Genomic DNA, 144,179 nt, shown 5'->3' with positions numbered 1-144,179 from the left:
GTGTCCTTATAAAAAGAGGAAGAGACACTAGAGAGCTCTCCCTCTCTCTTTCTATCTTTCCTCCCTTCTTTCCTCCCTCCCTCCCTCCCTCCCTTCCTTCCTTCCCCCCCAGCGCCTTGAGTGTGCACACAGGAAAGGCCATGTGAGAACATAGTGATAGGGGTGGCTGCCTGCAAGCCAGGAAGAGAGGCCTCACCATAAACCAGCCCTGCTGGCACCTTGATTATGGACTTCCAGCCTCCAGAACTGTGAGAAAAAAATGTCTGTTGTTTAAGCCACGCAGTCTGTGGTACTTTGTTATGGCAGCCAGAGTTGACCAATACAGTAGGTTTTCAGGGGCAATTATTCTGGAGATGCTTTTACTTTCTTTCAGTGCTTTTGTTTTCTTTAAGCTCTCGTCATGGTTTTTGTGGAGTGCTATGAGAAGAATCACCACCATTGAGAAACCACCTGCACTGACCTGGGGACCACTTCTCGCTTAAGTGTCAGAGTTACTCACTGCACGGCTGACGTCGCAGGGGGAGGGGGGCAGAGTTCTGGCTCGGTAATTAGTCGGCTTAGGTTTTGAGTCTCTGCTCTGCCACCTTCTAACTGGTGATATCGGTCAGGGTACACTTCTGAGCCTTAGCTGTTCGTGCTTCTGTTCATCTGCTCTCTGGAGCACTTACCACTCTGTACTGGAATCATCTGTTAATGAACTCACTGGCCTGTGTCGTCCTCATTCATCTCTGGCCCCCTGGTGTTCAGCCCAGGGTTGGCACACAGTAAGAACTCAGAGATTTTGAATAGATGTATGCAGCGGGGTGGTGACAGAGTTATGTGCCTTGTAGAGTACCCTCTGTCAATAAGAATTGCTTTCTGAAAAACTTTTGTGAACTTGAATCAAAGAAATGTGGGTTCAAATCCTTGGTCACTTATTAGCAATGGGACCTTTAGTCAAGTACTGTGCCCAGTTTTTCTTTTGTAAAAGTGAGGCCAGTAATGAGGCAGACGCTGTTAAATGGCTGCCCAAAGGCCATTCCTAACTCCTTCCTCTCTTCTCACCACCGCAGAGGCTAAAAATGCTAACCACTCAGTTTCCTTGTGGTAGGAGTGGCCATATAACTCTTTAGGGCAGTGAGTTGAGAGGGGCAAGTTTTCAGGTGAGCTCCTGGGAAAGCCATTGTCTCGCAAAACAAAAGCACAAGAAAGTAAAGGCTCTCACAACCATGGCCTCTGCCCTGCTTCCTGCCTTTGAACATGGAAGTGAGACCCAATAGCCATCATGAGATCATGAAGGAATAAGCCCAAGGAAGGATGGCAGAGCAGGCTGGAGTCCTGATGCCGCCTTCTGAACTAAGATGACATCCTCCTACAGACACCCTGTTAAGGAGAGGATAAGTGTCCTCATGGTTCATGCCACTGTTGGTTGAATTTCTTTTTACTTACAGCCTAAGGCATCATAACCAATAAACTTGCTTCACAGGATTAGGTGAGGGCTAATTAGAGGCATCTGTGTGCCTGGTATGCAGTGAGCACTCAATAAATGGGAATTTACTGTCATGACTATGGACCATGGTCCCATCCCCAAGGAGCTCAGTGTGGTTGAGAAGACAGACGGGAAGGAAAAGGAGGAGGAAGGGATGAGGGAGGGAAGAGGAGGGCAGAAGGGGTGAGGTGGGGAGGTGGAGGAAGGCAGAGCCAGGGGCAAAGAGAGGAAGAAGAGAGAACGGTTGAGAGAGGGAAGGAGGAAAGAGGGCAGCGAAGGAAGACCCCAGTGATAACTGAAGCAGAAAGGTAAAATAATCATGGTAAAAGAACTCCAAGAGTCCAAAGTTGATTTAAAGGAAATAAAGAATAATAATATTTCTTGTACACCTGGGTTTCTGAGCTGAGACTCGTAACCACTATACTGCTCTGCAGAGTTCTATGAACATTTAACAGTGTAATACGTGTGAAAGGGCCAGTGCATGGTAGACACTTAATAAATGTTTGCCAAATTGAATGGTATCAGTTTGACACTGGCAACTGCAGAAGGGGTCAAAGAACCTACTTTGCTGCAGCCCATTCATCCTCCCTGAGTGGATATTCCATGGTCCAGGAGATACAAGCCTAAGGTCTTCCTAGGTACAGTTGGAAAGAAGAATTGGAAAGGGGCCAGCTCTCCTCATAAGCCTCAGTAATTGACGTTACTTAATAAGAGCGTGCAGGGCAAGCCCTGCAAAGTCTGGTGACTTCCTTTCACAGAGGACCCTGCAGTGCAAGCAAATGCTGTGTGATGAACAGAAATGCCAATTACTACACTAATCAGATGTTGCTTTTACTCCAGGTAATTCCAAAAAACCACCACCACCACCACAGAGTAAATTAAAACAAAACAGCTATAAAATCCATTTTAGAGACATTTGAATGTAGACTTGATGTTAGATGATATTAGAGGATTATTATTAATTTTCTTAGTAATAATGGTATATGGTGATATAGGAGTATGTTGTTCTTAGGAGAGTTGTGCTACAATACATAGGGATGAAGAGTTATGATGCCTGGAATTACTTTCTAATAGTTTTGAAAAAAAAATTTAAGAAGTAGATAAAGCAAATATGGGAAAACATTAAAGTAGATAATAAGCTCATTGAAATTGATGACCTCTATTTATTCATTTTTGTGTTTCTCTTCATCCATTCACCACTCCGTGCCCAAATCCATTCTCTAGTCCGCCTGGCACCTGGTGGACACTCAGTATATTTGGTGAATTCATATTAAAGATAAAATTCTCTTTACCTGCAAACATCTGCTTAAGTGAGTAAAGACACGGTTTCAAGCCATTTGCAAAGAAATGTCCACAGCTAATTACTTTCTTAAGTAAACACAATCTGTTTAAAATCACAATTGAACAGATTTTTCCTCCCAGTCTAGCATCAAGCAAAAACCTACCTGCCCTCTGTCCCAAGAGGGCCCCGCCTTCCCCCACCATTCCCCAGAAGGCAGCTCCCCACCCCCAGCACACCCCCACCAAGTGCTGCGCGCCTGCTGCCCTCACTCGGAGCTGGGTTCAGATTTGCTCCACATGATTCCGTAGTCTCCTTGGAACAGTAGCTGCCAAAGACACATTCTTCATGTGGAAAGTCAAAGAAGCACTAGAGAATATAAAAAAGACATTGCCTCTTAAGGCCTCGGCTCTTCCATTCACATGTCACTGGTCTAAACGAGTCCCTTGGCCAAGTCCAAAACCAGTGAGGCAGGGAAATATATTCTATCATTCTGTGTACCAGGAGGTCACCAGACAGAGGGAGAGGGCAGTGTTCAGGGTTTACTAGAAAGTTGGAGGAGGAGAAACTATCTTTGAGAAGGCTTCAGGGACAAGATAACCTTCATGGTGTTTTTAAAAATCAGCAGTTGTTTACCAAATGGCTCAAAAGGATAGACATCTGGGCAGACATTGCAGGTTGAGGGACCAAGAAGTAGAGAGCATGCACTGAGTTCACAAAGCCTGGTGTGATGGGAAATGAGCCTAGAGAGAGGGGCAGCGTCAAATCACAGAGGTTTTATAAGCCAGACTAAGGATTCTGAGGGTTGGACTTTGTTCTAGAAGACATGGAGAGTCTGTGATAGGTTTTTTTTAAATCAATTTTTTAAAATTGAAGTATAGTTGATTTACAATGTTGTGTTAATTTCTGCTATACAGCAAAGTGATTCAGTTATACATATATACATTCTTTTTTATATTCTTTTCCATTATTATTTATCATAAGATACTGAATATGGTTCTCTGTGCTATACAGTAGGACCTTGTTGTTTATCCATTCTATATATAATGGCTTACGTCTGCTGACCCCAACCTCTCACTCCATCCCTCCCCCAACCCCCTCCCCCTTGGCAACCACCAGTCTGTTCTCTATGTCCATAAGTCTGTTTCTGTTTCATAAATACGTTCATTTGTGTCATATTTTAGATTCCACATATAAGTGATATCATATGGTATTTGTCTTTCTCTTTCTGACTTAATTCACTAAGTATGATCATCTCTAGTTGCATCCATGTTGCTGCAAATGGCATTATTTCATTCTTTTTTATGGCTGAGTAGTATTCCATTGTGTCAGTATATATATATATATGTACCACATTTTCTTTATCCATTCATCTGTCAATGGACATTTAGGTTGTTTCCATGTCATGGCTATTGTGAATAGTGCTGCTATGAACATAGGGGTGCAAGGGGTTTTTTGAATTACAGTTTTATCTGGATATATGCCCAGGACTGGGATTGCTGGACTATATGGTAATTCTATTTTTAGTTTTCTGAGGCGCCTCCATACTGTTTTCCACAGTGGCTGCACCAACTTACATTCCCACCAACAGTGTAGGAGAGTTCCCTTTTCTCCACACCTTCTCCAGCATTTGTTACTTGTAGACCTCTTAGTGATGGCCATTCTGACCAGTGTGAGGTGGTACTTCATTTTGGTTTTGATTTGCGTTTCTCTAATAATTAGTGATGTTGAGCATCTTTTCATGTGCCTATTGGCCATCTGTATTTCTTCTTTGGAGAAATCTCTGTTTAGGTCTTCTACCCATTTTTTGATTGGTTTGTTTGTTTTTTTGTTGTTGAGTTGTATGAGCTGTTTGTATATTTTGGAAATTAAGCCCTTGTCAGTCACATCATTTGCAAATATTTTCTCCCAGCCCATAGGTTGTCTTTTCATTTTGTTTATGGTTTCCTTTGCTGTGCAAAAGCTTGTAAGTTTGATTAGGTCCCATTTGCTTATTTTTCTTATTTCTACTGCCTGCAGAGACTGACCTAAGAAAATATTGATACGATTTATGTTAGAGAATGTTTTGCCTATGATCTCTTCTAGGAGTTTTATGGTGTTATGTCTTATATTTTAGTCTTTAGGCCATTTTGAGTTTATTTTTGTGCATGGTGTGAGGGTGTGTTCTAACTTCACTGATTTACATGAGGCTGTCCAACTTTCCCAATACCACTTGCTGAAGAGGACTCTCTTGCTTCCTTTGTCAAAGATTAATTGACCATGGGTGTGTGTTTATTTCTGGGCTCTCTATGCTGTTCCATTGATCCATATGTCTGTTTTTGTGCCAATACCATTGCTGTTTTGATTACTGTAGCTTTGTAGTATTGTCTGAAGCCTGGGAGGTTTATGCCTCCTGCTTTGTTATTTTTCTTCAGGATTACTTTGGCAATTCTGGGTCTTTTATGGTTCCATATGAATTTTAGGATTGTTTATTCTAATTCTGTGAAAAATGTCATGAGTAATTTGATAGGGATTGCATTAATTCTGTAGATTGCTTTGGGTAGTATGGCCATTTTAACAATATTAATTCTTCCAATCCAAGAGCATGGATATCTTTCCATTTCTTTGAATCATCTTCAATTTCCTTTATTAATGTTTTATAGTTCTCAGTGTATAAGTCTTTTACTTCCTTGGTCAGGCTTATTCCTAAGTATTTTATTTTGGGGGGTTTGATTTTAAAAGGTATTTTTTTTAACATTCCCTTTCTGATATTTCGTTGTTGGTGTAAAGAAATGCAACCAATTTCTGTATGTTAATCTTGTATCCTGCTGCCTTGATGAATTCGTTTATCAGTTCTAGTAGTTTTTGTGTGGAGTCTTTAGGGTTTTCTATGTATAGTATCATATGTGATGGGTTTTAAACAAGGAAGAGACCTGACCAAGGCTAACAAGTGGGAAGCAAACATGGGTCTTCTCACTCCCAAGCAGTGCCCCCCAAGAGGACCCCCCACCCACCTTCCAGTCACGCAGACCCCCAAATGCCAATATGTCTTCCTCTGCCCCTCTCGTGTCAGGTATCACCGAGAGCTCCTCACCTGAACAGTGAAAGAAGGGTGAGGGGGCCTTTTTTGACGATCCTAGAAAAAAGAACTGCATCATTTCATATGACCTACTTACAAACCTGGGTGGCTGTAGACCATCGATATAAATTCCTAGTTTCTATCGTATTTAGTTTAGTTGGTGACTATGAATGTTTGAACAGAATACAAATTTATGGTCAGAAAATATTAGCTCCTAAACACTGCAACCCTGCCCCCCAGTCACCTCTTTAAATTCAGATTGTTTCCCCATTCCATCATTTGCGATCAGAGTTTTCATCGCGGGCAGATTTGTACAGGTCGGCCCTAGACCTGGGATTTATTTGTGCCCATAAACAAAACCCCAATATTAGTCACAAACTATTTCTGATTCTCAGTTACTGTTCTTAAACATCTTGTATCCCAGGGGACTCTTTGCCCTGTCATATGAAGATGATGTTTCAAGATTTATATTTCCCCAAAGAAGCAAGTAGATCATAAAACCTAATGTATTCCGTGGTTTGGAATGATAATTTCGCAAATAGGTGAAGGAATATTTCACTGCGGATCATTACAACATCAATGTAAGTTGTTAATATACTACTTACTACTTCCCTTTAAATATTCATCCAGCTCCTGTTTATGGAACGGCTTCTATGTCCCCCAGTATGGGCTGTGGGTGGGTCATGTAATGGGGATGGGGGCAAAGCTGGGGACAGCTCCCTGCCTGGGGTGGGAGGGCTGTGGATGGAGACAGAAGAGAAGCTGGCAGAGGCAAAATGACCAGCCGTGGGCAGCATGCTGGAGACCACGAGGGGGGAGAGCTTTGGCAAGGAGAAGGGGCAACAGCAGAGTCCAGGCGTGATGCTGTACATGGCCACAAGGATGTCTGTCCCTGGAGACTTGGCCGTGATGGGCAGAGGTATACACAGAGTCCAAATGCAGAGAGGATGAGGAAGAGGGTAAGAAAAAGAGGTATGCGATACCGGGCAACTATTGGAACAGAGGAGGATTCAATTTAACCAATGTTTTCTGAGTATCTTTGCCTTGATCTCATGCTTGAGTTGTTTCCAATCTAGTAACGGAGCAGAGAGGCACACAGCAAAGTGTCTTTCAAGGAGGACCATAATAAGAAAACCTGGAGGCAAAGATGAAGGAACTTTGAATTCTGTCCCTTAGGAGTAATCTCAGAAAGCTTCTCAAAATGATGAGGTGGATTGTACTGTGATAAGGGGTAGCCTTTGCAAACAGGATTCAAATCTCAGCACCATCGCTTCCTAACTAAGTGACCTTGGGCCTGGGTCACTTCTCAGTGCCTCAATTCTCCCATCTGCAAAATGTGGATAATAATATGACCCACCTCTTAAGATGGTTATGAGGATGAAATAGAATAGCATACATACAGCACTTAGTGAAGAGCCTTATGCAGAGTGAAAGTGCAATGAATGTTAGTCTTTGCTATTATTCTAAGTGGCAACAGCCTAAGGATAGTGATGCTGGCTGAACGCAAATAGGAGCCACCCTTTAGGCAAGAGAGTGATGGGATCCAGTCTTCATTTTAGAAAGGACCCTAGAGGAGGTTAATGCTGGTGTCACAGCTAGGGAAGAGGGAAGCCAGACTATCCTGATATAAGCACAGCCGCAAAGGAAGGCTTGTTTGAAACTGGGAGGAACTGTACCTGTATGGAGCAAAGAGGAGGGAGAGGGTAGAAATGCAGATCTTGGGAGGAGAGGGGGGAAGTAATCCCAGTTCCAAGTGGGGACTTTTTAGATGGATTCTCCTTTCCTACACTCTATAAACTTCAGTTTGCTTTAAATTTGCACTGGAATTTAAAAATCAATGGAGGGACTTCCCCAGTGGTTAAGAATCCGCCTGCCAGTGCAGGGGACACAGGTTCGAGCCCTGGTCCAAGAAGATCCCACATGCCGCGGAGCAACTAAGCCCACGTGCAACAACTACTGAACCTGCGCTCTAGAGCCCACGAGCCACAACTACTGAAGCCCATGCGCCTAGAGCCCGTGCTCTGCAACAAGAGAAGCCACCGCAATGAGAGGCCCGTCCACCGCAACGAAGAGTAGTTCCTGCTCGCCACAACTAGAGAAAGCCCGCGCAGCAACAAAGGCCCTATGCAGCCACAGATAAATAAATTAAATAAACTGAAAAAAAATAAACTGCGTGCATTTGAACTACAAGATGCACGATTAAAATAAAAAGTATGAAAGAGAAAAAGATGAAGTAACAAATTTTTTAAAAATCAATGGAAAGCATTAGAAGATAAAACTGAAGAAATATGGGCCACACAAGGTAACAATGTTCCACAGGCCACTGGAGCCACAAAAGGACCAGGTGCCAACATGGAGCTGCAGAGCCTCAGTCTGCTGGAGACGAGGACACCAGAGACTGGACAAAGGGCAGCTACGGCCACAGCTTGAAGGTGGAGCTTAGCATCCAGGCCCTGGAGCATCAGGAAGGCAACCAGACCGTGGTTCTCACTGCCATCCTGTTAGCCCATTGTCTAGTTGGACTAAGTGTTCTATCATTTTACCTCTGATGATAGTGGGGGGGAGGGCCACGTGCACATGGTAATGTGCTTCAGCCGTCGTGTAGCTGGGGCACGTTAGGGGTGCTGTAGAGGTCAGGAGCTGTCCAAGGGCAAAGTGTTTGTTTGCTTGTTGTTTGTTTTTCTAACGGAATCAGAATCAGGGAATTTTAGTATCCACGTGGATTCTATGTGTATGTATTGAGACAGGTTAGGGGGAGACAATGGTTAGAGATCAACTAGTCCAATCTGCCGATTCCATAGATGAGAAGATCTACGCCCAAAAAAAAGAGTCCCAAGGTTCCCTGTGCATCGGGACTACTCTTCAGCCCCTCCCCTCCAGCTCCCCGGATCAGCGATCTCTCTCTCCCTGCCACTGCCTCCCATGTCATAACAGCTCAGGGGACACTGAAGGGTGGGAGCTACTGGAAAGGCAGAGCTGGTAGGGCACAGAGAGATCCCATCTGCCCACTGTACAGATCGAGAGACTTGCCTTAGGTAACGCAGCGAGTCAGGGTCAGGCAGAACCCGTGAACCATGACCAAGCCTCTCCCAGCTGCCCCGCCTCCCTCGCCCTTGAGGTCTCCTGCGCTATGGGCTCCTTGGGCTCCGCCTCCCTCCCCGTGACAGGAAGGATACTGGCAACGAACAAAGCAGCTTTGATCAAAATCTCTTGCCTTCACAAATCCATCCTTCAGAGCTCATTAACTTCCTTTGTCTCATTTAAACCTCATGACCGCTTGGTAAGATAGGCACGACAAGCAGTGTTATCCCCATTTTACAGATGAGGCAACTAAGGCTGAGGGTAAACACCGTCTGTGAGCATCAGAGCTGGGGTCTGAACCCAGTTCTCTTGTGTTCTGCCAGGTCAAGTGTTTTTGTACCTCAGGAGCCATTCTTAAACTAGACTGCTCTCTAAGATTGGAATACCCCCCACCCTTAAAGGTTTTTAAAAGCTCTGAGGGTGCGGGAGTCCCTATCATCTTCCCCAGATCGCCCAGGCAGTTGCGGCACCCTGCCCCCCAACCCCCTTCGCCACAGGAATATCCGGATGCGTGAACTACCGTCGCCCTCTGGTGGCCGATGGACAAAGCGCTCCATAGTCGTAACTCCGAGAACAAAGACCCGCCCGTGTCCCAGCCTCCTCTCACTGGCCAAGCGAGAAGTGGTGGTGGCAGTTTTTTTATTCTGGGCGCCCTGGCCTTGGCTGCCTCAGCTTGACTGACTAATGAGATGCATATCAGCTCAAGAAAGAGCTGTTGAGTGCCAGGCTGAAGGGCCGAGGAACTGAGGTGAAAATGTGACTTCTGTCGGTTGCTTTGGCAGGCATTTGGCTGAGAAGTCACCAGCCACCAGAGTCGCTCCAGTGCTCATGAGGGCAACGCATGCCTGTCGGTTCCCTCTTAGGAGCCCCCTCAGCCCACCCCTCGGCTGTCACTGAGATCCAGCTTCAAGGCCCAGATCCTCCAGGAAGCCTCGCTCGCTCGCTCCCTCCTGCTCCCCCAGAGCAGGGACAGCTTGCACGCTGGCTACCAGCCCACACCTCCACATGTCAGGGCCAGCAGGACTGTGGCTGATATCTGCTCAACTCTTACATTTCTGAAGGCGGGGGCTGGTCTTGTTCAGCTCCTGGAATAAGGCCAGGCCCGGCCTGGAGCCACTGAGTGAGTTTGTTGAAAGAGAGAAAATTCAGCCCAGCCATCATCTCCCAGGCCTACTCGGGGAATGAGGCCACTCCGGAGAAAGGCAGGCTTTGCAGCTGTCATACCTGTCAGTGCTTTGCTACAGGTTTGAAGATGAAGCCACAGAAAGAATTTCTAGGGAGAATGGGGTGGACCGAACATCTGACCTGCAATGTTTATTTCTTCACCCGTTTTTGCAGCCTCTGCTTCTCCAAGGCACATCTCTTGGGCAAGCCCCCAGGGAGGAGCGAGTCCGCGGGGCCTGGGGTTGATTCTGGGGGAGTTATCCTGGTGCTTCTTTTTCTCATTTAGACAATAAGAGCAAATAATATTGATTGACAGAGGTTTCAGACATTAAATGAGAACTGATGAAGAGCTGTTATCACGGTCAGTCTTCTGGAAATTTCTGGGCTCTGAGCGCTGGGTAGGCATTTCCTCCCAAATGATTCATTCAGTCTCTGCTGCAACAGTACAGGATAGTGACCCAGAGTCTGGGCACTTGAGCCAGACTGCCTGAGTTTGAGATCTTGCTCTGACGCTTCCCAGCTCGGTCACCGTATGTGTGTTACGTGCCTCACGCGGCCCATCTAGAAAAGGGTGATGACAACAGCACTCACACCATAGGGGTGTTGTGAGCATTAAATACATGAACACATGTAAAGAGGTGAGAACAGTGCCTGGCACTTAGGAAATGTTCAGAAAAGTGAGCTCTTACTGCATTATTATGTAGAAGCCGCTTGTCATGAGGTTGGCTCAGCCTGGAATGGTGTACCTCAGAGTTGGAGCTGAGCTCCCTTTTACATAAAAATTGGTCTTTCTAATGCACATATTTGATATAAGCTTCTTCACCCTGTGGTCAACATGCCACTGATGTGAGAGGAAAAGTAAAGGAGGCCTTAAAGGCATTTGCTGGTCTAATATTTATTGAATTAATTAATGGGGTTTTTTTCTACATAGATTTGCACTACATGTGTGGATTTGTAAATGAGAAAATGGTAACGTACAACTGAAATATTGGGTGTGATCTCGAACCTGTAACTGCACCAAGCAGAGGCCAGTGGCAGATATGGAAGCCATACATCTACTGAGAACCCTGAAGACCTTCGTACCAACCCAGGACCATTTAATATTTTCATTAATGACTTGAAGGATGGAATCGAGACCCAGCTAATCAGATCTCTGCATGATACGAAGCTGGAAGGGATCTTAGCTACTTTGGAGGACAAGATTAAAATACAATCCAAGCTTGACGAATTGCAGAGAAGGACCTAAATCAATAAAGAGACTGGCAATAAAGATAAATGCAAGCCGCTCTGAACAGAGCTGAGAAAATTAGCCAGATACCAAATGGTGATGAGAGAAATGAGTTTTGAGGGGGCCAGGAGGAGCTACCTGGATGTAAATTCATCAAGTTGTACTCTTCGTAAAGTGAAGGCTCAGCTCTGTCATCTAGTGGATCTCAAACTTCAGTGAGTATGAGAATTACCCAGAAACCTTGGGAAAATGCAGATTTCCAGGCCACAGCCCTGAGATTGTGATTCAGTGGGTCTGAAATGAGGCTAAGCTGGTTCTGACGCAGGTGTTCCATGGGCAGCGCTTTGAGAAAGCTAGAGCCCAGCAGATGAGGAGGCAGCCTCTGCCCACACCACTATTTCCCAAATATTTACTCTGGACACATCCCGTGGGACCCTCTGCAAGAAGTGACTTCCACCTCTACAAGCTTGGGGATGCTGTCTTTTAGAAAGAAAAGTAAAAAAATCACGAGACAAGTGAGCATATTAATGACTCCAACATTTTCTGCAGCGAAATAAACAGCTTCACTTGGCTTAATCAAGAGTTTCCCAAACTTTGTGACCTGGGAGCCATTTCTTCATGTAACATCCAACAGCATCTTGTGGAGCACACTTCAGAAAATGTGATGCCCTTCAAGCCCCTCCCCCATCAGATTCTCCAGGATTTCTCAGTCCTTTCACTGCCCTGTGTTAAAACTTATCCAGGGGGCTGGAATTTGAAATCCTTTTAAATTCTGCTCTATCTCCTCAACTTCCCTGGGTCTGAACTTCCTCTTACATTTTAGGAGAAGGCGTGTTACCGAGTCCAAGCTCGCCGCATGACAGGCCAATAAATGAGAGACGAGGTGTTGAGGGAAGGAATACGACTTTATTCAGAAAGCCGGCAGACCGGGAAGATGGCAGACTAAAGTCTCAAAATAACCATCTTATCGGGGTTTGGATGCCAGTTTCTTTTATAGCACAGAGAGGGGGTGGAGATGAGGAAGTAAAGTAAAAAGGCTATAAGTTTTGCAAATATCACCTGGAATGGCCAGCCTTGGGGAGGGGATGTGTTAATTTCTTCTTTCTTGTAGCCATCCACAGGTGGACAGGGTCCGGATGTTTGCCTGAACAAAGGCACTTTGGTTAACATTCAGGCAGAGGGGCAGGGTTCTCCGAGGCAGGCCATTATGTATAGACAGTATCCTTTTAATGAACAAAAGCAGCGGAAAGCAAAGGTTAAAGTAAAAGAAACAGATCCAACATGTAGTCAGATTTGGCTCTTCCCTGTTACAGATGGAAGCAAATTGGTTAGAGCTTCCAGTCTTGGGCTTTCTCTTGCCTAGTAACAGTGCACCACGCATTGCAGGTTGAGGAGGAGAGGGGGAGGGCTTTGCCTTCTTTGTTCATTGTCTTCCTTGAGCTTGTGTCACAAACTGCTACTTGCCTGGTCATCGTCTATTCTCTCCTCTCCCTTGGTAACAGAATTCGCCTCATGGCTGAATGCGGCCACATGCCACGCTACAAAACCCCATGTCTCAGCCTCCTTTGCAGATGAGGTGGCCCATCAAAAATACACAGAAGTCACTGGGGGGGGTTTCTGGGGAATTACTTTAAAGGGGGCTGACACATTTGGAAGGCACCCTTTGTGCTCTTCCCCACATCCTTCTTCCCAGCAGGAGCACTGGCAGCTACCTTGGGCCATGAGGTGAACTTGCAGAGGGAATCCACTTACGAAGGATGGCAGAGCAGAAAGACAGAAGGTTGTGATAACACGGTGAGGCCGCTGGAGCAACCCTGCACTGCCCGAGAGGAAAAAGCACACTCCTGTTTCGTTTAAGCTGCTGTATCTCAGGTCACTGCTATCAGCAGTTAAATGCAATTTTGAACTCACATGGAGCAGAACCAGCAAAATTTTGGTCCTTTTCCACAAATCTCAGCCACAGTGGGCTACCATCCTGACCATGTCCCTGCGTGCCCTTGCTGCACCTCCTGCATGTCTGTGTGCATGTGTGTTCTTACCGCATCTTTGGCTTAGAGCGGTTATGTTTCTCGAGACTGGCACCATTTCCTGCACAGCCATGCCGGGGCCTTTAGCTGCCTCTTTCTTTTCTCCTTTATTGGAATTAACTACGGAATGGAATTAACTCAGAATGACAGTTTTGAGAGCTTCACATCCCTCTATAATGAACTTCTCTTTTGAAATACGTCTTTAGAACAGTCTTTTTCCTAAAATTTTATAACCTACGTTCCTGTCTGAAACCAGTAAGCAACTCCTGAGAAGAAGTGGGTTGAGTGGAAACTTCCCCTCAAGAATTCCCTTTATATCACCCATGAGACTTGCTAAAAAGGAAAGAAAAATCATGCAATTATAAAGAAAAACAAGAAATGAATGTGATCAAGAGTCAGAAGGATACACATGATTCACTGCAGTGATGCGTCAGAGGGCAGGAGGGTCCTCTCTGCAGCCACTGCCCTCACTCCCACCTGGCTGCCTCCCAGCTCCAGGGCTCCTTGGAGCTCTGGTCTGGGATGCTCCCCTCTGTTAGAGGTCCCACCCAACCTGGGGCCTGAATTTGGCCATTTAGGTACCTGCCGCAGGACAAGAGGAGATATTGCAATTCCCTTCTGCTTCTGACCACAAGGCCTCAAAGCAACGCAAAGGTCTGAACTTCTCTTCTGTTCTTTGAGTGGGAAACCCGCTTGCAAGGAGCTTTTTTCCAAGTTCAGAGCTAGTGAGGCTGTTGCATTTCTGAGGGCTTCAAATGGGAGACTCTCCTGGGAGAAGGAGCTAGCGTCCACGGAATGCTTGTGGACTGACAGGCAGGTACCCATCACTGTTCGCCTTCAGGGCAGCCCGCTGTCATCCTCTTCCTGATCCCTGAACCGGCTTCACTGACTTTGCCACCTGGTCTCTGCAGGTATTCACATTGTAAATCCGGATGTACGTAACACAAACCCTTGCAAAGCGCCTATGTTCGCCCAGTAATACAGGCGGCAGGTACACTAAAACGGCATGCTGCTTAAAACGGGCAGGAGCCTCATACCATGCATTGTACATCCCCATCGCCTCCTGGTGATTGAATGGATGAATGAACAAACAAATGAATGCTGAATAAATATTGACCAAATTAAATACTTATAAACATTACAAACCGTGTTACTCCCATAGGGAAGAAGTTTAAGGTGAAACTCAAAAGGTTTCACTGGAGGATAATCAGACTCTCACTCCCTGATACTCAAAACAAAAACTACCCTGTTCTTTCCTGAGTAGCTCCCAGATGATATCCTCTCCTTGTAAATTAATCTGTTCCCTCTAAAAACTTCATGAAATAGAAGAGCTGGATGTCTCTGAAATGTCAAGTCATTTTTTCAATATACTCACTGGGTTGCTTATCAGATGCCTTGTGCTTCATCTTCAGCATCCTTTGGCCAAATAAACCAGTCAGTGCTCAATTCTCCAATTGACTGGATAGCCCAGGGAACAAACCCTCAAATCTGATTACAGGAAAATTCATTACTTTAAGTCCTCCCTCAGGGTTTGGAGCTCATAAAAGAAACCTCCAGAGGACCTGGCTTAGGGGAAGAGAGGCCCCTGGGCTGCAAATCTACAGATTGGCAATAATTAACCTGAACTAATTATGGTCAAGCCCCAGGTCAGTCTTCCCAGATCAAGGCTTCCTCCTGACAAGTGGGCTTTCAGAGCAAGAACTTTTCACTCAAACACAAAAGGATCATTCAGCAGATTTTAATATAAAAGAGCATGACCCAAAGGCATCCTCTACCAGGCAAAGGCCGGGTAGGAGGCTCAGGGGCAGGGAGGGACACAGAGCCCCCAAAGGCAAATGTGCAAGAATGCTTTCCCTGGCGCTGGTTATGAGATTCCTAAGGATTTTAAAACAAATACTACCACAAATATCAACACAGAAAGACAAACAGCAGGCTACGAAAGGGATGTACTTTTAATTTAATATATTAAAGGATCACATGGAAAAATAAAAAAAAATTTTCCTAAAGAAAAAATGGTAAATTATTCAGAGAGATAGTTCGCTACAGAAACAATAGCCAATCAACACAATCAACGTGGTGTGTTTTTTTTGTTTGTTTGTTTTTTTGTGGTACACGGGCCTCTCACTGTTGTGACCTCTCCCATTGCGGAGCACAGGCTCCGGACGCGCAGGCTCAGCGGCCGTGGCTCACGGGCCCAGCCGCTCCGCGGCATGTGGGATCTTCGTGGAACGGGTCACGAACCTGTGTCCCCTGCATCGGCAGGCGGACTCTCAACCACTGCGCCACCAGGGAAGCCCCAATGTGGTATTTTTAATGTTCAACTCTAGTAATAAAATCAAACAATGAAAGAACTTTTTGTCTTAATAAATTATTAAATTATGGATATAATGCTCATATCCATAGAGTGGTAAATTGGGCACGCTCATACAGTGTTAGTGGGAGTATAAAGTGATAAATCCTGCAACTTTTAGAAGGTGATTTGGCAATAGATAACAAAAGTCTCAAGATACCCATATCCTTTAAACTTTTGATTTAGGAAATTTATCCTTAGGGCAGTGGTTCTCAAGCAAGGGCAATTTTGCCACCCAGGGGACATTTGGCGATCTGGAGATATTGATTGTCAGGACACTGGGGGCAGGGATGCGCTACTGATACTGACATCTAGTGGGTAGAGGCCAGGTAAGCTGCTCAACATTCTATAATGCATTCTGCAATGAACAGCCCCCCAGGGATAAGAATTATTGGTACAAAACATCAACGGTGTCATTGTTGACAAACCCTGACTTAGGGGGAAAAACTCAAGTAAGTACACAGGATATATATACAAGGATATTTAATGCAGCATTGTACAAAAAGTTAAAAATTAGAAACAGTGAACATCAATAGAGGACTAATTAAATAAATCATACTCCCTGCATACACTAGAATACCATAGAGCCACTAAAAGTTAAATAAGTCTGTGTTGATTGATATAGAAATACATTCATATAGTGCTAAGTAAAAATATCTGGTTTCAGAATCACATGCCTAATATGATAATATTTTTGTGTGCATGTATATGTATAGAAAAAGTCTGAGTGCTTTCAACCACCATATCACACATTTGACAGTGGCTTTCTCTAGGTGGAAACATGACGGGTGATTTTAACTGTTTATTTTAGCTTATCAGTATTTTCTATTTTTCTTCCAATAGCATGGCTAATGGAGACCTTATAATGTTTAGGAGCAAGGACTTTATGATCAGACACCAAGAATTCTGGCTCAATCCTTTCCCCGCAGTACGAATACCCGAAAGATCTGGTACCAGGGAGCCCACAGCCCACATGCCAACAAGCAGCTGGGGCTGCTCCCCAGAGAGCTTCATCCCAATCCCCATAAAGTCACCTCATGACACGATGTCAACTTACCCCTTTTCTCTTCCTGGAAATCATCCAATGGAAACAATTTTTATTGGAACTGGAGACAAATGAAACTTAAAATTATGGAAGGGCTGCCCAAAGCAGTGGAAATAGAGCAGGAGAATGAACAGGGGAAACGGAGGAGGAGGTGGAGGGGCGGCAGACCTCCAGGAAAGCCAGAGAACATAATTCTGAAAAATGAGGCACACCGCATGACATGCGAAACTGGAGTAGCTTGTTTATTGCAGTGGGAAGGTAGGGGTTATCAGCTAGCATGAGGACGCTTTCTGGACATGGTTTGGTTTTAAGAAGCGGGGGTGGGGTGTGGGGGGGCATCTAAGCGAGATATCACCCAAACTTGCTGTATTTGCTGGAAGCAGTCTTCCTCAAGCAGCCAAGGAGAAGAGGGAATTTGCATAGCAAAAACAAAACAAAACAAAAAACCCACCACTCCCCCACAAAAACAAATGAAAACCGGCTTCTTATCTCCATTGGCTTGGGAGCAATAAAGGCTAAAGAAACTTATGTGCAATACCTCGTATCGTTTAAAAAAAAAATCATTGTGCTGGGGACATGGTGGCGAGGCAATCAAGCATGCTCCCCATCTCTGCAGAGCTCGCAGTCTGGTGGCGGAGCCAGAAGGTAGTCAAATAATTCCACAAATTGCAAATGTGACATGGTGGGCAAGAGCTTGGACTTTGGAGGTGGACACAGTCGCCCCCATAGCCTCTCACAGAGTTGTTGCTCATGTGCCAAATGGACACGTGTAACAGCCCTGCCTCGCAGGGCTGCTGTAAGGCATGCAAGACGCTTAGTGCCGTGCCCGGCATACAGTGGGCGCTCACTAGATGTTTGCTGTTGTTATTAGTAGTACGACTGACAGTAGCAGCAGCAGCGGTAGTAAGAGCACAATGAAGGGAAGAAGAAATTTGTGGGGTGGGGCTGAGGGAGGTCTCATTTAGATGGTGGGTCGTGAATGCTGCTTTGGGGAAGAGCTAGAGGGGACTAAAAGAAGACTAGTCTCTAGGAATTTACAAAAACCTCGGGAATGATTCAGATTCCACCCGTGCGTGGCACCGGTGACCTAGCCGAGCTTAGCTGGATCTCAGGGGCCGGGAGACCCCCTGCCAACATGACATCTGAGCCATATGATAAAGCAGAGACCCCTCACCCCCCCCCCCCCCCCCCCCCGTTCTGCCTCTCCGTCAGCAGGTGCGAGCAGCCTGGCAGGAGCTAATGAAATGTGTACTGAAAAGATTAGCTTGTCAGTGGAGCTGGACAGATGGCTATTGATCCTCTGCTCGTCCATCATCCCTACCCCATCTGAGACTAGGTGTGGGAGCAGTTCTCTCTGACCCAGAACTCAGGGTAGGGGCTCAGGCCCCAGGTACAGTGCACACAGGAAATGATGTCTGCAACGTGAGAAGGTCTCTCAGATCTGTGACACGGTCAGAGTGGTCTCTGAGTTACTGGAAGACCCCTTCTCTGCTCCCTTGGATTGTTGAGCTCTGGGATCGTGGGAAGAGTGCGAGAAGTCTCAGGCAGGAGTTCACATCCTGCCTTAATTATTTTGTGACCTCAGACTCTGTGAGTTTCAATTATTCTCATCTGTTAAATGGGGGCAATAGTGCCTACCTCATGGAAGTGTTTCATGCCTTAAATCAAGAAATGGATATCAAAGTTCTAAGAACCAACATTGCTGAAGGGATGTTCGTTTGGTTTTTAAAAATGAGAAAATTGAGGCCGAGTTGCAAGCTCTTGTCCTAATCCATGGGTTTTTCCAATATGTAGTCCCATTTGGTGGTCTGGAAGAGTCTGGCTCATAGGGTGTTCTAAAGAGCTTGACCTTTGACCCAGGGGCAGTGCTGAGCTACTGAAGTGTGCCATTTGATAAAATATGGGTTTAGCAAGATCACTCTAGCGGTAGGGAGGTAAGACTGGAATTTGTCACAGCTCAAGTCATGGCAGTGGGAATAGAGAGGCCCCTTGGAGACTGAAATGTATAGGGCTTGATGATTAATTGATTGACTGATTGGAAAGGAGAGATGGGGGGAGGGATGACTCCCATGTGCATGGGAAGCCCTAGGGGAGAAGCGGACAAAGGGAAGATAATGAGCTCATTTTGAACATGGTGAGTGTGAGATGCTTATAAAACTCCCAAGTGAGACGTCTGCCAGGCGGCTGGAGATGAGCCTGAGCTCAGGAGCAGATCTGGACTCAGTATAATTCAAGAGTCATCGTCATTACCACCCATCACCAGCAGCAGCAGCAGCATCTAGTTGGGAACGGACGCCATCGTCTAGAGTGGATGGGGCTGCCCATGGAGAACGCTTGATGAGGAGACAGACAGAAAGGGATGGCTGGAAAATGAAGAGTGGGTCCACGGAAGCCAAGGGACAGTGAGTTTCGGGAAGGAGGGAGGGAGTCATCAACCATAGAAAATTCTAAAAAAAAGGGTCATATTTTGTTAAAAAACCCAAACCGAAAACATGTCTCCTGGATTTAGTAACAAGGAGCTTATTTTGAATTTAGGAAAGACTGTCTCTATGGGGCAATTGAGAGTGGGTGGGAGGTTGAGAATATACAAGGAGTGTAGATGGCTCAACACAAAAGAGGAAGAGGAAGGGAGGGAGGGAGGGGACTACAGCTGGAGGAGGGGGGCTGGAGAAGCAGTGCCCTTTTAAGATGGGAGTCATTTGAGAGTCTTCCAATGTGTGGGAAGAATGCAGGAGAGAGTGCGATGGTCAAGTCAGAGAGGAGCAAGGTCCTGGAGGAGGCACAGACTCAGAGCCCAGGTGGGGGACCCAGGACACCTCTGCAACTAAAGGGCAGCCCTGTAGGCAGGGCAGGCCCAGTCCCAGCAGGAAGGAAGGGAACTAAGCAGAACCCCCTCCCCCATGGTGTCTACTTTCTTGGGGAGGGAGGTGAGGTTATCTGATAAGGACATGGAGGGATGGGTGAAGGGCTTGAGGCATGTCAGGAAATTATGAAACAGTCGCTGGGGGGAATGGAAGAGAGAGAGAGGTGACCTCGGGCACTGCCAGGCCAGGAGGATGCCCAGCTGGGAGGGAGACCAGGAACGTGTGCAGGAAGAGAAGAGCTGGGTCTGAGTGATGCCCAGGATTCAAATGGGCAGGACGTGGGAACTGATGGCAGGTGGGGGTGGGGTGAGGGAGAAGTGTCCGCCATGACCCTCGGATCGCTGGGCTGCAGGGTGTAGGTGCCATTCAACCCACGGCGCACCTGGGGAGGCCCGGGAGCGAGCCTTGACGGGAGTTTTAGAGCCGGCTGCCCGGGGACACTGCGCCTGCTGCCCACCCTCCTGATCCCCTCCGAGAAGACTCTTGCTTCTCACCCTTCATCAGTCCGCATGAAAGCTAACAAACCTGATTGTCTGGCACCTGGGCACCAGAGAGGAGGCTGCCGCTACATTCAGACCACCGCCAGTGCACAGGGCAGTGAAGAGAAGCCCGGCCAGGGAGGCAGCCAGCTGCTGTCGGAACCTGCGACTCTGGGCAGTTCTCTCCTTTTTTCGCCACCTCAGTTTCCCCATCTAGACAATAAGAAGATTGTTCCCAGGAATCTGTAAGGACGCCGGTCAGTGCGGACATTCTTCAAAGTGCAGTTTCACTTACGAGTGTGTCTTTTATAACCTGAGGTGCTGGAGGGGAGGGAGGGGGGAGCGCAGAGCCAAGTTCAGAAACACAAACTCACAGTTAGCGGCAAACCATCCAAACAAGATCTAAATGTGCAACGTTTCCCATTAATTAATGGCTTCTTTTGAGATTATTAAGTTAGACTGGGTAGGTGTGTGGCCTTTCTTTCTACTGCCCTTCCAATTAACAGGCAGTTTTCTTGGTAAGTGTTAATGTAGAGTAATTGGGCCTGCAGATAAGGGACATGCGGGGGTGGGCAATGCTCCCTTTAGTGTAGGTTAATTGCTAGTCAGCGTTGTTCCTGAAGCCCTGGTCCCCAATGATGAATGGCCTGGGAGTCCAGGCTGAAACCCCCGAGGGTCTGCATAGGCTTAACCCCTCAATGACCGACATGAAGGCAGAGAAAACTCCCAGCGGATCTAACTGGGTTTACGAACAAGCCGGTGGTGTGCTCCTCACCTGGGAGACCAGCCAGTCAGCTCTCTTCCCACTGGTCTGTTCTGAGAGTCAGCTATCCATGAAGATGTGCTGGCCATCTGCAGCAACAGGGATGGACCTAGAGATTATCATACTAAGTGAAGTAAGTCAGAGGAAGACAGCTATATGATATCCCATGTGGAATCTGAAAAAAGGATACGAATGAATCTATTTACAAAACAGAAGTAGACTCACAGACGTAGAAAACAAACTTGGGGTCACCCAAGGTGAAAGGAGGGGGAGGGATAAATTAGGACTCTGGGTTAACAGATACACACCACTATAAATGAAATAAACAAGGAGCCCTCTATTAATAGATCACCTCTCTGCTCTGAGAGTGATCTCATTCACCCCTCCCCCTTCCCAACACACACACCTTTTCCCTTTCCCCACCAACCCAGGTGGATTCCTGGCTTCTCTCTTCTTTTTAAAAAGCGTAGAAAATTCAGAGGAGATGCTGTCCAGTCTCCAGTGCTTTCCCTCACAAAATCAATTCAGGGCACTGGAATCCAGCATGGGGACATGACTGTGGGGGGAGGGGAAAATGGGCAGAGAGTGGACAGACCATTCAAGGAGCATTCAACAGTCTGCTTCATTCTTCAGCTGTGACATCTGCATTCAGAGCTTCCACAGACAGCACCAGGTTTGGGCTAATGGATGAGACCACTGGGCAGCCACTGGAGCACCAAACCCTATCATACAAAGGCCCCAGAAAGACACAAGATGGGAGGAAAAGTGAATTTACTGGAACTCCACACAGATTATTCTGTGTGGTTGCAACATTTCAATAAATCTTTCTTTTTAGGGAGAAAGGAATGAGTCCTCTGAGGAACAGCTTGTAAGAAACCATCACAAAGCAGAGTGAGCTGCGCTTTGGTTTTGTGGGGGGGCGGTATGCACGTTTGGAGACAGAGCTCAAATTGTCAGCACCGAAGAGGAAAGGTTGAGCTGAGGGCTGTCACCAGCAATACTTCTCAAACAGAGCTTGGCCTCTTCTCTAAAGAACAGCTTTTTGCTACAGCACCATTTACGTAAAAATAGAGAGGGGCTACATGTGTGTATGTACGTTTATGTATGTATGCGTGCACTCATGCACGTATGTATTAGTCTATGCATGAAATATCCCTGGAAGGATCCAGCAATATGTTCACATGGGTTGCTTCCAGGGAGGAGAACTGAATAGCCCAGGGACTGTCTCAGTTAGGAGATAGGATAGGCTGCTGCAAAAAGTGACCTCAGAATACAAGGCTTAAACAAGACAGCATTTCATTTCTCTCTCAGAAACCAGGGCTGGTGATGAAGTGTCAGGGACTCCCCAGGCTCCTTGCATCTGATGCTCTAACCATCCCTACAGTGTCGCCCTCCCCTGCATAGATGAGGGTGGCTCCCCACTTTGTCTGCATTCCAGCCAAGAGCAAAGAGGAAATCAAAGAAGCAGAGGCACGTCCATGCCCTTTAGAGGAGCCAGAGTGAGACTGAGCAGCTGCTCTGCTCACCTGCCATTGGCCAGAACTCAGTCACATGGCCACACCCAGGAAGTGTCCTCCTTAGCTGAGCGGTCACGAGCCCAGCTAAGATTTGGAGCTTTGTTTCTTAAAGGAAGAAGGGGAGAAAAGATATAAGGGGACAATTAGTAGTCTTTATCTGGAACAGGATGAAAGGGATATTTCCACTTTATATATCTGTCTTATACCTTTTGAATCTCATAAATTAAGAAAAACTCTTAAGTTTGAAAAACTTATATCGGAAGTCACAAATTGAGTACATGCATTAACCACTCCACCATACCAGGGTCCCATATAAGGTATTTTTTAAAGAATTATATCAGTGCTAGAAAATAAGAGAGGGTGCCAGCAGGTCAGACAGTCTGAGAAAATGCAAGAAGCTGGAAAGCAGATGGGATCAGACTGACAGAGAAAGAGCAAAGGTAAACCATAGCCCCGAACACCAGGACCAAGAACTTCCCTTCTCAAGGGAGTTCCAGAGAAACTCCCAACTCAGAGCCAAGAACTAGAAAACAGAAACACAGGGCCTCGGCAGAATAACTGAGCAAAGAACTGCATACACAGTACCTGGGCCAGTTTGGGCTCCCACATTTCTCTTTCCCCCTACCCCCCAACATACTCTCAATCCATAAAAAGCAACTAGTAGTAGAAATTTTGTCTCTTGGGCCCCTAGGATCCAAGAATTATTATCCAAAAAAAATGTGGGTCATCTATCCAGAAAGGGATCTTAATATGTGTGTCAAAACTCAAGAGAGGAGCAGAAGAGAGCTTAAAATCGCTCTAGACATCTGCAATAGACATATATGTCAAGGGGAGCAGGGTGTTGCTCTGCCTAAGAAGAAACCATAGTGAAGTGCTCCAGTGCATTCTTTAAACCTCTCCGTACACTGGCAAGTGTGGGGAGCCCGAGGTAAAGCCTGCTGATGATGTGGCCCAACCACTGATGAGCCTGCAGCCAGCCCTTCCTTCAAGGGAGAGGCCTCCTGGGGAAACGGGCCTTACCAGCTATCTAGACAGATTAATCTAGACCTTCATTTATGAAAGTGGATGAACAGCTATGGGCTGCCAAACACTTCAGGGAAACCGAGAGCATGAAAGAGCTAAACAAAGATGAACAAACAGAAGTTATCTTGGAAAAAAGCAAAACATAGTAGGGGATGTTCAAGAAGAAAATTCTATCTTTGGGGAGATTTGACAGAATTTGAAACCTCTAAAACAAGAGCTAGCTGCCATTAAAAAGGGAGGCATCAGAGAAGGAGAAATCATTTCTGGAAATTTAAAATTGTCAAAATTTTAGAAAATCCAACAAACAAAGGAATAATAGAACGGTCAAGACTGAAAACCTGACCAGTTATCTAAAAGTCAATGGAATCTCCTAGAACACAGGAAAAACACAAAGCAGTGAAAAATGAAAGAAAAGTCCAGAGACAAAGGAAAGATCTAGGAGGTCAGCACCCATTCATTCAATACGAGTTTGCAGTTTGCGAAAGAACCAAAAAAAAGGTGGGGCTGGGAAGCAGAACCAAAGACATAATAGAAAATTTTTCTGAGCTAGGGGAAAAGACAAATCTTCAGATTGAAAGAGCCCACCAGGTACCAAGGAGGATAAGTAAAAACAAGACCCATACCTAGACACTCGTAGAAATTTCAGAACCCCAGGAACAATGATAAAGTCTTAAAAGCTTCCAGACAGGAAAAAAAAAAGGTCAGCTACAAAGGAATAAGAATCTGACTAACATCAGACTTTCCATCAGAAACACTTTTAAACCATGTCTTTAAAATTCCAAGGGAATATGAATTTAAGCCTAAAAACTCCAGGCCAAGCAAACAATCAGTGGGGGAAAGATATTTTCAGCTCTGCAGAGAAAGCTTATAACAGATGTACTAAAATTTACGGATTACTCAGGGAGGTACTTGAGCAAAGCAAAAGGGAGAAAAGAATGAGATTTCAAGAAACGTGAGATTCAACAAACTAATAAAAAACAGTGACATCTGAGTAAAAGTGAGGAAAATAAAAGTGAAATTAGGGCTTCCCTGGTGGTGCAGTGGTTGAGAGTCCGTCTGCTGATGCAGGGGACACGGGTTCATGACCCGGTCCGGGAAGATCCTACATGCCACGGTGAGGCTAGGCCCATGAGCCATGGCCGCTGAGCCTGCGTGTCTGGAGCCTGTGCTCCACAACGGGAGAGGCCACAACAGTGAGAGGCCCGCGTACTGCAAAAAAATTTTTTTTAAATAAAATGAAATTAAAAAACAGCTTTGAATCTTGACAATTGTATGGTATGGGTTAAGTACATGGATTTTTTTTTTCTTCTCTGTAGATCTGATCACATTTTGTTCTGCAGTGATTAATATTTATATAACCACAATATGGTAAATATTATTTTTATTGCGTTTAAGTATTCAGAAGTTCAAGCCTTGAAGACTTGACTATAGTTCCAGAACAGAATGTAAATGTCATAAACCATGAAAGTGGGAAGAATGAAGATCGTACGTATTGATGTGGAGGAACACACACTATGTAAAGAAGCAAATGTGAGTTGTAGAATAATATGAATAGTATGACCCCATAAATATATGTAATGTTATATATGTATTTTATATGCATAGTAAAACACCTGGAAAACTTTCATTCACTTTTACTTTCTACATTTCTGTGTCTTTTTAATTTTTACAACCATGTCTTAACTTTTGTAATTAAAAAATTTTAAATAGAATACTAGTTTGAAGATTTACTTAATTATTAGTCTGCCCAAGGGACTTAGGGTTTTTGGTAGGGCCCTGAACAAAAAAGACTGATTGAGTAAAAAGAACTACATTTTGTGGAACCCACAATCTAAGCTAGACAGAAACTTCAGCTGTTCTAAATCTTATAAAAACTAAGCAAAACAAAAACAACAAAAAAACACCCCTAAGACCAAATACCGGTGAAAGAGCAACACTGCCATCTACTGAGTATGTTTGGAGAATAGGTTGCATTGGAAGGCTTTTTGTTTTGTTTTATAAATATCATTACCTTTTGAGACCCACACAGACCTGAAATCTGGTTTATCTTCTCCAGGAGCATGGATTAGTAGCAATAGAGTAAGAAATCAGGATCATTCAGAGAGACGCTTGGGAAAGCATGAACAGCAGTTTCAGAAGTGCAGTTTGTTCACCCAAGCAAAGAGTTGACCCAAGGGACATGGTCTTGATTTCTGACCCGGCTGTCCTGGGGCAAAAGCTTGATGTGTGGGACCAATGAAAAGGAGTGATAGTGTACCAGAAAGACCTTTTAATAAGTATTACTTCCCCGAAATCACATATTGTCCCATGAAATAGGGGATGCACCCCTGGTCACTGAAAATGGGTACCCCAGAGAGGCAGGCGAAGCATCTATCCTGGAAAGTAGCAAAAGAGTGTCTGCATGTCTGAGAGAAGTTAGAGCACGTGGCCTTGGCAGGCAGGCATCCAACAAATACTTATCGAGTGTCTATTATATGTCACATACTGTGCAAGTCCCCTTGCTCCCTGAGTCACAGACCCACGGCCTGACTTATGGAATGACTCAGACATAGCCAAGGAACCAAAGAGTCCAAGAGGAATCAAACTATATCTGGTGAGCCATCCTGCCAAATCCAACCAGTATTTAGCAAGCACTGGATTTCCATATCACGCTTACCCACACCTAGGACACATTCCTTAAAAACCCAGGCTCTGCAGTCTAATGAACCGAACTCCTGTTCCTTTTTAAAGTAAAGATTGAAAATATTAACATCCCAATAAGATCAAAGCAGACTTCATTCACTTATTGGTTTAAGAAAGAAAAAAAGTAAAACCTATATTAGAATCATAAAATATTAGAGCTGGAAATGTCTATAAAAAGCTGGCAGGCCCTCCATTTGGGGATCACTGGAGTGAAGGACTTTGCTTTTGTAAAGTAAATAACCAGCTCCGTAGCTGGATTCTGTCAGATCAGTTATATTCTTTCAGGATTCCTTTAACTGGATGTTCATTCATTCACCAAAGTCTTCTTGGGACCTGCTCAGCTCTGGGCTAGGCAAGAGGTTCAAATGGATGAGACACGTCCTCATTCTTGAGGTATTCCTATCTAGCTGACAGAGCTATACCTCGGAACCACTTAAGGACACAAAATTTATACAAGAGCTTAAAGGGCAGAGTGTGTACATATGACATGGCTTCGTAAACAGAATGTGGTGGGGACACAGAGATGACACCCCCAGAAGCGGTACTGTGATTGACAGGGCACATCAAACTCAGGACAGGCTCCCTGCAAAGCCAAAGGTCCAGCAGAGTTCGAATCCAAATAATCCTGGAACCTATCTTGTGAGTCCTGATGTTAGGTGCTTGGAAAGGGAAAAGTGTGAAAACCCTCTGCTTCCTTCAAGGTGAAGAGGAAAAGAGTTCTAAAAATCCCCAAGGGGGTTAAATCAGGAATGAAGCACAATTAGAATTTGAGGCAAGTGACTTGGAAATACTACCGGGAATCAGTGATCTACCAACAGGCAGCATGAGTGCAGGTGGAGAAAATGACATTTGAGCTGGGCCTTGGGGAATGATTCAGTTAGCAAGGCAGAGGAAAGGGCACACGTGGTCCCAGCAGCCAGCAGAGCCTGAGCACAGAGGCAAGAAGCAGGGTATGCTGGGGGACAGAAGGATGAGTTCTTAGGACTGGCACATAAAGTATGCTGGGGCCAGGAAGAGTGGCAGAAGAGAGTTTTTTTTTTTTTTTAACACATTTACTGAGGTATAATTTACACAGTATATAATCACCCATTATATGTGTATAATTAATGATTTTTTATTGAATTTATAGAGTAGTGAATTGATTCCCAAAATTCAATTTCAGAACATTCCCCTCATTGCAAAGAAGTCCACTGGTTTCCACCCATAGTCTTTTGGTCACGCTTATTGCACTGGCTGTGATGGTGTTGAGGCCCATGCATGTTGCATCGTGTACGAGCAGTCAATCCCTTTTGATCACTGAATAGTAAGCCACCGAATAAATATAGCACTTTAAGAAAGAATCCGTTTATCAGCTGGTAGACATTTTGATTGCTTCCATTTTTGGCTATGACGGACAATGCTGCTGTGAACATTCACCGGCAATTCTTTGTGTGAATGTCTTCAGTTTTCTTGAATTAGGGTTGCCATGCTTAGCAAGTAAAGGCAGATACCTGAAACCACGGGTTAAATCCATTTCACCTGCCTTCTCTAATCAAGGTCATTTAAAGACTTGCACGTTCTCCAAGTGGCAGGTAGTCCAAACAATAGGATGCTTGCCTCACTTATTTTCTAGGAACTTGCGGTCAGCTGCGTCTAGTTCAAGCTAAGCCAGTTAAGACTGGATAGGACCACCAACCCTTCAACTGGGCATGCGCGAGTGTGACGTTTTGACTGCGCAGAGGCCTGTAGCCTGGTTACGCCTGCGCAGAATGATATAAGTGCTTCCTAGCCTCAGACCACCCTGCTGCTTTCTTAGTTATCCCACGAACACCCGAGGCCCTTGCCTTCAGGAAGGCAGATTTGAGATTTGTCCTCTGATCTCCTCGCTTGGCTGCCTTGTGAATAAGCCCTCTCTTTGCTGCAAGCCTGGGTATCTCAGCGTTTTGGCTTGCTGTGTCCGGCAAGACGAGCCAGATAGGAGGTAAGTCCAAATGGAGCTTTTGCCCGTGGTTCGTGGGCCCCTCGCCGGTACTGAGAGCCTGTGCATGAGTCCAAGCAGCTGCCTGGTCCATTAGTTCCAGGGACCGTCCCTTGGATTTCCCAGGTGAGGTGCCACAGACCTTTGGCGCTTAAGTTTTGCTGTGCAATGAAAAAACGGTTTGGGGGGGTTTGGGTTTGGAAGACGCCTTCTGGGTAACCTCGTTAAAGAAACGCACCTGTGCACAGGTTGTTTGTGCGATCCTGACCGAGTAGTGGGTTGGAGACTCGGCTGGTGGGATGTGGGCAGACAATATAAAAGGTTACAGCTGCTGAGGTACCTGGGTTAAAGGCCCAGGACTTTTTTTTTGGTCTTTTTTGTTCTGCTTTTGTTTGCCCTTGTCTGTCTAGGTCTGATTGTCTTAATTGTTAGGAATTGGCTATTGGGGACTGAGCTTCTTGGTGCCCAAGAAGCACCAAGCAGAGAGAACCTGTAGAGAGGTTTCGTTGATGCAACTGGAAGCAAAGCCCCTTCAAAATGGGCAATGTTGATTCGGTTCCCTCTTGCAGCCCTCTAGCCTGCATTCTCCAAAAGTAGATGACTTTCAGTTACGAATCCATAGAAGAGAAAGAAAAAGATGGTATTTTTTGTAACACTGTATAGCCACACTATCCTTTAGACTCCAGAGCAAAATGGCCTGAAAATAGATCCTTAAATTACAATAAAATCTTGCAACTAGATTTATTTTGTAAATGGGAAGGAAAATGCTATGAAATACCTTTTGTACAGTCTTTTATGTTATTGTGTCATAAAATGTAAGATTATGCCCCAACAGGAAGGGAAGGCAAAGAAACTTGTTTCACTTGATTGTAAAGCAAAGGAGGAGGACTTGCTGTGAATTCAAACACTTCGACTGTTCCTTTCCCATCCCCCACGCTGGTGCTGCTGCTGCTTCAGGCTCATCCCACCCCACTCCTGCCCCCGCTGGTCTCTGAGGATAGAGAAACAGGAAATAGGAGCGGTCTTCCCCTCTCATACCTGCCAGGGTACTCGATTTGGCCAGGGAGCTACCCAAACTCAGATGGGGCAAAATCCCTTAAGGCAAGTCCCCACTGGAGGTGTGATTGCTGAAATGGAGCAGCCGATGGGATTGACCTGGGTCCATTCTCCTTTTTCAATTTCAGATTTATTTAATTGCAAGAAAAATATGCCAACTTATAGAGATGACCCAAAAAGAATGGAAAACTTTCTTTCATCGATTTCTTGCAACCCACAACCCGACCTGGGCCGGTGTTCAAAATTTATTAACCACCCTCCTCATTTCAGGAGCATGTAGAATGGTGCTGGGTAGAGCTGGGGAGGAGGCAAGTGAGCTTCATTCAGAAACCCCTGGCGGCCCGATACAGGCTGCTGCCAGCACAGCTGAACCAGCAATGCATCCTAACTGGGGTGTGATGCTGGGATAGGCCCAAACTTGGACATTATTGAGACCGCATTCTTGCAGGATTGTGAAGAGGGGGCCGAAACAAAGAAGCCTTAATAAAACACAGAAGGGAATACAGAAACGGAATGAGGAGCCTTCAGAATTTCTAGAGAGGATCTTTAAAGCCTATGGGCATATAGAGATACAGTCCCTAAGGCCCCAGAGAATTTAAAATTAAAGATGGTTACTATGACTTTTATTGGTCAGAGCATCCCTAACAGAGGAAAGTGCAAAAGGTGGAAGGGGCTTTAGGAATGCTTGTCTCAACTTTTGAAATTGCCTCCAAAATTTTTAACAGCAGAGACCAGGATCTTTTCTACACATCCTCTCCAACATTTGTTATTTGTAGACTTTTTGATGATGGCCATTCTGACAAATGCGAGGTGATACCTCATTATGGTTTTAATTTGCATTTCTCTAATTAGTAATGTTGGGCATATTTTCATGTGCTTGTTAGCTATCTGCATGTCTTTGGAAAAATGTCTGTTCAAGTCTTCTGCCCATGTTTTGATTGGATTGTTTTTTGATATTGAGCCCTATGAGCTACTTGTATATTTTGGAAATTAACCCCTTGTCAGTTGCATCATTTGCAAGTATTTACTCCCATTCCATAGGTTGCCTTTTCACTTAGATGGTTTCCTTTGCTGTGCAAAAGCTTTAATCTAGTCCTGTTTGTTTGGTTTTGCTTTTATTTCTTTTGCCTCAGACTGATCCAAGAAAATATTGCTATGGTTTATGTCAAAGAGTGTTCTGCCTATGTTCTCTTCTAGGATTTTTATGCTTTCAATTCTTACATTTAGGCCTTTAAACCATTTTGAGTTTATTTTATTTTTTTTTTTGAGTTTATTTTTGTATGTTGTGTGAGGGAGTGTTCTAATTTCATTGTTTTACATGTAGCTGTCCAGTTTTCCCAGCACCACTGCTTGAAGAGTGTCTTTTCTCCATTGTATATACTTACTTCCTTTGTCTTAGATTGATTGACCATAGGTGTGCAGTATTTCTGGGCTCTCTTTTCTGTTCCATCAATCTATATGCCTGTTTTTATGCTAACACCATGCCATTTTGATTACTGTAGCTTTGTAGTATAGTCTGAAGTCTGGGAGATTATGCATCCAGCTTTATTCTTTGTTTCTGAGGATTGCTTTGGAAATTTGGGGTCTTTCGTGGTTCCATATGAATTTTAGGATTATTCTAGTTCTGTGAAAAATGTCCTGGGTATTTTGATAGGGATTACATTAAATCTGTATATTGCTTTGTGTAGTGTGGCCATTTTAATATTCTTCCAATCCAAGAGCACAGGATATCTTTCCATTTCTTTGAATCATCTTCAATTTCCTTTATCAGTGTTTTATAGTTTTCAGAGTATGGGTCTTTCACCTCCTTGGTTAAGTTTATTCCTGGGTTGTTTTTAAGCAATTTTTAAACGGGATTGTTTTACGTTCTCTTATTTTATTATTATTGTATAGAAATTCAACAGATTTCTGTATATTAACTCTGTATCCTGCAACCTTGCTGAATTCATTTATTCTAATAGTTTTTGGGTTGGAAACTTTAAGGTTCCCTATATAAAGTATTATGTCATCTGCAAATAGTGGCAGTTTTACCTCTTTCTTCCTGTTTGGGTGTGTTTTATTTTTTTCTCATCTGATTGCTGTGGCTAGGACTTCCAATACGATGTTAAATAGAAATCATGAGAGTGGGCATCCTTGTCTTGTTCCTGAATTTAGTGGGAAGGCTTTTAGCTTTTCACCATTGAGTATTATGTTGATGTGGGTTTGTTGTAAACGGCCTTTATTATGTTGATCCCTCTATACCAACTTTGAGAGTTTTTATCATGAATGGATATTGAATTTTGTCAAATGCTTTCTCTGCATCTATTGAGATGATCATATGACTTTTATCCTTTTGTTTATGTGGTGTGTCACATAGTTTTTGTTTGCTATTCTTGTGTGTGTCTGATTGTTGTTTTTTTTTTAAACATCTTTATTGGAGTATAATTGGTTTACAATGGTGTGTTAGTTTCTGCTTTACAACAAAGTGAATCAGTTATACATATGCATATATCCCCATATCTCTTCCCTCTTGTGTCTCCCTCCCTCCCACCCTCCCTATCCCACCCCTCTAGGTGGTCACAAAGCACCGAACTGATCTCCCTGTGCTATGCGGCTGCTTCCCACTAGCTATCTATTTTACATTTGGTAGTGTATATATGTCCATGCCGCTCTCTCACTTTGTCCCAGCTAACCCTTCCCCCTCCCCATATCCTCCAGTCCATTCTCTAGTAGGTCTGCGTCTTTATTCCCATCTTGCCATCTAGGTTCTTCATGACCTTTTTTTTTTTTTTTTAAGATTCCATGTATATGTGTTAGCATACAGTATTTGTTTTTCTTTTCTAACTTACTTCACTCTGTATGACAGACTCTAGGTCCATTCACCTCACTACAAATAACTCAATTTCGTTTCTTTTAATGGCTGAATAATATTCCATTGTATATATGTGCCACATCTTCTTTATCCATTCATCTGTTGATGGACACTTAGGTTGCTTCCATGTCCTGGCTACTGTAAATAGAGCTGCCATGAACATTGTGGTACATGACTCTTTCTGAACTATGGTTTTCTCAGGGTATATGGCCAGTAGTGGGATTGCTGAGTCATACTGTAGTTCTATATTTAGTTTTTTAGGGAACCTCCATACTGTTCTCCATAGTGGCTGTATCAATTTACATTCCCACCAACAGTGCAAGAGGGTTCCCTTTTCTCCACACCCTCTCCAGCATTTATTGTTTGTAGATTTTTTGATGATGGTCATTCTGACTTGTGTGAGATGATATCTCATTGTAGTTGTGATTTGCATTTCTCTAATGATTAGTGATGTTGAGCATCCTTTCACTTGTTTGTTGGCAATCTGTATATCTTCTTCAGAGAAATGTCTATTTAGGTCCTCTGCCCATTTTTGGATTGGGTGGTTTTTTTGTTTGTTTGTTTGTTTTTTTTGGTGGCATGCGGACCTCTCACTGCTGTGGCCTCTCACGCTGCGGAGCACAGGCTCCAGACACGCAGGCTCAGTGGCCATGGCTCACAGGCCTAGCCACTCCGCGGCATGTGGGATCCTCCCGGACAGGGGCACAAACCTGTGTCCCCTGCATCGGCAGGCGGACTGTCAACCACTGCGCCACCAGGGAAGCCTGGGTTGTTTGTATTTTTGATATTGAGATTCATGAGCTGCTTGTAAATTTTGGAGATTAATCCTTTGTCAGTTGCTTTATTTCCAAATATTTTCTCCCATTCTGAGGGTTGTCTTTTGGTCTTGTTTATGGTTTCTTTGCTGTACAAATGCTTTGAAGTTTCATTAGGTCCCTATTTGTTTATTTTTGTTTTTATTTCCATTTCGCTAGGAGGTGGGTCAAAAAGGATCTTGCTGTGATTTATGTCATAGAGTGTTCTGCCTGTGTTTTCCTCTAAGAGTTTGATAGTGTCTGGCCTTACATTTAGGTCTTTAATCCATTTGGAGCTTATTTTTGTGTATGGTGTTAGGAAGTGATCTAATCTCACACTTTACCATGTACCTGTCCAGTTTTCCCAGCACCACTTATTGAAGAGGCTGTCTTTTCTCCACTGTACATTCCTGCCTCCTTTATCAAAGATAGGGTGACCATATGTGCGTGGGTTTATCTCTGGGCTTTCTATCCTGTTCCATTGATCTATATTTCTGTTTTTGTGCCAGTACCATACTGTCTTGATTACTGTAGCTTTGTAGTGTAGTCTGAAGTCAGGGAGCCTGATTCCTCCAGCTCTGTTTTTCATTCTCAAGATTGCTTTGCCTATTCGGGGTCTTTTGTGTTTCCATACAAATTGTGAAATTTTTTGTTCTAGTTCTGTGAAAAATGCCAGTGGTAATTTGACAGGGATTACATTGAATCTGTAGATCGCTTTGGGTAGTAGAGTCATTGTCACAATGTTGATTCTTCCAATCCAAGAACATGGTATATCTCTCCATCTATTTGTATCATCTTTAATTTCTTTCATCAGTGTCTTATCATTTTCTGCATACAGGTTTTTTGTCTCCTTAGGTAGGTTTATTCCTAGATATTTTATTCTTTTTGTTGCAATGGTAAATGGGAGTGTTTTCTTGATTTCACTTTCAGAGTTTTCATCATTAGTGTATAGGAATGCATGAGATTTCTGTGCATTAATTTTGTATCCTCCTACTTTACCCAATTCATTGATTAGCTCTAGTAGTTTTCAGGTAGCATCTTTAGGATTCTCTATGTATAGTATCATGTCATCTGCAAACAGTGACAGCTTTACTTCTTCTTTTCCGATTTGAATTCCTTTTATTTCCTTTTCTTCTCTCATTGCTGTGGCTAAAACTTCCAAAGCTATGCTGAATAAGAGTGGTGAGAGTGGGCAACTTTGTCTTGTTCCTGATCTTAGTGGAAATGGTTTCAGTTTTTCACCATTGAGGACGATGTTGGCTGTGGGTTTGTCATATATGGCCTTTATTATGTTGAGGTAACTTCCCTCTATGCCTACTTTCTGGAGGGTTTTTATCATAAATGGGTGTTGTCAAAACTTTTTGTCAAAAGTTTTCTGTGTATCTATTGAGATGACCATATGGTTTTTCTCCTTCAATTTGTTAATATGGTGTATCACATTGACTGATTTGCGTATATTGAAGAATCCTTGCATTCCTGGAATAAACCCCACTTGTCATGGTGTATGATCCTTTTAATGTGCTGTTGGATTCCGTTTGCTAGTATTTTGTTGAGGATTTTTGCATCTATGTTCATCAGTGATATTGGCCTGTAGTTTTCTTTCTTTGTGACATCCTTGTCTGGATTTGGTATCAGGGTGATGGTGGCCTCCTAGGATGAGTTTGGGAGTATTCCTCCCTCTGCTATATTTTGGAAGAGTTTGAGAAGGATAGGTGTTAGCTCTTCTCTAAATGTTTGATAGAATTCGCCTTGGAGGCCATCTGGTCCTGGGCTTTTGTTTGTTGGAAGATTTTTAATCACAGTTTCAATTTCAGTGCTTGTGATTGGTCTGTTCATATTTTCTAGTTCTTCCTGATTCAGTCTTGACAGGTTGTGCATTTCTAAGACTTTGTCCATTTCTTCCAGGTTGTCCATTTTATTGGCATACAGTTGCTTGTAGTAATCTCTCATGATCTTTTGTATTTCTGCAGTGTCAGTTGTTACTTCTCCTTTTTCATTTCTAATTCTATTGATTTGAGTCTTCTCCCTTTTTTTTCTTGATGAGTCTGGCTAATGGTTTATCAATTTTGTTTATCTTCTCAAAGAATCAGCCTTTAGTTTTATTGATCTTCGCTATCGTTTCTTTCATTTCTTTTTCATTTATTTCTGATCTGATCTTTATGATTTCTTTCCTTCTGCTAACTTTGGGGTTTTTTTGTTCTTCTTTCTCTAATTGCTTTAGGTGCAAGGTTAGGTTGTTTATTCGAGATGTTTCCTGTTTCTTAAGGTAGGATTGTATTGCTATAAACTTCCCTCTTAGAAGTGCTTTTGCTGCCTCCCATAGGTTTTGGGTCGTCTTGTCTCCATTGTCATTTATTTCTAGGTATTTTTTAATTTTCTCTTTGATTTCTTCAGTGATCACTTCGTTATTAAGTAGTGTATTGTTTAGCCTCCATGTGTTTGTATTTTTTACAGATCTTTTCCTGTAATTGATATCTAGTCTCATAGCGTTGCGGTTGGAAAAGTTACTTGATACAATTTCAATTTTCTTAAACTTACCAAGACTTGATTTGTGACCCAAGATACGTTCTATCCTGGAGAACGTTCCATGAGAACTTGAGAAAAATGTGTATTCTGTTGTTTTTGGATGGAATGTCTATAAATATCAATTAAGTCCATCTTGTTTAATGTATCATTTAAAGCTTGTGTTTCCTTATTTATTTTCATTTTGGATGATCTGTCCATTGGTGAAAGTGGGGTGTTAAAGTCCCTTACTATGACTGTGTTACTGTCAATTTCCCCTTTTATGGCTGTTAGTATTTGCCTTATGTATTGAGGTGCTCCTATGTTGGGTGCATAAATATGTACAATTGTTATATATTCTTCTTGGATCCATCCCTTGATGATTATGTAGGGTCCTTCTTTGTCTCTTGTAATAGTCTTTATTTTAAAGTCTATTTTGTCTGATATGAGAATTGCTACTCCATCTTTCTTTTGGTTTCCATTTGCATGCAATATCTTTTTTCATCCCCTCACTTTCAGTCTGTATGTGTCTCTAGGTCTGATGTGGGTCTCTTGTAGACAGCATATATATGGGTCTTGTTTTTGTATCCATTCAGCCAATCTGTATCTTTTGGTGGGAGCATTTAATCCATTTACATTTAAGGTAATTATCGACATGTATGTTCCTATTCCCATTTTCTTAATTGTTTTGGGTTTGTTATTGTAGGTCTTTTCCTTCTCTTGTGTTTCTTGCCTAGAGAAGATCCTTTAGCATTTGTTGTAAAGCTGGTTTGGTGGTGCTGAACTCTCTCTGCTTTTGCTTGTTTGTAAAGGTTTTAATTTCTCCATCAAATCTGAATGAGATCGTTGCTGGGTAGAGTAATCTTGGTTGTAGGTTTTTCTCCTTCATCACTTTAAATATGTCCTGCCAGTCCTTTCTGGCTTGCAGAGTTTCTGCTGAAAGATCAGCTGTTAACCTTATGGGGATTCCCTTGTGTGTTATTTGTTGTTTGTCCCTAGCTGCTTTTAATATGTTTTCTTTGTATTTAATTGACAGTTTGATTAATATGTGTCTTGGCATATTTCTCCTTGGATTTATCCTGTATGGGACTCTCTGTGCTTCCTGGACTTGATTAATTATTTCCTTTCCCATATTAGGGACGTTTTCAACTATAATCTCTTCAAATATTTTCTCAGTCCCCTTCTTTTTCTCTTCTTCTTCTGGAACCCCTATAATTCGAATGTTGGTGCATTTAATGTTGTCCCAGAGGTCTCTGAGACTGTCCTCAATTCTTTTCATTCTTTTTTCTTTATTCTGCTCTGCAGTAATTTCCACTATTTTATCTTCCAGGTCACTTATCCGTTCTTCTGCCTCAGTCATTCTGCTATTGATCCCATCCAGAGTATTTTTCATTTCATTTATTGTGTTGTTCATCATTGCTTGTTTCATCTTTAGTTCTTCTAGGTCCTTGTTAAATGTTTCTTGCATTTTCTCTATTCTATTTCCAAGATTTTGGATCATCTTTACTAAAATTATTCTGAACACTTTTTCAGGTAGACTGCCTATTTCCTCTTCATTTGTTAGGTCTGGTGGGTTTTTATCTTGCTCCTTCATCTGCTGTGTGTTTTTCTGTCTTCTCATTTTGCTTATCTTACTTTGTTTGGGGTTTCCTTTTTGCAGGCTGCAGGTTCGTAGTTCCCGTTGTTTTTGGTGTCTGCCCCCAGTGGCTAAAATTTGTTCAGTGGGTTGTGTAGGCTTCCTGGTGGAGGGGACTAGTGCCTGTGTTCTGGTGGATGAGGCTGGATCTTGTCTTTCTGGTGGGCAGTTCCACCTCTGGTGGTGTGTTTTGGGGTGTCTGTAGACTTATTATGATTTTAGGCAGCCTCTCTGCTAATGGGTGTGGTTGTGTTCCTGTCCTGCTAGTTGTTTGGCATAGGGTGTCCAGCACTGTAGCTTGCTGGTCGTTGAGTGAAGCTGGGTGTTGGTGCTGAGATGGAGTTCTCTGGGAGACTTTTGCCATTTGATATTACGTGGAACTGGGAGGTCTCTTGTGGACCAGTGTCCTCAAGTTGGCTCTCCCACCTCAGAGGCACAGCACCGACTCCTGGCTGCAGTACCAAGAGCACTTCATCCACATGGCTCAGAATAAAAGGGAGAAAAAGTAGAAAGAAAGAAAGGATAAAAGAAAATAAAATAAAGTAAGGTAAAATAATAAAGTTAGTAAAATAAAAAAATAATTAAGAAAAAAAAATTTTTAAGTACAAAAAAAAGGACGAATAGAGCCCTAGGACAGATGGTGAAAGCAAAGCTATACAGACAAAATCTCACACAGAAGCATACACATACACACTCACAAGAAGAGGAAAAGGGGAAAAATAATAAATCTTGCTCTGAAAGTCCACCTCCTCAATTTGGGATGGTTCGTTGTCTATTCAGGTATTCCACAGATGCAGGGTACATCAAGTTGATTGTGGAGATTTAATCCGCTGCTCCTGAGGCTGCTGGGAGAGATTTCCCTTTCTCTTCTTTGTTCGCACAGTTCCCGGGGTTCAGCTTTGGATTTGGCCCCTCCTCTGCGTGTAGGTCGCCGGAGGGCGTCTGTTCTTCGCTCAGACAGGACAGGGTTAAAGGAGCCGCTGAATCGGGAGCTCTGGGTCACTCAGACCGGGGGGAGGGAGGGGCATGGCGTGCGGGGCGGGCCTGCAGCGGCAGAGGCCGGCGTGACGTTGCACCAGCCTGAGGCGCGCCGTGCGTTCCCCGGGAAAGTTGTCCCTGGATCCCGGGACCCTGGCAGTGGCGGGCTGCACAGGCTCCCCAGAAGGGAGGTGTGGAGAGTGACCTGTGCTCGCACACAGGCTTCTTGGTGGCGGCAGCAGCAGCCTTAGCGTCTCATGCCCGTCTCTGGGGTCCGCGCTGTTAGCCGCGGCTTGCACCCGTCTCTGGAGCTCCTTTAAGCAGTGCTCTTAATCCCCTCTCCTCTTGCACCAGGAATCAAAGAGGTAAGAAAAAGTCTCTTGCCTCTTCGGCAGGTCCAGACTTTTTCCCGGACTCCCTCCCGGCTAGCCGTGGTGCACTAACCCCTTCAGGCTGTGTTCACGCCGCCAGTCCTCTCCCTGCGCTCAGACCAAAGCCCAAGCCTCAGCTCCCAGCCCCGCCCGCCCTGGCGAGTGAGCAGAGAAGCCTCTCAGGCTGGTGAGTGCTGGTCGGCACCGATCCTCTGTGTGGGAATCTCTCCGCTTTGCCCTCTGCACCCCTGTTGCTGCGCTCTCCTCCGTGGCTCCGAAGCTCCCCTGCTCCGCCACCCACAGTCTCCGCCGGGGAAGGGGCTTCTAGTGTGTGGAAACGTTTCCTCCTTCACGGCTCCCTCCCACTGGTGCAGGTCCCTTCCCTATTCTTTTGTCTCTGTTTATTCTTTTTTCTTTTGCCCTACCCAGGTAGGTGGGGGGAGTTTCTTGCCTTTTGGGAGATCTGAGGTCTTCTGCCAGCGTTCAGTAGGTGTTCTATAGGAGTTGTTCCACGTGTAGATGTATTTCTGATGTATTTGTAGGGAGGAAGGTGATCTCTGCGTCTTACTCTTCCACCATCTTACCCCTCCCTCCAGTGTCTTATAATTTTCTGCATACAGGTCTTTTGTCTCCTTAGGTAGGTTTATTCCTAGATATTTTATTCTTTTTGTTGCAGTAGTAAATGGGAGTGTTTTCTTAATTTCACTTTCAGATTTTTCATCATTGGTGTATAGGAATGCAAGAGATTTCTGTGCATTAATTTTGTATCCTGCTACTTTACCAAATTCATTGATTAGCTCTAGTAGTTTTATGGTAGCGTCTTTAGGATTCTCTGTGTAGAGTATCATGTCATCTGCAAACAGTGATGGCTTTACTTCTTCTTTTCCAATTTGGATTCCTTTTATTTCTTCTTCTTCTCTGGTTGGTGTGGCTAAAACTTCCAAAACTGTGCTGAATAATAGTGGTGAGAGTGGGCAACCTCGTCTTGTTCCTGATCTTAGTGGAAATGTTTTCAGTTTTTCACCAGTAAGGATGATGTTGGTTGTGGGTTTGTAATGTATGGCCTTTATTATGTTGAGATAAGTTCGCTCTATGCTTACTTTCTGGAGGGTTGTTTCATAAATGGGTGTTGAATTTTGTCAGAAGCTTTCTCTGCATCTGTTGAGATGATTATATGGTTTTTCTCGTTCAGTTTGTTAATATGGTCTATCACATTAATTGATTAGCATATATTGAAGAGTCCTTGCAATCCTGGAATAAACCGCACTTGATCATGGTGTATGATCCTTTTAATGTGCTGTTGGATTCTGTTTGCTAGTATTTTGTTGAGGATTTTTGCATCTATGTTCATCAGTGATATTGGCCTGCAGTTTTCTTTCTTTGTGACATCCTTGTCTGGTTTTGTTATCAGGGTGATGGTGGCCTCATAGAATGAGTTTGGGAGTATTCCTCCCTCTGCTATATTTTGGAAGAGTTTGAGAAGGATAGGTGTTAGGTCTTCTCTAAATGTTTGAAAGAATGCACCTGTGAAGCCATCTGGTCCTGGGCCTTTGTTTGTTGGAAGATTTTTAATCACAGTTTTAATTTCAGTGCTTGTGATTGGTCTGTTCACATTTTCTATTTCTTCCTTGTTCAGTTTCGGCAGTTTGTGCACTTCTAAGACTTTGTCCATTTCTTCCAGGTTGTCCATTTTATTGGCATAGAGTTGCTTGTAGTAATCTCTCATGATCTTTTGTATTTCTGCAGTGTCAGTTGTTACTTCTCCTTTTTCATTTCTACTTCTATCGATTTGAGTTCTCCCTTTTTTTCTTGATGAATCTGGCTAATGGTTTATCAATTTTGTTTGTCTTGTCAAAGAATCTACTTTTAGTTTTATTGATCTTTGCTATCGTTTCCTTCATTTCTTTTTCATTTATTTCTGATCTGATCTTTATGATTTCTTTCCTTCTGCTAACTTTGGGGTTTTTTTTTTGTTTTTCTTCCTCTCATTGCTTTAGATGTAATGTTAGGTTGTCTATTTGAGATGTTTCTTGTTTCTTGAGGTAGAGTTGTATTGCTCTAAACTTCCCTCTTAGAACTGATTTTGCTGCATCCCATAGGTATTGGGTCGTCCTGTTTTCATTGTCATTTGTTTCTAGGTATTTTTTGATTTCCTCTTTGATTTCTTCAGTGATCTCTTGGTTATTTAGTAGTGTATTGTTTAGCCTCCATGTGTTTGTATTTTTTACAGATTTTTTCCTGTAATTGATATCTAGTCTCATAGTGTTGTGGTCGGAACAGATACTTGATACGGTTTCAATTTTCTTAAATTTACCAAGGCTTGATTTGTGACCCACGGTATGATCTATCCTGGGGAATGTTCCATGAGCACTTGAAAAGAAAGTGTATTCTGTTGTTTTTGGCTGGAATGTCATATAAATATCAATTAAGTCCATCTTGTTTAATGTATCATTTAAAGCTTGTGTTTCCTTATTTATTTTCATTTTGGGTGATCTGTCCATTGGTGAAAGTGGGGTGTTAAAGTCCCCTACTATGATTGTGTTGCTGTTTATTTCCCCTTTTATGTCTGTTAGTATTTGCGTTATGTATTGAGGTGTTCCTCTCTTGGGTGGATAAATATTTACAATTGTTATATCTTCTTCTTGTATTGATCCCTTGATCATTATGTAGTGTCCTTCTTTGTCTCTTGTAATAGTTTTTGTTTTAAAGTTTATTTTGTCTGATATGAGAATTGCTACTGCAGCATTCTTTTTTTTTTTCTTTTTGCGGTACATGGGCCTCTTACTGCTGTGGCCTCTCTCGTTGCGGAGCACAGGCTCCGGACACGCAAGCTCAGCGTCCATGGCTCACGGGCCCAACCGCTCCACGGCATGTGTGATCTTCCCAGACCAGGGCACGAACCCGTGTCCCCTGCATTGGCAGGCGGACTCTCAACCACTGCGCCACCAGGGAAGTCCCTGCATCTTCTTTTGATTTTCATTTGCATGGAATATCTTTTTGCATCCCCTCATTTTCAGTCTGTATGTGTCCCTAAATCTGAAGTGGGTCTCTTGTAGACAGCATATGTATGGGTCTTGTTTTTGTATCCATTCAGCCAGTCTTTGTCTTTTGGTTGGAAAATTTAATCCATTTACATTTAAGGTAATTATTGATATGTATTTTCCTATTCCCATTTTCTTAATTGCTTTGGGTTTGTTATTTTAGGTCTTTTCCTTCTCTTGCATTTCCTGCCTAGAGAAGTTTCTTTAGCATTTGCTGTCAAGCTGGTTTGGTGGTGCTGAATTCTCTTAGCTTTTGCTTGTCTGTAAAGGTTTTAGTTTTTCTGTCAAATCTGAATGAGATCCTTGCTGGGTAGGGTAATCTTGTTGTAGGTTTTTCCCCTTCATCACTTTAAATTTGTCCTGCCACTCCCTTCTGGCTTGCATAGTTTCTCCTGAAAGATCCACTGTTAACCTTATAGGGATTCACTTGTATGTTATTTGTTGTTTTTCCCTTGCTGCTTTTAATATTTTTTCTTTGTATTTAATTTTTGATAGTTTGATTAATATGTGTCTTGGCATGTTTCTCCTTTGAGTTATCCTGTATGGGACTCTCTGTGCTTCCTGGACTTGATTAACTATTTCCTTTCCCATATTAGGGACGTTTTCAACTATAATCTCTTCAAATATTTTCTCAGTCCCTTTCTTTTTCTCTTCTTCTTCTGGGACCCGTATAATTCGAATGTTGGTGCATTTAATGTTGTCCCAGAGGTCTCTGAGACTGTCCTCAATTCTTTTCATTTCTTTTACTTTATTCTGGTCTGCGGTAGTTATTTCCAGTATTTTATCTTCCAGGTCACTTATCCGTTCTTCTGCCTCAGTTATTCTGCTATTGATCTCTTCTAGAGAATTTTTAATTTCATTGATTGTGCTGTTCATCGCTGTTTGTTTGCTCTTTAGGTCTTCTAGGTCCTTGTTAAACGTTTCTTGTATTTTCTCCATTCTATTTCCAAGCTTTTGGATCATATTTACTCTCATTACTCTGAATTCTTGTACAAATAGACTTCCTATTTCCTCTTCATTTGGTAGGTCTGCTGGGTTTTTACCTTGCTCCTTCATCTGCTGTGTATTTCTCTGTCTTCTCATTTTGCTTAACTTACTGTGTTTGGGGTCTCCTTTTCGCAGGCTGTATGTTCGTAGTTCCCGTTGTTTTTGGTGTCTGCCCCCAGCAGGTAAGGTTGGTTCAGTGGGTGTGTAGGCTTCCTGGTGGAGGGGACTAGTGCCTGTGTTCTGGTGGATGAGGCTGGATCTTGTCTTTCTGGTGGGCAAGTCTATGTCTGGTGGTGTGTTTTAGGGTGTCTGTGGCCTTATCATGATTTTAGGCAGCCTCTCTGCTAATGGGTGGGGTTGTGTTCCTGTCTTGCTAGTTGTTTGGCATAGGGTGTTCAGCACTGGAGCTTGCTGGTCATTGAGTGGAGCTGGGTCTTAGCGCTGAGATGGAGATCTCTGGGAGGTTTTCACCATTTGATAGTACGTGGAGCTGGGAGGTCTCTTGTGGACCAATGACCTGAACTTGGCTCTCCCACCTCAGAGGCACAGCCCTGATGCCTGGCTGGAGCACCAAGAGCCTGTCATCCACATGGCTCAGAATAAAAGGGAGAAAACAAAAGAAAGAAAATGATAAAATAAAATGAAGTTATTAAAATAAAATATTATTAAAGTTTTTTTTAAATAATAAAAGAAAGAAGAGAGCAACCAAACAAAAAAAACAAATCCACCAATGATAACAAACTTTAAAAAGTAAACTAAAAAAAAAAAGAAACAAAATAAAACTGGACAGATAGCACCCTAGGACAAATGGTAAAAGCAAGACTATACAGACAATATCACACACAGAAGCATAAACATACACACTCACAAAAAAAGAAAAAGGGGAAAAAAATATATATATCGTTGCTCCCAAAGTCCATCTCCTCAATTTGGGATGATTCGTTGTCTATTCAGGTATTCCACAGATGCAGGGTACATTAAGTTGACTGTGGAGGTTTAATCCGCTGCCCCTGAGGCTGCTGGGAGAGATTTCCCTTTCTCTTCTTTGTTAGCTCAGCTCCTGGCTTTCAGCTTTGGATTTGGCCCTGCCTCTGCGTGTAGGTCACCTGAGGGCATCTGCTCTTCACTCAGACAGGACAGGGTTAAAGTAGCAGCTGACTGGGGGGCTCTGCCTCACTCAGGCCGGGGGGAGGGAGGGGTACGGAGTGCAGGGCGAGCCTGCGGCGGCAGAGGCCAGCGTGATGTTGCACCATCCTGAGGTGTGCCGTGTGTTCTCCTGGGGAAGTTGTCCTTGGATCATGGGACCCTTGCGGTGGCGGGCTGCACAGGCTCCTGGGAGGGGAGGTGTGGATAGTGACCTGTCCTTTTACACAGGCTTCTTGGTGGCTGCAGCAGCAGCCTTAGCGTCTCATGCCCGTCTCTGGGGTCCGTGCTTTTAGCCGTGGCTCGCGCCCGTCTCTGGAGCTCCTTTAAGCAGCGCTCTTAATCCCCTCTCCTCTTGCACCAGGAAACAAAGAGGTAGGAAAAGGTCTCTTGCCTCTTCGGCAGGTCCAGACATTTTCCCGGACTCCCTCCTGGCTAGCCGTGGTGCACTAACCCCTTCAGGCTGTGTTCACACCGCCAACCCCAGTCCTCTCCCTGCGCTCCGACCGAATCCCGAGCCTCAGCTCCCAGCCCCCACCCGCCCCGCGGGTGAGCAGAGAAGCCTCTCAGGCTGGTGAGTGCTGGTTGGCACCGATCCTCTGTGCAGGAGTCTCTCCGCTTTGCCCTCCGCACCCCTGTTGCTGTGCTCTCCCCCGCGGCTCTGAAGCTTCCCCCCTCCGCCACCCACAGTCTCCGCCCACGAAGGGGCTTCCTATTGTGTGGAAACGTTTCCTCCTTCACAGCTCCTTCCCACTGGTGCAGGTCCCGTCCTTGTTCTTTTGTCTCTGTTTATTCTTTTTCCTCTTTCCCTACCCAGGTACGTGGGGCGTTTCTTGCCTTTTGGGAGGTCTGAGGTCTTCTGCCAGCGTTCAGTAGGTGTTCTGTAGGAGCTGTTCCACATGTAGATGTATTTCTCATGTATTTGTGGGGAGGAAGGTGATCTCCACGTCTTACTCTTCCGCCATCTTGAAGCTCCCCCATGTGTGTGATTGTTGATTGATCCTCATGACCCTGAACTAAATCCAACTCAATCATGGTATATGAATCTGTTTATGTATTCTTGTCATCAGTGTGTTAATATTAATATTTTGAGAACTTTTGCTTCTATATTTATCAAGGATATTGGCCTGTAATTTTTTTTGTAGTGTCTTTGTCTGGTTTTGGTATCAGGGTAATGGTGACCTTATATAATGAATTTGGGAATATTCTCTCCTCCTCAATTTTTTTGAAATAGTTTGAGAAGGATAGGTCTAAATTCTCCATATGTTTGGTAGAATTCCCCAGTGAAGCAGTCCAGTCCTGGACTTTTGTTTGCAGAAAGCTTTGTTGTTGTTTTGGGGGTTTTTTTGTTTTGTTTTTATTACAGATTCTATTCCACTTCCAGTGATTAGTCTGTTCAAATTGTTTGTTTCTTCTTGACTCAGTCTTGGCAGGCTGTGTGTTTCTAGAAATTTGTCCATTTCTTCTCGGTTGTCCATTTTGTTGGCACATAACTGTTCATAATACTTACTTATGATTGTTTTGGAATTGCTGTCATATTCGTTATTTCTCCTCATTAATTTCTTACTTTATTTGGGTCTTCTCTCTTCTTGGTGAGCCTGGCTAAAGGTTTATCAATTTTGTTTATCTTTTAAAAAAAAACTTTAGCTCTTGAAACTAGTTCTTGGTTTCATCTTTTCTTGGTTTTCATCTTAGCTCTATTTTATTTCCTCTCTGATCTTTCCTTCTGTTGACTTTGGGCTTTGTTCCCTTTCTAGTTCTTTTAGGTTTAGATTGTTTGAGAATTTTCTTGTTTCTTGAGAGAGAACTGTACCACTATGAACTCTCTCTTAGAACTGCTTTTGCTGCATCCCATAGATTTTCGGAAAATTGTGTTTTCATTTTCATTTGTCTCGAGATATTTTCTGATTTCCTCTTTGATTTCATTGTTGACCCATTAGTTTTTTTTAGCAGTATGCTGTTTAGTCTGTATGTTTGTTCTTTTCCTGTCTTTCTTTCTGTAGTTGATTTCTAGTTTCATGCCATTGTGGTCGGAAAAGATGCTTGATATAATTACTATCTTCTTAAATTTACTGAGGCTGCTTTTGTGATCTAGTATGTGATTTATCCTGGATAATGTTTCATGCACTCTTGAAAAGAATGTGTATTCTTTTTTTGCATATAGTTTTCTGTAGATATCAATTAAGTCCAATTGGTCTGTTGTGTCACTTAGGATCTCTGTTGCCTTATTACTTTTTGTCTGGATGGTCTGTCCATTAATGTCAGTGTTGTGTTAAAGTCACCTGTTACTTTATTCATTTCTCCCTTTAGCCTGTTAGTGTTTGCTTTACATATTTAGGTGCTCCTGTATTGGGTGCATATATGTTAATGAGTATAATAGCCTCTTCTTGTATTGATCCCCTTATCATTATATAATGCCCTTCTTTGTCTTTTCTATAGCCTTTGTTTTAAAGTCTATTTGGTCTGATATGAGTATTGCTATCCCCAGCTTTCTTGTTGTTTCCATTTGCGTGAAATATCTTTTTCCATCCCCTCACTTTTAGTCTGTGTCTGTCTTCCACCCTGAATCAAGTCTCTTATAGGCAGCATATTGAACAGTCTTTTTTTATCCAGTCAGCCACCCTATGACTTTTGACTGAGCATTTAGTCCATTGACACTTAAATTATAGGTATGTACTTACTACCATTTTACTCCTTATTTTCCAGTTGTTTTTGTTCATTTCTTTATTGTTTTTCCTATTGTGGTTTGATTTTTTTCTGTAATATGCTTGAGTTCCTTTCTTTTTGGTTTTTCTGTATCTATTGTAGGGTTTTGATTTTGTGGTAACCATGGGGTTCATATATTTTGACCCATAATTATGTCTACTTGCTTCAAACTGTTAGTCATTTAAGTTCAAACACATTCTAAAAGATCTACATTTTCTATTCTCTTCCCCAACATTGTTTTCGATGCCATATCTTACATCTTCATGCCTATCCCTTTACTGTTTATTGCAGTTATAGTTGCTTTTACAGTTTTTGTTTGTTTTTTAATCAATGTACTAGCTTATTTAAGTGATCTTCAATCCTTACTATATACTGGCCTTTCTTATTGGGATTTTCCCTTTCCTATAGATTTTTGCTTTTCCATTTGGAGAAGACCCTTCAACATTTCTTTTAGGATATGTTTAGTATTGCTGAATTCTTTTTAGTTTTTGCTTATCTGAGAAATTCTTTATCTCCACCTCTATTCTAAATGATGATCTTTCAGATAGAACATCCTAGGTTGCAGGTTTTTCCCTTTCAGGGCTCTGGTCTGCAAATTTCTTCAGAGAAATCAGCTGATAGACTTATGGGGGTTCCCTTGTAATTAACTTTGTTTTTCTCTTGCTGTCTGTAGAATCCTCTCCTTATCTTTAACTTTTGACATTTTAATTATGATGTCTTGGTGTGGGCCTGTTTGGGTTCATCTTGTTTGAGACCTCCTGTGCTTCCAGTACCAGATATCTGTTTCCTTCTTGAGGTTTGGGGAATTTTCATCTGTAGTTTCTTCAAATACATTTTGTATCTCCTTTCTCTTGTCACCTTCTGGAACTCCTGTTATGCATATGTTGGCACATTTTATATTATCCCATAGATCTCATATGTTGCTTTCATGTTTTTTTTCATTTGTTTGTCTACTGTTATGATTGGGCGATTTTCCTTTATTCTGTCTTCCAGCTTACTTGTTCATTCTTCTGTGTCACTGATTCAGCTATTCATTGCTTCTAGAGTGCTTTTATCTCAAAAATTGAATAATCTATTTTTGATTAGATCTTTATAGTTTCTAGTTCCTTGTTAAAATGACCAGTGTTTATATCAATACTCTTACTTCAGTTAGCATTTTTATTACTAATTTTTAAACTCAGTGTCTGGTAGACTGATTACCTCTGTTTCATTGTTTTTCAGGGGTTTTCTCTTGCTTTTTCAATTGGGAGTACTTCCTCTGCCTTTTCATTTTCCTTTCTCTGTGAATTTAGATGAAACAGTTCTCTATTGTGATCTTGAAGGGGTGTTTTTATGTGGGAATATCCCTATATAGATGGTATGTGTCTAATGTCTTTGGTATGAGAGCTGTATTTAATGTGGACACAAGCCACATCTTTCTTCAGGGTCTGCTGGCCACTATCACTTTGATAGAGAGTATGGCTAGTGTTGGAGGAACTAAATCCTGTGCAGGGTGTGAGGTGGGATTTCTTCCCTGCTCAGTATCTGCCACAGCCCTGGCAGGGCTTGGGGTCAGCTCCCAAGTTGCTGGAGCAGAAGCCCTCAGGGTCAGACTCAAGCAGGCTCTGTTCCTTTTAAGTGTTTTTCCTTCTCCCCTCCTTTGGGCTTTTGGCCCAAAGGAGGGGAGCAATGAATTAAGTGACACTTGCGTGCTTACAGAGGTCTGATGTGCTGCCTGTGTAGGCATCTTAGGCTCTGCTCAGTCACAGCCCAAGGTTGTGTCTTTTCCTGTTGTGGTTGTCCCAGATCTAGTGCAACGTTGTGGCATGGAGTGATCAGGGCCAGAGCGTTTACTAGGTTGGGACTGAGGCTTGGGGCATGTGGTTGCAAGAATTAAAGTGGCTGCACTGCTGTTGGAGGTCAGCGCTGCTTTCCTGGTGCTGTTTGAGTAAGTACCAACAATGGCCCCACCTGGACCACAGCCCAGCCCACCTCTGTGTCACTAGATAAAGTCTTTTCCCAGGGCCTGGCTGCCCTAGATCCTGTGCCAAGCCATATATGGAGTGGGTAGAGCCAGGGTGTTTGCCCAGCATGGACTGGGAAATGAAGTGAAGGAGCACCCACTAGGGCAGGCCTCTCTCCGCCCTGTCTGTTGGCAAGCCAGCATCCATGAACTCCTAGCAAGTGGAGTCTAGGCTTCTCCAACCTTTCTCTCTGTCCCAGTGGTTCTCTCAGCAGCCAAGGGTGCTTGTCTTCTCCGTGTAGGACCCCAGGACTGGGACACCCAGTCTGTGGTTCAGCCCACTCACTCCCCAGGGCAAGAGTCTGCCTGCACAGACTCTTTCTTTTCCTCTTAGACCCCTTTTGGAAGCACAAGTCCCAACCCAGTGCTTTTTTTCCTGTCTTACCTGGCTACTTGGGAATCTTTCTTTAAACCTTGTTTGTATAGTTCTTCCGCCAGTTTCCCATGAAAATTTTTCCACACGTAGGTGTATTTTTGATGTGTTCATGGGGGAAGGTGAGCTCTACATCCTCTTACGCCATCTTGATCCCTGCCCCTTTGGTCTATATTTAACTTTTGAAGACACTGTCCTTCAGAAAAGAAACTGTTTTCCAAAGGGACTGTAGTAACATTTTACATTCCATCAATGTTTGAAGAGTTTAGTTTCTCATCCTCACCAACACTTAATATTTTTTTTTTAATTATTACTATAGTCATTCTAGTATGGAGTAGTTGCTTATTATGGTTTTAATTTTATCAATAGTCATAAGAAATTGTTTATTAGCCATTCGTATATCTTGGCAAAATGTCTATAAAGCTTTCTGACCATTTTTAATTATATCATTTGTCTTGAATTATAAGAATTCTCTATGTATTTTAAATACAAGTCTTTTATCAGCTACATTATTTGTAAACTTTTTCTGTCAATCTTTGGTTCATCTTTTCTCTTGAAAGTAATTTTAAAATTTTTTATTTCAGTTTAGTTGATTTACAATTTTGTGTTAGTTTCAGGTGTACAGGAAAGCAATTCAGTTATACATATACTCATTCTTTTTCAGATTCTTTTCCCATATAGGATATTACATAATATTGAGTAGAGTTCCCTGTGCTATACAGTAGGTCCTGTTGGTTATCTATTTTATATATAGTAATGTGTATGTGTTAATCCCAGCCTCCTAATTTATTCCTCCTCCCTCCACCCCCCCCCCCCCGCCAGTTTCCCCTTTGGTAACCATGTTTGTTTTCAAAATCTTTGAGCCTGTGTCTGTTTTGTAAATAAGTTCATTTGTATCATATTTTTAAATTAGATTACACATGAGTGATATCATATGATATTTGTTTTTGACTTCATTTAGTATGATAATCTCTAGGTCCATCCATGTTGCCGCAGATGGTATTATTTTGCTTTTTTATGCCTGAGTAATATTCCATTGTACATACGTACCACATCTTCTTTATCCATTTATCTGTCGATGGACGTTTGCATTGCTTCCATGTCTTGGCTATTGTAAATGTGCTGTAATGAACATTGGGGTGCATGTGTCTTTTCGAATTACGGTTTTCTCCAGATATATGCCCAGGAGTGGGATTGCTGGATCATATGGTAGTTCTACCTTTAGTTTTTTAAGGAACCTCCATACTGTTCTCCATAGTGGTTGTACCAATTTACATTCCCACCAAAAGTGTAGGAGGGTTCCCTTTTCTCCACACCCTCTCCAGCATTTATTGTTTGTAGACTTTTTGATGGCCATTCTGACTGGTGTGAGGTGATATCTCATTGTAGTTTAGATTTGCTTTTCTCTAATAATTAGTGATGTTGAGCACCTTTTCATGTGCATTTTGGCCATCTGTATGTCTTCTTTGGGGAAATGTCTATTTAGATCTGCCCATTTTCAAATGGGTTGTTTGGGTGTTTTTTGGTTTTTTTGCTTTTTGGTATAAAGCTGCATGAGCTGTTTGTATATTTTGGAAATTAAGACCTTTTTGGTCACTTCATTTGCAAATATTTTCTCCCATTCTGTGGGTTGTCTTTTCGTTTTATGGTTTCCTTTGCTGTGCAAAAGCTTTTAAGTTTAATTAGGTCCCATTTGTTTATTTTTGTTTTTATTTTTATTACTCTAGGATGTGGATCAAAAAAGATATTGCTGTGATTTATATCAAAGAGTGTTATGCCTATGTTTTCTTCTAAGAGTTGTATAGCATCCAGCTTTACATTTAGGCCTTTAATCCATTTTGAGTATATTTTTGTGTATGGTGTTAGAGAATGTTCTAATTTCATTCTCTTACATGTAGCTGTCCAGTTTTCGCATCACCACTTATTGAGGAGGCTTCTTTTCTCCATTGTATATTCCTGCCTCCTTTGTCATAGATTAATTGACCATAGGAGCATGGGTTTATTTCTGGGCATTCTTTCCTGTTCCATTGCTTTATATTTCTGTTTTTGTGCCAGTACCATACTGTTTTGATTACTGTAGCTTTGATTATTGAAGTCAGTAAGCCTGATTCCTCCAGCTCCGTTTCTCTTTCTCAGGACTGCTTTGGCTATTTAGGGTCTTTTGTGTCTCCATACAAATTTTAAAAGTTTTTGTTCTAGTTCTGTGAAAAATGCCATTGGTAATTTGATAGGGATTGCATTGAATCTGTAGATTGCCTTAGGTAGTATGGTCATTTTGATAATGTTGATTCTTCCAGTCCAAGAAAATGGTATATCTTTCCATCTGTTTGTGTCATCTTTGGTTTCTTTCATCAGCGTCTTATAGTTTTCAGAGTACAGGTCTTTGGTAGGTTTATTCCTAGGTATTTTATTCTTTTTGATGTGATGGTAAATAGGATTGTTTCCTTAATTTCTCTTCCTGATCTTTCATTGTTAGTGTGTAGGAATGCTAGAGATTTCTGTGTATTAATTTTGTATTCTCCAACTTTACCAAATTCATTGAGCTCTTGTAGTTTTCTGGTAGCATCTTTAGGATTTTCTATATATAGTATCATGTCATCTACAAACAGTGACAGTTTTACTTCTTCTTTTCCGATTTGGATTCCTTTTATTTCTTTTTCATGTCTGATTGCCATGGCTAGGACTTCCAAAACTATGTTGAATAAAAGTGGCGAGAGTGGACATGCTTGTCTTGTTCCTGATCTTAGAGGGATTGCTTTCAGCTTTTCACTTTTGAGAATGGTGTTAGCTGTGGGTTTGTCATATATGGCCTGTATTATGTTGAGGTAAGTTCCCTCTATGCCCACTTTCTGGAGAGTTCTTATGATAAATGGGTGCTGAATTTTGTCAAATGCTTTTTCTGCATCTATTGAGATGATCATATGGTTTTTATTCTTCAGTTTAATAATGTGGACTATCACACTGATTTATTTGTGTATATTGAAAAATCCTTGCATCCCTGGGATAAATCCCATTTGATCATGCTGTATGATCCTTTTAATGTATTGTTGGATTTGGTTTGCTAGTGTTTTGTTGAGGATTTTTGTGTCTATGTTCATCAGAGACATTGGCCTGTAATTTTCTTCTTTGTGGTGTCTTTGTCTGGTTTTGGTAGCCGGTGATGGTGGCCTCATAGAATGAGCTTGGGAGTATTCCTTCCTCTGCAATTTTTGGAGGAGTTTCAGAAGGATAGGTGTAACCCTTCTCTAAATGTTTGATAGAATTCATCTGTGAAGCCATCGGGTCCTGGAGTTTTGTTTGTTGGAAGTTTTTAAATCACTGTTTCAATTTCAGTACTTGTGATTGGTCTGTTCATGTTTTCTACTTCTTCCTGGTTCAGTCTTGGACGTTTGTACCTTTCTGAGAATTTGTCCATTTCTTCTAGGTTGTCCATTTTATTGGCCCATAGCTGTTTGCAGTAGTCACTTATGATCTTTTTTATTTCTGTGGTGTAAGTTGTAACTTCTTCTTTTTCATTTCTAATTTTATTGATTTGAGCCCTCTCCCTTTTCTACTTGATGAGTCTGGCTAAAGGTTTATGAACTTTATCTTTTCAAAGAACCAGCTTTTAGTTTCATTGATCTTTTCTGTTGTTTTCTTCATTTCTATTTCATTTATTTCTGCTCTGATCTTTATGATTTATTTCCTTCTACTAATTTTGGGTTTGGTTTGTTCTTCTTTCTCTCTAGTTGATATAGGTGTAAAGTTAGGTTATTTGAGATTTTTCTTGTTTCCTGAGGTAAGATTGTATTGCTACAAACTTCCCTCTTAGAACTCTTATGCTGCGTCCCATGGGTTTTGAATTGTCATGTTTTTGTTGTCATTTGTCTCTAGGTATTTTTTTTATTTCCTTTTTGATTTCTTCAGTGATCCATTGGTTGTTTAGCAACATATTGTTTAGACTCCACGTGTTTGCATGTTTTACATTTTTCTTTCTTGTGGTTGATTTCTAATCTCATAGCGCTGTGGTCAGAAAGATGCTTGATATGACTTCAATTTTCTTAAATTTACTGAGGCTTGATTTCTGGCCCAAGATGGAATCTATCCTGGAGAATGTTCCATGTGCACTTGAGAAGAAAGTGTATTCTGCTGCTTTCAGATGGAACGTTCTATAAATATAAATTAAGTCCATCTGGTCTAATGTGTCATTTAAGTCCTTGTTTCCTTATTGATTTTCTGTCTGGATGATCTGTCTATTGGTGAAATTGGGGTGTTAAAGTCCCCCACTATTATTATGTTACTGTCGATTTCTCCTTTTATGGATGTTAGAATTTGCCTTAAATGTTGAGGTGCTCCTATGTTGGGTGCATATATATTTACAATTGTTATATCTTTTTCTTGGATTGATCCCTTGATCATTATGTAGTGTCCTTCTTTTAAAGTCTATTTTGTCAGCTGAGTATTGGTACTCCAGCTTTCTTTTGATTTCCATTTGCATGGAATAACTTTTTCCATCCCCTCACTTTCAGTCTGTATGTGTCCTTAGATCTGAAGTGGGTCTCTTGTAGACAGCATATATATAGGTTTTGTTTTTGTATCCATTTAGCCAGTCTCTGTCTTTTTGTTAGAGCATTTAATCTATTTACATTTAAGGTAATTATTGATATGTATATTCTTATTACCATTTTGTTAATTGCTTTGAATTTGCTTTTGTAGGTCTTTTTTCTTCCCTTTTGTTCTTTTCTCTTGTGATTTCTTGACTATCTTTAGTGTTGTGTTTGGATTGCTTTTTCTTTTTTGTGTATCTATTGTAGATTTTCAGTTTGTGGTTCCTATGAGGTCTTGACATAGCAGCCTTTGTATATACACGACTGTTTTAAGTTGCTGGTCTCTTAATTTCCAATGCCGTTCCAATATCCTGCATTTGTACTCTCCTCACAGTTGCTGGTTTTGATATCATATTTGTGTGTGGATGATTTCCTACCTTTACTTTATGTTTGCCTTTACTGGTGAGCTTTCCCATTTGTAATTTTCTTGTTTCTACTTGTGGCCTTTTCTGCCTAGAGAAGTTGCTTTAGGATTTGTTGTAAAGCTGGTCTGGTGGTGCTGAATTCTTTAGCTTTTGTTTGTCTGTAAAGCTTTTGATTTTTCTGTTGAATCTGAATGAGAGCCTTGCTGGGTAGAGTACTCTTGGTTGTCGGTTTTTACCTTTCATCACTTCAGATATATTGTGCCACTTCCTTCTGGCCGGCAGAGTTTCTGCTGAAAAATCAGCTGACAACCTTATGGGGATTCCCTTGTATGTTATTTGTCGATTTTTCCCTTGTTGCTTTTAATATTTTTTCTCTGTCTTTAGTTTTTGTGAGTTTGATATGTGTCTGGGTGTGTTCCTCCTTGGGTTTATCTTGTACGGTACTCTCTGCACTTCCTGGACTTGAGTGTTTCCTCTCTCATGTTAGGGAAGTTTTTGGCTATAATCTCTTCAAATATTTTCTCAGGCTTTTCTCTCTCTCTTCTCCTTCTGGATCCCTATAATGTGAATGTTGGTGTGTTTTATGTTGTCCCAGAGGTCTCTGAGACTGTTCTCATTTCTTTTCATTCTTTTTTCTTTATTCTGTTCCACAGCAATGATTTCCACCAGTCTGTCTTCCAGTTCACTTATTCATTGTTCTGCCTCATTTATTCTGGTATTGATTCCTTGTAGTGTATTTTTCATTTCAGTATTGTATTGTCCATCTTTGTTTGTTTGTTCTTTAAATCTTCTGGCTCTTTGTTAAACATTTCTTGTATCTTCTCGGTCTGTGTCTCCATTCTTTTTCCAAGATCCTGGATCATCTTTACTATTATTACTCTAAATTCTTTTTCAGGTAGATTGCCTATCTCCACTTCACTTAGTTGTTCTTTTGGGTTTGTATCTTGTTCCTTCATCTGGAGCATATTTTTCTGGCATCTAATTTTGTCCAATTTTCTGTGTTTGTGGTCTCCTTTCCACAGGCTGCAGGATCGTAGCTCCTCTTGCTTTTGGTGTCTGGCCCCTGGTGGGTGAGGTTGGTCCTAGGTCTTGTGCAGGCTTCCTGTTGGGAGGGACTGGTGCCTGCCCACTGGTGGGTGGAGCTGGGTCTTGTCCCTCTGGTGGACAGAGCTGTGTAAAGGAGTGTGTCTAGAGGTGGCTTTGAGATCAGTACGGCTTTAGGCAGCCTGTCTGCTGCTGGGTGGGGCTGTGTTCCTATCCTGCTGGTTGTTTGGTCTGAGGTGTTCCAGCACTGGAGCCTGCAGGCTGTTGGGTAGGGCCAGGTCTTGGTGCCAAAATGGTGACCTCCTGGAGAGCACACACTGATCAGTATTTCCTGGGGCCTCTACCACCAGCATCCTGGCCCCCACCAGTGATCCACAGCCAACCCCTGCCTCCCCAGGAGACCCTCCAAGACTCGCAGGTAGGTCTAGCCCAGGCTCCTATGGAGTTACTGCTTTGTGCTGGTCCCAGTGCATGTGAAACCTTGTGTGTGCCCTCCAAGATTGGAGCCCCTGTTTCCCCCAGTCCTGTGGAGCTCCTGCACTCAAGCCCTGCTGGCCTTCCAAGCCAAATGCTCTGGGGGTTCCTCCTCCCAATGCCAGACCCTCAGGCTAGGATGCCTGACATGATGCTCAGAACTCTCTTGTGGGAGAACCTCTGTGATATAATTATTTTCCAATTTGTGGGTCACCCACCTGGTGGGTATGGAATTTGATTATGTCACAGAAGCGCCCCTCTTAGCATCTCATTGTGGCTTCTTCTTTGTCTTTGAATGTAAAATATCTTTTTTCGGTAGGTTCCAGTCTTGTTTGGTTGTTCAGCAGTGAGTTGTGATTTTGGTGTTTTTGTGAGAGAAGGTGAGCTGAAGTCCTGCCATCTTGTCCAGAATTGAGGGGCTGCTTTTAGTTTGGATGCTTGCTGCCTCTTTCCTCAGCATGTGTTGGCCATTATCCCCTCGATGTGGGGTGTGCAGGTGGAGTGGCACTTGTGTGCTCCTGGGATGGTGGGGGCAGGGCTTGGCACCTGCTTTCGAGTCTCATAATGGCAGCGGCGGCCCATGCCTGCCTCTGGAGCCCACGATAGTGGCGGCAACCTGCCCCCACCCCCAGAGCTCTCGTAGGTGGTGTCCTATTGCCTGAGAGCACTCACAGGGAAAGAAGCCCTTATGGTGGTCCCACCTCGCTCCTTGTATGCCCCCCAACAATGGCACCTTGCCTCACTGGTGGGCCCAGGCTCCTTCTCAGTTGCCACAGTCCAGCCTCTTCAGGCTGTCTCCTCTCAATCAACCCTGCTCCTCTCCCTGGGTCTGACCTCTGAAGCCTGAGCTTCAGCCCCCAGCCCCCACCCACACCGACAGATGAGCCTCTCATGCTGGGGAGTGCAGGGTGGTGGTGCTGACCTTCTGTGCATATTACTCCCCATTTTGCCGTTCTCAGACTGGTTGCTGCACTCTCCGTCTAGGCTCTGAAGCTCCCCCTCCATCCAGACTGGTCTCCCCACTGGTGAGGGGCTTCCCAGGAATGCGGGAACCTTTCCTCCTTCACAGCTCCTTCCCTGGGGTGCAGGCCCCGTCACAATTCCTTTCTTTTTCTTTTTCATTTTGTTCTACCCAGTTACTTGGAGGTTTTCTTGCCCTTCTGGAAGTCAGAGGTCTTCTGGTAGCATTCGGCAGATGTTCTGTGTGAATCATTCTACTTGGAGGTGTGTTTTTAATGTTTTTGTGGGAGGAGGTGAGCTTCACGTCCTACTCCTCCACCACCTTGATCACAGACAACAGTAATTATTTTTAAGCCCCAAAAGATTTTAATTTTGAAGTCCAGTTTATCAACATGGTTTTAATTTTCCTTTTTGTGTCACATTGAAGTCTTTACCTAACCCAAGGTCATGAAGATTTTCTCCCATTTTCTTCTAGTTGTACAGCCTTTGCTTTTATCTTTAGGTCTATAATAAGCTAAGGGTCTAAATAACTCTCTCTTCCTGTCTTTTTTTTTTTTTTTCCATATTGGTGTCCAGTAGTCCCAGCACCACTTATTGAAGACTGATCTTTCTCACTCTGAAATGTCTTGGCACATATGTCAAATCAATTTTTCGTATATGTAAGGGTTTATTTCTGGACTGTTAATCCTGTTCCATTGCTTTATCTGCCTATCCTGATGCCAACAAACACTGTCTTGATTATCACAGCTTTATAAGTTTGAAATTGGGTAGGGTAATTCCTCAGTTTTTTAAAAAAATAATTCTGGCCGTTTTAGATACTTTGTATTTCCATGCAAGTCTTAGGATCAGCTTATCAATTTCTAAACAAACCAAAAAGCCTGCTGGAATATAGATAGGGATTGAGTTGAAGCTAGAGAACAATTTGGGGAGAATTACCATTATAAGAGTACTGAATCTTTTAGTCCACAAATGTGGGACATTTTTCCATTTATTTAGATCTTTAATTTCTCTCAGCACCTTTTTTTAAAAAAATAAATTTATTTATTTTTGGCTCCATTGGGTCTTCATTGCTGTACATGGGCTTTCTTTAGTTGTGGCGAGTGGGGGCTACTCTTTATTGCCATGCACAGGCTTCTCATTGCAGTGGCTTCTCTTGTTGCAGAGCACAGGCTCTAGGCACGCAGGCTTCAGTAGTTGTGGCACGCGGGCTCAGTAGTTGTGGCCCGCAGGCTCAGTAGTTGTGGCGCATAGGCTTAGTTGCTCTGCAGCATGTGGGATCTTCCCAGACCAGGGTTCAAACTCATGTCCCCTGCATTGGCAAGCAGATTCTTAACCACTGTGCCACTAGGGAAGCCCCTCTCAGAAACTTTTATAATTTTTCAATGAAATTTATTCTTGTATTCCTAACGCTATTGTGTGTGGAAGTTTTTTAATTTTAAGAGGATTGCTCATTGCTAATAGAGAATTTCAATTGATTTTTATATATTGATCTTGTATCATACAACCCTGCAATTTATCCTAGTAGCTTTTTTGTGGATTCCTTAGGATCATACAAGATCATGTCTTAGGATCATACAAGATCATGTGAATAGTTTTACTTTTTCAAATTTGAATTCCTTTCATCTTTGGGAGGGGTTGGGGGGAGGAAGATCAGGAGCTGGATAGAACCTCCACTACAGTGTTGCGTAAAAATGAGTGGATATTTTTGCTTGCTCCTGATTTCAGAAGAAAAGCTCTCTTTTATCACTAAGTTTATTAGCTATGGAATTTTCATAGATTGAAAGAATTCTTCACTTAGGTTGAGGAAGGTGCCTTACATTCCTAGTTTGGGTTTTTATCATGAATGGGTGTCAAATTCTGTCAAATGCTTTTTCCTGTGTCTAGTTGACCGTATGGGTTTTATCATTTTATTAATATGGTATACAACTTTTTGGATGTGAAATCAAGCTTGCAGCTCCAGGATATATCCTATCTGGTCCTTGTGTATAAACCTTTTTATTTGTTGCTGGATTCAGTTTGCTAATAGTGTGAAGGACTTTTGCATCTATCTTTATGGAATTTAAATACCTTTTCAAATATAGGTATTTAAAACTAAACTTCCCTCTCAGTACTGTTTTAGCTGCATACCGTAAATTTCAATATGCTGTTTTTTCATTCCATTAAAATTTTCTAACTTCCCTTGATTTCTTCAATACACAGGCATTTAGAAATGTGTTAAATTTCCACATATTTGAGGGTCTGCAAAATGTCTGTTGGTGACTTCTAACTTAATTTCAACATGGTTGAATACACTTTCTATGATTTTAGTCCTTTCAAATTCATTGAGACTTGTTTTATGGCATAGTATGTGCTCTTTCCTGGAGAATGTTCCATGTGGACTTGAAAAGAATGTGTGTTCTGCTGTGGTGGTTGGTCTACACATGTCAGGACAAGTTGGGTGATGATATTCTCTTTTTTGCTTTTTGTCGAGTTCTATCAATTATTGAGAATGTGATATTAATCTCCAAATATCATTGCTGAATTGTCCATTTCTCCTTCAGTTCTGTCACTATTTTCTCCATGTATTTGTTTTTAAGTGCATATACATTAATAGCTGTTATATCTGAAACCAAGCAGGACCCTGCAGTCCCCTCCCAGGGGCAGATCCCCGTGTCCCCCACGCCTTCTTTGTAGAAAAGTTTTAGCCTCCAAGGCCTTCCCCAAATACCAAAGGGCAAATGTAATCAGAAGTGAGAAAATGCAGAAACAAAACAGTCAAGCAAGACAAAATAATATATATATAAAACAAAGTCAAGGACCTTTAGTTCCTCCTCAAGGGCTATAGATAATATCCTGAGGCATATCCATGAATTGTTTTGCAGATAAAACCCCTACCAGCTAGAAGAAGTTAACTGCATTCTGACCACAAGCATGTAGACCCCAGACCATTGGGAACCAGAAAGTTGATGATTGAGAGTCCCAAAACATCACCCTGTTGCCTCACCACCAACCAGTCAGAATTATGCATGAACTGATCACTGACCCTATGGCCCCCTCCCTCACTTTGTCTTTTTTTTTTTTTTTTTTTTTTTAAGGTGTGCGGGCCTCTCACTGTTGTGGCCTCTCCCGTTGCGGAGCACAGGCTCCGGACGCGCAGGCTCAGCGGCCATGGCTCACGGGCCCAGCCGCTCTGCGGCATGTGGGATCTTCCCGGACCGGGGCACGAACCCTTGTCCCCTGCATCGGCAGGCGGACTCTCAACCACTGCGCCACTAGGGAAGCCCCCTCACTTTGTCTTTAAAAACCCTTCCTTAAAATCCACGGGGGAGTTCAAGTCTTTCGAGCACGAGCTGCCCGTTCTTGCTTGGCCCCACGCTGGGTGCCTTGCAATAAACACTACTTTCCTTCACCACAACCTGGTGTCACTAGATTGGCTTTACCACATGCAGGAGAGCGAACCCAAGCTTGGTTGGGTAACATATCTCCCTCATATACTGACCCTTTATCATTTGAAATGTCCTCTATTTCTAGTAATTTGTTTCAAATCCCACTTTGTCTGACATTATCCATTCTGGCTCCCTTATGGTTTCTGTTTGCATGGTATATATTTTTTTCCATACTTTTATACTATTTGTCTTTGAATCCAAAGTGTCTCTTGTAGACATCATATAGTTAAGTCTTGCTTTTTTATCCACTATGACAGTTTCTACCTTATGATTGGACTAAATACTTGAATCAAATTTAATGAAATCATTGGTATGGTTAGATTTATGGTTACCATTTTACTATGTTTTCTAAATGTCTCAAATGTTTTTGCACCTCCATCTTTCTATTGCTGCCTTCTTTTGTGTTAAATATTTTTTAGTGTGCCATTTAAAAAAAAAAATATTTATTTGGCTGCGCCGAGTCTTTAGTTGCAGCACACGGGATCTTCGTTGTGGCATGTGGGATCTTTTGATTGCAGAATGTGGGATCTAGTTCTCTGACCAGGGATCGAACCTGGGCCCCCTGCATTGGGAGCATGGAGTCTTAACTGCTGGACCACCAGGGAAGTCCCTAGTGTGCCATTTAGATTTGTTTTCTTCAACTGTATTTTGAGTGTTTTAGTGGATGCTCTAGGGACTGCAGTATGTATTTTAATTAACCAATATCTTCAGATTAATACTAATGTAATTTCAATAAAATACAGAATCCCCCTTTGTTCCAGTATAGTTCCATTTCCTACCCACTCCTTTGTGCTACTATTGTAATGTACATTGCATCTATGTAATAAAACCAACAATACAGTATTATTATTTGTGTCATACAATAACATGCCATTTAAAGAGAAAATAGGTATTGTGGTAGGTAGATGTCTCCTCAAGATTCCCATCCTTTGTTTATTCAATCAAGGTTCTGCTGTGAAAGGATTTTACAAATGAAATTGAGGTTACTAAATAGGGAGATTGGGCCTTTCTGGATAATCTAGGCTAATGTAACCACATGATCCCTGAAAAGGCAAAGAAGAAAGTAGAAGATTCCATTGGAGAGTGATGTGGTGGAAAAGAGAAGCAGAGGAAAGATGGAGAGAAGGGGAGATTAGAGAGATGAAGTGTGAGAAGGACTGGAACTGCTTTTGCTGTCCTTGAAGATGGCAGTGGGGACCAAGGAATGTAAGCGCTTTCTAGAAGCGAGGAACAACCCCTGGCTGATAGTCCCCAAGGAAATGGGGATGTCAGTCCTACAACCACATGGAACTGAATTCTGCCAACAACCTGAATAAGCTTGGAAGTCAATTCATCCTGAGCCTCCAGAAAGGAATGTAGCACACCCAATGCATTGATTTTTTTTTTTTTTTGGACTTCCGAAATATGCAGCAGAGAATCAACTGAGCCACATTATACCTGGACTTCAGAAATGTGACATCATCATAAGTAGGTGTTATTTTAAGTCAGTACATTTGTAGTAATTTGTTACAGCAGCAATACCTTTATACAGTCTTTTATCTTTCCCATTTCCAGTACTTTTTATTTCATTCTGTGGATTCAAGTTACCACCTGGTATCATTTTCATTCTGAAGAATTTCTTTTAGTATTTCCTGTAAGGTAGATCTACAGAGAACAAATCATTTTAGTCTTACTTTGCCACTTTTTTTCTTTTTTTGGTTTTCATTTTTGAAAGCTGGTTTAGTTGTATCCAAATCCTGTAATTCTCAACAGTCTAGGGTCCCTTTCCCTTCTTTGAAATACTTTAAGTTGCCAATATCCCTTTATAATTCTATTCTTTCATAATAGGAAAGAAAATAGTCATCTTAAGTTTCTTCTTTTTTCCATTTCTCTACAACTCACACTAAGAATCCTTTATTTCCACAATGATTTAATATTATTTAACTGAATATTTTCTAACTCGTAGAAGTCATACATGGCTGAGCCCTAGCTTTTGTAACATCAGATTTTCTACTCACTTTTTTGGAATAGCCCCACTGTTTTCTAAATCCTCAATTATGAAACAAAAAAAGCAGAGTTGCAGGCCATATATGTAAAATCACTTTCTCCAAATTACGAAACCCCAGGGGCAGAAGAGGTGATAAAGAGATAAAGCTAGTTCTGCTTTCTCTGAATCTATATAATGTTTTAAAAATAATCTTACTTTCTTCTAACTTCCAACAAAAGCTCTACCTCCTAGTGATACGTCTTTATTATGAAGAGAAAAAAAAATCCCTAAATCCAGTCTCTGAATTGAAGTGACTAGTCTTTAATGCAAGAACAATCTCATCTGCAAAACCTCTCCCAGAGTCCATCGAGGGCTTGGGGATGACATCTCCCCTCTCTACCACTACTTCCTTAGTTCTTTTATCAGCCAAGTTCTCACTCCCAGGAGACTGTTCAAATCTACTTAAAAAAACAAAAAACAGAACAAACAAAACTTATTTCTACAAATTATTTCTCACAAATCCTTAAATTAGGAAAAGAAGGAAAAATAAGGTAAAACTTAGAAGATGAAAATACTCTAAATTTCCTTTGAAAATCATTGAAAAACTTAAACACCACTTTAACACAAACTTAGCAAAATCTGCTGAGCCAGAGGCAAAGCAGTTCACATGTAGACATGTCCCATCCTGTCCACTGACAGATCAATAACCTCCAAGCATGTGGAAAGAAGCCTCCACACACACAGATGCACCTGTGTGCACCTGTGGGGACTTCTCAAACATGTTTTGATACTGTAACCTGTACCAGGTAGTCATCCAAAGATTCTAGTCTCTATTTACAGCAACTGCATTTCATAACAGCATGGCTCACTCCAATATACACACTTTATTTTAAATTATGCCACTAGCACTTGGGAAAAAAAGTAATTTATTTGCATTGCTTCCATTTTTCTACTGTAGTGTTAGGACTTGACATAAGCATTATTCCTCTACTTCCTATTTACAGTTCATTCAGAATATTACTACAAATACAATATACAGTTTAAAAAAACTTATGGGGAACTGCAGTTTTTGTATTTTCTCTCCTCTTTAGAGGAGAAATCTCAAAATCATCCAACTTAAATGAAAATTTATATGGACATTTTCTGTACACATCTTATAGGCCAGAGATTACAGTGATAAAGCCAAAAGGATTTTGCACAAATACAATAAAATATAGAAATCAAAGTATAGATGTTATTTGGGGTACAAATATAAACAATACAGTACCATTTGAGTAATTTAGCAACATAATACTCATACTTTATAGAAATAAAACTGCAAACCTGGAGAATGCTCTGACAAATATTAAACATCATATATACAATGAGGTAAATGTACCTTGGTCTCTCAAGAGGTAATTTAAGTTTAAAGCAATTGACATTTTGAAGCATCTCCTTGACATATAAAGAAATACCAAACACCCCATTCCATTGGCACAATGTGAAAAAGGGATATCAAAACATGGTTCATGATATTCAATTCACAAAATTCATTTAAAAATGAAAACATTCACTGAAGTTCTTTTTAAGCTTTAAGAAACTGGTTGAATGTTATTAACCACATTTTTTAAAGTTTACAATTACAAATAAGACTGCATAATAGGGTTGAAAAGTTTAAATGTACTGACAATCCTCAGAATGTCCTAGAAGTCCAGCATTTCTAGAGAGAGGGCCCATGGGCATCCCAGCATTACAAAACACTCAAGAAGCTGTAGTACATATTATGAGCTATTCTTTAGACTCTCAAAAACATCTGAATTGGCAATTTCTGCCAAGCTGTGACAGAACCAGTATTTGGACTCTCTACCATCTGAAGCCAGAACACTGCCATGGTCAAGAAACAGTTTACTTACAACCACTCTTTCAGTGCAGGCGTAAAAATAAACTCTTGATATGACATGTCTAATGGAATACTAATTTTGCTGTGCATTTTAATTAGCACTTTGCCATCTTGTTTTACAAAATATTCTGTATGTGACAGTTCTTTAATGTAGAGGAGGAAAAAAAAGGTAATCCATGTATGAGCTGCAAAATGGCCAAGTGACCAATGAAAGTTTTTAAGAACTGAAATTTGGAATTTCTGATGACCATGGCACTGTATCCTGACTCGAGGCACTTCCTGAGCACTATCGTTACAGCATAACTAGAGGCTCAGCTCTTTGGACCTTACCCTGTCCTATGGAAGATACAACTGGCTACTGCTTCATTGCCACAGCTACCACCTTGCTGCCATCCCAGTCTGAGTCAGGGACCAGCAGGAAGGCAGTTTGGGAGAGAGAGAGCTGAGATATTAAGAAAGGACCAGGAATGTCTACACCCCACTAGGTCATACCCGACCCCCATCCCCGTTCCTCTGGGGACACTAACAAAGTGGACGTGGACAGATAATTTGCCTGAAGGTATATTTTAGCCAAGCTGAAACTTGGAAAGTGAGCATCTGAAGATAGGCAGTATAAACAAAGGTTTGTGTTTTTAAATAATAAAATTCATTCTCAAATTTTTCTGCAGTTATAGCCACAGTAATCATGATCTATAAATCTTTTAAGTTACTTTCATTTTCAATACTAGCCAATTGGGGTTATCAAACCATCATTAGCCAAGAAAATGGAATTATCTAGAGTAACATGTAAACCCAATTTAGAACTAAATTCCAACTTTTAAAAAATTCCCTGATTCATCAAAAGTACATTTTATCCATTTAGGCAAGAACAGTAAAATTGTAACTTATTTTTTGACTTAATGAAGAATATCTTCAGCAAAAGTTGATTACCTTATATGAAAGTGAGAAATCATGTATCACAACTTTAAATCAGAGAAGAACTTTTGGTATGTTCTTAAAATTATATAAAAATAGCTTTAGTGATTAACATGCATTGGTCCCCTGGATTTCATAAAGCAGATCTGGTAGGCTTGTAAATGGCCAAAAAAATTTTTTAAAGTACCTGATCACAGAGCTAGAGATTAATAAACAGGAAATATAACACAATTACAAAAAACAAACCTCTCAAACTCACTCATTTGCTTTGATGAAATCATGGTAACTACAAAAACCCCTCAAATTTGGACTCAAAATATTAACCTCTAAACATATTTTCCTCATGACGTTTTTAAACACATAAAATTGACACTAAATTCCTATGTAATATGTCATTCATTCTGAAATTACTTTGGCTTTAAGACCAAATAGTCTTTCAGATTTGTTCTATGTATAAGAGATAAGACATTAACAGAATGCAGCTCAGTCAGCATAAGTGGCCACTATCTCTTACCAAAATACTGTACAGGTTATTCTGACCCTTTCATCAGGAAATTGATAGCACTATAAGGTGAACGTCTTGCCTCACAGCTATGATAGGTTCCCCACCCCCACCCCCAGATTAAGATCACAGTGATAAAGAGGACTTCGAAAACTGTAAAAATCTTGCAGACTTTCTAACACTGGAAGTAAAACCAGTTATTATAAGCTAGTTTCAACTTAATGTGAGAAGACCATGACAAATTTGCCTTAAACATTTAATTTGACCAAAAACATCTGTAAATGGAGAACCTCTCCTCAGAATATTCCTTAGCTACCACTTTCCCAAATATCAAGGGTGCACCGAATTCATTCCATAACCAGGTGAATTAGGCATTTGCAGTATCTGCACAGAGAAGGAAAGACTGAATTAAAAGCTGCCTTCCTTAAAGTGTAGTGAGACCTCAAAACCACACTAACTCTAACCTTAGGTACAAAGACAGAAAATCCACAGAACATTGACTCCTACACAACAAATGTGACTCTCTCACACACTGTTATCCACATTATTAACTACCTTTACCTTCCAAGAAAAAGGCCTATCATTTAACATTAACCATATTCTAATTTTAAACGTAGCTCATTTCTTAAAAAAATAACACTGTCTTTGATCAGATAAAGAAAAAAAATGGCTTACAGAATGCCACACAACTTTTCACAAGCAGCTAGACAAACTTTCCCTTTAGAAAAATTAGTCTGTATGCTACAGATTTTAAATTATTAAAGTACTATAAGCATCTAGAGTGCCACTTGATTCTTTTAAAGTATACTTAGACAACACAATTAAAATGCAAAAGCGTGACGTGAGAATATTCAAACATGACCATGATAACAATTTACCAATTAATGCCACTTCATTTCTTTAGTGGTTTAAGCACATTTTGGTAGGAAAAAGGCATTTTCAAAATGGAATACCAAATGACATACCAGAAAAACTCTTCCAAAAAACAAAACAGAAAAAGTCTGGGTTATCCAGGTAAATAAACTTTTGAATTAAAACACTACACGTTTTAACACACAGAGACAGACTTTAAGCAGTTCTACTCATTTCCATTAGAAAGACACAGAGGTGGCACTTACTGGTATAGTACAATCCCATTTTGAAGGCATGTAATGTTCTGAATATGTGAAAGAACAATAATAATATACAAAATACAATTGCATAAATTATGTTCCTCACTACTATATGAGGTCATTTTTAGACTCAAGATAAGAGTTTTATAAGTGTTAGTTTTAAGATCCTGAAAATTATAGAACAGTACATTCAAAGTCTGCATCAAGGAAACTCTTTAGTGGTTCAGAATCCTCTGAGAATGTACTAACCAGGAGTAAATCACTTTCTTTAAAAATAAGAAATGTTTCATATAACTCAGCAATTCAGCTCCTTTACCCTTAAAGATGATCTTCAGCACAGCAGAGTTACCTAAAGTTAAGACCAGCAATCATTTAAAAAAACGTTTTGTGTTAATAAAAAATAAAGGTAGACCACACAACATTTTGTTAACTGTCCTGGGAAAGAATCGTTCATAGTGCACAGAAAGGACCCCACATGGCTGTTTCCTGGGTCCAAAGAAATCCTGGGACGTTTTTAATTGACCTTATTACATTGTTGCAAAAGGAAGCAATATCCTTCTGTTCCCTCTCAGTGAGGTAGAACAACTGACCTCCCAAATTAAAACCCAGGAGCAGATCTGAAGAAAAAGTAGAGTTCAGGCAAAGCCGCAGAATTTACATTTTGATGCCTTCCTGCTGACTGAGCTGTGATAATGTTTTCTTAATCCGCAGAGCTGTAAGCCTAGCTGCTCCATTGGCATACCAACATTCTCTCATAATTTTAGCCATCACTCTCAAGGCCTACAAGAAAAGACAAGAAAGATCATTAACGCATGCACCACTTTTCACTGATTTGGATAATAATCTTTACCTGTAAATTTTCTTTTAAAATAACATATATACAAGTATTTCTGTTTCAGCATTACTTGTAATAGCAAGTGAGTAGAAATGACCTAAATACCCATCAACAGGGTACTGGTGCCAGGAGCTGGAAAGCAGATGGACAAGGGGTGATTTACTTTGTAGACTGAAAAGGCTGAATACTAAAGCAGAGTTGTTCAAGGCAAAGAAGGAACCTGACTCACCATGAAATGTCCCCCAGAAGTGAGGAATTAACTGCATCAAGTACCCCTGGGGTGGAGTTCAGGCTAAAAATAGGATCAGCCAAAGGAGCTAGAACCCCAGATAGCTGCCCCCCCGCCCCCTGCCCAACCTCACACAGCTGGGTGACTGCCCTACCCCCACCCCAGCAGAAGTCGAGAGGTTCGCACCTGAGAGAGTAGAACTGAGATTTCTGTCTTGGGGAACATGGCGAAGTTCCACACTGACAACACACTGAACGCTAAGACCATAAACTTTCTTCCGAAAACACGGCCACTGACTTTACATAATCCTCCAGGTAAGAGACTGGAAGAGTCTTTCGCCCAAGAGGAAAAGCCTGAAGAGACTGACATCAGTGGTTCCCCAAGGAAGCAACCCAGTTACATCATGCTCACATCACAGTTGATGACGATAAGCTCCATTCGTGTGCACAAAGCTTCCCATCAGCTTTCAGTGCCCCTTTTATACATGAAGAGTATGAGCTTGATCAAACATTTGAGGAAAGTAATATGAAATGCAGAAGTTGACAAAAACAGAAAAAAGCACCTTGGAGAAAACAGAAGGTGTATAGAAAGAAGACAGTATCAACAATCTATCATTAATATCCTCAAAGAGATAAAAGAAAACACTGATATTGGACTTATCGATAATTTTTTGGGTTTTGTTTGGTTTTAGAAAAACTTTACAGAACTAGAAGATAAACCTGAATAATAATAATAAAAAACTCAAAAGATAAAAGCTGATACATCTCCCAGAAAGTTGAGAAAAAAAACCCCAAAGAGATGGATAATAGGAGGGAAAAGATAAGAAAATTAGAATGCCTGTTCAGGACATCTACATTCATAACCAGAGTTGAACAAAAAGAACAGAGGAAAATGGAAAGGAACACATCAAGGAAATACTTGAGGAAAATTCCCTAGAAATGAACATTTGTTTCCAGATAAAAATGACCAAGGGCCCAGCCCATACATGAATTCATCCAACAAACTGAGTGCCTGTAGTCTACTAGATAACCATCCTAGGTGTTAGGGAACTAACAGCAGTGAACTAACAGACAAAATTTCTGCTCTCATAAAGCTGATATTCTAGAAGGCTTAAGCATATAATTAATAAATAAGCAAAATACATGGACTGTCAATGGTAAGTGTTAAGGAGAAACATCGTTTAGAGAAGGAGATAAAATATGCCAGGGAAGGAAGGTGCTATTTTAAATAGGTTGAGAGGTAATGTCTCACTGACAAGGTAACATCTGAGCAGAGAGCTGAGAGAGGGGGAAAATGAGCAAACCAAGAAACAGGAAGATGTGGGATCCAGGAAGGAGGATTCACCATAAAAGAGGCAAAGGGAATCACGGGTGAAAGGTGAGGGATATCCCAAGATGAAAGCTGGCCTAGAGAACAACCAGTCCAGACTGGAAAAAGTCAGACGGTTCTGAAGATACTTCTGTAGGTATCCTATCAGTTTCAAATTCTTGATGTGTTTCAGCTATTGAGAGATTTGTAAAACCCTAGAAAAGTGAAAGATTGAGTTAGTGATAAGTGCATAGAAAACTAGCCAAATGGAGAAAAAACCAAAAATGCCAGTGATGGCATTAATTCAGCATGCTGTGAGAGTAAGTGCAAATTGCATGTGCATTTTTAATGTTAACTGCTAACTCTCCTTCATGCTTAAAAAGCCATCTGTTTAATACTAATCTGCTCTAATCACTGAATGAGTACATGAGTAATTCCAATTTGTAACTGCTTTGTAGTATCAAGATCAAATTTTTACAAGACAAGATCTAGCCCAATTCCATTCGTTAAAACATGCAGATTCTGTGAGCACACAATATATTTTATCTGGGCCTGGATACTTGATTTGGTTGGAGGTAGCCAAGGAACTCTCTTGATGTCAAAGGTGTCTACTAAGGCCTACATTATTTTAAGATGTAAAATCAACTACTTAAGTAACCAGCTTTTTATTCTTCCTAAACTACAAAACATCAAATCTGGAGGGAAATGCTTTGTTTCACCAATATTATAATAGTATTATAATAGTAACAGCCAGCAATTAAGGACAGATTAAATAAAATTTTTCTTATGAATTCTTTAAAGGTACAACTACAAAAATATTTCTAAAACTTTTTGTAAGAGCTGGGATTGAAAAGCTCAGGCACTGCTGTAAAGCACTTTCCCCAAATTCCTGGTGAATAGTCATATGGGCAGTGAGATGAATAAAATGTAAAATCATCTGAACCATCTTCATAATCATCCAAATCTCTCATTTTACAAAAAGGCGTATTAAGGTCCAGAAAACAGAAGTGGTTTGCCCAAAGTCAGACTCTGAAATGGTAGCCAGGCTGATCTAGAATACAGGCCTCCTAATTCCATCCAGCACTCATCCCACTATTCTGGGCTGCCCTGATTGAAGGGAAGCTTTAATTAAACATGTAGGAGGCTTGTTTCATTGGCAGATCTAAACACTGTTCTGATACACTAATGGCCACTGAAAACGTTCCACAGCCCTTTCAATATACTTAAAATTGAACATAAAAAACAAATTATTCTACTTTTACTCACTGGTTTAACAGCCATGAAAAATAAAGGAATGGGGATTCTTAATGTCTGTTTTCCTTAAAGTAGCAAATTTCCACTTACTAACCAGAAGCAGTTTAGAGAACTGTGTAGTATCCAAAATAAATACTCACTTCACAGCTCTGCCATCTGTTTGGAATATTTGGCCTTAACTTCTGTTCACAAACAACTTTTCTCATTTCTTCAACTGATGGATCAGAAGGTACAAGATCATAATAAGGCAGCTGGTAATCTTCATGAATTCCTACATTGGTAGAGAAAAAAAAATCTATTTTGAAGGATTTACTCAGATAATGTCAGAGCATTCTTTGACCAGACAGAAAAAGAACAGCTGAGAGTCCTGTTACAGTGTCCCATTACTAAATCAGGTAAATGGAACACAGCTTACAGACTGCAGTCTCTCATCCACATCTCCATCAACAACCCACCTCCTTGAGTCAGTACTGAGCCCACACCTTGAAACTAAGTATTGCCATGGGATCAGCAAAGGCTATTTTAATGATGGTTAACTATGAGCTGTGATGACGAGATTTTCTCCCAGAACCCTAATGCGCAAGAAATGAAACCTTTTATTCTACAAGTGCACAGCCTCTCAGTTGGTACGGGGATACACACACTCTATCACTAAGGTGTGAATCTTACAAGGCAAGCCTGAGGTGCAAGTCCCTTCCTCTACTTGCATCTGTCAATAACCTGTCCTATTTGCTACTCCACCCCTCACTGCCTCAAAACCCTGAGGCACTAGTCTGGTGAGCCTGGTCCTCAAGGATAAGAGACTATTTCTCAAGTAAACATTGAAAGTGCTCAGTCTAACACAAACTTACTTTAAAAAAGTAATGCAACGCAGTATATGTATTCTGTATATGTAATTTCCAGCTCTCAAGATTGAGAAAATAACCATAATCTCAGGGGGAAAAAATCAGTCTGACTCAGGTACATGCTAGAAATAGCTTCCTGGGTGGCCTCTCAAGTAGTCATCCATTCTAAGTATCTATATTGCAACATAACAAGGGGTTGGTTTCTGTTGCTTCCCAAAATTCAAGTGGAAATAGAAAAAGACTACACTGGAATAAAGCTGTGTATTAGGATAAAACTATACACTAGGATAAAGCATGTCATGTCATTTATCTCTTTCATTTTTTCTGGCACTCTCAGTGATCACTGGGTAAACAATTTCATTCAATAAAAAAGGCAATTCTTGAACCACTTGTTCATGACAAAATGTTGGGGGAGGGGAGAGAGATTTACCACCAATGGAACATCGTCGAGCTATTTCCCAGAATACTAGTCCCATTGCATAGATGTCAGCACGTTTGAAGGATTCAAAGTGTTTCATATTTATGGAATCATCTAGAACTTCAGGGGCCATGTACCTAAAAAAGAAGTCAGCATTTTATTTTATGTAATAGTGACATTACTTTTAAACTGTTTCATAAACTTCCTTTTACTCCTGGGGGGGAGGTGGGGGGAGGGTCAATATTAATTTTGACCTTTTCCCCCTTTCACTATGCTTCTGCTGTTTTTTAAATTTAAAAATAAATTTTAATTGAAGTATAGTTGATTTACAATATTGTGTTAATCACTTTGCTATACAACAGAAATTCAGTTATGCATATATATATTCTTATTTAAATATTCTTTCCCATTATGGTTTATCATAGTATACTGCATATAGTTCTCTGTTCTATACAGTAGGACGTTGTTGTTTATCCATTCCACATATAATAGCTTACACCTGCTCACCCCAACCTCCCGCTCCATCCTTCTCCCAACGCCCTCCCCCTTGGCAACCACAAGTCTGTTCTCTTTGTCCCTGAATCTGGTTCTGTTTCGTAGATAGGATTATTTGTCATATTTTAGATTCCACATATAAGTGATATCATATGGTATTTGTCTTTCTCTTTCTGACTTGCTTCACTTAGTATGATAATCTCTAGTTGCATCCATGTTGCTGCAAATGGCATTATTTTGTTCTTTTTCATGGCTGAGCAGTATTCCATTGTATCTGTATACCACATCTTCATTATCCATTCATCTGTCGATGGCCATTTAGGTTGTTTCCATGTTTTGGCTATTTTAAATAGTGCTGGTATGAACACAGGGGTGCATGTATCTTTTTTGATTAGTTTTTTCTGGATATATGCCCTGCAGTGGGATTGCTGGATCATATGATAATTCTGTTTTTAGTTTTCTCCATACTGTTTTCCATAGTGACTGTACCAACTTACATTATTCCCACCAACAGTGGAGGGTTCTGTTTTCTCCACATCCTCTCCAGCATTTTTTATTTGTAGAGTTTTTAATGATGGCCATTCTGACTGGTGTGAGGTAGTACCTCACTGTAGTTTTGATTTGCATTTCTCTAATAATTAGTGAAATTGAGCATCTTCTCATGTGCCTGTTGGCCATTTGTATTTCTTCCCTGGAGAAATGCACATTTAGGTCTTCTGCCCATTTTTCGATTGGGTTGTTTTGTTGTTGAGTTGTATGAGCTGTTTGTATATTTTGGAAATTAAGCCCTTGTTAGTCGCATCATTTGCAAATATTTTCTCCCATTCTGTAGCTTGTCTTTTCATTTTTTTAATGGTTCCTTTCCTGTGCAACAGCTTGGAAGTTTGACTAGGTCCCGTTTCTTTGTTTTTATTTCTACTGCCTAGGGAGACTGACCTAAGAAAACACTGGTGTAATTTATGTCAGAGAATGTTTTGTCTGTGATCTCTTCAAGGAGTTTTTGGTGTAATGTCTTATGTTTAAGTCTTTAAGCCACTTTGAGTTTTATTTTTGTGTATGGTGAGAGGGTGTGTTCTAACTTCATCAATTTACATGCAGCTGTCCAACTTTTCCAACACCACTTGCTGAAGGAGAGTCTTTTTTCCATTGTATATTATTGTCTCCTTTGTCGAAGATTAATTGACTGTAGTGGTGTGGGTTTATCTCTGGGCTCTCTATTCTGTACCACTGATCCATATGTCTGTTTTTGTGCCAATACCATGCTGTTTTGATTACTGTAGCTTTGTAGTACTGTCTGAAGTCTGGGAGGGTTATGCTTCCTGCTTTGTTCTTTTTCTTCAGGATTGCTTTGAAAATTCTGAGTCTTTTATGGTTCCATATAAATTTTAGGATTATTCTAGTTCTGTGAAAAACGTCATGAGTAATTTTGTAGGGATTGCATTAAATCTGTAGATTGCTTTGGGTAGTATGGCCATTTTAACAATATTCTTCCAATCCAAGTGCATGGGATATCTTTCCATTTCTTTGAATCATCTTCAGTTTCCTTTATTAATGTTTTAGAGTTCTCAAGTCTTTCACCTCCTTGGGCAGGTTTATTCCTAAGCATTTTATTTTTTATTTTTTCGCGGTACGCGGGCCTCTCTCACTGTTGTGGCCTCTCCCATTGCGGAGCACAGGCTCTGAACGCGCAGGCTCAGTGGCCATGGCTCACAGGCCTAGCCGCCCTGCGGCATGTGGGATCCTCCCGGACTGGGGCATGAACCCGTGTCCCCTGCATCGGCAGGCGGACTCTCAACCACTGCACCACCAGGGAAGCCCCTAAGTATTTTATTTTTGAGGGTGCAATTTTGAAAGTTTTTTGTTTTTTGTTTTTAACATTCCCTTCCTGATGTTTTATTGTTAGTGTAAAGAAATGCAACCGGTTTCTGTATGTTAATCTTGTATCCTGCTACCTTGCTGAATTCACTTATCAGTTCTAGTAATCGATGTGTGGAGTCTTCAGGATTTTCTATATGTAGAATCATGTCATCTGCATATAATGACAACTTTACCTCTTCCCTTCCAATTTGGATATCTTTTATTTCTTTTTCTTGTCTGATTGCTGTGGCTAGGACTACCAATACCAGGTTGAATAAAAGAGGTGTGAGTGGACATCCTTGTCTTGTTCCAGATTTTAGTGGGAAGGCTTTCAGCTTTTCACCACTGAGTATTATATTGGCTGTGGGTTTGTCATAAATAGCTTTTGTTATGTTCCCTCTGTACCCACATTGGTAAGAGTTTTTTTTTATCATGAATGGAATTTTGTCAAATGCTTTTTCTGCATCTATTGAGACAATCATGCAGTTTTTGTCTTTTCTTTTGTTCATGTGGTGTATCACATTGATTTGTGAATGTTGAACCATGCTTGTGAACTTGCAGTGAATCCCACTTGGTCATGGTGTATGGTCTTTTTTGTGTGTTTTGGATTCAGTCTGCTAATACTTTGTTGAGAATTTTTGCATCTATATTCATCAATGATATTGGCCTGTAATTTTCTTTTTTGCTGGTGTATTTGTCTGGTTTTGGTATCAGGGTGATGGTGGCTTCATACAGTGTCTTTGGGAGTGTTCTCTTCAATTTTTGGAAGAGTTGGAAGGATCAATGTAAGTTCTTCTTTGTATGGTAGAATTCACCTGTGGAGCCTTTGGTCCTGGACTTTTGTTTGTAGGGAGTTTTTAAATTACAGATTGTTTCACCTCTAATGATCAGTCTGTTCAAATTATCTATTTTTTTATTGGAATGTAACTGCTTTACAATGTTGTGTTAGTTTCTGCTCTACAACAAAGTGAATCAGCTGTATGTATCTATTTCTTTTTGATTCAGTTTTGGTGGGCTGTATGTTTCTAGAAACTTGTCCATTTCTTCTAGGTTGTCAAATTTGTTGGCATTTAATTGTTCACAGTATTCCCTTATGGTTTTTTGTATTTCTGCAGTATCAGTTGTTATGTCTGTCTCCTTTTTCATTTACTTTATTTGGATTCTCTCTTTTCTTCTTGGTGAGCCTGGCCAGAGGTTTGTCAATTTTGATTATCCTTTCAAAGAACCAGCTCTTGGTTGTATTGATTTTTTTCTATTTTTTTAAAAAAATCTCTATTTTATTTAAAATCTCTTATTTTTCCCTCTGATCTTTATTACTTCCTTCCTTCTGCTCTCAGGTTTTGTTTGTTCTCCTTTTTCCTTTTTTCTAATTCTTTTAAGTAGTAGGTTAGGATGTTTGAGATTTTTCTTGTTTTTTGAGCAAGGTCTGTATTGCTATGAACTTCTAAGAACTGCTTTTGCTGCCATCCCATAGATTTTGTATGGTTGTGTTTTGTCATCTGTCTCAAGGTATTTTTAAAAATATTTATTTTATTTATTTTGGCTGCGCTGGGTCTTAGCTGTGGCACGCAGGATCTTTAGTTGTGGCATGCAGACTTAGTTGCGGCTTGTGGACTTCTTAGTTACAGCATGCAGACTTCTTAGTTGCAGCATGCATGTGGGATCTAGCTTCCTGGCCAGGGATCGAACCCAGACCCCCTGCATTGGGAGTGCGGAGCCTTACCCATTGGACTACCAGAGAAGTCCCTCAAGGTATTTTAAAATTTCCTCTCTGATTTCATCATTGACCCATTGGTTTTTTAGTAGCATGCTATTGAGTCTCCATGTAATCTTTTTTTTTTTTCTCATTTCTTTTCTGTGGTTGATTTCTAGTTTCATGCTGCAGTGGTCAGAAAAGATGTTTGAGATAATTTCTATACTCTTAAATTTGTTGAGGCTTGTTTTATGCCCTAGTAATGTGGTCAACCCTAGAGAATGTTCCATGTGCACTTGAAAAGAATGTTTATTCTGGTTTTTTTTTTTAATGTAATGTCCTGAAAATGTCAATTAAGCCTAACTGTTCTATTGTGTCATTTAGGATCTCTGTTGCCTTATTGATCTTCTATCTAGAAGATATCTCCATTGATGTGAATGGGGTGTTAAAGTCTCCTACTATTATTGTATTCCCATCAGTTTCTCCCTTTATGTCTGTTAGTATTTGTTTTATGTATTTAGGTACTCCTATATTATTAGGTGCATATATGTTGTCAAGTATAAAATCCTCTTCCTGTATCGATCCTTTTATCATTATATAGTGTCCTTCTCTATCTTTCTTTATGGGCTTTGTTTGAAAGTCTATTTTGTCTGATATGAGTATCGCAACCTCCCCTTTCTTTTCATTTTCATTTGCATGAAATCTTTTTCCATCCCCTCACTTTTCAATCTATGTGTGTCCTTTGCCCTAAAGTGGGTCTCTTGTAGGCAGCATATTGTAGGCTCTTGTTTTTTTCTATCAAATCTGCCACTCTTTTTTTCTATTTAAAAAAATTTATTTTATTCTTGTTGATTTACAATGTTGTTAATTTCTACTGTACAGCAAAGTGATTCAGATATACACATATATATATATATATATTTTCATATTCTTTTCCATTATGGTTTACCACAGGATATTGAGAGATCTCTTTTTTTGAGAGAGAGTATATTTTTGTTATTTTTTAATTTAATTTTTTATTTTATACTTGGGTACAGTTGATATACAATGTTGTGTTAATTTCAGGTGTACAGCAAAGTTGTTCAGTTAATATATATATCCATTCTTTTTCAGATTCTTTACCCATATAGGTTATCACAGAGTACTGAGTAGAGTTCCTTGTGCTACACAGTAGGTTCTTATTGATTATCTGTTTTATATATAGTATTGTGTATGTTAATCCCAACCTCCTGATTTATCACTCCCCCCTACCTTTCCCCTTTGGTAACCATAAATTTGTTTTCTAAGTCTGTGAGTCTGTTTCTACTTTGTAAATAAGTTCATTTGTATCATTTTTTAAATTGCACATATAAGTGATATCATATGATATTTGTCTTTTTCTGTCTGACTTACTTCACTTAGTATGATAATCTCTAGGTCCATCCATGTTGCTGCAAATGGCATTATTTCGTTCTTTTTAATGGCTAATGGTCCATTGTGTGTGTGTGTGTATATGTATATATACATGTGTGTGTGTGAATACACACACACCCCACATCTTTTTTATCCATTCTTCTGTCAATGGACATTTAGACTGCTTCCATGTCTTGGCTATTTTAAATAGTGCTGCAATGAACATTGGGATGCATGTATCTTTTTGAATCATGGTTTTCTTGGATATATGCCCAGGAGTGAGATTGCTGGATCATATACTAGTTCTATTTTTAGTTTTTTTAGGGAACCTCCATACTGTTCTCCATGGTGGTTGTACCAATTTACATTCCCACCAGCAGTTGTAGGAGGGGTCCCTTTTCTCCACATCCTCTCCAGCATTTATGGTTTGTAGATTTTTTTGATGATGGCCATTCTGACTGGTGTGAGGTGATACCTCATTGTAGTTTTGATTTGCTTTTCTCTAATAATTAGCTGAGCATCTTTTCATGTGCCTCTTGGCCATCTGTATGTCTTCTTTGGAGAAATATCAATTTAGGTCTTCCACCCATTTTTTGATTGGGTTGCTTTTTTTGATAGTGAGCCATATGAGCTGTTTGTAAATTTTAGAGACTAAGCCCTTGTCCATTGCATAGTTTGCAAATATTTTCTCCCATTCTGTGGTTGTTTTTTTGTTTTGTTTATGGGTTCCTTTGCTGTGCAGAAGCTTACCACTCTGTCTTTTGATTGGAGCATTTAGTCCATTGGCATTTAAGTAGCTATTGATAGATATGTTATTCATTGCCATTTTGACCTTGTTTTCCTGTTGATTTTATATTTCTTCTTTGTCCTTTTCTATTATTTTTCCTTTTGTGATTTGATGATTTTCTCTTGTATTACACTGACATTCTCTTCTTTTTTGTTTCTGTCAATCTACTATATGTTTTTGATTTGTGTTTACTCTGTTTCTGAAATATATTAACCCCGTCCTATATCTACTTGCCTTAGACTGGTAGTCATACAGGCTCAAACACATCTAGGAAATGAAAAAAAAAAAAAAAAAATCTACATTTTCTTACCCTCCTTCCCCACATTTTATGAGTTTGATGTCCTCTTTTACATCTTCATGTTCATCCTTTTGCTGTTCATTGTGGTTACCATTACTTTCACAGAATTTTTTTTTTTAATCTGTGTGTGTACTGGCTTATTTAGGTAATTTGCTTTCCAATTGTGATTTTCTCTTCCCTATAGACTGTTACTCCTTTTCTATTTAGAGAAGACCTTTCAATATTCCCTTTAGGATAGCTTTAGTACTGCTGTATTCTTTTAGTTTTTTGCTTGTCTGAGAAATTCTTTCTCTCTCCTTCTATTCTCAATGATAATCTTGCTGGGTAGAGTATCCTAGGTTGCAGATTTTTCCCTTTCAGGACTTTGAATATATCTTGCTACTCCCTTCTGGCCTGCAACATTTCTGTAGAGAAATCAGCTGATAACTTTATGGGGGATCCCTTGTAATTAACTCTTTGTTTTTCTCTTGCTGCCTTTAGAATCCTCTCTTTTTGCCATTTTTATTATAATAGGTCGTCGTGTAGATCTGTTTGGGTTCACCTTGTTTGGGACCCTCTGTGCTTCCTGTACCTGGATATCTGTTTCCTTCCTTAGGTTTGGGAAGTTTTCAGTCATAATTTCTTCAAATACATTTTCGATCCCCTTTTCTCTTTCTTCCCCTTCTGGAATCCCTATTATGCCTAGATTGGCATGCTTTATATTATCCCATAGGTCTCTTTTTTTCATTTGTCTGTCTGCCATCCTGATTGGGTGATTTCCATATTCTATCTTCCAGTTCACTTACTCGTTCTTCTCAATTATTTATTCTGCTATTCATTGCCTTTAGTTTTCGTCTCAACAAGTGAGTTTTCTTCTAATTTTTCTTGGTTCCTCTTTATGGTTTCTAGTTCCTTTTTGTAGTACTCTGCATTTCTGTTGATAGCCTTTCTTAATTCCTTCAGTATTTCCACGATTTCCTTTTTGAAATCAGTGTCCCCTAGACCGAAGAGGTCTGTTTCATTGTTTGTTCTTTCAGGGGAATTCTAATGGTCTTTTAACTGGGAGTGGTTCCTCTGCTTCTTCACTTTACTTGTATTTCTTATTCGGTGAGTTTAGGAGAAACAGTTATTGATGGTGATCTTGGAAGACTGTTTATATGTGGGGGTGTCCCTGTGTACCTTGTGTGGGTTTAATACTTTTGGTGCAAGGGCTGTTTTTAGTATGGACGCCTGTCACCTCTTTCCTCATCATGTGCTGGCAGTTATCCCCTTGAAAGAGGGTGTGCAGATGTGGCGGCGGATGCCTGGTCCTGGGGTTGGTGGTGGTGGCAGCTCACGTGTGCCCCCAGAGCGCATGAGGGGAGCAGAGGCAGCTCACGATCGATCGCTCCTGGAGCCTGGGGTGGAGGGGTGGGGTATGTATTGTGACTGCTCCAGGAGTTTGTGTAGGCTGTGTCCTGCTGCCTGAGAGCTCATGCCAGGAAAAAGGCTGTAATGGTAGGTCCCAACCCTCCCCTCATGCACTGCCCACACAATGGCACCTGGCCTCTAAGGCAGCCCAGGCTTCCTCTGTGTATAACCTCAGGTGCAGTCAGTTGCACCAGCCTCCAGCCCCTTCAGACTGTTTCTACACAGCCCACCCCTGTCCTCTCCCTGGGTCTGATCTCTGAAGCTCAAGCTTCCACACATAACTGAGATCATATTAGACTCAAGAAAAATATTAAATATCCCAACTAGTTTGCAAATTAATGATGTCAACCAAATCCCATGAAAAGCTGAAACAGCAATTTTATGCTATCTGCCTTATGATCTAAGTTTCCAATGACCCACAAGTAATAACTGACTATCCTAGGTGTCCTAATGTACACCACCTACTTGGCTATGTACTATGTACTATATTTTAATCTAGAAGTCTTCTCACTAATACAGGATAAAAGGAAAGACAAAGACATACTCCAGGGAACAAAATAATAGATAAAAATGAATGCCAGTTCTCCTATTGATACCACCTTGCACAGTTCTGAGGCTTCAAAAGTCCCAGGACTCACAAAGACCTGCAGCAACCACTGCCTGGAACACTGAGTCAAGAGATCTGAGAGTCCCTGTCGAATCCATAAGTCACAAATACGACTGAGATAGAACATTGGCTCTATTCAAGTCCAAGGTAGCAGTTTGAAGATATGTGGTGGCAAATGCTGTGTGATACACAGAGCAAAGCCTTTTGGGTCAGAAAGGCCCAGGTTCAAATCTTGGCTCTTCAGCTTACCATCCATGAGGTTGGTTGGCCACATTACTTAACCTCCACAAGGCGGTTTCCTCATCTCTGAATTGAGGGTAGTGATACCTACCTAATTAGGTCCTTTGAGTACTCATAGACTCAACAAATATTTATTGAGGACTTACTATGTATTAGGCACAAATGGATGCTGGGAATACAAGGCTGCTCTCAAGCAGCTTATGATCCAATGGAATATACAGACAAATAAATGGACAGTTATAATGTGCTAAGTGCCTCAATGGTCCAAGTTCAGCATGCAGTGAGGGCCCTTGCCAACGACATCTAACAGTCCAGAAAAGGATTTCTATGAGAAAGGAAGACTAAGTACAAGCTAGGGAAATAAAAGCAGAAACTATGCTCTAGGATATAGCACATGGGAAAGTTTGAAGAGAGAAAGGCATGTTTTCAGGAGATAAAAATATGAAAACAGTTGGGCTAACTACAGCACAACATTTGTAGAGAATAATAAATGATATACATAAAAGACCCATTAAAATGATTGGGATATAGTAGGTACCCCATAAACATTAGCTACTATTATGATAACGGTAATATTTTCTGGAAAGGCCACCTTTCATCAGCAGTTACCTTTTTAAGTCAGGTAACCTTGGTTTCAGAGCAGGCAAGACCATGAGATCTTCTACCTGTGAGCAATCTAATAAAGTACAAGGTCAAGTTTCAGAAAAGATATGTATCTAGAAATGAGAAGGAAAAGAAGTCAATTTCAGAACATATTAATCACTGTGTAGCCATAAGTATACCTTTTTGTTCCCACTCTGTGGTTTGGAGCAATATCAATTGTATCTGTGGCCGAATCATGTCTTACTGCCAGTCCCAAGTCTGCAATACAGCAAGTTCCATTCTTCTTTACCAAGATATTCTTTGATTTCAAATCCCTATGAGCAATGGCTGGTTTTCCTAAAGAAAGAAAAAAATTAAACATGGTTGCTTAAAGGGTAATACCAATCACAAATCTCACCTTTAGGTTCAAAAGCTTCTCCTCCCATCCCAGTGTCGAAGCATTTCAACCCCCATCACCGCAATACCTCAGCCATTACTAAACCACCTTAAGGGAATCATTACACAAAAAGTTGCTGAAATTACATTTCTTCAAAGAAAATGGATGATGCTCAAAAAATATAAGTCTAATATGCAAAGACTGGGGGTTAAAGATACTAGTTTGTTGATACCCTATGAATTTTTTACAGGAATCCTAGTCACTGATATTCGAATTCAAGAACCAAGAATCTCAATCACTTCCTTTGTCTATCAACTGGAATGTACTCACTAAATGTATAATACCTTAATACCACTAGAAAAAGTTGTACTATGCAGGGACTGTGTATTTTAATCTATTTATTTAGTCTTCTCACTAAAATGAAAAAAAATAAAAATTTAAAAATAATTTAAAAATAATTAAAATTAAAAAGTAATAATTACAATGTGGAAAACTTGGAACCCTCAGAGACTGCTGATGGAAATGTAAAATAGTACAGGCACTTGGAAAAAAAAGTCTGGCAGTTTCACAAATCTTTAGAGTAACTATATGATCCAGTAATTCCACTCCCAGGTATATATCCAAGAGAACTGGAAACATGTCCACACAAAAACTTGTACAACAATGTTCATAGCAGCATTATTCATAACAGCCCAAAGTGGAAACAACCCATATGTCCATCACTGATGAATGGATACCCAAAATGTGGTATATCCATACAATGAAATATTACTCAGCCATAAAAAAGAATGAATTGCTGATAAATGCTGCAGCATGGCTGAACCTTGAAAATACACTAAGAGAAAGAAGCCAGTCACAAAAGATCACATATTGTATGATTCCTTTTGTATGCTATGTCCAGAATAAGCAAATCTATAGAGATGGAAAGTATATTAGAGGTTGCCTAAGGCTAAAGAGTTTGGGGGGAAATGGGGAATGACTGCTAAGAACTACAGGGTTCTTTTAAGATGATGAAAATGTTCTAAAACTGATTGTGGTGATAGCTGTACAACTCTGTGAATATACTAAAACCCACTGAATTGTATACCAAATGGGTAAATTATAACTCAATAAAGCTATTATAATCAACAATAATAAAATTTACAAAGATGGGGCTGGCTGAGATAGTAAAACAGCATGTGTGTTGTAAAGTTGGGAGTTGGGGGAGTCATCAGGTAGCAAGTGGATAATCATTACAGCAGAGAATATATTGGCATCTGATATCTTATATGGCACAAAAATCAAAGCATAAAAATTTCATAAACTTAGTATTCAATTTTTCAACTGTAAAACTGTCTCATGCAGTCTCCTTATCCTACGGTCAAATATAATTATTAGATAGCCAGATAGCATTTATGGAGCATGTTGATGTTTACAAAGCTTTTTCACATTCATATGGTACTGCACATAAACTAAATTCCAAAATCAAGATCCTCAAAAATCACAAGAAAGACTAAACGCTACTACTTTTAAGAACTTACAAAAATATCAGTATTGTTACAATGACTGGAGAATCTCTGAACAAATTCCCAGATTCATAACTCCACCTTAGATTTTCAACAGAAAGGTAAAATATTCTCATCTAAAAACTCATTTTAAATATCTCCAATTAAGCTGACTTCTTGCAAAAATTTTCTGAACAGACATTAGATCCATGGGAATTTAAAGCTTAAATAACAGGATTGCTTTGAGTTACCTTGGGTACCAACTATCTCCATGTGAAGATGGGCAAGTCCACTTGCTGTGGACAGAGCGAGTTTTATCATTCCTTCCACAGTAACTGTGTATCTGTTCAAGTAATCAAAAAGGGATCCATGCTCATGATAATCTGACACCAACCAGAGCTGAGTCCATGTACCATTGTCTGCCAAGTAGAATAACAATATTTCAGATGGGCTATAGAACATTTATGATTTATTCAAAAGTTATCATTTTTTACTCTCAATCCTGAGTCACACAACTGCAATATGTTGGTACCTCAAATTTGTATATATTTCTTTCATATTTTCTTATATTTCAGTTTTCTTATACTTTCACGTATGTATCCTTTAGATCCTTAAAGTAAGCCCCTTTAATCTTGAGATAAGGCAAGGATAACTAATCCCATTCAAGAGAGAGGGAATCATAGTTAAAAAATGGTGATGTTGAGTCCACACAGATGGTAGCAGGGCTGGGATAATGCTTCGAGGAATGCCTGGTTCAAGTTAGGTGCCTGGTTCAGGTTAGGTGCTCAACGATTGTTTCTGGAAGCGGGGAGGGAAACAAGGGAGGAGGGAGGGAAGAAGATGAGAAGTACCTGGAACCTAGTGTGGCTATAGTGGGAATGGAATATTATTGGAAACTGAAAGGGAGCTTAAATGAGAACTGCAAGCTTTAATGACAAACAGACTGTGTGTACCGTTCACAAAGAAGCCAGAAAAGATTACAATTCCAAGGTTTCCAGATTAGAAAAATATAAAAATAGTGGTATCACTGACACATGGGGAAGCTGAGACAGGAGCTAAAAATGTCATGAGGAGAAAAGGCTAGGACTGAACGCAGTTTTACACAAGGTGATTTTGAACCTCAACAACTAGGAATATGTGTCCTTCCAAAAGTTCATTTGTAAGCCAGTACATGAATTGGAAATGTATGTTCCCATGAGAATCATGGTAAAGGTTCTGGCTGGGCTTCTAGGCTAGGCTGGTCCACAAAAGCCAATTTAACCTAGGAGTAGCTGGCAAGTCATATATTTCACAAAATCATGAAAGCAAAAATATTACAACAATACTAGGAGGCAGGACAATTCAGTAAAAGATGCACACTTGGAGTCATTCTGACCTGGGTTGGAATCAGGGCCTGGCTGTCACTGACTACATGACCTCAGACAAGTTTCTTAACCAATGAGCCTTTGTTCCTTCTTTTACACAACAAGAATACCTTACTTTGTGAGACTACTAAGAAGATTTTAAAAATAGGATAATAGATTTTTAAAAAGCATTCAGTACAATGCATGGCACATAAGAACTTCCCCATTAGTTGTAAAACAAAAGAAAAACTGATTGACATAAAACAATTTGTATATTTTGAAGGTTGTTAATTGAAAGAAAGCAATTCTGATTAGAAAAGATTAAGGAATGAAATGTTTTCAGAAGATTCTGGAGGAGATTTCTGGGTATTTTCGAAAGGATTTAAATATTCATGATACTAGTTCTTTATCAACTTGTTTCTTCATAAACTTTGTAAACTGATTCTGTTCAAACTTATACCTTTCCTTGATACAGGTACATCACTAGCTTTATCTGCATGCTTATTAACCATACCTGAATTCAGAAAGGCTCACAAATACAAGAAATAAATAGGAACACAGCAAGATGGAAGAATGGGAGGTTTTCTGAGGTAAGTGACAAGAGAGGTGGAAGGAAGAAGGACATATTAGAGGCTATGCCCACATAAAGGGTTGTCTAAGGTGGAATTAACTAAATCAGTATGAGAAAGATAAAGAAAAGGGGAATAGGGGATGGAGGGGCTAGGTTCTAGGCAAAGTCCATTAACCCTGACAAAGAAGAAAGGAGGTGTAGGGAAAAGCCAGCAGGGTTGTCAGTTCCCATGGTAACCTCCAGATGACAGTAACAGCTTGGCTGCTGCCTGAGCAAAAGGGAAGAGTTCAGGGCACAGCAGCAGGAACATTTTGTGTCAGTTAGTGTGTTTACAACTTGGAACAAGCCTAAAACATGCTGGGCCTGGGTAAGGGTTGAACCTCAAAATGTATATTTGAAAGTCACCACTACCTACCATTGAGTTTGAAAGCAAAAATGTGGGTAAGTTCTTTGAGGGAGAAATTACTATTTGTAGAATTAGAGCCTTCATATGTATTAAGAAGAGTTTCAGAAAACAAAAACACCTATTAAGAAATAAGAAAGTCCAGAGTCACAGAAAACAAAGGTTGTTTTAAGGGTTGGGGGAGAAGCTAAATGGTGTCGAAGACAGAAGAAAGTGAAAACTAAGGACTTGGTCAGACTATGATCACTGCTTTTGTTTGTTTTGTTTTTAAATTAAGTAATACTGAATTGGTAGTATCTATTGATAATCCCTGCTTACATCCATCACCGCCCCTAAGTCACGAAAAGCAGATAATCACACTTATACACCTCCTGATTTGATGCAATAGAAAGAATATGTAGAACGTATATATTTTCAGGAAACCAATAAAATAATCAGATTCAGTCTCTAATTTTAACTACCAGTTTTCAAATTATACAAGGAGCAAGTTCAGAGATACTATAAGAATTCAATTAATGATAAGCCCTATAGGACAAACAATCCAGTTTCTTTAACAAATAAACTCCGAGAAGAAAAAGACAAAGGGTAACCCTAGTGATTTTAAGGGATTTAAGATAAATATCAACCAAATGCAATGGATCCTAAAGTGAATAACCAATTGTTAAAAAAAAAAAAAAAGGGGGAGACCACTGCAGAAATGTGAAACTGACTAGATATTTGATGGCATTTAAAAAATTGACAATGGTAGTATTGTTATGTTTCACAAAAAAAGATTCCCCATAATCTAAAGATACAAACATATTTATGGATGAAAAGATATGCTATCTGGGATTAGCTTCAAATAATTCAGAGGGGGCAGAGTAGGTGGAATCAGAGCTCAAATATGGTTGGCAGTGAGCTGATAATTGTTGAAGCTGGGTGATGGGGGTTCATTATACTATTCTCTGCTTTTCTATATACTGGAAATTTTCTATAAATAAAAGTTTAAAAAAACAAGTAATAAATGTTTGTTGTAAATAAATTTGAAAATACAGAGAAGCAAAAAGAAAAATCAAAATCACCCATGAACACAAACTGAGATTAAACATTGTTAATATTTCAAAGAAATAAATATTGTTGAAGAAAATGGGAAGGGAGAGAAGTAAAAAGATGACTATGGTTATGGCCTTTAAAAAAGATGATAGCATTTTTTTTAAAAAAATAGGAAAGCTGGGAAATACATTTGACTCAGGGTGGGTGTGATGAGAGTCGAGTTGTAATACTGTGTTGGCCAAAAAGTTCATTTGGGTTTTTCTGTAACATCTCATGGAAAATCCCAAATGAACTTTTTGGCCAACCCAATACAAGCCTCTGACAAAAGCTATAAAGGTACGATTGTGGGCACTACTATAATAACTGAAGCCAGGAAAGTAAATGAAGTGCAGTCTGAAGTCACTTTTCACTTTTCACAGTCACCTCTCATGCTGTCTACTGACATGGCTTCCTCACTTGCTTCAGCATCTGCCCCCAGGCCTCAAGCACCTGTGTACCACAGGCAAGAAAAGGTCCACATGGTTACTAAGGGCAAGGTGGTTTTGGAGAAACCATTTCTCTATTTAAGTGAGTTTACTTAAAAGATTAATCTATTTAGCCTAGCAATTTAAACACAGAATACACTGAGAAGTTATTCTTACTCTCCCTATACATAAGGTCATTAAGAAATATTAGAATGCCCTAATGGTCAGGAAGAGATTAAAAGGAAACATATGAGCTCTAGCCTATCTCAAAACTCTGGGCAACCAGAGTTGATAAATTTTTTTTCTACGTTATGACTATCCTCAGTAACTAACTTCCCAGAACCAAACAACAAAAGCATGTAACCTTTTTTTAAATAGCTCTTTACATTTTATAAAGCAATTAGAGGTTTAGGAGCATGTTGTCAAGAGTCAAGAAAATCTTTAAGAAGTTCTTGTTCCTAAAGGCTTCTAATATATTCTATTTTACTTAATAGGTCTAATTTATATTACAAACATCCATTTCTCATCAAATATGACAATGTTTAATAGTCTTCTTTGTGGAAAGGATTAAGTATATTTTGTAACACTCAAAGGAGAAGCAAATGTTACTCACCTTTATTGTCTGCTGCTATAAATCCCAAGATGTTTTCATGACGTAACATGACGGTCTGATAAATCTCTGCCTCACGGAACCATGAACGTTCTTCTCTAGAGGAGAATATTTTAACAGCAACTTCTTCTCCTCTCCATTTTCCTCGCCAAACTTCTCCAAAACGACCTTTGCCAATACTTTCTTGTAACACAATAGTTCTCGCAATTGTCCTCTGAACAAGCAATGGTAAACCTAAAGATAAAAATAAATAGTATTCGACACAAACAACCAATATCGGTACCTGTTTCTAACACCACGATAGGCGTTAAAAGAGTGACTCAGAAAGGTTTAACTCCTTAAAGGAACTTACAATCTCACTGAGGAAATATAGAGTAAATTTGCAAAAACAGTAATTCATGATAAAAGGAAAATAATAAATACAATAAAAGAATCCAGAAACTCCTGCCTAGAGAGTCAAGGTAGGCTTTAAAAGATAAGCTGAATTTAGATTGTCCTTTACAGAAGGGATAGGACAAAGAAGAAGACAAGGAGGTAAGGTGTTTAGGTAGGAGGAATATGCAAGCAAAAGTAGAAGAAATGGATGATACATGTTTAGGGAACCAGCTTAGATAGATAAGCAGAAAAAGGATGTATGGGGGGCTTCCCTGGTGACGCAGTGGTTGAGAGTCCGCCTGCCAATGCAGGGTACATGGGTTCATGCCCCGGTCCGGGAAGATCCCACATGCCGCGGAGCGGCTGGGCCCGTGAGCCATGGCTGCTGAGCCTACGCGTCCGGAGCCTGTGCTCCGCAACGGGAGAGGCCACAGCAGTGAGAGGCCTGCATACTGCCAAAAAAAAAAAAAAAAAAAGATGATGTAGTAAAACAGTAGAAGAGAAGCTGCACCAGAATGTGAAGAGTACTGAATGCCCGGCTCAAGATGACCAATGAGAGCTGTGGGTGAAAGAGGAACTAGTAAACATTTCCATTCATTTCATGACTGGAAAGAAATAATTTAAAAATCTTATTTCAGAAAGATGAGTCTGGTAACAGTTTTACAAAAGGAGGAGGAGAAAAGTGTGTAAGGAGGAGGAGAAAAGTGTGTAAGGAGAAAAGGAGGAGAAAAGTGTGTAAGCATAAGAAATGAAGAAGTAAATTCTGGTCTAACTTTTAATAAATCAGTAAAAATTATCACAGAAACCATTTCAAGGCAAGCAATTTACCAATTTACGTGCCAGGAACTGGCTGCCTAGGCAACACTAATATCTTAAGGAAAGATGCCAAGTAACTTACCTTGGTGATGAAACATTGGCAATTTTCTCACTAACTGAACTTACCTTACTATAAAATACATAGTTTTAAATATTACCACACTTATTTCATTTACATAAAAGTATTTACTAACTACCTACAAAATTTAAGTAACACTATATTTGGGACTAGTCCAATTTCCCCATGGACTAAGAACTGTCGAATTATACTGACACTGACAAAATATCAGTGTACATCGTGTTCTACAGTATTTTTAGTCTAATACACATAAATTGGTGTCACTTATAATCTATCTTGAATTGCCTGCTAGATCAAATTAAACTAATGGAAGTAAATAAAATTATCTGGTCTCTTTGATTCTCTGGTGTGAAATACTAATAAATCCAAATGTTAAATCTTTAAGTTGTTTCTTTTCATCTTTAAGTTTCTCAAATAGATCCTTCCTTCCCCTTGCTCTATCCATCCTCCGTACTTCCTGCAAAGTAGTTAGCAGTCTAATTGTAAACAATTGTTTTTATAAGGAGACTACTGGTTAAAAATAAATTTGTGAAAAATCCTTATTTAAGTCAAGGAGCTCTTTTGTATTATGAATAACCAATTCCTAATTATGTTGTTTACAGTAGACACTAACTTACAAAATTTTCTTAAAGCCTTTGAACAGGGCCACACCATGTACTTAAAGATTTAAAGTATACTTAAGAGTTCATTTCAGGAGGCTGATCTGGAAGTTAGAAATGCAGGGAATAAAGAAGAAAGGGAATAGCAAATGGGAAGTCTGAAAATGCCTGACACATTCAGGACTCACGCAGGGTCAAGAAAGCCTAACAGGACAAAGAAAGTCTTTGTCTTCCCCTTCACAACTGGATTCTAGATGCAGAACTAGAATTAAAAATCAAATCTAGATTTATCATATTATCTGTATTTGGTTACCATAACCCACATGAAAATCTGAGCATTTTTTAAAAAGTAATAGTTTTTTTCTAAAGACAAAAATAAACAGGCCTAATTCAGATCTCTATATTCTCTGCTTTACTTCTGTACCTTTTAGAACTGCTTGAGCGAAAACTTCAATGGGGAAACAGGGTCCAAGCACCTTTACATGCAGTGAACAACAAAAATAAGACCTGAAGGACATGCATGCATTAAAGAGATCGTAAGCATGAATGAGACATAATAAACATTGGCCTAAGAGATGCACACTCTCAAAAACTGGCACACAGGGGACTTCCCTGGTGGTGCAGTGGATGGGACTCCGCACTCCCAATGCAGGGGGCCCGGGTTCAATCCCTGGTTGGGGAGCTGTATCCCGTGTGAGTGCCACAACTAGGGAGCCCATGTGCCGCAACTAAGGAGCCTGCCTGCCGCAACTAAGACCCTGCACAACCAAATAAATAAATCTGGCACATGTTTGCGTGTTCCCACATACTTTGCAATCTAATGACAGCTTAAATATGGGCACATGCACAACCTGTGATTCAAATAAATGCAACAGGGATACGATTAGCTTTAAGTTTAGAGCTAGGTTCCAGAACACATCTCTCCATTGTCTCCCTGCAATTCCTAAGTTAAAAGTAGTCTTTGAAAGAGAGAGATAGGGCCTTTCCTCAATTATGGTCATAGTACTGAGTAATAAACATTTGAATTCATAACATAAAATGTTTTATCTTTTCCTCAATGAGTGAAAGAACTAAAAAGGATATTATACACAGACATTTGACTTACTCAGAGGCATGAGTCCCATTCATGAAATGGCATTCAGTCTTTATAATAAATAGAAGGAAAAGCAATGGAATTTTCTGCTGTCATTCAACAGAAGATAGCTTCTGTCTGGATAAATCTGAAAGCCATTAACACAGAATAAACTATGACAGGGAAGGAGGCCTTAAACTAGTTTTTTTGTAAAATGCAGCAAATTCATACTGTATATCAGATTTTTTCCAAATATCTTTTCAATAAGAATAACACCTGTCATTTGGATATAACTTTACAATCTACCAAGTGCTTAAGTGCTTTCACACAAACATCTCGTTTCATTTGAACCTCACAACAATCCAGTAATGTACACTGGGCAGGGTTCATTACTTTCATTTTAAAGACGAAATAACTCAGGCATGAGACATCAGCTAACTGCCCAAAGCCACAGAGCTGGCAAACAATGCAGACAAGTTTTTGCAGGGTGTAAAAGGAGGCATAAAAGGAGGGAGAGAAGCTTTCAACAATAGAGCTGGGTCCCTGACATATATAGAAATATAGATAAAATAGAAAAAGAACAATTCCATTCTTTACTACAATTCCATTCTTTACTTCACGTCTGTATCTTAAAAGGTAAATAAATATATTCTTATTCAGAAACAAACTGCCATCCAGACAGCAATTTGTTTTAATCCTTTAGGTAGGCTTGCTCTCCTTGAGGCCTGATACATACCACTGTGCCAAGTGGCAGGAGCTGCTTTGATTTCCCTGGGTGTAAGTGTGGCAACAAGAGAGCAGGTCCAAGGGATTAATTCCAAATGATCTAAAGCCACCCTAATTTTCTGTGACTTTGGCCCTTGCTTATCATATTTTGTTGGTCCAGGTTAGCTTCTAGAATGAGCCAGATATTCTTTGGGAACCCTTTGAACTAACTCAGAATCAAAGGGGAACCCTAAAATAATCTCTCTCCACTCCTCCACCACTCCTGCCCAAAGACTGTCACATCTTTAGTACTAAGGCTGCTCCATCTCAATCCAGCCAGTCACTGCCTCCCTCCTCACAACAGTCACAGGGATCCCTAAAGGCTGCCTTAAGAGACCCGGGCTCCACCGTAAGCCTGTATGTATCCTAGCAGTCATGGGCAGAACTCACTTACTGAATATGTACGGCCAAATTCTACAGAAGAAAACTTTATGCCATGAAGTCAGTTTCTTCATATTTAAATGAATAAACATACATATATATACATGAATATACCTTCATTCCCTTAAAGACATTTGTCATTATGTGAACTTTCTGTATCATCAGGTGAGATTTTGTGCTTCAGAGTCATATTCCTCCCCCAATCACAATTTCTGCTTTAAAGTTCCTTCAGGGACTTCCCCGGTGGCGCAGTGGTTAAGACTCTGCCTGCCAATGCAGGGGACAAGGGTTCGAGCCCTGGTCCGGGAAGATCCCACATGCCATGGAGCAACTAAGCCCGTGCTCCACAACTACTGAGCCCGCGTGCCACAACTACTGAAGCCCACGCACCTAGAGCCCGTGCTCCGCAACGAGAAGCCACCACAATGAAGAGTAGCCCCCGCTCGCCACAGCTAGAGAAAGGCTGCGCGCAGCAACAAAGACCCAATGCAGCCAAAAATTAAAATTAATTAATTTAAAAAACCAATAAAGTTCCTTTAATCACTTGATTATAAAATTCATTATACATATATTTTTAAATCTTTTTATCCATGAATCTAGCCCTTATTTGAAGTTAATTTATACTTTTTAAAGGACAGTACATCTCATTTAGAAGTCCTAACAAACCACTTTAAGTATTATTATCAACAGTATCTGTCCCATATTTCTGATGAGGAAACAGAAGCCCAAGGAGAAAACATGGTTTAACCAAGATCAGACAGCCAATCAATGACAAAGCTTGCACTGGAATCTAGATCTCTTAATTCCTGGCTAGGCATTAAGTGTCAAATTACAATACTGTAGAGGATAGGAATCTTCTCTTAGTATCCTTCCAAAGCACATGTAAGAAAAAGTGAAAATTAAATTCCCTTTTGATTTAAATATGAAGCACTGACTGCTATGCCAAAATTTGCTTCAGGTAATTAGATAATCTATTTCTGATCCCACAAAAAGCAAAGAGAACTGAGAAAAGCAAATATCAGAAGGGCCATGGATCCATAAAGCTATATTAAATAACAAGGTGGTCAGACTTTTTTCTAAAGTGAGAAAATGACTAAAAATTCATTAGTTTAATAAAAAACTAGCCCTGAGCCAGAGACAGCAATTTAATGTTGAAAAAGCAAATAACCTTCACAATTCCAAACACACTCTCTGTCATGCCTGCTTTCAATACAGAAATAAAGCTGCTAAACAGTCCTGAAGAGAATGGGTAAACTGCAGATTATTTGAACATCTGTGAACTTCGGCTTCAGCTACAGAGGAATAACTGTCCTTATTCTCACAGAGTCATGAGAAGGTGAGAATGTTTTGAAAGTTACACAAATGTGAAGGTGACTTACTTTTACTGCTCAAATAAGTCAGTCAATTTTATTTGTCCTTACTAAACTAGCCATAGTCAGATACAGACCTAGCTTAAAGACCTTTATTAGGTTCAAAGCTGGAGTAGTATTCACACTATCCCAAGTTTTAACATACTAAGCCAACTGGCTTAGCCAACTAATAAATAACACAGTTAATTTTAAAAAGACATCTTAGGAAAAAGAAAAAAACAAATACATTACCTGATCCAGAACCCGATGTTGTCATATCATAAATTAAATCTTTTAACGTAGTACCCTCTGAAATAAAGGGGCGATCTAATGAAGGATCTTCTTCATTTGGCACTCGATGGTGAATGACAGTGCGGTTATGGCAGATATAGACCATCAACATGAGTGAGATGCAGACGAAGCATACTGGTCCAGCAATGACAGCTGCCAGTTCGACAGGACCAAGGCCAGATGATGGCTTTCCTGGAAAAGGGCCTCAAGTGAAATAAACATCAACAACAATAACACTGTAGGCGGCATCCACAATTTCCTAAATCCTCCACATTTCCTGCAGTTGGCCACTACTACCATTAGTCAGAGCCTCATCACAGCAGCTCATAAAGCTCAAACCCGTAACAAGTGAAGCACTTAATCTTCTCCCATTGGCTCTCCTTTTATGATCGCTATGAACATCCACTTAGTCTTCCTGAAGTCTTGAGCCATCCCCTAAATAACAAGGCCAGCTACCACAAACACTGTAGGACCACCACCCACCCCCCTTAGCCCTGTCAGATCGCTAATAGAAGAACCAATAATCTGGAACAACTCCCATTAAATATTTCTTCTTAAGTCATTGTCTTCTTTTTCTTTTTTATTAAAAAGTAGTTTGGCTTATCTTCTTATTCCAAGGCTAGTATATGCTCATAGCAGGAAAAAAAATTAAAAAATATAAATACAGATGAGCAAAATTTAAAAAAAAAATTAACTACAGCCTCACCATCCCCCCAAACTCACCTGTGTATATATCTCCACCAATTTTTTTCATGCAAAAATATATCCTCTTTTTTTAATAGTTTGCATGTGTATACTTTCTAGTTTATTTTAATCACTTAGACTTTTAATTAAAGATCTTTTTTTATAATCTCTTTTAACAATTAACAATTTGCATTGTTTCAGAAACACATTAATTACAGGTATTTTGGCATTCATTCTGACACATGCTGGTTCATGGCTCACCACCCTTTCTTTCACATCACATCTTTATCATTCTTGAGATCTTTATATGGATTGATTTCATATGATAAAGAATCCTAATTCTAGTAATTCCTTTCAGAAAGAGTATATGGGTCCTTATACACTGAATACTTAATTATCTAAAGATGCTTGTTGCCTTTATATATGAAAAATCTTGGCTCATCTAAAGAATTTTGGGTAACAAGCAATGTTATGATATTCCATTGCCTTCTGGTATTTAAAAAAAGGAAAAAATCTGAACTTTTTTTTTCCTTTTATAGGTAACCAGTGTTCACTTGTACTGAATGTGTGCACAATTTTTCTTTAATCTTGAAAACTGATAGTTTTTTCATTATATATATTTGGTTAAGTATTTTTTCATTAATTTTACATAGTATTTCTTCTCTCTTCTGTCCTTTTGCCTTTTTCTGGTTTTATGCTAAGCATATTGGATCACCTAGATCTGTCCTTTATGTCTCTTAATTTGCTCACCAACTATCTTTTTCTCTGAATTGTAACACAATTTCTCAAGTTTGTCTTGCTTTAAGCTTGTCTCACACTTGACAATAAAGTTACAACATCCAGTCTGCTGTTCACTTTCAATACTGCATTTTTAAAAATAATTCATCAATTGAGCTTTTCATCTGAAAGCGATCTTAACAACTGTGAAATGTTCTCATTTCATTGTGAACAACTGAAAACAGACCTTGGACTGTCTGAAAGTTCTTCCCTAACATGTTGTAAGTGTATTTCATAGGATGACATCTACTCTCATTTATCCAGTTCAGTTCACTTCTTTTGAACCATGCAATCTTTCCATTTGATAAATTTTTTTGCTGTCTGATTATCAGGGACCTGGGAATGAGGTACTTGTGTATTTTAGCATTAAAAATAAAGTGAGCTCTTCATAAGGTTTTGTGAGTCTCCATTCTGATATTTCAAGCTATTTCAAATAATGGAAATGGGAAATTCTGGAATTATCATTCTCCTTGTCATATTAGAATTGCAGATGCCTATATAAAAGAAAAATTACAGTCTGACAGAGCTTTGCCACAGGGACCTTCTCTATCATGCTGAAGATTTGGTTTTACTTTGCTGTTATCACTCGAACTAGGTGGAGGACTGCCTTCCTTCTACAACTGGCAGGACTGGCCCTTTTCCTCTGAGCTACAGCAGTGCTTCCTACTTTAATTAGCATGATGCCTAGACCAACTCTGAGTGGAAAGTGAGCACTGAAAGCAGGTGCTTCCTAAAGGAGAATTGAGAGTTTGCCCCTGTAGCCTAGCCTCACACCCAGCCCCTCAGCTTAAGGTATTGGTGGGATTCTGCAAGAGGGTCTTTCACCTACTTCTTTTCCTATAGTTAGTCAGTTCTTCACTAGTCTGTTATAATCTGCACTATAAACTGCAGAGTTCCTCACAACTATAGGCAAGTGGGTGGCATTTCTTCCATTAATTCTCTTAGCATTAATATAGGTTTTCCTCATTTTTGTATTCCTTTGATTATTATAGTAGGTATTTTGGATTTGGGGAAAGTGTCAGAAGAGTTAAACAGATGAGCTTAGACTGGCATCTTAAATCAGAACCTTAAAATTAATCTAATCCTAAGCATTTATGAAGCTTTCAAATTCCTGGCTCTTCCAGGACATTTTAAAATGTAAACTATGGTGAAGGACCAAAAACCTAGAAATCGTATATAATAATTTATACATAAAGATCATAAGGCAAGGTGATATTACAAAATGAAGGCACCTGGACTGTTTAGTGCTGTTCTCAATTCCCTCCCGTTACTGACTGCTTTAAAAGACTGGAGCATTATACAAGGAAAAAATTTCACTCTGAGGACATATTGCTATGGTGGGCTTTATCAGTATTCTCTAAAGAGGCTACCCTTTTAGGCACAACAGACCTCAGAGAAAGTATCTTGGAACCACCTTCTTAACACACACGCAGGAGTCAGGATCTTGGCTACCCTTATAACTCTACTACTTTGGACAAGTTACTTCTTGCCTCTATACTGAATAAACTGGGATAGACAATTTCTAAGATCCCTTCCAGCTCTAAAATCATAGAGTCTAAGAGCTTTTCTTGTAGTATCAAGAAAAAACTTATACAACAACTTACCAACAGTTGGGAGTTCTATTTTATTGCAGTGGTCCTGATTGCAGCAATATGTTGTAGTAACAGACCCAGTTTTTGAAGATGGTGCACATACAAATGGCCTGTCTCGTGGAATTAGGTCGGTTTCAGCTATACACATGCTATTATGTATAACTTTGTCTGTGGTCTCTGTGACAGAGACAAAGCAGAGCCCATCTGTGACACAAGTAAAATTGTCTTTTGTACAAAGGTGGCAGAAACACTGTAATGCTGGGGGGAAAAGAAAAGATCCTGTCAGAAAAAATTCTCAAGGTTAACAATTTTAAATTATCCCATATTCTCTGTACTAATACATTCCTGATTCTATTATAATTATACAATTTCTTTGCTCTGTTCAAAAAACCAAACTCTTTGTTAACCTGAGAAGTTCCAAATTCTGTTAAGAAGCACACATATGTAGGAGCCAAACATGTTGAAATTTGGACCCAGGCTTTTTCCTAAAACTTTTGGCTTCCAAGTATAGAAAAACTGTTACGTGCAATTTCATCAGTGTAAGGCAAGCATTTGCCCTCCCATTTGAAACAAAGTACACTGAAATTTATAAAGGTTATACTTATTCTTATTGGTCCAAAACTAGGCATTCATATATTCCCCCGACTGGGGAGCAATGTGAAAATACTACCACCTCCTCACTGTAGGTTGGAAATGTCAGGGTAAGTTTATGGTAATGGAGTAATGGAAATAGATTTGTATTGAGCCAGACATTCCTTTCTCCTTTGCAAATCCCCAAAAGACATGTATCTTCTAACTAGGATTAGGGTACTTTCTCATAAGCAAGGTAACAATACATATGTGCTCCAATCACACAGGCAACTGGCTACAGAAATGACTGGAGAAACACTAGCTCCATGCCCACTTTTATCTATTTGATATTTATACTCAACTTAAGGGAAGTCTTCTAATTATCACCAACACCTTCCCATACACACACACAACCTTTCACTAAGCTCCAAGATTAAGTGTTCCCCAAAGCATACACTGCTTACCAGAACTGTTATTTTTTCCTCTCCCTCATGATCCACATCTAAAACTAGGCCTGGTACACAGCAACATTCAAAAAGTGCTGAATGAGTGACAGATCACTAGGATCTCATGAAACAACAAAGCACACATATGTCCTTGAGTCCAATCAAACTTTACATGTTGGTAAGGGAAAGGGAAGAGTCCAGGTTTGCAGAATGGCCATCTGTGATGAGAGGCCTACTGTAACTAGAAAAAGAGTGGCTAGGCGGGCAGGCCAGAAGAAAGCTAGCTAACTCTGAACAGCTAACTTGGTGTGCAGGAAAGGGTTCACTCAGCAGGCCCAAGTTGCTCAAACCTTACACATCCCCAAGAAAGGCCTGTCTTCAGGACTGGCCCTTGGCCAGTTCCTGGGAGATGAGCTCTGACACCTTGAAATATTTTCCCTGATAAGAATGCTGCAAACCCTTTGTGACTGAGCCCCAGTAAAAACCCTGGACACCAAGGCTCTGGTGAGCTTCCGTGGTTGGCAACACTTCACATGTGCTGTCATACATCATTGCTAAGCTATGGAGTGCACCTGTGCTACTGCACTGGGAGAGGACATCTGGAAGCTTGTACTGGGTTTCTCCTGGACTTTGCCCCATGAGGTGTCCCTTTTCCTTTAGATGATTTTAATATGTATCTTTCCACTGTAATAAATAAAAACCATGAGTATAACAGCTTTTCTGGGTCCTGTGAGTTCTTCTAGCAAATCATCAAGCTAGAGGATGGTCCTGAGGACCCCTAACTCACTTGCTAAACCCAAACTCAAGGAACATCAGCATTACCTCAAGCAGCTGCTTCCTGGTTGCTAGCTTAATTAGCATGCTTGTCTATTATCTTTACAGACCAGCAAAGTTTTACCTCAATCATTATAAAAATTATTTTCTTTCTCCATAGATAATTCAGTTCTTTAAACTAAATCCTCCCAAGCATGAAGAGAATTCAAGAAAATTATAAGAAAAAGATACAGTTATAATCTAACATTTAAAAGACTGTTAAAAGAGACAGTAGCTTATTCATGGTGAGGTTTGGCAGTGATTGTAGGTTCCCTGGGTATAATTTCCTAAGGAGGGATTCTGAACCAGGAATCCATGGACTGGCTTCAGGGATACAAGGATCCCATGAAACTGTAGGCCAAATGTTGTACGTATTTACCTTTTCAAGGAGAAGGTTTATAGCTTTCAACAGAACCACAAAGTGGTCTATCACCCACAAAAAATTAAAACCACCACAGGAGATTGTCATTATTCTCTCCCGAATCCTCTTTACTCATGATTAGTCATTCAACCAATGTTTTCTAAGCATTAGCTTTAACAGCTGCTCTACCAAAAGCTTAGTATACAAAAATTTATAACTCATGGTCATAGCCCTTGAGTAGCTCCAACAACCAGTGAAGGAGAACATTACAATACACTATGGTAATCGCTATATATAAAAATACTACCATGAATACCTCTCCCTTTTCTATGATCTTCATGGCTCCCTTAGAGTATATGAAATAAGAGCTGAACAGTGGGTCTAACAATGAAAACTTCTACTTTGGGGTTCCAACTTATTGCTCACATTACAAATGCTATCCTGGGCCATACAAATCTCATTATTATGATAATCATGTCTTTCATGACCTTGGTCTTTACACATACTATCTCTCTGCCTACTTGAAACCACCCTCTCATCTTTTAAGACCATATTCAAACAAGATCTTTTCCATGATGTGATCTAAACCTCTCCCCTACCCATAAGACAACTGGGTGACTCCTTTCAATTTTTTCCCATAGCCCTCTTTGCATACCTTTAGGTTAGCACAAATCAATCTATTTACACTTTGCCGTTAAAGTGTCTCTCATTACATTAAGAAGGGCCAAGATTTAAAACTTGTTTTATTTTCCCATCTTTGAATCCTGTACTCCTAGGCAGTGATCAGCAAATTATTTGCAAGGGAGACCTTCAAGATGGCAGAGGAGTGAGACGTGGAGATCGCCTTCCTCCCCACAAATACATCAGAAATACATCTACATGTGGAACAACTCCTAGAGAACACCTACTGAATGCTGGCAGAAGACCTCAGACTTCCCAAAAGGCAAGAAACTCCCCCACGTACCTGGGCAGGGCAAAAGAAAAAAGAAAACACAGAGACAAAAGAATAGGGACAGGACCTGCACCTCTGGGAGGGAGCTGTGAAGGAGAAAAAGTTTCCATACACTAGGAAACCCCTTCACTGGCTAAGACAGGGTATGGTGGGAGGGAAGCTGTGGAGCCATGGAGGAGAGCACAGCAACAGGGATGCAGAGGGCAAAGCGGAGAGATTCCCACACAGAGGATCGATGCCAACCAGCACTCACCAGCCTGAGAGGCTTGTCTGCTCACACGCCGGGATGGGCGGGGGCTGGGAGCTGAGGCTCAGGCTTTGGAGGTCAGATCCCAGGGAGAGGACTGGGGTTGGCTGCGTGAACACAGCCTGAAGGGAGCTAGTGCGCCACAGCTAGCCAGGAGGGAGTCCGGGAAAAAGTCTGGAACTGCCTAAGAAGCAAGAGACCATTGTTTCAGGGTGCAAGCTGCGGCTATCAGCATGGACACCAGAGACAGACATGAAATGCTAAGGCTGCTGCTGCAGCCACCAAGAAACCTGTGTGCAAGCACAGGTCACTAACCACACCTCCCCTCCCAAGACCCTGTGCATCCTGCCACTGCCAGGGTCCTGTGATCCAGGGACAACTTCCTTGGGAGAATACACAGCGCACTTCAGGCTGTTGCAACGTAACACTGGCCTCTGCCGCCGCAGGCTCAACCCGCATTCCGTACCCCTCTCTCCCCCTGGCCTGAGCCAGAGCCCCCTAATCAGCAGCTCCTTTAACCCCGTCCTGTCTGAGCGAAGAACAAACGCCCTCAGGTGACCTACATGCAGAGGCAGGGCCAAATCCAAAGCTGAACCCCAAGAGCTGTGCGAACAAATAAAAGAAAGGGAAATTTCTCCCAGCAGCCTCAGGAGCAGCGGATTAAATCTCCACAATCAACTTGATGTACCCTGCATCTGTGGAATACCTGAATAGACAATGAGTTATCCCAAAATTGAGGTAGTGGACTTTGGAAGCAATGATATATATATTTTTTTCCTTTTTCTCTTTTTCTGAGTGTGTGTGTGTATGCTTCTTTGTGTGATTTTGTCTGTATAGCTTTGCTTTTACCATTTGTCCTACGGTTCTGTCTGTTTTTGCTTTTTTCTTTTGTTTTGTTTTAAGTATAGTTTTTAGTGCTTGTTATCATTGGTGGATTTGTTTTTCAATTTGGCTGCTCTCTTCTTTTTTTTAAATTACTCTTTAATTTTTTTTATTTTTAATAATATTTTTTACTTTAATAACTTTATTTTATTTTATTGTTTTCTTTCTTTTTTTCTCCCTTTTCGTCTGAGCTGCGTGGCTGACAGGGTCTTCATGCTCCGGCTGGGTGTCAGGCCTGTGCCTCTGAGGTGGGAAAGCCGAGTTCAGTACATTGGTCCACCAGAGACCTCCCAGCTCCATGTAATATCAAATGGCAAAAGCTCTCCCAGAGGTCTCCATCTCAATGCTAAGACCCAGCTCCACTCAACGACCAGCAAGCTACAGTGCTGGACACTCTACGCCAAACAACTAGCAAGAAAGGAACACAACCTCACCGATTAGCAGAGAGGCTGCCTAAAATCATAATAAGGCCACAGACACCCCAAAACACACCACCAGATGTGGACCTGCCCACCAGAAAGACAAGATCCAGCCTCATTGAACAGAACACGGGCACTGGTCCCCTCCACCAGGAAGCCTAAACAACCCACTGAACCAACCATACCTGCTGGGGGCAGACACCAAAAACAACAGGAACTATGAACCTGCAGCCTGCGAAAAGGAGACCCCAAACACAGTAAGTTAAGCAAAATGAGAAGACAGAAAAACACACAGCAGATGAAGGAGCAAGGTAAAAACCCACCAGACGTAACAAATGAAGAGGAAATAGGCAGTCTACCTGAAGAGGAATTCAGAATAATGATAGTAAAGGTCCAGAATCTTGGAAATAGAATGGAGAAAATACAAGAAAAGTTTAACAAGGACCTAGAAGAACTAAAGAGCAAACAAACAGTGACGAACAACACACTAAATGAAATTAAAAATCTTTAGAAAGGATCAATAGCAGAATAACTGAGGTAGAAGAATGGATAAGTGACCTGGAAGATAAAATAGTGGAAATAACTACTGCAGAGCAGAATAAAGAAAAAACAATGAAAAGAATTGAGGATGGTCTCAGAGACCTCTGGGACAACATTAAACTCACCAACATTTGAATTAGGGGTCCCAGAATACGAAGAGAAAAAAAAAAAAGGACTGAGAAAATATTTGAAGAGATTATAGTTGAAAACTTCCCTAATATGGGAAAGGAAATAGTTAATCAAGGCCAGGAGCACAGAGAGTCCCATACAGGATAAATCCAAGGAGGAACATGCCAAGACACATATTAATCAAACTATCAAAAATTAAATACAAAGAAAACATATTAAAAGCAGCAAGGGAAAAACAACAAATAACACACAAGGCAACCCCCATAAGGTTAACAGCTCTTCTTTCAGCAGAAACTCTACAAGCCAGAAGGGACTGGCAGGACATATTTAAAGTGACAAAGGAGAAAAACCTGCAACCAAGATTACTCTATCCAGCAAGGATCTCATTCAGATTTGATGGAGAAATTAAAACCTTTACAGACAAGCCAAAGCTGAGAGAGTTCAGAACCACCAAACCAGCTTTACAACAAATGCTAAAGGAACTTCTCTAGGCAAGAAACACAAGAGAAGGAAAAGACCTACAATAAAAACCCAGGCTTCCCTGGTGGCACAGTGGTTGAGAGTCTGCCTGCCGATGGAGGGGACATGGGTTCGTGCCCTGGTCCGGGAAGATCCCACATGCCGTGGAGCGGCTGGGCCCGTGAGCCATGGCCACTAAGCCTGCGTGTCTGGAGCCTGTGCTCTGCAACGGGAGAGGCCACAACAGTGAGAGGTCCATGTACCGCGAAAAAAAAAAAAAAGAAAGAAAGAAACCCAAAACAATTAAGAAAATGGGAATAGCAACAAACCTATGGATAACTACCTTAAATGTAAATGGATTAAATTCTCCCACCAAAAGACACAGACTGGCTGAATGGATACAAAAACAAGACCCGTATATATGCTGTCTACAAGAGACCCACATCAGACCTAGAGACACATACAGACTGAAAGTGAGGGGATGGAAAAAGATATTGCATGCAAATGGAAACCAAAAGAAAGATGGAGTAGCAATTCTCATATCAGACAAAATAGACTTTAAAATAAAGACTATTAGAAGAGACAAAGAAGCACACTACATAATGATCAAGGGATCGATCCAAGAAGAAGATATAACAATTGTAAATATTTATGCACCCAACATAGGAGCACCTCAATACATAAGGCAAATACTAACAGCCATAAAAGGGGAAATCGACAGTAACACATTCATAGTAAGGGACTTTAACACCCCACTTTCACCCATGGACAGATCATCCAAAATGAAAATAAATAAGGAAACACAAGCTTTAAATGATACATTAAACAAGATGGACTTAATTGATATTTATAGACATTCCATCCAAAAACAACAGAATACACATTTTTCTCAAGTTCTCATGGAACATTCTCCAGGATAGAACGTATCTTGGGTCACAAATCAAGTCTTGGTAAGTTTAAGAAAATTGAAATTGTATCAAGTAACTTTTCCAACCACAACGCTATGAGACTAGATATCAATTACAGGAAAAGATCTGTAAAAAATACAAACACATGGAGGCTAAACAATACACTACTTAATAACGAAGTGATCACTGAAGAAATCAAAGAGGAAATCAAAAAATACCTAGAAATAAATGACAATGGAGACACGACGACCCAAAACCTATGGGATGCAGCAAAAGCAGTTCTAGGAGGGAAGTTTATAGCAATACAATCTTACCTTAAGAAACAGGAAACATCTCGAATAAATAACCTAACCTTGCACCTAAAGCAATTAGAGAAAGAAGAACAAAAAAACCCCAAAGTTAGCAGAAGGAAAGAAACCATAAAGATCAGATCAGAAATAAATGAAAAAGAAATGAAGGAAACAATAGCAAAGATCAATAAAAGCTGATTCTTTGAGAAGATAAACAAAATTGATAAACCATTAACCAGACTCATCAAGAAAAGAAGGGAGAAGACTCAAATCAATAGAATTAGAAATGAAAAAAGAGAAGTAACAACTGACACTGAAGAAATACACAAGATCATGAGAGATTACTACAAGCAACTCTATGCCAATAAAATGGACAACCTGGTAGAAATGGACAAATTCTTAGAAATGCACAACCTGCCAAGACTGAATCAGGAATAAATAGAAAATATGAACAGACCAATCTCAAGCACTGAAATTGAAACTGCGATTAAAAATCTTCCAAAAAACAAAAGCCCAGGACCAGATGGCTTCACAGGCGAATTCTATCAAACATTTAGGGAAGAGCTAACACCTATCCTTCTCAAACTCTTCCAAAATACAGCAGCAGGAGGAACACTCCCAAACTCATTCTACAAGGCCACCATCACCCTGATACAAAAATGAGACAAAGATGTCACAAAGAAAGAAAACTACAGGCCAATATCACTGATGAAAATAGATGGAAAAATCCTCAACAAAATACTAGCAAACAGAATCCAAAAGCACATTAAAAGGATCATACACCATGATCAAGTGGGGTTTATCCCAGGAATGCAAGGATTCTTCAATATATGCAAATCCATCAATGTGATACACCACATTAAGAAACTGAAGGATAAAAACCATATGATCGTCTCAGTAGATGCAGAAAACGCTTTTGACAAAATTCAACAGCGATTTATGATAAAAACACTCTAGAAAGTAGGCATAGAGGGAACTTGCCTCAACACAATAAAGGCCATATATGACAAACCCACAGCCAACATCGTTCTCAACAGTGAAACCATTTCCACTAAGATCAGGCACAAGACACGGTTGTCCACCCTCAACACTATTATTCAACATAGTTTTGGAAGTTTCAGCCACAGCAATAAGAGAATAAAAAGAAATAAAAGAAATGCAGAACAGAAAAACAGAAATAAAGCTGTCACTGTTTACACTGTTTACTAATCCTAAAGGGGCTACCAAAAAACTACTAGAGCTAATCAATGAATTTGGTAAAGTAGCAGGATACAAAATTAATGCACAGAAATCTCTTGCATTCCTATACTCTAATGATGAAAATTCTAAAAGAGAAATTAAGGAAATACTCCCATTTACCATTGCAACAAAAAGAATAAAATACCTAGGAATAAACCTATCTAAAGAGACAAAAGACCTGTATGCAGAAAATGATAAGACACTGATGAAAGAAATTAAAGATGATACAAATAGATGGAGAGATATACCATGTTCTTGGATTGGAAGAATCAACATTGTGAAAATGACTCTACTACCTAAAGCAATCTACAGATTCAATACAATCCCTGTCAAACTACCACTGGCATTTTTCACAGAACTAGAACAAAAAATTCCACAATTTGTATGGAAACACAAAAGACCCCGAATAGCCAAAGCAATCCGGAGAAGGAAAAACGGAGCTGGAGGAATCAGGCTCCTGGACTTCAGACTATACTACAAAGCTACAGTAACCTAGACAGTATGGTCCTGGCACAAAAACAGAAATATACCAATGGAACAGGATGGAAAACCCAGAGGTAAACCCACACACATATGGTCACCTTATTTTTGATAAAGGAGGCAAGAATATACAATGGAGATAAGACAGCCTCTTCAATATGTGGTGCTGGGAAAACTGGACAGCTATATGTAAAAGAATGAAATTAGAACACTACCTAACACCACACACAAAAATAAACTCAAAATGGATTAAAGACCTAAATGTAAGGCCAGACACTATCAAACTCTTAGAGGAAAATACAGGAAGAACACTCTATGACATAAATCACAGCAAGATCCTTTTTGACCCACCTCCTAGAGAAATTGAATAGAAACAAAAATAAACAAATGGGACCTAATGAAACTTAAAAGCTTTTGCACAGCTAAGGAACCATAAACAAGACAAAAAGACAACCCTCAAAATGGAAGAAAATATTTGCAAATGAAGCAACTGACAAAGGATTAATCTCAAAATTTACAAGCAGCTCATGCAACTCAGTATCAAAAAAACAAACTACCCAATCCAAAAATGGGCAGAAGACATAAATAGACATTTCTCCAAAGAAGATATACAGATAGCCAACAAACACATGAAAGGATGCTCAACATCACTAATCATCAGAGAAATGCAAATCAAAACTACAATGAGGTATCACCTCACACCAGTCAGAATGGCCATTATCAAAAAATCTACAAACAGTGAATGCTGGAGAGGGTGTGGACAAAAGGAAACCCTCTTGCACTGTTGGTGGGAATGTAAATTGATACAGCCACCATGGAGAACAGTATGGAGGTTCCTTAGAAAACTGAAAATAAAACTACCATACAACCCAGCAATCCCACTACTGGCCATATACCCTGAGAAAACCATAATTCAAAAGGAGTCATGTACCACAATGTTCATTGCAGCTCTATTTGCAATAGTCAGGGCATGGAAGTAACATAAGTGTCCATCAACAGATGAATGGATAAAGACGATGTGGCACATATATACAATGGAGTATTACTCAGCCATAAAAAGAAACGAAATGGAGTTATTTGTAGTGAGGTGGATGGACCTAGAGACTGTCATACAGAGTGAAGTAAGTCAGAAAGAGAAAAACAAATACCGTATGCTAACACATATATATGGAATCTAAAAAGAAAAAAAAATGGATATGAAGAACCTAGGGGCAGGACAGGAATAAAGACGCAGACGTAGAGAATGGACTTGAGGACACAGGGAGTGGGAAGGGTAAGCTGGGACAAAGTGAGAGTGGCATGGACATATATACACTACCAAATGTAAAACAGCTAGCTAATGGGAAGCAGCCGCATAGCACAGGGAGATCAGCTTGGTGCTTTGTGACCACCTAGAGGGGTGGGATAGGGAGGGTGGGAGGGAGACCCAAGAGCGAGGGGATATGGGGATATATGTATATGTATAACTGATTCACTTTGTTATACAGCAGAAACTAACACACCATTGTAAATCAATTTTACTCCAATAAAGATGTTAAAAAAATAAAGTAAGGGGCTTCCCTGGTGGCGCAGTGGTTGAGAGTCCACCTGCTGATGCAGGGGACACGGGTTCATGCCCCGGTCCGGGAAGGTCCCACATGCCGCAGAGCGGCTGGGCCCGTGAGCCATGGCCACTGGGCCTGCACGTCCGGAGCCTGTGCTCTGCAACGGGAGAGGCCACAGCAGTGAGAGGCCCTGCATACCAAAAAAAACAAAACAAAACAAAAACAAACAAACAAAAATAAATAAATAAAGTAAAAAGATAAAATAAAAAACATTTCTTTAAAAGAAATAAAAATATTTGCCAGGGACTTCCCTGGTGGTCCAGTGGTTAAGACTGGGTGCCTGCACTGCAGTGGGGATGCAAGTTCCATCCCTGGTCAGGGAACTAAGATCCCACATGTTGTGCAGCACGGCCAAAAAAAAAAAAGAAAAAAATTTTTTGTTTTTGCCAAAGCAGTGTTTCCCAAACAGGAGGTCACAAATATGTTGGGAGAAGAAGGGGAGTCTAAAATTGTGTACAAAGAAATTGTTTTTTTAATTTATTTATTTTATTTATTTAATTTTGGCTGCGTTGGGTCTTCATTGCTGTCAGTTCTCTCTAGTTGTGGTGAGCGGGGGCTACTCTTCATTGCGGTGTGTGGGCTTCTCATTGCAGTGGCTTCTCTTGTTCTGGAGCACGGGCTCTAGAGCGCAGGCTAAGTAGTTGCAGGGCGCGGGCTCAGTAGTTGTGGCACACGGGCTTAGTTGCTCTGCGGCATGTGGGATCTTCCTGGACCAGGGCTTGAACCCATGTCCCTTGCATTGGCAGGCGAATTCTTAACCACTGTGCCACCAGGGAAGCCCCCAAAATTTTTTTTAATATTTTTATTTAAAAGATAATCTAAGATGAATAGTAAACATTCTGGATCATGAGTAACTGCTATCTAAACAAGTACTGTCAGTAGGCTTTCACTGCTGCTTCTTCAGCTAGGTTAAGATCTCCTTCAAATGTCCTCATGGCACATTCTACGAGCAAGCGTTTCATAGTAATTGTAATTGAAAGAGTGAAAAGTACAGGGAACTTGAATCATCAAAGCATATGGTGATATAGGCATGGTATATTCATGGTATTTTCAAAAGCCAATACCAAATACACGCTACAAGTATTACATGGGTCCCACCTCTGTAGTACAATCTGCAAAAGTTCATTAGCAGTAAATGTGGTTGTAAGTATGCAATGACATTTTTCCATTCTCACTTCCAGCATTAATTGTGTTAGAGAGCCATTTAACGAAGATTTCAATAATGTCATAATGTTAACCTCATCAACAAGTGAACGTAACAGTTGACATCTCATTAAAATTGGTATTTGAGGAATGTGTGCGGGCAAGTGTTTGGTTAGGTATGAGGTCTGATAAACCTGAACTTACAAAGCCTTGCAGAAATTAATACCACCTTGCACAACATTACATCTGAGAATCAGCACTTGCTACTTTCAGTATCACTGAAGTTAAAATATAGAAACAGATTTAAAATGAAATCAAACCCAAGGCTATTTTTTTCTACTGTGAAACCTAAATATCATCCGTCACACTGAATAACTGTATTAATTTGAATTTTTTGGCTTTGTATAATTGTCTTTATATTTAATTTGCAGACTTGGTTTATAGTTGTCGATGAGCCAAAAACAAAGATTTTATATCTACTTTCATGTCTATACAACTACTACGAAAAATACATTTGTATTTTTCTTTTAAAAGGGGTCATTACATTATGGCAAGTTTGAGAAAGTCAGTGCTAAAAAAGGGCTTCTCTTAACAAGAGTCTTTCAATAAGAAGAACAGGTCTCTAGATAAATAAAAACATCATATAACACAGTGCTTAACCAGGTACGGGTTTATTTCTTGAGGGAATTTAAAAATTCTATTGCAGTACTCTAAATCAGTCTTAATTAAATATAAAGTTGCTGTTAAATGTGTATGATATAGTAATGTAGTTTAGGGAAAAAATAAAACAGAAATTTAAAAATTCCTATGAATTCATGAGCTTTAATTCCCATTATTTAAAAATCCAAAATTATTTCATTAATAGATCTGATCCCTAGCTACCTCCCTTTTATTAAACTAGGTTATTGTTTTGTTTTGTTTTTTTAATTTTTAAATCCATGTACAGGGCAAAATTTCTATCTAAAAAAAAAAGTATACAAGATGTCTTATTCCCACCCCAGAGCCCAAGTTTCCCCTCCTCCACAGCACCCTTTTAACACCAGCCCATCAACTGGGCTCTTTCATTTCATTCTGCAGTTTTTCATTGAGCATCTCTATATGCCAGGTGCTATGTAGGCTGTGGGGTGTAAGGTATCTGGAGTTAAGGAGTTCACTAGGGTGAATGAGTAAGGCATTAAACAGATCATTCAAATCCAGAGTCCTGAGCAGGCTGATCAAAGTGCTTCAAATATGCTGAGGTATAAGAAAGATCAAGAAAAGCTTTGCAGGATATTCAAGTCAGAACTGGAGAATATGTAAATTTGCCAGATAGATGAAGGTAGGGAAGTTGTTTTGACAGGGTTTTCTTCCTCAGCGGCAAGATTTCATCCTCGTGACTAGTATCTCAAGTGTTAATAAGATCATCAAATTTAAATAACTATTCAATATGCTAACCACAATGGTTTTTCATCAGCAAAATGAATATAATACCTTCCTGACCTATTTCATCATCTCATTGAGATTATCAAATGAGATACATTAACATATTCTGAAACTAATATAAATTATGTGAACATACAGAATTATCACATACAATACATAGCATTGTTCCAAACATGATTTTTATCTGTAGGCCACCAAAGAAACACCTATTCCCAAATGTAGTGCCTAAATTCCACTGTGGAATCCTGGACTGACAGAACCACACAAAACCTTGAAAGTTATCTAGTTCTAATGCAGTTCTACCATTTTATTAGTGAAGAAACCAAAACTTAGGAGTACAAAATGACTTATAACAATATTCTACCCAGCCTAAGGTGGATGTGAGTAAATTATCATCATGAACCTGGATAAGTATATGTGGTTCTTTTCTATACTGGTATCCATATGTGAAGTAACTCAAAACTTTTCAATAGTACAGCTTCCTTTGACTTTTCTGCTTGATTGCAAAGGTAAGAACTAAACTCCCTGTTTAGTGCCTTTCTCCTACCTTAGCCACCTTTTGCTTCTGTGCCCCAATCTCGACTAGTAGCCACAGCTTCCTCAATTCTAAGATGCACATTTTCCCACACTTTAACATTTTGGAAATCTGCACTCGTGTCACAATCAAGGTCAAACAAAACACAAAACTCTAGCCTCTAGACAGAAAGGTAAGACATGATGTACTTGTTACAACCTATGCATGTGCGAACTTGCCTATGCATGGAAGGTATTACTCAGTTAATTATCACTTTAACTATTTGCACTGGTAGCTCTCCTGCAACTAAAATTTAACTTAAGCTTGATCCCTATTAAAATGTATTCACAAAGATTTCTCTGTGATTCAGCACTGCAATGAAAAGTTACTGTGTTCACAGAAAACTGTCAGTCCCAGGCCAGGAATACAATTATTAGCAGTAGAAATTTCCAAATACTGCAGAATAGATCATAGAATTATTGAGTTTGAAGATGTTGGTGTGACGTGAAGGACTGTCAGAAACCAAATATCTAGCTGTCAAGGGAAGTGGGAAGAGTAAAAAGAGCAGAACCCCTGGGGTTATCATTTTCACTATACTCTAGTATCAGAGGGATAAATTCCAAGTTGAGATTCTGGCTCTTGGTCCCATCTATAAAGGAAATTTCCATGATTCCTTCATTTCAGTGTATCCAGCAGTCACATATCAAGGCATTATTACTTCTACCTAATAATACCAGGGCTACCAAGGGTTGATTCACGAGCCCTTATATCTGACAGTGGAGAGGTAGACAGCCTGTGAATACTATATGGAACAGGCATTTCTATGAGCCTTGTTGATGAAATAAAAATTAGTACCAGAAACTTTGTCTTCCCAGGCTTAGAGTGTCTATACAACTTACCCTTCTTTTTAGGCATACCCTTAAATACTCTCTCCTTTTTCAACCCTTGTTATTTGGTCTCTCTATCCTTCCATCACCCATCTTCCCCCATCAAGAACTAGACTGAAACATCTCATTGAAATTCACTCGTGATGCCCTTTTGATTGAATTCATCCTTTTCTAAATATTTTAGGACATGAGACACACTAACAACCTTCTGTCTCAGTCACATGACACTGCGCCCACCAGCACACTCAGCCCTTTGCTGCAGCTCACATCTGTCTCTAAACTCCCCGTTCCTTGCACTTGTGCTCCAAACTCCTTTTCTAACTGCCTTCCAGGGCGTACTTTGTCTTACCTGTTAGTGCAGAGTCAACACATTCAAAACCAAATACAGCACTATTCCTCCAAGAGTAGTATCTGTGATAAAAAAGGCCCCTGGAAGGATTCAGAGGTTTTTTCTTGCTAAGACATAAGACAGATCAGCAGCTAAAAAGGAACAGGAGGATGAAGACTGCTCTCACCAGACACTGGATTCCAATCTTTTCATCACTCTGACTTTGCTGGTAACGACAATTCTTTCCCTTACCCTGTCTATTACAGCACAGTTATTCTTTACAGCACAGTCAGTATTTCCAAATATAACAAATACACACCAACAGACAGGTAAAGGAACTAACACGCACAATGCCTTTCATTCAGTCCGCTTAGCTAGCTTAAAAGCAGAAGATCACGCCATTGCTGGCAAAGGCAAAGGCAAAAGTTCAAAGTTAAATCCTTTCCAGTACTAATGTCAATTTACCATCTAGTCTACTGGTCTACTCAAGCTTCTCTGAGTAAACCACCTTTCTCTCTTCTCTCCACTCCCATCTCAAGGAGGCCTATCCTCTCCTCTTCTCCCTCTTCCAAGTCTAGGGAACCACATAGGTTCTCTTCCTCTTTTTAAAATATGCTGCATATCTCTATAAACAAGGCCAAAACCCTGCTGCTAAGGGCTTTGTTCCTCAAAGGATTCAGTGGTTCTTCTTAACTCCACACCCTCTGGGTTGCTCTGCAGCAGTAATGTCAACGCAAGCTTATCAACATAACAGCACCATACATTGTGAAAGTAAGTTCTCCTTTAGTCTGGATAACATTTCACTCCAAAATGTTGGGCTTCAAAACAAAAACCTGACTTATCCAAACATTTCTTCAGATAAATTCCATTTACTTCTGTCACCTTTAAAGCACTTAAGAAGAATCATTTATATAATTCAACAAATGAATGAGGGCACTTTGAAATTCTCAATCACTTGATTTTCACAATACCTCCATTTTCTAGTCTCCAAAGCTCCACAGAATTAGCTGATATAATGTTAACTGTTATCAGAGAAAAGCACACTACGAAAAGGCTGCCTAAATGGCAAGATGAGATTTAATAGGGGCAATTACTACAAAGGCCTTCACTTAGGTTCAAAATAAACTGCACAAGTGCAGGATAATTGCTTAGTAGATTTGGGGAATCTGTTTAAGAACAGATTTAAAAAGAGTCAACAACATTTACTGTTAACTGTAGCCATGGTGATGGGGGAGACAGAGGGAGAACTGGGCACAAAATCCCACAAATGTCCAATATAACAACTAATCAGTAAGTATTACTTGAATATCAATCTGCCATGTAAATGAGTCAGAGAATCAAAGAATTAATTCAGCAAAGTTTGATCTGAAAGATACCATCACTGTGAAGACAATCTCATTTTATAGATGTAGCAACTGAGTCAATTTATCTTACTCCAATACTAAATCAAATCATGAGGTCAGGATGTGGTAAATTTTGTTTCATAAAGACTCATTTCCTAACTACAGCTCCTCCCTACAATGGAATTGGCTGCTCAGAAGGTTATGACTTCCCTGTCATTAGAGATATTTAAGCAGAGGCTTAATGACCAATAGCCAGAGTTCGTGAAGTAGGGATCTTCTGTAATAAATGAAAAGTTAGTCCAAAACTCAACAATCCTTTAAATAGTAAGATTCTATTATTTTACAAGTTACATCAAATGTTAAATATCCATGTTTTCATTTTTTGACCTAGTTCAACTTAACATCTTCAAGGTGCAATAACTACAGCAGTGCACCTCATTTTATAATCGTTTATTCTTTTTCCTCCATTAAACTATGAACTGCTTCAGGTCAGGAACTAGTTTAATGCTTTAAGCATCTCTGCATCCCTAGATCCTGGCACACAGGAGAGATCTAGTATGTGTTTCTTAAAAAAACATCCAAGGAATATCTCTTTAGTATGTGGCTGGTTGCTACTAGCACGGTCCTCAATAAAATGGCCAAGCAAGCCAATTTTCTCTTTTATCCCTTACTACCTTCATTTTTGAAATCCTTTCCCCAATTCTCAGTGCTCTCCTTTCAACTGTCCAAAATTCCCGTGTAGGTACCTCTCAAGCCCATTTGATGTAAAATATCCTATTGCCCAGAATAACTTCTCTCATCATATAAATGGAGGACAACCCAACACTTTCAAAATTACAAATGAACATACCCTCTGACCCAGAAGGAAAAGAGCTTATAGATAAATTTGTACATGTGTAAAGTGGCTTACATATACTTACATAATAGGTTATTAATTTCCTAATCAGTTATACTAGACTGTAATCTTTCCTATGCATCTATCAATAGAACTGGTAAAATAATGGTACCACTATGAAATGGAAGATCATATAGCCACAAACACACATAAAAATACGATGTTTTCTATGTACTACATTGTAGACTTACCTGAAGACATATTAAGTGAAAATCCACATAGTGCACAACACTGTATTTGTTTTTTAATATAAATTTTATTTTTTTTAATTGGAGTATAATTTTTTACAATGTTGTGTTAGTTTCTGCTGTACAGTGAAGTGAATCAGCTATATGTATACATTAATTCCCTCCCTCTTGGATCTCCCTCCCACACAACCCCATCCCACCCATCTAGGTCATCACAGAGATAGTAACATTTGTGCTAGAAAAAGGAAGGAAGGAAGAAGGAATGGAGGGAGGGAGGAAAATGCATACATATATTGGCTTGCAAATATTACAAAATATCTCCCTGGAAGGATATAAAAGAAACAGGTAACACTGACTTCCAAGGAAGGGAACTGGGTACCCAGAAGATAGGAGTGGAAGGAGACTTTTCACTATAAATCCATTTGCACATTTTGAATTTTGAAAAGTGTGACTGTATTATATCTCTTCAAAGTTATAAAAAATGTTTAATATGCCCCTCTGTGCTCCATCCCTCTTCCCTATCTTGTCTTCAAAACTTCAACTCAGGATATTTAACCCTAAGGATTCTCAATTTCAAACTGTTCTTTCTGGAAAATAATTTGCAAAGATATAGTAAGAGCCTTTAAAAAGTCTATATCGGGCTTCCCTGGTGGCGCAGTGGTTGAGAGTCCACCTGCCGATGCAGGGGACATGGGTTCGTGCCCCGGTTCGGGAGGATCCCATGTGCCGCGGAGCGGCTGGGCCCATGAGCCATGTCCGCTAAGCCTGTGCGTCCGGAGCCTGTGCTCTGCAATGGGAGAGGCCACAACAGTGAGAGGCCCGCGTGCCGCACACACACAAAAAAAGTCTATATCTTTTAATTCATTAATTCTACTTCCTAAAATTTAGTCTAAGGAAACAATAGATGATAGCAAAGATATAAGCACACAGATGTTTGTCACAGCATTTTATGGTTGAAAACAACCTATATGAGTGACAACAGGGCAATGACAGAATAAATTATGATACAATTGTAAGTTATACACTATATAGCCATTAAAGCTGATACCTCATAGAAGTATGTTTAAGGACAAAGGAATGATCTTACTATTAAAGCTGTATACAAAGTGATTATAATTCCATTCCTATCAGGTGATCTTCTTGTTTTTGTTCCACTGCAATGAGTTGAGGGGGTATGTTAATATACAGAGCAGATGTGTGCACTCTGCCTCACCCTAGCCCATGAAAAAAATGGACAAACTAGTATTTATGATGGGAAGTGCTAAAAAATAAATAAATGAATTTCTTATTTTCCCCAATCTAAACACACTTTTATACAGTTTCTCACTGGATTCTATGTTGACTAGTGGGTATTACAAGAGAACAGTAATTCATTTCATTCTTTCATGAAATTCAGAGATCAAACAAACAAACAAGTTGGAATCCTATCTCTGCCAATCAGCCTCTAAGTAATTCAGAGGAAGTTGCTTAACTTTTAGAGCCTGTTTCCTAAATGCATAACAATAGCAATCTCAGAAGGTTTGAGGGTTAAATGAGATAACAGAAGATTTAGTAACAGTGCCTAGCACATAATAAAATGCTCAAAAATTCATTTATGCACTCATTCAACAAGTATTTTTAACACCTACAATGTGCCAGTTCCTGTTCTAGATGCTGGACAGAGAACCAACACAAACCTTTATACAGCTCTAGGAGGCAACACTGACACAATATAATATAAACATGCACACATACAGCACTAAGCGAGCATTCATGGTAGCTGTTTCTCTCTCCATTCACAAATATCCATACAGAGTTTTTCAGCAATGTGACTGCTTGAACAGGGTTAACCCAAGAACTTCACTCTTGTAGCATGTGAGAGATACCTACAGGGAAGTACGTTTTCAGTTCCAACCCAAATTAACAAAGTGTTGGGACACATCCAGTATACACATTTATATGTAATACCCCCAAATGATAAAGAATCATAATTCATTAAACCATAAAATGTTCACGCTGGAAGGCAACTGATAATTACCTGATCCTAACCCTTTATTTTATAGATGAGTAAACAGGAGTGCCCTAAAAGTTATACCAATGTAATCTAGATTTATTCTAAAAGCACAAAAAGAAAAAAAGGATTATTAGATAATCTAGGGTGATCTCTCCCAAGTAGAACAAGACAAAGGATTCAACCCTTTCCCTCTGGAAAGCAAGAGTGGCTGTAGGAGACATTGTGAGTTGGTTGCATACATACCAAGATATGGTGATGAACCTAAATGAAAGTAGCATATCATTCTGGAATAGGGGAATGACGTATGAAACAGAACTGTGGAAGAGAATGAAGTGGGAACCACCCACCAGCTGCCTTTGAATTAAGGGCAGAGGAGAGTTTCACCTCGGCCAGCAAACAGCAAAAGACCTACTAGAGCCATAGTTGAAGATATAAGGCGAAGGCCTGTGTAGTTAGTAATTTTAGAAGCAGAGAATAAGGCCTGAACACCTTTTACCAGAAAAGAACACTGTGTTGTCATCTGTGAAGGAAGAAAGAACACACCTCTAGGAAGACAGATGATTAGGATGAGACTCCTACTCTCAAGGAGCTCACAATGTAATGTGGAGAACAAACATGCAACTGATAAAGGGTAATATGGACAAAGTGCAGAGGCAGTACAGAAATGGGAGACTTATCTCAAAGATGACATCTCAACTGAGGCTTATGGAAGGCTAAAAAAGGAAAGGAGGTCATTCAAGGGCGGTGATATACAACGATATTGTATGTAAACTCAGGAATAAGAGAGTTATTTAGGCAGTTTAGGAAAATGTGAATAGATCACATAAACAAAAATACGGATAAAATTCAACACCTATTCAAGATAAAGCAAAGTCACTATACAAAGAAGTTATTGCCTTTTCTTAAACCAGCAACAAATAGAAAGCACAAATTATAAAATATTATCATTCACAAAAGCATCCCCCAAAATCAAATGTCTAGGAATAAATCTAACAAAAAACAACATGTAAGACCTTTACAGCAAAAGCTTCAAAACAATACTTGATAGACATTATGAAAAATATAAAATAAAATGTATTTATCTATAAATGGAGAAACATGCCAGCCTCCTCACTAGATGGTTCAATACTGTAAAAATGTCAATATTCTGCAAAGTGATCTGTACATTCAACAAAATCAAATCAAAATCCTACAGGTTGGGCTTCCCTCGTGGCGCAGTGGTTGGGAGTCCGCCTGCCGATGCAGGGGACACGGGTTCGTGCCCCGATCTGGGAAGATCCCACATGCCGCGGAGCGCCTGGGCCCGTGAGCCATGGCCGCTGAGCCTGCGCGTCCGGAGCCTGTGCTCCGCAACGGGAGAGGCCTCAGCAGTGAGAGGCCCGCGTACCGCAAAAAAAAAAAAAAAAAAAAATCCTACAGGTTGGGTTGTGTGTGTGTGTGTGTGTGTGTGTGTGTGTGTGTGTGTGTGTGTGAACTGACAAGGTGATTCTAAAATTTATGTGGAAAAACATCCCAAGAACAGCCAAAGCAATCTTCAAAAACAATGCTTTTGGAAAACCTAACTACTAGATATCAAGACCCATTATAACATTATAATACTAAGACAGTGTGGTATTGGCACAACGGCAAATAGACCAATGAAATAGAATAGAGATTCCAGAAACAGACTCACATATACAACTACTTGATTTATAGTACACGTGACAACACAGTGTACTAGGAAAAGGAAGGCGTTACCAACAAATAGTACTGGGTCAACTGGGCATACATATTTTTAAAATGAAAAAAATAAAATAAAATCTCGTACCATAATCAAAAATCAACTCCAAATGGACTGTGCATCTCAAAGTGAAAGGTAAAACAAGAAGCCTTTTAGATGAAAACACAGAAAAACATTGTCAAGACATTGAATCTGGAAATATTAATCAAATGGCATTCAAAAAGCACTAACCTTAAAGAGAAAAAAACTGAAATTGGACATTAAAATACATTACAGTTCAACAAAAAGACACCATTCTCCTTTGCCATTTTTCTATCCATGTCTTTCTGTTTTAGATTTACCAAATATTTGTCTATTTTAATAATGTGTTTACAAAGAACTGATTTGGGGTTCTATGTATCATATCTGTTTTTTTAAATTTGTTTCTAAATCCTTATTTTCTTTGTATTTACTTGGTCTATGGCTTGATTTTGAATATTCTTACTTTCAGATTTTCCTTTGGGTACTCCTTCAGCAAAACTCCCACTAGGTTTGATATGCTCTTGTTCATTTCTAAATGGCTTGTAATTTACAATTGTAATTTCTTCTTTAACCTGAGGATTATTTAGAAGAATAATCTTACATTTCCAAGTAGATACATTTTTTATTTTGGTTTTTTTTTTTTTTGGTTGTTAATTTTTAATCTGACCTTTCTTTATAGACTTCCAAATCATCAATTTCCTGGAAAATTGCAGAATTATTTTGCAAAAATATTATTCATGATTATGAAATTGGAATACATTATTTATTATTATGTTATTCAAGCACTGCTTTCTTAATCTACAAACAGTGAAATTATCAATGTCTTCTTGTATTTTTAACAATTCTGGCCTTACATATTTTGACAATATTTTATTAGTTGCATAAAGATTCATGACATGTTTTAAGAGATGGTACCTCTTATCAAAATAAAATATAATACATCTCTTTCTTCCCTTTAATGCTATTGTAGTTTGAATTTTATTTTGTCAGGTACTAATCTTATCATACCTACTTTTTTTTGGGTCAGATTTGCCTTTTTCTATTCCACTCTTTCAACCTTTGATGTCACTTTAAGTGTCTCTTGAAAAACTTTGTTAGACTGCAGGCCTCTGTGTCTGTATTAATCCTATCTAAGAGTCTGTCTTTTCAACAGGGGAATTCAATCCTTCATATTTACTAAGCACTCATGGATTTATAACTGCCATATATTTACCATTAATTTTTTTAACTTAGATTTATTTTGATCAAAGTTGTATATGTATAGAGTTTAAGGTGTCAAATAGTTCTACAAGACTGTTACCAAAAAAAAAAAAAAAAAAGGTAACAACTCCTGAACAATCAACCCTTCCTATTTCCCGCTCCACAGAAGCAATCACATTTTCTACTCTTAATTGAGTCTCTTGGTATTTAGCTTTATGTCATTCCCACCCCTTTGCAAAACAAAGGAAAAAATAACAGAATTTAGCCAAAAGGAAGATGATAGATACTGTTAGAAATCTGAGACTTGGTGAACCACAACTTACACAGGCTATAACCTTCTTGCCTTCCCTAGTCCGAAATGGTCATCTCCCTTGTCAAATAAAAAGTCAAAGAAAGCAGTTCAATTCTAGTTACAGTCTCCTAGAGAAACCTGAACTAAACCAAGCAAGGGCAGAAAAGCCCACTCAAAATGAGACGCTTTTATAATAGTTATATTGTTACAATATTTCTAACCTTTGAATCCATGGCCTCCCTTGGGGCATGAGGATGCAAGCAGCTAGGGTTGTCTGAACTCCTTTGAGGAACACTACCCTTTTAAGACTAAACTATGTGTATATAAAAACTGGAGCTTGGGGATGTACTGTAATCAACCTAAAAGTTTTCAGACCTCAAAATCTAGACGTCCCAAGACTTAGCATTAGGAATTCAGCTTTCCAATTACTAGTACCATTTTGGTTACTGAAGAAGGCCTCTAGCAGGGGCTTGGTTAGAGTCTGCTAAGGCTTGATGTTACTTATCCTTTGGAGAATAGAAGATACAGCACAGAATTATGTTGTACAGAATTATGCAGCATGTGTATATGGCGGCACAGAGTTATGACGTCTATACATAAGTTAATAGTTATTAGGCCCTAGCTATGGTTTATAATGGTTCATAGGTGATTATACTCATTTGCTTCATGAGACTTGTTTTCCCTGTTCCAGGATCTCTAAGCTAAATTAGATGCAAGGACCCAATTGCTTAGAGCAACTATTTCCTTAGGGCATACCATCTGTTTGCAATGCACAGCTAATTCTGAGTCTGCTGACCCTTGAAGAGTATCCCCTAAGGTTTCTGCCTGAGTCCTAAAACCCAATTTATTGAAACTCCCTGCTTCGCCTTCTCCCATCACAAGGCAAGGGTAGCCTGGATCTGACAAAACTTATGATGATATATATAAGTTTATATAATATATAAGTGATATATAAGAAAGGGCGGAAAGGCCCCAGCTAAAAGAATATTTATGTGGCCACATTTTTGTTTTTGTTTTGTTTTTAAAGGATAAGGTGGAAGAAACAATTGTGATCTTGGGGAGAAAGATTATATAAGAATAGAAATACTCAAGATTATAAAGGCATTAAAAATAAGAAGGAAAAGAACAAAAGTAAAATTTACCACGGAAAGGGAGAAAGCAAAACAATAGAAAGAAAAAAAATAGAGCCTTTGTTCATAGGAAAGTCACCTATAGTGCTAATTGTGTTAATTGGCTTGTTTGTTGGTGAGTAGGGAATTTCAAATTTGCAATGCACAACTATCACTTGTAATTTAAAAAAAGGATAGAGAAAAGAAAGAAAAGGACAGAAAAACTTGAAACAGACCTGTGGTTCTCAATCCCTGGAGACTGTCAAGGAAAGGGCCTAGAATGTGCATGCCAGAGGGCCCTGGACCCCCAGTTGTTTTATTTCCTTTGGCTGTAGCAAGTACCGCTGGTTGGTCTGTGTTCAAAGAAATCAGTAATAGAAACATATCTGGGGTGAGGAGATGGTATAGATTTTTTTTAGTCCCCCCCCCAACATTATATTATGAACATTTTCAAACATTCAGAAAAATTGACAGAAATGTGAACACCTCTATAACCACCATTTAAATTCCATAACTGCTACTATTTTGCTATACTGATTTTATCATTATGTATCCATCTATGCATCCATCTGTTAGGGTCTGATTTGATAGTATTTAAAGAAATCTTCCACAAAGTTAGGCGATTTTAAAAACATCATTCTCCCTAATGGAGGCTTGAGTCAGAAAAGGGATGCTAAATAAAATTGTGAGGAGGGAGTGGATTCCTGTTCAGTCATTAGCTGAATTATTATCCTGAAATTATCCTGCTTATCCTGAAATACCACGTAATGTCTGAGCTCCAGTTTCCTAACTTATAACGTTAGACAAAATGATAATCACGGTCTCATGGTCCTTTCTAGTCTAAAAATTCTATGATTCTATAAAAAACAATTTTCTTAATAACAATCATTTACTTCATGTTGTCTATGTGCCAGGAAGTATGCTCCAAGTTTAGGAGCATAAACTCAGTTAATCTTCACAGGTTCCTTAAAATTTCTGAGATACCACACTCATGAAAACTGTCACCTGTTTTAGCAGCATGTGGCCAGCCTGACCTATTTCCAGTTGCGCTTCCTCTCCACATGCTCAGTGCTCTTTACTAGCATCAACTATACACGTCTCTGGTGGAACCAGCTGGAACTAGCAATCAGAAATTAGCTTTCCTCATTGAGAAACAAGAGCAAACTCTATCCCTGGTCTGTAATTTTTTCCCCAAATGTGAAATGAGATAAAATAGCTAAAACTACTTTAACTTGTTTATTTTGGTAAAATAATTACATATAATTATTGTTGAAGGAAATCTACAATACACGATCTTGGTGTTTTATTCAAATCAGTTGTACACTGAATAACAAAATTTAAATGTCAGTTTTTCAATTGGAGAAAGTACTCAAATCAATAGCCATGTGCTAAACAAAGAGACTCAATTAGAGCACATTATAGTTTGGTTTGGGAATGAATACATCAAGAAAAAAAAAAGCCCCATACACACATTGTATATGTGTGTGTGTGTGTGTGTGTGTGTGTGTGTGAGAGAGAGAGAGAGAGAGAGAGAGAGAGAAGAGAGAGGAGAGAGAGAGGAGAGAGGGGGGGGGGAGAGAGAGAGAGAGAGAGAGAGAGAGAGAGAGAGAGAGAGAGGGAGAGGGAGAGAGAGAGAGGAGAGAGAGAGGGTAAGAGTTTGTGTGTTTGTATAAATGAAAAGCCACCGTTACTGCTTTTATCTCTATATTCCTCTTCAGGTTTATCTCCTCTATGTTCAGTGCTCTGATATATGTATATTAGTCCTTATTTCTAGTAAAAAAAAAAAAATTTGTCTTTGCTTTTCTGCATGGGAGCTATTTGTTATTTCCATACATATTTAAAGATCTTATATTGTAGAAATGTAACAGGATGCCTGTACAAGGTGTCCTAGAACTATAAATATACACTATTATGCAATCAGTGAGGTTCACACCCCGGAAATCTAGATGGAATGGTTATCCTGAAGCAAGTGAACAAAAATAAGGAGGTTCAGCCTGTTGATTAGAACAAGGAAACACTGGAACAGGCCTAAAGTAACTCTGCAACTGCAGAATACGCAAGGCAAGTGAATTCATTCAAGTCATGGAGAGTGATAAACCCAAATTCTTCACTTTTTTCCCAATGCCCCTTATACAAAGATTTCTATAATAGATTATGCTCAAGAGCAGAGAGAAACTTGTTTTCCCCAGTGAAATAAGCATGTCTCTAACCAAAGAATGTCCTTTATGGTAACATACGTGGGTATTTTTCATATGAATATTGGGTTACTATACAACCAACATATGCTCTCTAGGTAAGTGCAGTCTCTCCTAAAGGAAGTCATCATTCCCATAATTCATCACCCAGAAAGGAGGCAGTTCTTCAAACAGGAAACCCAAGCAAAGACACACTCTGGACCTTGCTGAGTTGGGCCTGTGGGAAAAGAGGTAGATGTCTGGCTCAGTTCACTTGGTGGCAGTATTCAGACTCTGTCTGCCAAATGGAGACAGGCCAAAAGATAAGGACCTGAAGACAGAGTCTTTGTAAACCAGAATGAATAGTTTTATGTTGCTTTCTATCCATAGCTTTTAGGATAGCTTGATTTAAACATTCCAGCCTTATACCAGCTGTTTCACTGGCATTAAGGTAAAACTAGTGTGTCCTTAGAGTACAGAATAAAAATGGTAGCAGCAGCACTAAACTGAATCCTCAAACATATTAAAGAGGAAGGCTGAGAACAAGAATCAGGGCTGCCAGGTCCTGGAACTCTTTTAACACTTGGAAATTCTCCCTGCATTGCAGTCTTCGTGTTTGGGGGCTCCATTTTATTAAGGAAGGTGGCAGCCTCCTCATGTGTTCTCAACAACAGGCAATGAGATCTATGCAAACTCTCAGGGTTCCCTTATTGCCCTCAATCCTGGAAAACTCAAAGTTAATTATTGTGCTCAACTACTAAAGCTTTCCTCAGGTAAAAGTTATAGCTAATTTTTCTCTTTCTTTTCCTCTTTTACTTATTGGTTCTTACCCTTCTGATCACTAGTTTTGGTCTTACTGCATATATTTTTATTTCAAGCGTCCTAAATTCTTTTATAGAAAACGGCCAGAGGACAAGCCAAGCCTGAATAAATTTTTCCCATACCATAAGATAAAGTTATAAAACAGTGCTCATCTTGAAGCCGTGAATGCTAGGGAAGTTGAGAGCCTGTATGCTGGCTAAAAGCAATGAGCAAGGAAGCCTGGACTACACCTGTAAGTACAGAATTCTGGGATAGAAGAAGAGCTTGGAGATAATCAATTCCATCCTCTCACCTAATGCAAGAAATGTGTTCTACAACTTCTTGGACAGAAGGTTATCTCTGCCTCCCACCTCTGCCTGAATATTTCCAGTGACAGGGAACATAACACCTTATAATGTTCCACTTCATGACAGCTCCCATTGATACAAAGTCCTTTCTTACATTGAGTGAAATCTGCCTCTCAGTCTACCAATTAATCATAGTTCCTCATTACACAGACATGTATTTCCTCTTCCAAAAGGCATTTCTTCACTTATTTAAATGTATGTCTCATTTATTGAATATTTATCAGTATCAGGCTATGTGCTAGGTACTCTATAAACACTACTATTGATACATATTATTTTCACAATCATCATTTAAGTTAGGTGTTATCCTCCTGCGAAAAGTGAGTCCCAGAGAGACACACCGATTAGAATCTAATGCCAGACAAAGAGACACACTGATTAGAATCTAATGCCAGACAAATATGTGGGGGCTCTTATACCTGTTCCCATAAAGATTTTATTACATTTCTGGCAACCAAGTCACATGATTTAAATGCCTTCAAAATTGGAAGGAAAACAAATAAGTTAGATCAATCCAAAGAGAAAAATAAAGATGGTCTAGAGATATGTACAAGTGCACCAGTGTTTGGTTCACAGAGAAAAACAGTAGCATGAAAAGCGTTTAACAATATTGCCATCAGGAAGCTCCAAGAGACAGTAAGGTAATACCTATTAACGTCACAAGCGTGACGTGAAGCCAGTGGAGTAAATGCAGGCCTCAAACAAGAAACTCCCTCTCTTGTACCTCAGCCAGGAACCAGAGCAGATTCCCAGGAAGTCAGTCATATTACTGCAGAGAAAGCAGCATAGCCTAAAGGCCAATTTCAGTAGAACCAGAAGTTCACAAATGATTCTGAATATATACTTCTTTGGCTTGGGGGTGGGGGTGGGGGTGGGTAACAAAACATGGACCTGCAACCGGGAGTGAAGAATCTAACAGTGAACTGAGCAAGGCTCCACATCTAAGCCAGGAATTCAGGATCAAAATAAATACTCCACTTAAGGTGGTTTGCGGGGCATGAGAATCCAAAAGAATGGGGTGGAAGGAAATGCTGATAATCATTTTTCTGCCTAAGGTCCTCTCCCATTCCAACCATGTTCCAGTCTTATATTGTTGCTGCCTACTGAACCATTTCACTTGCCTATCCTACTTTCACCTCAAACTCAACATGCTCAAATCAGAATTCACTACCCTTCTTTCTCTCACCAAATTCCTTACTAGTTAAAGGCATTATATAGGTATAAAAATCCTGGAGTCATTCTTTTTTTACTTCATAGAGTCCTTCTTAACTTTTGTACTCCACCTTTTTACAGTTAAGAGCCACTGACTGCCATTAAACAAATATTTACTGAGTGCCTACGATGCACCAGGCACTTTCTTTGCACTCTAGATACACTGATTAACAAAACAAAGATATACACTTTCATGAAGCTTATATCCTAGTAGTTAGAGAGAAACAATAAACATAGTAAATAAGTAAATATGGTAAGTAAATACTGTATTTCAGAAGGTAGTGTTAAAAAAAAGAAAAAGCAGGGCTTCCCTGGTGGCACAGTGGTTGAGAGTCAGCCTGCTCATGCAGGGGACACGGGTTCGTGCCCCGCTCTGGGAAGATCCCACGTGCCGCAGAGCGGCTGGGCCCGTGAGCAATGGCTGCTGAGCCTGTGCGTCCGGAGCCTGTGCTCTGCAATGGGAGAGGCCCGCGTACCGCAAAAAAAAAAAGAAAGAAAAAGCAAAGCAAGGTAATGACAATTACAAAAGGGTGGTCAGGGTAAGTTTCTTTGAGAAAAAGGTGACATGTGAGCAAAGACATAGAAGAGGTGAGGGAGGAAGCCAAGAGCCTGCAGGCAAGGCAACAGCCATGCAAAGGCATGACTACCAGCTGCTCCTACTTCTTTAAAATGTCACAGAGCCACCCATTCACTCCATTCCCAAGGCCATCATACCTACTCCAAAACCTCCTAGGTAGCCACCCTACTCCATTTCCTCTGTGGTGCAGTTAAACATTCTTTTTCCTGATTTTCAAGGTTCATAATTCTCTGAGCCCACCCTTTAAATCATGAACTTCCATTCCTCCCCTTAAAATTTTTAAACTTAGCATGCTCCTTCTTCACTCACATCATCCTCCCCTACCTAGGAGTACTTTCCCTCTGCCCCTTATCCTCTCTAAACCCTACCTATTCTGCAAGGCACAAGATCAAGTCCTATCACCTTTAGAGAGCAATCCCTGTGGTTGCTATTACTGAATCTGTATTCATATTTCCCCAGCATCATACTCCTTGAAAGCAAGTGTGCGTCTTTTTCTATACCTCCCACTGAGTTGACCATTACTAAATATTTGCTAAGATTAAATGAGCTATTTCTTCTACAAGCCAAAGCTCTGCCATCTTAAAAACATATTTATTTAGCTTTGATAAACTATTGAGACAGAATGATTAAAGAATGATTATATTATACAAAAAAATGCAAAGGGATAGAATAAGCCAAAATGTTAACGATGGACAATGATAGCTTTTTTCTCTTCTCTGATTCAAATTTTCAGGTCTGTGCCTATGTTAATTTGAGAAGCAAAGAGTTTGCTATGAATATAAATAAATCAACACAAATAGTGAGGGATCAACCATCATTAGAATCATTGGAGAGATTCGAATTACCTAAAAATATAACGTCAAAGAAAGACTGCAAGCATCTGAGTAAGCTGCAAAGATGCAAACTGTAATAAAGACAAGCTGAAGCATATTCTCATGGTGAAGGAAAGAAGGAAGGAAAGAAGGGAGGGAGGGAGGAAGGAAGGAAGAAAACCTTCCTGACAAAATGAGCATTATAAGATATTTACTGGGCTTCCCTGGTGGCGCAGTGGTTGAAAGTCCGCCTGCCGATGCAGGGGACACGGGTTCGTGCCCCGGTCTGGGAAGATTCCACATGCCACGGAGCGGCTGGGCCCGTGAGCCATGGCCGCTGAGCCTGTGCATCCGGAGCCTGTGCTCCGCAACGGGAGAGGCCACAACAGTGAGAGGCCCGCGAACCGCAAAAAAAAAAAAAAAAAGATATTTACTGTGTATGAAAGCAGCATGATGTAGAGGAAAGAGTACACACTCTGCAAAGGTTAAACACAGGCTCCATCATTCATTAACATCATGACCTCAGTTTCCTGGTCTGTAGAATGGAAACACAGAAGCTCTTCTATTTACATACTTTCAAAGGAACAAACTAAGTTCCAATCTGAGCAAAATCCTGACAACTCTGCCTACCCAGGCTGATGGAGTTAATGGTAATGCACAATGGTAATGCACAATCATTTGAGTCTCAGTGGTTGGACTACTGTTAGTCACTATCTGTTCCATCTGAAGCAGTGTCTTCCTTTTACAAATGTATTTATGATTAAAATATGAACGACAGGGCTTCCCTGGTGGCGCAGTGGTTGAGAGTCCGCCTGCCAATGCAGGGGACACGGGTTCGTGCCCCAGTCTGGGAAGATCCCACATGCCGCAGAGCAGCTAGGCCCGTGAGCCATGGCCGCTGGGCCTGCGCATCCGGAGCCTGTGCTCGGCAACGGGAGAGGCCACAACAGTGAGAGGCCCGCGTACCGCAAAAAAATTAATTAATTAATTAATTAATTATTTTTTAAAAAAAGAGAGTCTTTTGGAAATTAACTGGTACAAAAGTAAGAAGCTTTTGTACTATTACACAACTATCATCCAAGGCTGGTTATGAGAATTAAATGAGACAAGGCAGGTAGAATTCCTAGCACATTCTTAAAATATATTCCTTACAGATTGATAAAATGATGCAAGGACCACTGAACCTTCACAGAAATGTCAAAGCAACCTGTGTGTACATCCTGCAAGTCATAATATTTTTGTTATAAATCATTCTGTATAATGTATATCGCTCTCAGACTGCCAAAATGAAAGAGCAGCTTTACAAAAGGCCAGATGTGATCTATAAAATTTGACCCATAAAACCAATCAGACTTACTCTACCTAGTGTTTGAGAAAGTGTCTAAGGCAAAAAGCCTACAAGTCAATCAATCGTTAAGTTCACATGTAAAAAGGGTAACCATAAGAAACTTACTTGCAGTTTTGGACTAAAACTGTAGAGCTAAACCTGGATCTAATTCAGCGTAGCAGCAAATCTTAATGTTTATGGAAACTGCTTAGATTTGATATTGAGAAAATTACATTAAATAATGCATTAAATATTATCCTAAGTATTGCAGTTAGGCTGGGTCAAGACAGACTATAAATTTTGAGAAGATTCCAAAAGTTTTTTTCAGCCAGTTCTATGTAACAAGACATGAAAATTCCTGAGAAACATGCCAGCATCTGCTGTCAATTCCAGAACCAGGAGGCAAAGATGTGATCCAATCACATGGTATCAAACCAGCGTCCATCTTTTCAGAAAAAGTTGCATTATGCAAGCCATGACCAAGAAAGAACAGCAAAAGGCATGAGGTTTTTTGACATGTGCAGGCGATTCTGTGGTTTGAAAAGACATGTTCTCATATCAAAAGGGCCATCCATAGGATACTGGCATTTTCAAAACCCACTTCATTAGACATGAACATATCTGATCCAATACAACTGTACTAAAGAACAGCATTGAGTTCAGGCAACTGTTTCAATTAGGCCTAGGAGAAGCTGTCAACAAAAGTCTTCACAGGAGCATCCTTCCCCACAGGAACAAGATTTATCTCCTTCTTCATTATTTTGAACATGTCCATTCCCCATTTAATTTCTTTTTTTAAATTAATTTATTTATTTTTGGCTGTGTTGGGTCTTCGTTGCTGTGCCAGGGCTTTCTCTAGTTGCTGTGAGCAGGGTCTACTCTTTGTTGCGGTGCAAGGGCTTCTCATTGAGGTGGCTTCTCTTGTTGAGGAGCATGGGCTTCAGTAGTTGTGGCTCACGGGCTCTAGAGCACAGGCTCAGTAGTTGCTCCACGGCATGTGGGATCCTCCCGGACCAGGGCTCGAACCCGTGTCCCCTGCATTGGCAGGTGGATTCTTAACCCCTGTGCCACCAGGGAAGTTCCTCCCCATTTAATTTCAACAACAAAGTAGATCATCTAAAATTCTAAACCTAACCATGTGCTACAAGGCCTTTCAATTACATCCCACTTCAATTAAACCAAAATTTCCAAACTACTATAAGCCTACTTTTCTCAATCAATAAGCACTACACGGGCTTCCCTGCGTGGTTGAGGGTCTACCTGCCGATGCAGGGGACGTGGGTTCGTGCCCCAGTCTGGGAGGATCCCACATGCTGCAGAGCAGCTGGGCCCGTGAGCCATGGCCGCTGAGCCTGTGCGTCCAGAGCCTGTGCTCCGCCGCAACGGGAGAGGCCATAACAGTGAGAGGCCCGTGTAACGCAAAAAAAAAAAAAAAAAAAAAAAAAGCACTACACCAGGCCCTTTTTTCAGCAGTATAAAAAAGGTACTGACCTTCTATTGAGGACTTTATAACCTATAATTATTTCCCCTCCCTCCCACTTTCAGAACTCACTTTTCTTAAGCTCTGTGAAATTCAAGGTAACTTCACTTAGGTAAGTCACTCCATTAACTCTGTTCCTCCCCCCTCCAAATCCTTCACATTTTAAACTGCCATATAGGACACAAGATCTAGAATCAGAAAAATCAAAGTTCCTGCCCTGGTTCTGCCCAACCCTGAGAAATTCACCTAATCTCTAGAGTTATGCTTTTCCATCTGTAAACTCAGTGATTTATGACTTTCAACATTTGAATGCCTAGCCCTGGTGGGCATCCCATTATATTACTCTCCCTTACTCATCCCACTTAGATTACCTTTCTGTTTCCAGTCACATATTAGAGAATTTTTAGAATATGGGAAAAAATAACAGTGGTTAATATATCCAAACCCCACATTTCAGAATAAGGAAATTAACTCTATGAAGAGTAACTTGCCAGCCAGACAATAGAAGCTTTTGCTTCCTGCCCTAGGGGAGCTGGGGGACACAGCTTACAAAGAGAGAGCTTAACACTCATCAAATCCCCCTCTCTGCCCAACTGAATTCTAGCCACCCTTCAAAGTCAGTTTAAGTCCTAAAGTGTCCAGGAAGCCTCCCCCAGTCACTTCAGTCTAGAATACTCACTTCCCTCTTTGAATACTGATGCCTCTCTGCAGGGTTGATATTAAAAGTATTAACAACTAGCACCCCAGTGGTACCAACCAATCAGAAAGAATGTCTAACCAATCAAAACACACGTGGCCCAGTGGGAATTGCTGGTTGAACATCAGCCCTCCTATTAATAACAATACAAAATAGCAACCTCAAATGCCAATACAATTTTCTCATTTGATCTTCACAATCTCATAAACTAGACAAAGTATGTATCATCCCCATTTTCTGCATATCTAGAAGTTGGGGCTAATAACCAAATCTAATAACCAACTGCTTCTTTTACCACATCACATGACTTTTCCTGATTGTACACAGAATTCTCAATTAATATTGTATAAACTGTACTTACATATAACAGTATAAACACTAAAGGAATACTCAAGTCAAACAGAATTAATTTAAACAACAAGCATTTAAGTGGAACAGAATATAAAACATAGTGCTAGGTTCTGAGACCATAAAAGAAATAAAAGGCATGATCCTTGCCCTCTGGGTACTTATAACACGTTAGAGAGTATTTTTAAGTAACAGTGCAACATGGTAGAAATAGACAACACAAAGTGTAAGTTCTATACAGTTCAGGGAAATAAAGAGTTCACAAACTAAAGCAGTATAGGAAGTCAGGACTGAGAACTTCTCTCCTCACACTCCCAAAAGGGGCAAAATTAAATATGTAGTGAAAAGGCTGAAAAGTGGAGTGGGTGGAAAAATAGAAAACGCTGGAATCGAGGGTTTGCAGTAGTGGGATGTGAGATCTCTGGTTGGATACACAGAGATGGCCCTAATCATAAGCCTCAAGTACTGCTCTAAGCACTGAATACAAATGGGAAATCTCGTAAACCCTCTGTGGGGATGGCTAAGGAAGATTAGCTTGGCAGCAGCCTATAAAAAAGCCTAGGTGAGAGAAACTCTGGAAAGCAAATGGATTTGAGGGGTAACAGGCAGGACTAAACTGATGGCTGCATATGAAGAAAGGACAAAACATTCAAGAGGCATTAATGTAAATAAGAGTTGGGTTTTAGGCATGTTTTGAAAGAAAAGGTTATGAAATGGCAGAAAGGAAGCATTCTCACACAGGATATATATGTAGACATAGTGGTACTAAACTGTGTACCACGGACAAGGAACCAATTTCCCTAGAGAAATCTATGTTGGAGAGAGCAGAAGCTGGGCAGAGAAATACAAAACTGATGCCGAGACAATAAGGAACAACTGCAAACTCTTAAAAAGGAAGTCAAATTATAAATTTTAAAAAGCATTTGCGCTTCTTCAGAATATATGAAAGGATGAATGGAAACATCAACATAATCAAGGAGAACAGGCAGACCAATTGAGGTAGTCTAGGCTTAAGCATAGCAATAGCTCCTGGATCGGCTTTGTATTGTAGGCATGCCAGGGTAGTCTGTAAGCTCCTCCAGGGCATGGGCTGAGCAATACTCTGTACATCTATTAAGTCCAATACTGATGCTTGAATACACGAACACTTTGTGTGCTAAGCTAGGTGGAAAAGAGTGAACTACGCTACTTGAGTTAATAGTGGTGTGGAAATGTTACTTATGCTTGATGCATAACTATATTGATTCTCCCACCTGTCCACACATTTATCTTGTCCCCCTTCTCAGGCCAATGTCAAAACTCCATTGTTTCCTCTAATGTAGGCCCAGTGTGTAGGGACTCCAAGAATGTACTAGGAGTGGTTAGGGTTTGGCACTTCCACTGCAGGGGGCACGGGTTCGATCCCTGGTTGGGGAATTTAGATACCACTGTGTGGCAGGGCCAGAAAAAAGGAATGTACTAGGAGTCAGAAAGAAGCCAACCTGTTTTTCTAATTGTGAGGACAAAAATCTAAAAGTGAATAATAAAGATCACTATTAGAGGACTAAAAAAGAAAAATGGGCTATGCCAGACAGTGAGGTGTATATATTAAGGTGTATAGGTTTTGGAAACACTGAACCCTCAGTGTACTAACTCCAGCTCTTAATAATTGAGTACTTAGCCTCTCCACACCTCAGTTTTCTCATCTATAAAATGGGGCAGGGCTCCCCTGGTGGCGCAGTGGTTGAGAATCTGCCTGCCAATGCAGCGGACACGGGTTCGAGCCCTGGTCTGGGAAGATCCCACATGCCGCGGAGCAACTAGGCCCGTGAGCCACAACTACTGAGCCTGCGCGTCTGGAGCTTGTGCTCCACAACAAGAGAGGCCGCGACAGTGAGAGGCCCGCGCACCGCGATGAAGAGTGGCCCCCGCTCGCCGCAACTAGAGAAAGCCCTCGCAAAGAATCGAAGACCCAACACAGACATAAATAAATAAATAAATAAAATGGGGCAAATGCCACATAGCCCTAAGGGTTTAGTTGTGAGGATTAGATAATGTACTTTGGTGTACTTTATGCATCTGCATCATAGTAAGCTCTTAAAAAACAGTAGCTATTAATAATAATTGGCACCCTAAGTCTTGAATTTTTTGTTTTAAAAACATTTGGTGTTCAATTACAGACACAGAAACGTACTTTCACTTTATCTTAGTTGCTTACACTAAGGCTCTATATTTCAGTTTCTAGTACTATAACTTGGATGCTAACAAAGTTTTTCACTTCTCCTTCCGCGAGGTAGGTGACGACCATACCCCATCCTAATTTAATATTTTGGAAAACGCAGGAAACACTCCCTCGAAAACCAGCTACACAGACGACTGATTCAAACTACTGTCACTCAAGAAATGGAACATCTCTAGCGATGTTCCTTCGAGGAAATAAAAGCGTTTGATCAATTCAGAGTCATTTCCATTCAAACATTCCAAACCCCCGCAGAGTGAGCAAACGTTCAAGTTTCTACTACGAAAACAATCTGTAGCCTCTGGTTACTGGATTCACTTCAACACTTCCCCAGAAGCACGAAAGAAGAAGCACTCCGCACATGTTAGTGCCTCCTTGTCCTCACACAAAGCTTCACAGTAGCTCCCCTTCCAAAGCCACCCCTGTCTGGAGAAGCGGCCCCTCTCGGCGGGGTCAGGCCGGCGCCAAAGGCCAGGGCGGCCCTGCTGACCCGGGGGTCTCTGCCACACATCCCCCCCTCCCACTGCTAGGGGAGGCCCTGGAGGCTCAGAGCTCACACCCCGCCCTGGAAGCCTCCTCGGACCCCAATCCCTCCCGGGACCCCGGAGCCTGGAGCACCTACTCGTTCGGGGTGCGGTGCCCGGGACAACGCCACACAGCGCCCCGAGGGGAATGGGGAGCAGTCCCAGCTCTGCCGGTCCCGGCCAGCCTCACACCCTCCGGCCGTCGGCCCGCGCCCACTCGCTCCCCAGAGGGCAGCCCCCGACCCCGGACGGCTTCGCCCGACGCCACTTCCTCCGGAGAGCCGGCAGCCGGGGCGGTCGCGGGCTGCCGGGCAAGCCCACCCGCGCTCGGACCCAGGCCCTAGCCCCGCCTCCGCTCCCCATCCGCGGCTAGCGTGGCGGCGGCCCGAGCAGGAAAGCCCGGCCCCGGCCCAGGCGCCGCCACCTGCGCCCCCGGCCCCGCGCCATGTTTGAGAAAGAGAAGGAGCGAGCCAGAGGCCGGGCCCGGTCCGCGCGCCCCGAAGCCGCCCGCCAGTCCCGCCGCGCCGCCGCTCACCCGTCACCTCCGGGACCAGCGTTGCCGCCGCCGCCAGCACGAGGAGGAGCAGCCGGGGACGCGGAGCAGCGGCCGCCGCCTCCATGGTCCCGCCGCCACCGCCTGTGGCCCGGCCCGGCCCGGCAGCCGCCTCGCCTCAGCAAACCTCGCCTCGCCCCACCTCCCCCGCCGCCGCGGCGGCCTCGCTTCGGCCCTTTGTAACTGCTCCGGGGCTGCGCATCCATTGGCTGCCGGGCTCCCGCCGGCCCCGCCTCCCCGCCGTCTGCGAACAGCCGAGCGGGACCCAACCCAGAGCCCCGCCTACGGGCCCTCTGGGCAGCCAATCCAGAGCCGCGGGCGCCGGGCCGCTGGCCACGCCCTCAGACTCCCCGCTGGGGGGACCCGCCAGACCCCTGCAGCTGTGGAAGCCGCTGGGAGTTCGGAGAAGGCCCGGTGGGAGCAGGGTCTAGCCGGCCCCGGTACTGCCTTGCCTCCAGCCACCGAGGGCACTGGGTGTGTCTGGGACGATGGGTGTGTCTGGGTGTGAGTCGCTTTAGGAAAAGGCTGTGGCTGCTCGACGCTCTTTTCTTCTAGCCTCTTTACTTCTCACCTAAGATCTGGTACTGAGCCTGATTCCCATTCACAGCCCTGCACCATCAATACCCGACACATTCACCCACATCCTTAGTACCTTCAGGCAGGCTTCAACTTCCACCCCCCAGATCCTCGCCTCAACTTTCAACGCCCCCCGCCCCAAGATCCTACCTCAGTGCCTTTCAGATACGACCCAGTCTCCTGTTTCCTCCCACTGTCAGCGTCCACCCCCAAACGTAGATACCCCCAAAAAAAAATTCTGAAGAAAGTCTCCAAATCCTGGCGTCAGACCTCAAATCCCGAGCTCAGACACGCCCCCGAACTGCCTCCCGCCCCTCTCCGGAACTCAGCAGAGCCAGACTGGACTCCAAACCACAATCCTTTCCTCTTGTCCCTTCCTGATTCAGGTGGGAAAGGGAAGGTTCCCACCCTCATCCCCAAAGGAGAGGCATTCCCCCTTCTTAGCACGCAGCATCCCGAGGGCGGAGGAGGAGCAGTCATTACTTTGAGCCGCCTTTGACACGCCTGCACAATAATTCTGAGGTGTCACTAGAAACCCAAATAAACTCGGCTACGTTTTCATTCTGAATTCCTAATTTACTGTGAGACGCTCCACCCACCTTTCCTCCGGGACGCCAAAACAAGCTCCAGATTTATCACTCTTCCTGTCAGACTAGTCCTCTCTTCAGACACAAACACAGATGAGGAGGCTGTTACATAGAACAGAGAACATTTTCCACAGAACCTTTTAGGGAGAAAATTTTATTTTCTGTGCGATTTGAACTTGGAGTTAAAAAAAACCTTAGTAACAGGAATCAGAACCAGCCTCTAGTATCGCTTTGTAAATTACTTTAGCACTACTTGGTGAGCATTTTACAACCCTGTGAAGACCTCCCTCCTGAGCATTAAAGGGGCAAGGTGGAGGTGTTGGAGCTGAGGTCTGAGACGGGCACTATTCCCCTTCTGGCTTGAACATTTACTTTGAGAAAGTCAGTTAACCTTTCTGAGCCTCCATTTCTTCATCTATAAAATGGAAATAATATCTATCTCCCAAGGTTAGTGAGAGGATATGTTCAGATTTGGGGGCTCCCCTTCTTCCCTTTCAAATTCTACTTCTAGGCTCTCTCTCATCGGACCCCTCACCTGCTCCTCTCCTCTGGGCAAGTAAGGGTCTGGTATACATACACTGAACCACCTAACCAGGGATGCAGCTACTGCTGGAACCAAGGTTACCGCCTCCTCTCTAGGGCTGCCTGAGACCACCAGCAGCAAGCTTTCTTCTTGCTCCCTGCAGCAGGCAGTCCAAGCCCAGGGAGCCTGTTTCTGCCAGGCTTCAGCCCCAATCTGCTTTCTCAGTTCTGATTTCTTCAGTGGAGACCTGGTGGGTAGGTCAGGGCCTTGTGACAGCTGAGGTCTCTAGACTGCTTTTTTTTTGCTGCTCTGGTCTCAATATCTTGCTTAAGATAAGCCCTCAAGAGATACTGTGTGAATGAGTTAATGAATGAATGAGTCATCTCAGACAAGTGATTGTTCTTCTCTCATCATTAAGTTCTTCATCTCTAAAATGGAAGTATAATAGTACCTGCCCCATTTATAAATAAAAGGGATCGAATCACATGTCTTAGACCACTTAAATGACATAATGTGTCTGAATAGTGTCTGGAACATAGTAAATATTTAGTAACGTCATTTCCTTTGCCCATCCCCTTCCAGCTTTGTGTGATTCTAATCAGCGTTCACATTCACAGTAATCCGTGCCTTTGCCTTACAGAGCCTCAATTAATCAGATATCTTCTATGACATACTTCCAGGTTCTTCACATTTCCATGGAATTGAGCATATTCATTAGGAAACTAAGGAACAGGAAGGAGAAACAGACTATTTTTAAATTTTATTTTCCTGATATTTGGAGGAAATTTTCATGAGCCACTGATCTATAAATAAACTACATTAGAATGGAGCAATACATTATACGTTTATAATCATGGTTCTCCAATTTAAAATGTCTCTAAATTACTAGGGGAGCTTTTAATTTTTTTATTTTTAAATTTTTATTCATTTATTTATTTTTTGGCTGCACTGGTTCTTCGTTGCTGCATGTGGGCTTCCTCTAGTTGCGGGAGCGGGGGCTACTCTTTGTTGTGGTGCGTGGGCTTCTCATTGCTGTGCCTTCTCTTGTTGTGGAGCACAGGCTCTAGACACGCGGGCTTCAGTAGCTGTGGCGAGTAGGCTCAGTAGTTGTGGCGCACGGGCTTAGTTGCTCCGCGGCATGTGGGATCTTCCCGGACCAAGGCTCTAACCCGTGTCCCCTGCATTGGCAGGCGGATTCTTAACCACTGCGCCATGCCACCGGGGAGGTCTCTAGGGGAGCTTTTTAAAACGCAGATTCCTGGTGTCAGCCCTAGAGAGTCTGCTCCAGTTCATCTGAAGGAGGTCCAGGAGTCTGCGTATGTAATAAACACCCCCAGGGGAAGTGTTGCCAGGTCATGCTTTAAAAGACACTTCGTTTAGGAAGTGTGACCTTAAAACTCAGTAAATAAAAATGCATGTGCTTATTTCACCTTCTGGAAACGAATGGGCAATCGAAGGAAGCCTCTGGCTTTGGAGGTCTGCAGGCCCTAGCTGGAATTCTGGCTCTGCCATTTACTAGATGTGGGATCTGTGCACCCTACTTGATCTCTCTGAGATTTCACATCCCCAGTGTAAACTGGGATAATGACACTCATATATTTGTTGTAAGGTCTAAATGTGCTCTTGCACATGAAGAATCTATCATAAACGTTAATTCCCTTCACAGTCTCTATAGGCCCTCAAAAATGTGTAGTTTGTTTACTCCAACGTCGTGATTTAAAGGGGAAGAAAATGAGGTACCGTCCCCCAGCAAGTCAGCTTCTGAGCCAGGACTAGGAGACTCTCACTCTAGTGCCCTGTCCCCTGCACAATGCTACCTCTCCATCTCTATACTAAGTACATTGTTTGCTTTGCTTTTCATTTTGTATTATTCCCTCAAGGAAGATGTTTTCTCTTAAGTAGAGAGCAGAGACTGCTAGTTGCCTAATCTACATCCACTGCTACGTTCACTTTATAACAGAATCCTCATTTTCTTTGGCAAAGCAGTTCACTTAACTAAAAATTTCCCAGGCTTCTGGCACCTCGATATCGCCATGTGGCAGATTTCTGGTCAATGAAATATAATCAGAGGTCTACCAGGTAGAGCTTCTGGGAAAGATATTGTTTTCCTCATAAAGAAGAGACAGATGTATCACATTCTCACCCTCTTTCTGCCTGGAACACAGCTGCAATGACTGGAGGTGCAGCAGCCATCTTGTGAACATAAGGATGATGGCCTTAGCTAATAATAACAGAGAGAAAAATGGAGACAGTCTGGGTCCTTGATAAATTCCTTAAGCAACTGAACCAGCTCTGAAATGCTTATCCCTGGAGTTCTTATTACATGAGAAAAATAAACATCTTTTCTTTTAACCCTAGAACACTTCAACTCTAGTCATATGCTATCTATCTATTGCTGTATATTTTATTTCTATCTTATTTTTTAACCCATAAGACATTATCAATTTATACCATTATTATCTATTGCTAACTCTTGGTGCTCCTAACTGAATAACAAATCACCTCAAAACTTAGAATAGTAACCATGTATTATTTCTCACAAGACTGTGGGTAGGCTGGGCAGTTTTTCTGGTCTAGGCAAATTTAAGCTGATCTCAGCTGAGCTCCCATATGAATCTGCTGTCGGGTGGCAGATCAACTTGATGCTGAACAGATCTATAATAGTCTCGGTCAGCTTTTCTACGTGGTTTTTAATCCTAGCAAGCTAGTCTGAACTTGTTAACATGACAGTTCAGGGGTCCAAAATAGTGAATGGAAGTTTACAACTGGCACAACATAATTTCTGCCACATCCCATTGATTTGGCATGAATTGAGCTGAGCCCAGATTCAAAGGGTGGGGAAATAGACTCCCTCTCTTGATAAAAGGATCTGCAAAATCACATTGCAAAAGGGCGTGGAGACCGAGAGGGGAATAAGTGTGGCCATTTTTGAATACACTTTTTACCACTTTTTCTGATCTTCATTCTATTTACTTCTAGACTTTCCATCTCAAATCACCTTCATTCTGCCTGAAGTATATCCTTTTGAATTCCCTTTAGTGAGAGTTAACTAGTGGCAAACAATTTTAGTTTTGTTTGACTGAAATGTCTATATTTAATCCTTATTATGGGACAGTGTTTTCACTGGATATAGAACTGTAGGATGATAATTGTTTTCTCTCAACAATTGAAGGCATAATCCCACTGTCTCTGGCTTCCACTGTTGTTTTTATGAAATCAGATATTAGTTGATTTCTCCTTTGTAGGTAATCTGTCTTTTCTCTCTGCTTTTTCAATAAACTTTATATTTTATAAATAAAGTATAAATAATAAATAAGAATACCTATTTTCTAGGTTCACAGCAAAACTGAGCAAAAATTACATAGAGTTCCCATGTATTTCCTGCCCTCTCCACGCATAACCTCCTCCACTATCAATATCCCCCATCAGAGTGGTACATTAATTACAATCAGTGAACCTACAATGACACATCATTCTCACCCAGAGTCCATAGTTTACATTAGAATTCACTCTTGGTATTGAACATTTTGTAAGTTTTGACAAATGTATAATGACATGTATCCACCATTATAGTATCATACAGAGTATTGATATAGTATCAATCCTCTGTGCTTGGCCTACTCCTCCCTCTCTCCCCCTATCACTTGGCAACTACTGACTTTTTACTGTTTCCATAGCTTTGCCTTTTCCAGAATGTCATATAGTCAGAATCATACCATATGTAGTATTTTAAGGTCTGCTTCCTCCACTTAGCAATACGCATTTAAGTTTCCCCCATATCTTTTCATAGCTTGATAGTTAATTTCTTTCTGGCACTGAATAATATTCCACTCTACAGGCTTACTACAGTTTACTTATGCATTCACCTACTGAAGGATGTCTCGGTTACTTCCAAGCTTTGGCAACTACGGATAAAACTGCTGTAAACATCTGAGTGCAGGTTTTTGTGTGGACATAAGTTTTCAACTCATTTGGGTAAATACCAAAGAGCATGATTGTTGGATCATATGATGAAAGTATGTTTAGTTTTGTAAGGAATTGCCAAACTGTCTTCCAAAGTGGCTATACCATTCTGCATCTCTACTAGCAATGAATGAGTCCTGTTGCTCCATATCTGGATGCTTTATTTTGTTGAATTTTTCATCTCTAGACGCTTCATTTGGTTCTTTAAAAAATCTTCTATTTCTCCTCTCATTGCGTCCACATATTTCTTTATATCCCTAAGCATATGAAGCATAGCTATACTAGCTGTTTTAATGTATGTACTTGTCAGATAACTCCATCATTTCTGTTGTTTCTGGGTCTGTTTCTGTTTAGTGATATTTTGGGCTCACATTTTCCTACTGCTTCGTATTTCTAGTGACTTTTTTTTATTGGATGCCAGACATTGCAAATTTTAGGGTGTGACATGCTTGATTTTCTTGTATTCCTTTAAAGAATCTTGAAATTTTTCTGACAGTGAGCTAGGTTACTTGCAGATTAATTTGATTCTTTTGAGGCTTATTTTAAAACTCCTTTAGGACAAGTCCGAAGTAGCCATTAATCTAAGACTAATTTTTCCTCACTTGTAAGGTACGGCCTTTCTGGGATCTCTGTTAAATGCTCTATATATTCAACAAAGTGTCTCTACTCTGGCTGGAGAGAGCTCAAATGATTCCTGACCTGGTCTGAGCTCAGAATTACCTGAGAACATTATAGCATCTCAGTAATTTTTCTTTCCTCTAAAGTTGTTATTGCTGGCTTTGTGGGGTTTCCTTCCCTGTGTGCGCAGATGAATATTCAACCACAGACTCAAACAGACCCCCTATGCAGCTTTCTAAACATCCTACATAGCTCCTTTCTCTCCTGAACTCTTGCCTTGCAAATTCTAGCAGCTGCAGGCTCGCTGAGCGCTGCTCTCTGTTGAGCATCTGTGTTTGTTACTCATTTGCGTATCATCTTTTATGATGTGTCTGTCCAAGTCTTTCACCCAAGTCTTTTATTAATAATTTATAGGCGTTATCTATATAATCCGGATATGAGTCCTTTGTCAGATGTGTGTATGGTAAATAGTTTCACTCTGACTGTTATTTTATTGTTATCCTCAAAGAGCAGTAATTTTAAACTTTTTCTTTTATAGTTAGTTCTTTTTGTGTTCTGTCCAGAAAATATTTGCCTACGTTCAATCACAAAGATATTCTCCTATACGTTCTTCTAGATGCTTTATAGTTTTAGCTTTTACATTTAAGTCTTTGAGCCATCTTGAATTAACTCTTGTGTAGGATGTGAGGTATGAATCAAGGTTCAATATTTTCCATACTGACATTCGGTCGATGCATGACTTGAAAAAAATGTTCTTTTCTCATAAAACTACACTGGTACATTCGTCAAAAATCATTTGGTTGTGGGTTTGTTTCTGGATCCTCTTTTCTTTTACATTGGTTTATTTGTCTGTCTTAATGCCAATATCACTGTTTTGATTACTACACTTTATGGTAAGTCTTAAAATCATGTAGAGTAACCCCCCCAACTTTGTTCTTCTTCAATGTCGTTTTGCCCATTCTAAGACCTTTACAGTTCCAGGTAAATTTTAATGATAGTTTGTCAATATCTCCAAAAAGCCTGCTAGAATTTTTATTGGAATTGCATTGAATCTATAACTCAATTTTGGGAGAATGTACATCTTTATAATATTGATTATTCTAATTTGTGAGCATGGTATATTTCTCCATCTATTCAAGTCTTTAATTCCTCTCAACAATGTTTTGTAGTTTTTATTGCTACAAGCCTTTTGTAACATTTGTTAAATTTATTTCTAGGTAAATTTGTACATTATTGTAAGTGGAATTAATTAATTTTGGGGGGGTTGGGGGCCCATACCACACAGCTTGTGGGATCTTATTTCCCGGACCAGGGATTGAACCCCGGCCTTAGGCAGTGAAAGCACAGAGCTCTAAACACCGGACCACTAGGGAATTCCCTGTAATTAATTTTTAAATTTCATTTTCTAATCGTTTGTCATTTCCATTAAGTTTTCACTTTAATTATTTGATTTTTCATTTGTAAAAGTCATATTTGGACCTTTTCCAAATGTGCTTGATCTTTCCTTATATCTCCTTGTTTTTCAATTTGTTCTTTTTAAAAAAACAATATAGCAATCATAGTTATTTCCTACTTTTGTTTGTGTATGATATTTCCAGTATTTGAATTCTTGTGGGTCTATTTCTTCTGTCTGTTTTCTCATTTACAGTGCCTCTGTGTAAGGATGGTTCCTTTTTATTGAAAGCTGTGCATTTCCTTGAGATTTTATTTGTGGAAATTCTTTAAGGTCTGAGATAAAGGTAGGTTCCTCTATCAAGGATTTGCACTAGTTCTTGCCACCTGTACCACTACCAGTCTCAGATTAACCTAACAAATTATTGGCTTGAGTTTGGGGGGCATGGGTTGTTTGTTGTTTACTGTTTAGAACACACAGGTAATATGAACTTGGGCCTCAAACTACATGAGGGGCAGATTGTGGTCCCACAGGCTCCGTAATGACATTAATTTCCCTTTTTTTGCTTAGCACCTAGGGTCTTGCAACCCCCTGGTGGTTGATGGGGTTAGTAGCTATTTCCCGTTTATACAAACTGGGAGTGTAGACATTTGGGGGTTGACATTTGAGCCCCTAGACACCTCACCTTTACGGACGAGGTGTCTAGGGGCCTTGGATGGCCCTGGTCTCTGTACTTCATGATTCTCTGTCCTCTGTGAGGCCCGACAACAGAAGCTCAAGTCCACCTGGTTCAATCAATGCCCTCAGAGCCACAGCCAGCGCAGTCCTTCTTTCACTTAGTACTCACTTAGGATTTTTGCCTGAGACTCTCTTACTTTCTTGCCAGCTCATAAATGCATTTAGGAAGATATATTGCCTCTGCATTTAGAATTTTTTCCTTGGAAGGGTCAATCCACCAGTTATCAGGAATGGAACTCCTACTACCTAACATCCTGCAGACATCTTGAAAATCGCTATCCAGTTTTCTGTTAGAGCAGAATGCAGTTGTAACTGTTATAGGTCTCACAGGGGTTCAAACAAAAGCTGTTTTGCAATACAGTATGTGAAAAACCCTGCTTCTGGCAGTGTCTCTACCCCTTCTCAAACATTAAAAACATACTCACAGTCTGTCTCTCCCCACTCGCCTCTCAAGCTGGTTTCCCCAAATGCTTGGGTTACTTTTAAGAAAATGTTTTGGTTTTTGTTTTTTATTGTTTTGTTTTCACTTGGACTTTTGTTATGAAAGTCTAATTTTAAACACACTACCGACAAAGGATTGCTCTGTGGAAAGTTTCTCTGCTTTGAAGAACTTATTTATTTATTTAGATTAATTAAGTAAACGTCCCACAGATACTGGAAAACAGAAGTGGACTCTTTCTGCTCACATGAATTTGTGAGTGTGTGTGTGTGTGTGTGTGTGTGTGTGTATATCTAATCCTGGTAGTTTACCTTTGCTCATTTTGACTGCTTGATCTGCAAAGACAGATACAGGTACATTAAGCTCTCCTTCCTGCTTTCCTCTTTCCCCAGAGACACATCTTCTGGGCCTGACCACCCTCCTTACCCCATAAGAGAGCCAAAAAGTAATGCCAATCTCCTGGCCCCTGTGAGTTAGGGCTGGGGGCTAGCAGGCTGGAGCCGTCTTCTCTCTGGCCCCGAGAAACAGTCCCAAGCTGCAGACTGTGGCTCTGTTTGCACCAGTCCTGCTCTCAGACAGCTGGACGTTAAGCAATCCCGGCCTCCCTCTCCGGGACTCGGCCTCCAGTGGGCTGATAACTAGGTTCTGCCTTGTTCTCAAGTCTAGGCTGCTGCACTGGTCACCTGTGTTGCCTACATCCTCCGTCTGGCCCAGACTCCTTTTTATCACCCCCTTTTCAAGACTGGAATCTCTGGCCAAAACCGAGCTCAGTGGATGAGTGTTTGCTCCATGCAGACGGACCTCCTAATGTGGTTGCCTCCGCTTTTCAAGTACCCATTGCTGCTCTCTCTTCGTCTGCGGAAGCGTCTTGCTCCTTGTTAGAATCTCCAGAGTGGACTGTCTGCACGTGGTCATGTGTCACTCTTCCCTCAGTTGCCGCCTGCCCTGACTAGACTCGGTGCCTCGCTAAGGTCGCTTACCCTTCCTCTGGGTTGGTCTGCCCTACCCAGTTACATTGTCTCAGGGAGAGCCCAGCTTTTCCCCCTGGTCAGCCAGGAAGATTCCGTGTGGGCAAGACAAATTGAAGGTTTTCAATAGGTTGCCCCTACCCCTTCCCCTTGGATCAAATTTCCCTTTAACCACACGTTCTTAAAAAGTATAAAGAGAAAAAAAAGCCAGAAGATATGGAGCACATAGCCATGTGGCCTCTTTGTAGGAGATCTGCACAAGTTTAATTTTACACACACACACGCACACAGACACACACACATACAAATTCACTTGCACATTTAGAACTATACATCCAAAAAACAGCACCCACATTTCATGAGAGAATTCAACAGAAACACAGCAGCACTGGGGAGAGCTTAATACAACTCTAAGTGGCAGATCAAGCAGTCAAAAAACAATCAAGGATAAATACCAAGGCTGAGTAAGCGCTCACACTCCCCCCCACCCCACCCCCACCAACACACACAAGGTCACTTGTGCAAAATGCAGAGTACTTCTGTTTTTCAGTATCGATGGGATATTTACAAAACTGAATCATACATGAAGAAACCTCAACAAATTCCTCCAAAGCAGCAACAGTAGAGGATAAATCCCTGTCTCTGGTGTGTTTAAAGTTGGGCATTTGTAACAAAAGTTCAAGTGAAAACAAATTCAAAAACCACTTACAAAAATTTCCTAAAGTAACCCAAGCATTTGGAGACATCAGCTTGAAAGAGGGAGGAGGAACGACAGCCTGTGAGCATGTTCTCACAGTTGGAGAAGGGGAGATAACACCAGAAGCTGAATTTCTCTTGTACTGTATTGCCAATAGCTTTTGTTTGAATTCCCTTCGATACCAATAGCAATGAAGACTATTTCAGTGCCAGAAAAAACTGACGGTGACTTTTAAGTTTGTGCAATGGGTGGGGAGACGGGGAGTGGGAAGGTGGGGGGCAGAGTGGAGAGTGGACATTCCAACGGATCAGATCTCCCAACAGGTCGGGATGGAAGTTTGCACTTACAGGCAAGCAGGTGGCCCACAGCCCCCAGGGCAGCCTCCACCTAAGTCAGCAAGCACCAGCCCTACAACTCCTTCCAACCTACAGGGCAAGGGCAAAGGATCCCATTCATCTAATTATAGTATCTTGGCCACAAGCAACCTCTAAAAATTCTCTGGGCCCAAGAGGGATGCCGACTCTCTCCTGAAGGTCTTTTGCAAAGGAAATGGCAGAACCTACAGACCTGTTAAGTTACCTGAACTGGAAAAACTAGGATGAAGGAGGGTGAGCCTTAGTGGGCTTGAAATTCCCTGCCCTTCAGTTTGGGTGCCCCGTGTTTCCAGTTCCATCTGAATATGCCACTTTTTAAGCCAGACCAACAGGATCCAAGCAGCCATGCTGGCCCCAACCAGGTTGAAATTTCCTGGTGAACCTCCCCTTGGTGTCTCTCAGCATTCCCCTGAATGCCAAATGGCACGTTAAAGACATAATCGCACCCCCAACTCAATAGCCGGAGCTTAGATTTGATCTCATTAAATAAGAGTAGGCTGTTCTGTTCTTTTCCGAGCTCTGAGGCAGAAGCCTTGACGTATTGCTTTTTGACCCTTCTCTGGATCTGTTTCCTTATCTGTGGAAAGTATGGAGGGATGCTTGGGAAGACTAGACAGAGAGTTAAAGCTGCTTTCTAAGATCTGGATCCCCTACACCTGTGGCCAGGGAGGAGCAACATTGCCTCCTAAAGCCTCTGCTAGTGGAGATGCTTTGGTTTACAAGAGAAAGCCAACTCAAAAGCATTAAGCAAAAAACAAAAGAAGAAAAACTTGGCTGAAATACCAGAAAAGAACAAGGGCAGATGATGTCATTAGCTCTCAAGCTCTCTTTTTCTCCATCTCTCATCTCAGCCTTTTCTCTGCCTGGTCCTCATTCTCTCCTGCAGACATACTCTTGCAAGTATTGGGGTAGAGGGGATGAGCACCACCTTCTCCTGCCAGACGTTCTGAAACAAAATCCCAGGGATAGGGGCTTCCCTGGTGGCACAGTGGTTGAGAGTCCGCCTGCCGATGCAGGGGACGCAGGTTCGTGCCCCAGTCCAGGAAGATCCCACATGCTGTGGAGCGGCTGGGCCCATGAGCCACGGCCGCTGAGCCTGCGCGTCCAGAGCCTGTGCTCCGCAACGGGAGAGGCCACAACAGTGAGAGGCCTGCGTACTGCAAAAAAAAAAAAAAAAAAAAAAAAAATCCCAGGGATAGACTCTGAATGGCCCAGCTGGGGTCAGGTGCCCATCATTTGGGTCAGGGTTTCTCAACAGAGAGGCTACTAGCCTTTCAATAGGACAATTCTTTGTTATGGAGCACTGTCCTGGGAGTTGCTAATGTTTAGGACCCCCAGTCACTAGATGCCAAAGTGCTCCCCAGTCATTGTGACAACCACCACCAAACTGCACACCCCTCCCTTTCCAAGGCCAGGGCTGTGGGGTGCAATACTGCCTTATGTGGAGAACCACTGCCTTGTGCCAGACAGTGAAGCCAGGGTCTCGGGGCATGGTGATTGGTGCCCTTGCCACCTGCCCTTTCCTGTGGTGGAGATCAGGATGGATGGGCCATTAGGTTTGGCAACCCTGCCAGACACATAAGGCACCGGTGGTTGGGCAGGAGTCATTTCCCAAAGGAATTTTCACCAGGTTCCTATTAGCAGAAGGGATGCTATGCAGACAAAGCCCCACGGCTGTTGGTTGCAGGCCTCTGCCCCCATCTTTCAGGGGAAACGTGAGTGCTCCCAAGGTGAAGCATTACCATCCGCCTTCCACCAACCAGTCCCCAGGCTTCAGTCACTCCACATCCTAAATCTCAGGACTCCAGCTCAAAACCGATCCCCCTTCACCTGGCACGGAGGCCCTCCTGGT

General features: G+C 40.8%; 1 protein-coding gene across 5 annotated transcripts; it reads right to left on the bottom strand.

Annotated features, from left to right (window-relative positions):
• Window positions 1-62,154: 62,154 nt before the first annotated feature.
• TGFBR1 (transforming growth factor beta receptor 1) lies at window positions 62,155-131,608 on the bottom strand. 5 transcript variants are annotated; one of them, XM_019949013.3, is made up of 9 exons: window positions 131,434-131,605; window positions 94,979-95,224; window positions 91,875-92,117; window positions 86,190-86,420; window positions 82,015-82,182; window positions 80,083-80,239; window positions 70,555-70,679; window positions 69,420-69,550; window positions 62,155-66,433 (listed from the first exon to the last, which is right to left on the bottom strand). In XM_019949013.3, exons 1-9 carry the CDS (start codon window positions 131,516-131,518, stop codon window positions 66,308-66,310), a joined length of 1,512 nt encoding a protein of 503 aa, XP_019804572.1. In that variant the 5' UTR covers window positions 131,519-131,605; the 3' UTR covers window positions 62,155-66,307. The 5 variants fall into 5 exon arrangements, with proteins under 5 accessions (XP_019804572.1, XP_019804573.1, XP_073662434.1 ...); XM_019949014.3 differs by having other exon boundaries at window positions 91,875-92,105; XM_073806333.1 differs by lacking the exon at window positions 131,434-131,605 and adding an exon at window positions 98,362-98,520.
• Window positions 131,609-144,179: the final 12,571 nt, after the last annotated feature.

Source organism: Tursiops truncatus, chromosome 6 (assembly GCF_011762595.2).
Source record: "Tursiops truncatus isolate mTurTru1 chromosome 6, mTurTru1.mat.Y, whole genome shotgun sequence".
NCBI lineage: Eukaryota > Metazoa > Chordata > Mammalia > Artiodactyla > Delphinidae > Tursiops > Tursiops truncatus.
Note: the sequence above shows the minus strand (reverse complement) of the source record. Positions and strands in the feature narration are given on the sequence as shown.

What these genes read in the sequence shown, in the direction of transcription:
- TGFBR1 (XM_019949013.3), bottom strand. Translation starts at nt 131,518, where the DNA reads ATGGAGGCGGCGGCCGCTGCTCCGCGTCCCCGGCTGCTCCTCCTCGTG. An exon ending in GGAGATAGTTGGTACCCAAG is followed by an intron (nt 80,240 to 82,014) that starts GTAACTCAAAGC and finishes TTCTTTCTTTAG; the next exon opens with GAAAACCAGCCATTGCTCAT. An exon ending in CACAGAGTGGGAACAAAAAG is followed by an intron (nt 70,680 to 80,082) that starts GTATACTTATGG and finishes CTTCTTTTTTAG; the next exon opens with GTACATGGCCCCTGAAGTTC.